This window comes from Pinus tabuliformis, chromosome 2_1 (assembly GCF_031772625.1).
Source record: "Pinus tabuliformis cultivar Carrire ecotype Pingquan chromosome 2_1, CPIR1, whole genome shotgun sequence".
Taxonomy (NCBI): domain Eukaryota; kingdom Viridiplantae; phylum Streptophyta; class Pinopsida; order Pinales; family Pinaceae; genus Pinus; species Pinus tabuliformis.
The window spans coordinates 792,678,090-792,822,268 of record NC_142299.1 but is presented as its reverse complement, the minus strand read 5'-3'; the positions used below and the strand labels follow the sequence as shown (position 1 = coordinate 792,822,268).

The following is a 144,179-nucleotide window of genomic DNA, read 5'->3' as shown; positions in this document are numbered from 1 at the left end:
ATTGAAGAGGTACAAGTAGTACCAATTCCTCAACCTAAATTCATAGCCAGTATGTCTGGAGAAAGAGAGACTAAAGGTCTTTCTTCAGAAGAGGAAAAATTCAAGAAAGTTTTCTTCACTTTAACTGAGATGGTTAAAGTCCTCTATGAAGAGAGGAAAAGTAGAATGGTTGGAGAGAGTTCTAAACCTCCACATGGAGAAGGAATCTCAAAGGATAAAAAATATGAGAAGAAGGATTCAAAAGGGAATGGTGGAAATCCACCTCCATATCCACCATCCTCATCATCTTCCTCATCATCTTCATCATCTCACACAGCATCATCTTCCAGTACCACCACTTAAACTGCCCATGCTCATTCAAAAACCCAAAAAGGAAACACTGCCTTACTCAAATTGGACATTAAATTTGAACTTCCCATGTACAATGGAGAGGTGAATGCAGAAAAGTTGGAAATTGGATTCGACAGTTGGAGGTATATTGCAGAATTCAAAACCTTCAAGAAGATGACGTAAAGATCCAGTTGGCTTCATTGAGTCTAGAAGGAGTTGCATTAGTTTGGTGGGAAGCAAAGACTCAAGAGAAAATGTGAATTCATGGCAAGATATCCATTACTTGGGTTGAATTTGTTTCTGCAATTAAAATACAGTTTTATCCTTTAGCCTATATGAAAAAAGCCATTATGAGTTGGCAGAATTTTAGACAACCTAAAGGGAAAACAGTCCAATATTGTACACAAGAGTTTAGGAAAGTGGATTTGTTTTTAGGAGTAAATTTGAATTCCCAAAATAGACTGCTGAAATATATTGGGGGTTTACATTCCTATTTGAAACATACTATCCTTATGTTCAATCCAAGCAATTTGGTTGAGGTATGTGTACAAGCCCCGCACCTTGAATCTAGAGGAAAGAATATTCAAGAAGAAGGTAGTAAGAGGAAGCCATTCAAGGGTGAGGAGAAAGAGGACGGTGGAAAATGGAAGGGAAAGAAGAATGAAAGTGTGAAGAAAGAAGGGAACAAAATCACATGCAAACGTTGTTCCAAAGAGGGGCATGATGAAGCCCACTGCTAGAAATTGCATCCCGAATTAAGGCCTAAGAAACAAAACAATAAGGGAAAACAAAAGATGACCGCTACCACACAACATGACCTTGGTTCAAATTATGGTGATGAGACCAAGATTTTAGCCATGGTTACAAAAGGGAAAGAAATTGTTGCAAGCACTAGTTCATCACATAATCAAAACAACACTCCAAATGAATAGTCAAGAATAGATTTGATTCATGTAATAGTGATTTCAAATCATACAAAGATTGATGCATTATTTGATAGTGGGTCACAATCAAACTTGATTTCAGAAGACTTGGCTAAAAAAATAAACCTTGAAACTATAACTCATCATAATCCATATCCATTGGGTTGGATAGTTAACAATTCAAACTTACAGGTTACAAGGAAGTGTTTTTTCAAATTCACCATTACTAAAAAGTTCATTGATGAAGTTGAGTTAGATGTTGTTCCACTTGACATCTCAGGAATCATTTTGGGTAGTCTTTATTTGTATGATAGAAAAGCAATATTTTGCCGCCATGACAACAAATCCATATTGCTCAGGAATGGGGTGGAGTACATAGTGAGAGCCCATCGCAAAAGGATAAACATTTCTTTGGTTAATGCAAGGCAGATGAAGAGGCTAGTAAATGGAAGTGAAAATTTTGTGCTTCTCATGATCAAGAAAAAGAATGATATTGATTATGAATCTTTTGAAGGTTGTGATGATAAATTGAAATCTGATTTGTTTGATGTGGTAAGCAAGCATGGCGAGATGTTTCAGGAACCAAAGGGGTTACCTCTCAAGAGGGGAATTCAACATGAGATTCAGTTGCAACAAGTTGTTCCACTTCCAAACATAGGCACGTATCACATGTCGATTATGGAGAGCATGGAAATCAAAAATAAAATTCAAGAATTATTGAACAAAGGTATTATACGCCCATCTACTTCGCCATGTGGTTCGTCCATTGTCTTGGTGCCAAAGAAGGATGGAAATTGGTGCATGCGTGTGGATTTCTGTGTACTAAACAAAATCACGGTAAAGAATTGTTATCCACTCCCAATAATTGATGATTTTCTTGATCAGTTGAGGTATGCAAAGTATTTCACTAAGTTAGACTTATGAAGGGGTTATCATCAAGTTAGGATAGCTAAAGAAGACATTTGGAAAACCACATTTAAAACTAAACAAGGATTGTTTGAGTGGCTTGTTATGCCTTTCAGTCTTACAAATGCTCCAGCTACTTTCATAAGGGTAATGAATGATGTATTGAGACCACTTCTAGATGAATTTGTCATTGTCTACTTTGATGATATTCTCATATTCAGCAAGTCAAGAGATGAACAGGTCATGCATGTAAACAAAGTACTTGATGTCTTGAGAAAATAACGGTTGTTTTTAAGGATGTCAAAATGTGAATTTGGCAAGACTTCTTTGGTGTATTTGGGACACATTGTTGGAGGAGGTGAGTTGAATATACACCCCTATAAGGTTGGAGTCATTCTAAATTGGCCCAAGAACAACACAATTACAAAGGTAAGAAGCTTTTTAGTGGTAGCACAATATTGGAGAAAGTTTATTGCTCATTTTTCTTCCATTGCAACTCCATTACATGCATTGACAAGCGTCAAGAAAGTCTTCCATTGGGGAGATGTACAATAGAAAGAATTTGATGCTTTGAAGGAAAAGATTTGTTCAACATCGGTATTGGCACTTTCGGATCTTAGACATCCATTTGAGATTCAAACAGATGCAAGAGATTATGCCACTGGAGCAGTCCTATTGCAGCATGATAAGCCCATTTCATTTGATTCTAAAATCTTTAGTGGAGCTGTAACTAACTATCCCACCTATGAAAAAGAAATTTATGCATTGATACAAAGTGTTAAGAAACGGAAGCACTATTTGATTGGGAAGGAGACCATCATCCATACCGACCATCAACCATTGCAGTACTTAGAGTCACAGTCAAAATTTCACCAATCATGACATTTCAGATGGATGGGTTTTCTACAAAAATTTCATTTGGTTATCAGGTATAAAAAGGTAACCTACAATAAGGTAGCTGATATGCTTTCAATACCTATTGTAAATTCATCTGTTATACTCAAGCATAATTTTGTTTTACATGAAAGCTACATAGAACAATATGCAAATGATAGTGACTCTCAAGAAGTATATGGAAGCTTGAGTCAAGAAAATCAAATTGAAGATTTGGATTATCATGTACATAATAGTTTGTTGTATCACTTCGGCAAGTTGTGTATTCTACAAGGAGAAAGAAACAGTGTCATAAGGGAAGCACACACTTCATTGATTTTTTGACACTTTGTTGTAGGCAAGACAGTAACGAGTCATTAAAGGTATTTTTATTGGCCACGCATGTTGGATAATGTTTTTTGTGGCACTTCCAAGCTTTGCTCACTCAACTTGATGGTGTAAGGCTGAAGGGGATTGAGTTAGTGAGCTTGGGGACCAAACAGAAGTATTTATATCCAAGCTTCCATCAAGCTTCTGTTGGTTGTATGTCAAGTGTTCCACAGATCATGGTAGAGAACTACAGAGGGAGTAATGGACCACTCCAGGAGCTCCCAACAAGAAATTAATTAATGGCAGTTGGTTTCCGTAATTTAAGGAAATAACTGGCAGATTGTTTCCAAACCATTGGTGGCCATTATGGGAGTCGTAAAGGGAGCTAACATTAGGTTTTTCTCTATTTGTTTTTTGTGGTGCATTGTTGGAGGGTAATGACATGCCTCTAGCTGTCCTTGCTCTTCCACGCCTCGAACTATCTGTGTAAGCTCCATTAGGTACACGAAATTTCTTCTCACTGACTGCATGGTCCATTTGTGGTTGCATTAGTCCAGCACTTCAGGTCCATTTGGCATACCTTCCCATGTACCCACACAAAGCGACGACTTAGCCATATGTAATTTCCCCTGGAATTGAGGTGGTGTAAAAGAATAGCATCAATGGCCGGAGGTATGATTTATTGGGCATTAAAGTTTTTTTTTTTATTCTTTTAAGTGTTTATTCTGCATTATAGAATTGTTATTATGCTATCATTTGGTATCAGAGCCATTTTTATCTCTGCCTTGGTGTTTATAGTCACGCTCAATTTGGATAAATGCCATATTTTGAGAATTTTCTTAACTAAGGCATTTATTTGGAAATACGTCTAATTCTTGCTCAATTTTTATGCTTATAATATTTATTTGGTTTAATTATATGCAATTTGGATAATTGTTGTGAAAATTTATTAATTATGCTTGTATTTAATTTGCATGAATTGATTATTTCTGCTCTAAATTAAAACATGCTATTTTGGATGAGTATATGAGACCCATCATTGAATGTTATGCATGCATATTATAGTTTTATTTATGCAATTTATAATTATTCTCATATCAAGTTAATTTTTATGCATAAAAGAAATAATATCTAGTGATCCATATAATTTTTAATTGATTAGAGAATAGCCACAACATCTCTAATTAAATAATATTATATATTATGATTGATTAGGATCACATAAAGAATATTTAGACATTAATTGTAATTAATTATACTAAATATAATAAATTTTATCCCACAAGAATTTTTATTATATTTATATAATAAATTAGGATAAAATATCAAATTATTCATAACCTACCCACATGAATTATGAATTAATAGTTTTATCATAAAGTTCAAATCTCAGATAGAATTTATATCAAATTATAATCATAATACACCCTTTAGAATTATGAATTAAGTGAATAATTTGATAATTTCTATCATAAAGAATAATTGAATCTACTTAAATTGAAAATTAATTCACAGACAATTTTTATGTCATTAGATTCAATTTTAAGCATGATTTACATTGGTAAAGCATGAAATTTTATTTAAGCCTTAATTTTTTAACATAAGCATGTGATCTTTAATTTTATGCAGTTGTACAACCTGCAAATTTCTCTGAAATTCGTTGTGATATCCCTAAACATAAGGGAGATAACTATAAGGTCTGGAAGGAGAGAGTTCTCCTTCATTTGGGGTGGATGGACATAGACTATGCTAGTAGGAAAGATGAACCACTGGCACTCACTAATACCAGCACTGCAACAGACATCACACTTTATGAACGATGGGAATGATCTAATCGCCTAAGCATGATGTTCATTAAGACTAAAATTTCAGCTTGTATTCATGGTTCCATTGATCAGCATGAAAAGGTCCGAGACTTGCTGAAAGCCATTGATGATCAATTCGTCACTTCAGACAAGGCACTATCAAGCACCCTAATCATGAATTTCTCATCCCTAAGGCTCACTGGTGTGAAAGGTGTACGCACACACATCATGCAAATGAGGGACACTGTGGCTTAATTGAAGAAACTCGAGGTTGAGATATCGGAGTCCTTTATGGTGCACTACATCCTGAACACCGTTCCACACCAATACGGACCCTTCAAAATCTCATACAACACATATAAGGATAAATGGTCAATTGATGAACTCATGACCATGTGTGTTCAAGAGGAAGGAAGACTGGTGATGGAATTGGGAGAAAGTGCAATGCTGGCAACACGTGGAAAGGGAAAATCTCAAGCCAATTAGAAAGGGAAAGGTAAAGTACCTCCCCAAGCCGATATCAAGAAGGATTCCAAGTGTTTCTTTTGTAAAAAGAAGGAACACATGAAGAATGAATGGGCCAAATTTCGTAAATGGCTTGCAGAAAAAGGTAATCCAATCTCGTTTGTTTTTTATGAATCTAATATGGTTAATGTCAATATTAACACCTGGTGGATTGATTCTGGATCAACAATTCACATTTCGAATTCCTTGCAGGGTTTGCAAAACCTAAGGAAGCCAGTGGGAAGTGAGCAAAGCATCTTATCAGGAAACAAGATGGGCTCGCATGTGGAAGCTATAGGAACATGATATTTAACTTTAAGTAGTGGCTTTGTTTTAGAATTAGAAAAGACCTTTTATGTACCATGTTTTTCTAGAAATTTGATTTCAGTTTCAAGGTTTGTACCTTTTGGATATTCCTTTAACTTTTCAGAAACATCCTTCAGTTTATTTTAGAAATCTGATTATGTTGGGAATGGTATTTTTTCTAATGGTCTTTACTGCATTAATTTACAAAACAATGTCACTTATGATTCAATGCATGTTCACACTGGTGCTAAAAGATGTGTTATTAATAAAGATTCCTCTAAATTATGGCACCGGAGATTAGGTTATATCTCCATAGAAAGAATTAAAAGATTGGTAAATGAAGGGGTACTTAATACTCTGGATTTTACTGATTTTGAGACTTGTGTGGACTGCATAAAAGGAAAGCAGACCAACAAGTCAAAGAAAGGTGCCAATAGGAGTTTGGACATATTAGAGATCATACATACTGATATATGTAGTCCAGACATGGACTCACATGGTCAGAGATACTTCATCTCTTTTATAGATGATTACTCACAATATATGTATTTCTACATGCTTCATAAAAAGAACGAAGCATTAGATGCCTTTAAGATCTTTAACGCTGAAGTAGAGAAACAATGCGAGAAGCAAATTAAGATCGTGAGATCAGATAGAGGTGGAGAATATTATGGTAGATACACAGAAGATGGACAAGCACTCAGGTCATTCGCAAAATTTATTCAAGAGCATGGGATTGTTGCCCAATACACCATGCCTGGTTCACCCGACCAGAATGGTGTAGCAGAAAGAAGAAACTAAACATTATTGGACATGGTACAGAGTATGCTTAACAACTCCAATCTTCCTAAATCCTTGTGGACTGAAGCACTTAAGAGGGCAGTGTAGAGTGGGAGCCCTTTCTAGAATGTCTAGAATGCCAGAGAGATGAGCCACCTTATAATCCATTCTCCATTGCAAAGTTCAACTCACGTGTACGTGGAATACCAACGACTTCTCACCACCTTCAATTCCAGGGGAAATTACATCTGCCTGAGTCGTCGGTTTGTGTGGCTACATTAGTCCAGCACTTCGGGTCTGTTTGGCACACTTTCCCATGTGCCCACATGGGTAGGTATGCCAAACGGGCTCGAAGTGCTGGACTAATGCAACCACACAAACCAATGACTCAGGTAGATGTAATCTCCCCTGTAATTGATGGTGGGGAGAAGTCATTGGTATACCACGTACGTGTGAGTTGAACTTTGCAATGGAGAATGGATTATAAGGTGGCTCATCTCTCTGGCATTCTAGACATTCTAGAAAGGGCTCCCGCTCATCTAATAGAACAAAGAGCAGTTGTTGAGGTGGTGTAAAAGAATAGCATCAATGGTCGGAGGGTAATGACATGCCTCTGGGAGTCCTTGCTCTTCCACGCCTCGAACTATCTACTTAAGCTCCATTAGGTACACGAAATTGCTTCTCACCAACTGTGCGGTCCATCTGTGGCTGCATTAGTCTAGCACTTCAGGTCTGTTTGGCATAGCTGCCCATGTGCCCACACAAACTGATGACTTAGGCATATGTAATTTCCCCTGGAATTCATGGTGGTTAGAAGTCGTTGGTATACCACGTACGCGTGAGTTGAACTTTGCAATGGAGAATGGATTATAAGGTGGCTCATCTCTCTGGCATTCTAGACGTTCTAGAAAGGGCTCCTGCTCATCTAATAGAATAGAGATCAATTTTTGAGGTTGTGTAAAAGAATAGCATCAATGGCTAGAGGTATGATTTATTGGGCATTAATATTAATGCCTAAATAAAATTTCATACTTTACCAATGTAAATCATGCTTAAAATTGAATCTAATGACATAAAAATTTTCTGTGGACTAAATTTTCAATCAAGTAGATTCAATTATTCTTCATGATAGAATTTATCAAATTATTCACTTAATTCATAATTCTAAAGGGTATATTATGATTATAATTTGATATAAATTCTATCTTAGATTTGAACTTTATGATAAAACTATTAATTCATAATTCCTATGGGCAGGTTATGAATAATTTGATATTTTATCCTAATTAATTATATAAATATAATAAAAATTCTTGTGGGATAAAATTTATTATATTTAGTATAATTAATTACAATTAATGTCTAAATATTATTTATGTGATCCTAATCAATCATAATATATAATATTATTTAATTAAAGATGTTGTGGCTATTCTCTAATCAATTAAAAATTATATGGATCACTAGACATTATTTCTTTTATGCATAAAAATTAACTTGATATGAGAATAATTATAAATTGCATAAATAAAACTATAATATTCATGCATAACATTCAACGATGGGTCTCGTATACTCATCCAAAATAGCATGTTTTAATTTAGAGCAGAAATAATCAATTCATGCAAATAAAATACGAGCATAATTAATAAATCTGCACAACAATTATCCAAATTGCATATAATTAAACCAAATAAATATTATAAGCATAAAAATTGAGCAAAAATTAGACGTATTTCCAAATAAATGCCTTAATTCAAAAAATTCTCAAAATATGGCATTTATCCAAACTGAGCATGACTATAAACACCACAGCAGAGATAAAAATGGCTCTGATACCAAATGATAGCATAATAAAGATTCTATAATGCGGAATAAACACTTAAAATAAATAAGTAAATAAAATAAAATAAAATAAAATTTAATGCCCAATAAATCATAGCTAGGGCCATTGATGCTATTCTTTTACACCACCTCTACAACTGCTCTCTGTTCTATTAGATGAGTCAAAACCCTTTCTAGAACATCTAGAATGCTAGAGAGATGAGCGACCTTATAATCTATTCTCCATTGCAAAGTTCAACTCACGCGTACGTGGTATACCAATGTTTTCTCACCACCATCAATTCCAGGGGAAATTACATCTGCTTAAGTCGACAGTTTGTGTGGGCACATGGGCAAGTATGCCAAATGGACCTGAAGTGTTGGACTAATGCAGCCACAGATGGACCACGTAGTCTGTGAGAAGAAATTTTCAGTACCTAATGGAGCTTACGCAGATAGTTCGAGGTGTGGAAGAGTAAGGACGCCCAAAGGCATGTCATTACCCTGCAACAATGCACCACAAAAAATGAATAGAGAAAACCCTCGTAAAGACCATTGGATAGCTCTCAATAGAAAGGAAATAGGACTGACTTCCAAATATGTAAACAAGCAAAGCCCAAAATCTCTCATCTGTGTGGCACTTCCAAGCTCTGCTCACTCAACTTGTTAGGTCCCTATAATACTAGTGATTAGCCCATTACTATTGTAGTTGTATCCCTTATTAATATTGTTGTGCCCCTATTGTCCCCATATTTTTATTATCGTGCCCCATAGAATCCCTCTATTGTTATTTTTGTGGCTTTATATTATTATTGTTAGGTCGGTTGGGTTATATTGTGACTCCTTAGACTCCTATATATAGAAAGGAGGTTTTGTCATTTGAATCATCCCAGAATTTTTCATTTATGTAATGTAAAGGAGGTTGCCCCCTCGAAGAGGATGAATTATAAGGCATTGATCTATCTTTTCTATCTTTTTGTGAGCTGGTTTCATAACATTTGGTATCAGAGCTTTGGATTCTAGGGTTTCACTGCCCCAAATATGTCATCATGGCATTTTCGCTATAACTTTTTTTCTGCGATGTTTTATAAGCTAAAAAAAACCCATTTGAGATGAACTTGCACTGAACCTTGGGTCTTAATTTCAGAGCTTTTCGCACTATATTTGTGGAGATATGATCTGAGGAAGTTGGTCTTTTTGCAGACTCCTGAATTACATTCCAAACAAGTGACCTGGGGAAAATCGTCATAACTTTCTCTCTGAGCATCAGATTGAAATTTCATTAGAATGTACAAAAATAGGATAGATTGTAGTTTCTTGTATATATTTTTTGAAGCCAAAGGTCGAAACAGTGACTCATGACACGTTGTACAAGTTCGCTCTACTGAACTAGTCTATAATCAGGTCACTGTGGGAGATTTGCATAACTCTTCCCTGGAGAATCCAATTTGGATCAGACTGGTGGCATTGGAAAGAGGATACAGAGGGCTACTTCAGGTCACAATTTCAGAAACTGGATGATCTGAAATTACAGAGATACATTAGATTCAAGATCAAGCTCCTACAAAGTAAAAAAAGGTGTGTAGTTTTTTTAAATTTTTGCATAAGCTTGGTTTGAAAAATTAGTTTGAAGGAATTCAAAAGGCATAGTAAAGCATTATTATCGGTAATTGATGCCCCGAGGAAGGAAAATGCAAACACCTAGTAAGCAACCTGAAAGCTCTAGCATGACTCATGAAGAAGAGGAAGAAATGCAACATGATATATCAAAATTACGAGACCAAGTGCAAGAAGTGTCACTTGCACAAAAAGTAATAGATTCTAAGATGGATGGTTTAAAGAAAGATGTAGAAGCTAAGATGGATAGTTTAAAGAAAGGCATAGAAGCTAAGATGGATTGTTTAAAGAAAGGCATAGAAGCTAAGATGGACGATTTGAAGATAGATTTGAAGACAGGCATGGAAGATTTGAAGATAGATTTGAAGACAGATTTGACAAAGCTTCTATAAGAAATGCTTACTAATGGTGAAAGGGTAGTAAAGGAAACCCATGATGAGAACAAAAGAAATGTTTATCATGATTTCATAGACTCTAATGTTGGACCGAAGACCCACCATATTCCAAAAATCGATATAAGGAAGTTTGATGGCAAGGATCCCGCAACATGGATATTACAGATGGAGCAATTTTTCGATCTCAATAATGTGTAAAACACACAAAAGGTACATATTTCAACTCTATATTTGGAACCAAATCAGTTTGTATGGTATCAATGGCTTTGCTCTCGTAAACAAATTATCACTTGGGAAATTTTTACAAAAGAATTGATAGCACATTATGAGGATACAAAAAGCAACACGTTTTTTAGCCAATTTATAAGTCTCAAACAAAAGGGTTCAATAATGGAGCACATTGAGGAGTTCCAAAAATTGAACATAAGGGTAAAAAATATTCCAGAGGAGCATAGGATTGATGTGTTCATAGGGACTTTGAAGGATAATATTCGCCTTTGGGAACCTGATTCATTAGAGAAGGAATTCAGGTTAGCAAGAAAAATGGAAAGCAAAATTATGGCATCTAGGAAGCATACCACTCACAACTATAAAGATAGAAGTGTTGTTGCCCGTAGTCTTCCACAACCTATAAGGTTGACACCACAACAATTGGGAGAGAAAAGAGCAAAAGGGATTTGTTACAGTTGTGATAGAAAATACACTAAAGGTCATAAGTGTGCTAAGAAGAAATTATTCTACATAGATTGTGAAGAGGAAGAAGAAAAGGAGTAAGAAAGGTCAAAAGAAGAGAATATACTCCAAGAACAAAGCTTAGATAAAGAAGAAATGAATCCAACCATATCTTGTAATGCATTGGCTAGAATTACCACTCCTCAAACCATCAAGATAGAAGGACAAATCAAGAAGAAAAAGGTAATAGTGTTGATTGATTCAGGAAGTACCCACAATTTTATTCATTGTAAGATAGCAAAAGAATTGAATTGCTTCCTATACCTAGCACCAGAGTGTCAAGTGATGGTTGCAAATGGAGGAATGATAAATTGCTCTGGAAAGTGCCATAATATCAAGCTATCCATGGGAGAATATGTATTGACTAGCCCAATGCTTTCCATTCCAATGGGAGGTGCTAATGTTGTACTAGGAGTCTAATGGCTACAATCCTTGGGTACAATAGCTTTTAATTTTCAAGAACTTTTTATGAAATTTTCTGCGGAAGGAAAGGAAGTTGAATTAAGGGGTATTGCAGGGAAACCGGGAAAGATAATCAGCTCTAACGGTATGACAAAGCTTCTAAAAAAGGAACAAAGAGGTGTAATTGTAGAATTATGTTCACTAGATGTTTCCACATCGGAATCATCTGTTTCTCTAGATCTCCAAAAAGTCTTGGACAATCACTCCAAGGTATTTGAGACTCCCAAAGGTCTCCCACTTATTTGTGATCATGATCATGCTATTCATCTGATTCCAGGAAGTGTTCCTCCAAACATCAGGCCGTACAGATATCCCTATGCCCAAAAGAGTGAAATTGAACGTATGGTTGCAGAAATGCTAGAGGCTAGTATAATTCAACCTAGTCAAAGTTCTTTCTCTGCTCCAGTAGTATTGGTGCACAAGAAGGATGGATCATGGTGCATGTTTCCAGATTATAGGGAGCTCAACAAGCTCACTATTAAGGATAAGTTTCCCATTCTGGTCATTGATGAATTACTCGATGAATTGCATGGATCAATTCACTTCACCAAGTTGGATCTTCATTCAGGATATCATCAAATCAGAATGAAGACTGAAGACATTCCAAAAACAACATTTAGAACTCATGAGGGTCATTATGAATTTTTGGTCATGCCTTTTGGCCTTACCAATGCACCTTCTACATTTCAAGCTTTGATGAATTCCATTTTCAAACTCTTCATTAGAAATTTTGTGATAGTATTTTTTGATGATATACTAATCTACAGCAAGTCTTGGAAGGATCATGTTGAACATGTTGATAAGGTGCTACAACTATTGGAGGAGAAACAATTATATGTAAAATTATCCAAATGTTTCTTTGGAGTACAAGAGGTGGAATATCTGGGTCATATTGTATCTCATGAAGGAGTTAAGATAGACCCTAGCAAAATTAAAACCATTAAGGAATGGAAAATCCCAACATCCATAAAGCATCTGCGAGGATTTCTCGGGTTGACAGGGTATTATCACAAGTTTGTTAAGAATTATGGGAGAATAGCAGCACCTCTAACAACATTATTGAAGAAAGATGCATTTTCATGGACTTGAGAAGCAACAAAGGCCTTCGAACATCTTAAAGAGGCAATGTGCCAAGCACCAGTCTTAGCTACACCAGACTTCACAAAAACCTTTATTGTGGAATGTGATGCTTCAGGAAATGGAATTGGTGATGTTTTAATGCAAGATGAAAAACCCATTGCTTTTGAAAGTCGTCCAATCAAGGGAAAGTTTTTACACAAAGTTATCTATGAGAAGGAAATGTTGGCAATACTACATGCACTTAAGAAATGGCGACCCTACCTAATGGGAAGACACTTCAAGGTAAAAACGGATCATAATAGCCTTAAATACTTTTTAGAACAAAGATTGTCCTCTGAAGAGAAACAAAAGTGGGTCACAAAGATGTTGGGTTATGACTTTGAAATCATCTACAAAAGAGGGAATCAAAATGTGATGGCAGATGCACTCTCAAGAAAGGATGAGGATGTGGAAGCATTGTTGTGCGCCATTTCTATTATCCAACCAGATTGGATAAATGAAGCAAGGGAGGAATGGAAGAATGATGAAGAATTGTGGGCACTTATTCGAAAGTTACAACAAGATTCCAGTACATCTGATACATTTAACTGGCAAAATGATTCGTTATGGTACAAAGATCGCTTATACCTCTGTAAGAATTCCCAACTCAAACAAAAGATTCTTATGGAATTGCACACTTCTCCCTTAGGAGGGCACTCAGGATTTTTAAAAACTTACCAGAGGGTTAAGAAGGAATTCTTTTCGGATGGCCTTAAATCATATATTCAAAAGTTTGTGGCGGAATGTTTGGTTTGCCAACAAAATAAAGTTGAAATAATTAAGACCCCAGGTCTATTACAACCTTTATATCCATTCCAAGCCAACGTAGGGAGGAGGTTTCAATGTATTTTATCATAGGTTTACCCAAGTCTGAGGGAAAGAGTGTCATCATGGTGGTAGTTGACAGACTTACCAAGTATGCACACTTTTGTGCATTATCACATCCATTTAAAACCAGTACAGTTTCTACTACATTTATGGAAACAATTCAAAAGCTACATGGAAACCAAAAGATTATTGTAAGTGACAGAGATCCCATTTTCACTGGAAATTTTTGGACAGAATTATTTTCTTGTCTTGGTAGTCAGTTAGCTCATAGCTCATCTTATCATCCTCAATCTGATGGGCAAACTAAGATAGTAAACAAATGTTTGGAAGGATATCTTTGTTGCTTTGTATCTGATAAACAGACACAATGGGTCAAATGGTTGCCTTTGGCTGAATGGTGGTATAACACTTCCTTCCATACAACAACAAAAATGATCCCATTGATGGCACTTTATGGATATCAGCAACCATCCATCACGTCATATTTAAGAGAAAATTATAAGGTTCAAGCAGTGGAACATCACATCGAACATCAACAACAAGTCCTCCAACTCTTAAAGGATAACCTCGTGTTGGCACAAAATAGAATGAAACAACAGGCAGATCAACATCGCAGCAAAAGAAGTTTTGATGTAGGTGATTGGGTATTCCTACAGCTACAACCATATAAACGAATGTCCCTCAACCGCTAAGAAGGATAATAAATTATCACCAAAGTTCGTACAAGGTGTTGCAAAAGATTGGTACTATGGCATACAAATTGGAGCTTCCTGTAGCTTCTCGAGTGCACCCAATTTTCCATGTTTCATGTTTAAAGAAGGTTATAGGCGACAAGCTCCCAGTTCAAACAATATTGCCAGAGCTTGACGAGGAAGGAAAAATTATATTGGAACCAGAAGCAATCACAGAAACAAGAACTTGACAGCTATGAAATCGATCAATTTTGGAATATCTCATCAAGTGGAAGAACTAATCCACTAAAGATTCCACATGGGAGGATGAGAATTTTATACAGAAGCATCCAGAACTACTCAAGTGTTGAGGACAACACTTTTTTGAAAGAGAGGGACATGTTAGGTCCCTATAATACTAGTGATTACCCCATTACTATTGTAGTTGTATCCCTTATTAATATTGTTGTGCCCCTATTGTCCCCATATTGTTATTACTCTACCCCATAGAATCCCTCTATTGTTATTTTTGTGGCTTTATATTATTATTGTTAGGTCGGTTGGGTTATATTGTGACTCCTTAGACTCCTATATATAGAAAGGAGGTTTTGTCATTTGAATCATCCAAGAATTGTTCATTTATGTAATGTAAAGGAGGTTGCCCCCTCGAAGAGGCTGAATTATAAGGCGTTGATCTATCTTTTCTATGTTTTTATGAGCTGGTTTCATAACACAACTTGATGGTGTAAGGCTGAAGGGGATTGACTTAGTGATGTTTGGGACCAAACAGAAGTATTTATAGCCAAGCTTCCATCAAGCTTCTATTGGCTATGTGTCAAGTGTTCCACAGATCATGGTAGAGAACTGAAGAGGGAGTAATGGACCACTCTAGGAGCTCCCAACAAGAAATTAATTAATTGCAGTTGGTTTCCGTAATTTAAGGAAATAACTGGGAGTTTGTTTCCAAACCATCGGCGGCTGTTATGGGAGCCGTAAAGGGAGATAACATTCTCCCACTTGGTCCATACTTCCAATCTTAATGTCTCATCTTAAAACCCATTGATAATTTGTATTAAGTAATAGATACATGAATCATGGCGATAAGTCCTCTAATGAGGAGTATTATCTTCCATGTATTACTATGTATTTATTTATATTAAAATTTATGTGGCAACAATTTCTTAATGAATAAACCTTATGTTTATTGTTGGTCCTACACAGATGAATTCTCTCAAATCAAATTAAGGTGCACATAAATATGATAAAAACATCACAATAATTAAGAATTTCATTAAAATAACATTGTCCATACAATGAGAAACTACATAATGGAATCAAGTCCCATATTCATTACATGATTCTTGAATTTAAATGGTGGCATGCCCTTAGTCAAAGGATCAGCGATCATCAACTCAGTGATGACATGCTCAATGACCACTTTCTTTTCTTTAACATGTTCTCTTATAGCTAAATACTTAATGGCGATGTGTTTATTTTGGCTCCCACTTTTTTTGTTTTTAGCGATAAAAACAATAGCTCAATTGTCGCAAAAAATTCTCAATGGCTTAGAGATAGAATCCATAATTATATGCCCAGAAATGAAACTCTTAAGCCATACACCATGTAAAGGAGCCTCAAAACAGGAGACGAACTCGGCTTCCATAGTGGAAGTGGCAATCAAGGTCTGCTTGGCACTCCTCCATGATACAGCTCCACCACCATCATAAAAATGTATCCTGATGTTGATTTGCGTGAATCAACACATCCAGTAAAGTCAGAATCTAAGTAGCCAATTAATTCCAAATTGTCCATCCATCTATACATAAGCATGTAGTTTTTGGTTCCTTGAAGGTACCTCATTACTTTCTTTGTAGCTCTCCAGTGGTCTAAACCTGGATCACTCTGATATCATCCCAACATTCCCACAACAAATGGAATGTCAGGTCTTGTGCAGACCTGAGCATACATTAGGCTTCCGACAACAGAAGCATATGGAATGTTCTTCATTTGTTCTCTTTCAAAGTCGTTCTTTGGGCATTGGTTCAAATTGAACCTATCACCCTTCACATTGGGAGCTACACTTGGTGAACAATCCTTCATCTGAAATCTCTCTAAAATGTTATTAATATAGGTTTCCTGAGACAGACCTAAGATGCCTCGAAATCTATCTCTATGAATCTTAATGCGAATGACATAAGATGCCTCACCCATATCTTTCATATCAAAATTTTTAGAGAGGAATTGTTTCACCTCATGCAGCAAACTCTTATCATTGGTTGCTAGCAAAATGTCATCCACATATAAAACAAGAAAACAAATTTTACTCCCACTGAGTTTCAGGTATATACATTGATCCATAATGTTTTCTACAAAACTGAATGAAGAATTACATTATGGAATTTCAAATACCATTGGCGGGATGCTTGTTTTAATCTGTATAAGGATTTCTTGATCTTGCAAACCAATTGCTCACCATCACTAGAGGGGAATCCTTCAGGTTGTTTCATGTAAACCTCCTCCTCTAGATCTCCATTGAGAAATTTCATTTTCACATCCATTTGTTGCAACTCCAAGTCAAAATGGGCTACTAATGCCATAACAACGTGCAAGGAATCTTTCTTAGATATAGGAGAGAAAGTCTCCATGTAGTTGATTCCTTCTTTCTGAGTGAATCCCTTGGCAACAAGTCTTGCCTTGTATCTCTCAATGTTGCCCAATGAGTCTTTCTTTGTCTTAAAGACCCATTTACATCCAATGGATTTTGCACCATTAGGCAACTCAACAAGATCCCAGACTTCATTACTCTTTATAGAATTCATCTCTTCCTTCATGGCATCATACCATAATTCTGATTCTTTGCAACTCATGGCTTGTGAAAAGGACTCGGGATCATTTTCGGCTCCAATGTTGTAGTCAGATTCTTGCAGATACACAACATAATCATTAGGAATTGCTGATCTCTTTGGTCTAGTAGATCTTCTTAATGTTGTACCATCATCTTCCTGAGAAGTATGTGGTTCAACTCGTTGTTCAAAAGTTCTTGGCAACTCTTGAACTACCTGATCTACTGGAATGTCATCAGCAGCTTGTGGAACTTCAACAATTGGTTGTTCAACACCTGTTTGTACTTGAGGTGTGCTATGAACAATAACCAATTTGTCACTTGAGGTGGAAGGTTGAGATTCTAAATGGTCCTTCTCAGAAACTATGTTCCTAGTTTGATCGCTCCCACTGATCAAGTCATTTTCAAGAAACTTTGCATTTCTTGATTCCACAATCCTAGTGTTGTGAGATGGAAAATAAAATATGTAACCTTTATACCTTTCAGCATATCCTATGAAATACCCACTAATGGTCCTTGGGTCCAGCTTCTTCTCTCATGGATTATATATTCTCACTTCAGACAGGCATCCCCAAATGCGCATATGTCGCAAACTCGGTTTCCAACCTTTCCATAATTCAAATGGAGTTTTAGGAATAACCTTGGTTGGAACTCGGTTTAATATATACACTGCTGTCTTAAGTGCTTCAATCCACAAGGATTTGGGAAGATTGGAGTTGCTAAGCATACTCTGTACCATGTCCAACAATGTTCAGTTTCTTCTTTCTGCTACACCATTCTGGTCAGGTGAACCAAGCATGGTGTATTGTGAAAAAATCCCATGCTCTTGAAGAAATTTTGCGAATGGCCCAGGTGCTTGTCCATCTTCTGTATATCTACCATAATATTCTCCACCTCTATCTGATCTCATGATCTTAATGTTCTTGCCGCATTGTTTCTCTACTTCAACCTTAAAGATCTTGAAGGCATTTAATGCTTTGTTCTTTTTATGAAGCATATAGAGATACATATATCATAAGTAATCATCTATAAAAGAGATGAAGTATCTCTGACCATTAAGAAGATGTTCTTTACGTGCTACAAGTAAGCCTAGCAATAGGAAACTTGGTTTATACACTCCACTTTCAGTACCTTCACGTCCATGGGAGAGTATCTCAATGGATTTTGTAGGAGGTTTTCCATTGTCAAGGAAAGGTCATGATTACTTGTATGTAGTTGTAGATAGGTTTAGCAAGAGGTGCATACTAACACCATGTAAAAATAAAATTACAGCTGAACAAACAACTCATTTTTTCTTCCAAAACATTTGGGTTCATTTTGGTCTTCCTATTTCTATTGTACGTGATCGAGATTCTCAATTTGTTGGGATTTTTTGGTCAAATTTGTGGGACATCTTGGACACAAAGTTGAAGAAGAGTACAACCTTTCATCCACAAACATCTGGACAAACTGAGGTGGTCAACATAACAGTTATTCATCTTCTTAGAGGATATTGCAACAAACATCCCAAGTTGTGGGATGAGTAGTTACATTACATACAACATGCATAGAATAGGGCAAAGCATTCTTCCACAAACACATCGTCATTTGAGGTATGTTATGGGTACTTTCCAAGATCGCCATTAGATTTCATATTTGAGAAAGATGTGGCCATCGATGGTCACAGTGACATCAATAAGGAAAGGAAGTTCATAGAGCAAATTCAATTAATAGATCATGCAGTGCATGAATAACTTGAGAAAAGTCAAAGCAGCTACAAGGCAAGTCATGACAAACACCGGGTTGATCACAAATGTCAAGTTGGCGATGAAGTTTGGTTATATATTACCAAAGAGAGACTTCAACGGGAAGGTAAAAATCTTAAACCAAGCCATTATGGTCTTTCTAAAATTCTGGAAAAGATTGGTAATAATGCTTTTAAGCTTGATTTGCCTCCTTATATGCAAATATACTCTGTTGTTAATGTTGATAATTTGAGATTATTTGAGCCTCCTCTGATTAATGATCAAGGAGTGCATGTTTAGCAGCCATCAATAGATGATTTCTCACCAAAATACCTAGATGAGCTTTAGCAAGATCTCATACTTGACAAAAGAATTAGAACTTCAAAGAGAGGGGATGTTGAATACCTTAGAGTCAGACTCAAGGGAAAAAAGATTTCTCAAGCCAAACGGCTATAGATTGAGAAGGTGAGGGAGTTGTACCCTCACCTGTTGAACAATTGATAGTATCTTTTGGGGTCCAAAATGCTGCTAGTGGGGAGGAATGATCAGGTGCTCAGTGTTTAGCTCAAAAACCAAATTTCTCAGAATGGCTCGAAACCTGAACGGCTGCATCCATCTCGGAAAAAGAATCCTAATGCAACTTGTTTTTACCAAAAATCAAGTTCCTAAGAGAAAGTTATTGTGTTCTGATCACTTTGCTAAACAGAAAAAAAATTGCAAAAAAAATGCCCAATCGCTACACAGTCAGAAGTCCATACTACTGACATGGCAAGTGACTAGGTAGGTTAAATGATGGTCAACATCGAATCACAGATGGACAAGTGGCATCGTTTCATTGGCTTTCAGAATGGTGTGTTGGAATAGTTTGATTAGTTTATTTTTGGACCAATGAAAGAATGCCACGTGGGAAGCCCGGAGGCCTCCACGTGGCACCTCCCAATGGCCTTGACAGTCTTGACAGTAGAGAAAAATTATTATGGAGGCATCAAGGCTTGACCCTACGACCTCCCCTCCGTAATCCAAGCCACATACCATCTCCACCACTGGGTGTTTCTTACCCCATAAGTTCACGAAATATATTTAAAGTTTAACATGGTTTGGATGGGTAGTTAGGAGGGCCAACTCATAGGCCATCCCTCCACATGTGAACACCCATAATGTGGTTATGGTTAGTGTTAACCCCGATGGCTCCAACACAGCAACTGTATATGCCATGTGAACGAAATTTTTATAACACCAAATAGTTTACCACTCTAGTGGGCTCCAACACTCCAACACCATGTGGTCCCCCCTGGTGAACGTGTATCGTGGCGATCGCGGTCAGCAGAAGCCGATGGTCAAGATAATGGTTACCCTAAACTATGTGCGTTAATACCATCACATGTGACATCTCCCACCAAAACCAGGGATGTTAAGGTTATGGTTAGCGTTAATTCAGGTTTATAGTTAATTAAGCGCATTTTAACAATTAGTTAACTCCAAGTTTACATTGGTGGAAATTTTGGAAGACCTCCAGTTTCAGAGGGAACTCCAAGAATGGTGGACTTAACTGGAATCATTCCAGATTTAGAGGATTTTTTTAAGGAAAAGACTGTCTGAGTCATAGAGAAGAAAATTTTCAACAAAATTGAGCTCAGGAAGAGGTGTTCTTTGCTAATTTGGATATTCTGAACACATTGGTGCAGGTATCAGGAGCAATAGAGCTTTGTAAAACAACATTTTTCCACATTGAGATAATATAGCGGCCTAAGCCATGGAAGCTGGACCAAGGAAATGTACCCTAGGAGGGGTGAACTCCTTCATCAAAACATTGTGTTAAAGTGTCTCTTTGATGGTTTGTTGTACTTTGAATGTCTTTTGTTCAGTGCTTGTTTTTGAAGCTATTTTTCTCATGAATGTCATTTTAAACTTAAGGAAATTTACCTGATTACATACACAAACAACTAATGAGACCTCAGTACAAGAAGAAATAAGAAATCACAAGTTTAGAAATATGTAATTGATATTAGCATAACATAAACTAACAATAAAAAATAGATCAATTAATCTAGGAGTTACCATTCTAACAAAGCTATATTGTATATGTGTTTTATTTTTACTCTCTAAGAGAAAAGGAATACTAAGGCCCTTACTATTATTTTTATGATTTGAAGAAAACATTTGTGTGACCTAGATTCTTCACACACACACACACACACACACACACACACACACACATATATATATATATCAAGAGAGAGAGAGCTTACTATTATAATTCTTACTATTTCTTTTACAAAGAGTTACTGTGTAATTGACCAGATTTGGTCGTATATATATATATATATATATATATATATGAATTTACTCCTTTGTATAATTATTTACCATATGAAGTTTCTATGAAAATCTATACTTTCTCTAACATATATTGATATATACATATGCATCCATATAATCTTCTTTTCTGTCTGATAAATTTATTTCTCAACTAACATCATAAATACAATTTCCGCTCTATATATATATATATATATATATATATATATGAATTTACTCCTTTGTATAATTATTTACCATATGAAGTTTCTATGAAAATCTATACTTTCTCTAACATATATTGATATATACATATGCATCCATATCCTTCTTAATCTTCTTTTCTGTCTGATAAATTTATTTCTCAACTAACATCATAAATACAATTTCCGCTCTTCAATTTAATACTTTGTACTACATACTATTTCTTCTCATTCCTTTTTTGTACTTTTATACAAGATTTTTTATAAACATATGAACAATGTTTTATGAATATATCAAATCACTTTTCCTACTTACTTTAATTGATACAAAATCACAGAAATAAAACATAGCTGCTAAATTATAGCATTTTTTGTTTTCCTTTTTCCACTGTATACAAAATATAAGTAAACATAACCACTTTCTTTTCTTTTGGAAAAAAATTAGATATTGTAGATAGAGATAATGACGTTAAAAAACATTTGTGGAATTAATAATCAAATACTTGGCTCGTCCCAACTTTGACAATGAAAATAGCTAATATCCCCCCAGCGCAATAGGTTTGCAAATTTCTTTTTGTCTATGTTTTCTCGCTTCTCTTCAATCTCTTCTCCTCTTTAGATGACACAAAAGAAAGTAGATAAAATAATTTTATCCAAAAAGACCATCTACCACTATTTTGGTGGTTAATAATTGCCTCCACCTCACCAAAAGGTGGAAGGTAGTTATCAACTCATTAATGAGGTTATGTTTCCGACTCCAAAAGTCAACTCCCTATCTTTTAGGAAACAATTAATTAGAAAATATCATAATTCCGTAATAAATCTAATCATCCAGATTAGATGCTTGAGACTTATTGATGGGTAAGAAATATTAGACAATAATTTGTAGCCTCATCCCTTTTAGCCATCTGTACTCAAAAGCTAATTCTATATATTTTCTTTATTTATAAAAATAAAACATCATAATTACAAATTTGCAATCATTTATTATCAGTCATAAATTACTAATAATTAATTTTTTCAAAATTTCTTTTAAACTAACACACTTAACTAAAAACATACATATGCACATTTAATTACATAAAATATAAAGCCAGGGGATATTACATCCTGCCTCACTTAAATTTGACATAGTCTCGATGTCTTATCAGTATCCTTATAGAATACATTCTAGTTTTATCAAAATAGAGGAGGATATGCTTCCTTGAAAGCATCCTCCAAATCCCGAGTTCCCTCTTCTGAACATAAATGTTTCTATTGAAATTTTAATTGTGTTATGTCTCTATTATGGAGCATGAATATCCTCCGGTCTAGAATACGCAATGGTTCTGCTAGGAAATATCCCTCTGGTTCCCCCTGGATAACATTCCAATAAATGACGTGAGATGTATCATGCATATATTTATTTAGTAAAGACATATGAAAAATATTACTAACTTTTACTTTTGTTGGAAGGACAAGTTAATAAGAAACAAGTCCAATTCTAGATAAGACGTCAAAAGGTCCACAATATCTAAGTGATAACCTAGCACAACTGCCAATTTCAAGCGTGATTTTCTTGGGTTTTACTTTCAAATGCACATGATCTACCACATTGAATTATTTTGGTAGTCTTTTCAAGTTTGCATAACTCTTTTGACGATCTTATTTTGTTTTCAAATTTTGTTTGACTTGTTTAACCACTTCTTCCATCTCTTTTAACATATCTAGCCCCAACACTAAGAGATCTTCAGGATGGGCCCAACTTAGAGGTACTTTTCATTTTCTTCCATATAGTACTTCAAAGGGACTCATATTTAAAGAAGTTTGGTAACCATTGTTATAAGCAAACTCAACAGGGTGAAGGTAATCTTCCTGTTAGAGTCAGTCTATTCAGCCCTCCATCAGAGATCAAAACCTCTTTTGTTGCATTTCATTTTTAGGTGTCTCATTTAGCTCAATCATCTGCATTCCATTAGGAGCATAGATTATCTAACGAAGGGTTTCTTCACTCATTTCCCTCATGTCATGTACCTGCTAGTTCATGTTTGATCATCAAAGTTCATCAAAGTCAATTTTACAGTCATTATGGATGGTCTTTTGGTCAGCCAAGAGTCATGTTAGTCATTAGGTCTAGGGTTTCACAAATTTTGTCTTCAGAGTGTCCAATAATGTCAACAGGAGCATGAGGATGTCCCCAATAAGTTTTCATTCCAAAATTTTTATTATCAATAGTGCTCGAGAATGATTCTTCTTCAAAACTCTGTTTTGAAGAAAAAGTTGTCAAATTTAGTTTTTGTGATAAATATGTAATTATTAAGATTTTCAAGTTCTACAATTCTTCAGGTGCAGCCCTGGTCATCCTTTGTCGAAATTACATGCCAATCATCCCTGCAAAAATAGACAGAATTTCATCGTTTAGCCAAAAACCAAAGTGGAAGCAAAAACAGAGTTATGTGAAAGTGCCAAAGTCTGCAACATTACAAAAGTGGGTTTGCCAAATGAAGAATCAAAGTCCATGCCATAGGAGATATTCTTGTGTTTCAATAGTTCATTTACATGCAAGAGAGCAAAGAGAAAACAAAGAAAAGTGGTTGTGGGAGTTTTGGTTGAAAATTGCTCCAAGTTGACCGGCGCGGTGCACTGGGCAGGAGGCGCGGCGCATTGGTGAGGCACGATGCATTGGGCCTCAGAACTCAGTGTATTTTTGCACAAGCATGGCGCATTGGTGAGGCGCGGTGCATTGGGCTTGCCGCGCGGCGCATATAGCCAGAGGCATGAAAAACGGTCAAAACTCGTTCAAATCGCTCAACAACACATGAATTTGCCTCGTTTCAAGTAGGTAGAGTCTCCAACATTGTTGTGCATTCGAATGTGATGATTGTGTGATGGTGTTTATTATATGATGAATGTGTAAAGGAGAACAAACCCTATCTCTTCAAAACTGTCAAACAAAATTGCTTCCTAGGGTTTGGATGATTGTTTTGCCACAAAGTTTACTCCCTTATCCCTTCGTTTCAAACCTTTGTTTCCATTTGATTCCCTTATTCCCTAAAGTTCCCCTACCCCATAAATTCACTAATCCGCTATCCCAATTTCCCTCTTTCAAAATCTCAATTGTAAATCCTCAAACCCTAATCCTATAATCCCAAACATCCTATATTTCCCTAAAGAAAATCTATCCCAACAGTCCCTTCCTACTTGGCACATATTTGGCATTGAAATGAAAGGTACCAAATTCTCCTTTTCAACAAGCTGCTAAACATACACCTTGCATGGACATTATGGAGACAGACACTGAAACATCATATGAACAAGACAGTGATTTCCACCACTGAACTGCATGCACCATGAAGGCATCGAGGAGGCGTGAAAAGGCATGATTTTGGTCGAAGCTTCTTTGGCTGAGCATAGTACTTGATGAGGCACTTTCAGCTCAAATTTCAAGGAATTTGGAAAAAAATTTGTCATTTTTGAATTTTTTGGTCACAAAACAGATTTTCCTGCCCGACGCGTAGCGCCACTTGGCGCGCGCTTACAATTGGCAGCTCTTCAGGGGGAAAACTTTACATTTCTAGATTTTTTATGAAAATTTATGCATGCTCAGGAATGGCCTAAGGATTTCATCAAGTTCTGGGTTGCCTAAAGGGTCAAAAACACCCTAAAAATGGCCTTTTTGCCACTTTTTGCACCCACAAGAAGTAGTGTTGGGAGATTGAAGTTTTGGAGGGGCAAATGACATCCAAATCTAGAAATTCCACCTGGGTTGGAAAGTAGACAGGCAGGGCTTTCCAACGAACTATCTTGGGCTCAGTTTGGACTTCAGGAAGTGCCTCAAAATCAGCTCCAAAGTTGTGCTACGCATAGAGATTTTGGGTGCGGCGCATAGAGAATTTTGGCCTATTTTTCACTCTCCAGCTCAGAATTTCAGCCAGTTTTGACTAGTTTCACTTTTTGATGTTACTCTTGATCTAACTTGATATAATTTCATGACCATGATGTAATTTTGGCACATTTTTACTTGTTTTAGTAGATTCATTCACCAAAAGGTGAAATGTGAGTGAATGAATCAGTTTCCTAGCATATAGAGGCAAGTTGTTTCTTTACCTATTTTTCAGTTCCTTATTTAGATATGGTTGAAACAACTCCTAGAATGATGAGCTCGACCACTAGAGGGATGGGAAGGAGTTAGGCTTTTCTATATCATGTAATTTGTCAGTCATTTTCAGGGTTGGAAACTTGGGATTTCTTGGCACTTCATTGTACATTTGATTTCTGCATTTTTGGCAAAGGAAAGACCAGTGTTTTGCAGCACTTGTTGGGATCCTTGTGGCTCTGTGTTTTGATGGTGTTTTTCTTCATGTAATTGTAAGTTCATTGATGTTTTATGTATGCCATTTCCCTTCTCTTTGCTTCTGAAACTAAACAAATTGAGTGAAAAAGGTAGAATTCATTAGCTTATGGTGCTCTACCTGGAACTTTGTTAAGTTTTACATATTTTCATCTGTTTGGAGAGGATTCTTGCAGCCTCTTTCCCTCTTCAGCTCCTCAGCAGTCTTTCTAAAGCATCAAAACTACTGCCTACCTTGCCCCAACCGAAACTCTGCAAAAATTTGGCCTCATCCCCGGACCCAAATTTGCCTTTCCCTTGATTCCAACAAAACTCCCAGAAAAATCAAATCAAACTTTGCACTTCATACCTAGCCTAAAATTAGTTTGTATTTCAGTCTTCTTAAGCCCCATCAATTATCTTTTGCTGAGATTGAATCGGAGAGAGCCCTATCCTGTCCTCGTAGGGCTAGCTACAAGGCTGAGTGTGGTTTGATGTGGACCTAGGATCTTACCTTTTCAGCCTGACGTAAATCTAGGCTCTAACACTTCCCACTTGGTTGGTTTTTCCATAGCATGCCTTCTCAACATGTCTTCTAAGATTTGGTTAGTCCTTTCTATTTGCCCATTATTTTGAGGGTGATAAGTTCTTTTGAAATTTATCTTTGTACCCATTCCCTCAAACAACCCCTTCCAAAATTTTGAAGTGAATTTGGCATCATGGTTTGAAATTATGGTTTTGGGAATACTGTGAAGCCTAAATATTTCCTTCATAAATATTTATGTTGTGTTGATAGCTTTGAAAGAAGACTTAAGGGGGATAAAATTTGCAACTTTACTGAGCTCATCTACCACTACCAATATTGAGTCATGTTGTTTCCTGGTTATAGGCAAATTGGTAATGAAACCCATGGATATGGTTTCCCATTTCCACTCTAGAATTGGCAAAGGTTGCAGTAAACCTGTCGGATGCTAATGGGAAGCCTTTACTTGTTGACATTCCAAACATCTAGCCACATATTATGCTGCCTCAGAATTCATATTTGGCCAATAGTCTTTCCTTAACGTAGTTATCAGCCTCTGATACCCAGGGTTTCTAGTTGTGGGGCTCTTATGTAATTCATCTAACACAAAAAACTTCAGTTATGAGTCATTTGGAAAGTAAATTTTAACTTTAAAAATCAACATACCTACATTATTTATTGAGAAAAAAGTCTCATTTCACATAATTCTTCATTTTTCAGCAGCTTCCTTTTGATCTTTAGATATTCTTCATCAAATTATGTTGTTAATTTTATCATTTTAATCAAATCTGATTGCCAATTTGTTGTTGAAAGTGTGTAGATTTGATGTAATCTTCTACTTAATGCATTGACAATTAATTTATAGTCCTTTAATGTGTAAAATTTCAAAATCGTACTCATTAATAAATGCTAACCAGCTAGCTTTTTTGGCATTTAGATTACATTGATCAATAATGTACTTAAGGCTATCATTGTTTGTTCTTACCTGAAAATGTCTCCCTGTAACACCATCATCCCACATCTACCAAAGTAACCGGCTAACCAGGGTAAATATGCGACGAGAGGCAACTATAATTAGATTCAACCTCCGAGGTGACCTTAAGGAAGTGGAATCGATGGAAACAGACCACATAGACCCTGCACATCAGCAACAAGACTCCGAGGACCCAACCCAACCACTAAGGTAACCAGCCCCTGAGACCAACTAAAGTTTTAGACCACTAAACCCCCAAACGCTCCCTTGATATGGGAAATCATGCGTCTAGGAGGCTCTAGACGCTCCCACGCCATGGGTCTGCATGCATCCAGGGACTTTTTAGCCCAGTGTTGTGCCTATGCCTCTGGGATTTGAGCCATTTTTTCAGGCCTAGAGCCCAGGTCACTACCCAGAACTCAAAGACACTTTCAGAAATGACTTTACACAACAAAAAAATGATGCATTTGCAATTATTTCAATAACAACTTGACTGGACCCCTACTAGCCATGATAGGAATTTTGTCAAACATGTCACAAATATGTAATCTATAGTTGTAAACAACATATATGAGCAGAGGAGTCTCATAATTATCTGAGAATCGCATTTTTCCCTTATATAATTAACTGCATTAGAATTTATTAGGTCATAGATATATTATTCATCCATGTACAAATCAAAAAATGAGGAAGTCCATACATCATCACTTTCATAAAAAATGCTTATAACCAACATAATAACAACAAAAATATCAAGGATACATCACCCATAGAATCTGCATATGCACTAGTACATTTACACATAAGCTTTCAAGGAAAGAACCTCTTATTAATGCATACAAAAGCCAACTGGAATGGGACTACCACGTTCCACTTGACCATAGAATTGCTAAGCTAATTCTCTCTTCAACCATTCACCCCCGTGCCATATTCTAAGAATGAATGTGGGACTCAAACCAAAAGAACCAACCAAGGCATCTCGAGGCTAAACCACATCACCCTCATCAATAGAAACCGGGTTTTACCACAATCCACACCAGATCACTAGGCCACCACACTGAACATGTAAGAATAGGCTTTACCATGATCTCGAGTAGATCGCTAGACCAAAACTAGGCCACTGGATTGCTCCAGCTATAGCATGAGGAATTTTCCTATCTCCTAGTCTCTCAGGATTTACAACAATCCACAGTTTGATCCAGGGATCATTATGCCCTAAAATGAGGCACTGCCCTCTAGGCTTTGTCATATATCTCGCCATTCACTAGTAAGGATTCCTAGGCATAATCAAGGGAAACCACCTCTAGGCTTTGCCGTGTATCCCACCATTCATCGGCTGAGGATTCCTAGGCCCACCGAGGAAACACAAAATTCATCTTTACTACAACCCATTGTCTAGTTCAGGGGTTACTAGGCCATGTTTTCTATTATACAGAGATCAACCTAACTCAATTTCAAATCCATTCATCGATCCAGCTCAACCAAAACATGAAAACCCCATCTCACCATGGTTATCTAGAAATTTAAAGGCTAGGCTAAAAACACTGTCACACCTGGAAAAACTCATGCAATAATAGCACAAAACTGCTTGCAATACCATGCATGCCAAATAAATTGATACCTATAAATAATCCTCATGTCATTGCTTGATTGTGCTCTTCCTCACTTTTTTCTTCCTTTATCTTGCATTTTTTTCCTTTCTTGATCCAATGCCAAAGTGTTCCCAGAAAAATCTATGTGTCCAAGAGTGAGAGAGAAAGAGAGAATAATGAGAGAGCTCCAAATATGAACTCACAAAAGGCACCGATCCTTAGAATCATTTTTATCAATTTGGCCTCAATTTTCCTCATTTTCCATTATTTTCCTTCATTTTCCTCCTCACATGCAACCTCTGACCCTTCACCTCCCTTTTCTCCTAATTACTATTATTTTCATAAATAAATGTGCCGAAAATTCCATTTTTCCTTTCCAAATCCTTTTCCATTTCCTTATCCATAATAAACCAATGAACACCCTCACTAGGATGTTTTTCCCAACATTCAGCTTGGAATAAGTGTCCCATCAACTGTGGTTATTACTTTTCCTTTATTAACTTTTATTACATGGAATTTTCACCATGGTTGTTATAGAACCCTCCCCCTTGGGGCACACTATCCTCAGTGTTCAACTACACCTATACCTCAGCAAAACCACTAAAAAGAAGATATACTTCCCATGCAGCTTTATGGTATAGCTCAATGTTGTATTTACAATGATGACCCCGCTGAAACGCAAACCAACATGATAACATAACGACATCACAACTACAATGACATGACACCTATACCGCTTATTAGAGCTTTATAAATTATCTCATGGTGGTATTTAAATCCACATCGATATGTACATATATCAAAACATCACCCAAACATATGTTAAAACATATACCAAACATCATATGAAAATTTCTTTGCCTCAATTGGCAAACAATGAAGAATACGTAACTGATGAGGCTCATCATTGGGTAACTGTATGGACCTTAATACACCTCCAAGCTTACTAAAATAAACTCTTCTCATAATTCCTTACATGTTTTAATTATATTTTGCTTAATGAGATGAGTAAGAGTAAGATGTTATGTCTAGTGGGCTAATGTGCATTGATTGCATGTTTTTGGGAGAAAATCATGGTAATTTTGGCTAATTAAGGTGCAGAAACTCAAATGGACAAGAAGGAGAGATTATAGGAGATGGAACTTCCTCATTAAAGGCTCACTTATTTGAATATCACTCAATCAAATCGCACTAGCTCAGAGTTGCAAGCAGCCGAATCATGGAGATCATTAGCAACCGAGCTAGTGATAGTTAAGAACCAGTTCATCTAGAGTTTGGGATCCAAGCCTCCCTATATTTAAGGAAGTTGTTGAAGACTTCAGTGTTATAAATAAGGAGGCTTAGAGCCTGATTAGGATTTGGATTTTTTATGTAAGAAAACTAAGCATTTTGAGTTGAAGGATTATGGCAAAAAACTGTTATGTAATTTTTTGAAATGATAATGAGAATGAGCATTTCCTTGATCCAACACTGAGTTGAGTCAAAGGGTTGGGGCTCTTAGTTTAGGGCCCAACCTTAGCAGTAGAGGTTACTCTTATTGTACTTGTAGGCTTAGGTTATTTCATAAATTAATTTTTGAATTGATTTTGACATTGTTTCATTGGAAGTATTGGTGAATTTGATTAGTTTGCTTCCATTTGTGCATAGCTTTAGTTGTAGATTCAAAGAGATAAAGGAATACAAAATAGGTTGATAGTAGTTGGTTCTTGCCTCACTCCTCCATTAGGTACCATGGTTTGAGGAAAAACTCCTATTCAACCCCAAAAAGATAGAATTATGATAATTAGGCCAACAACTTTTCACTTTTCAAGAATAAGTTTCAGTTGTTATTTCTGATATCTCTAGCTTTGTATTAGATCTCATGGTGTTTCACAATATTTTGCAATATTTCCATGCATGAACTAGGAAAATGAATGATGGAGTTCTATTTTCTTATGATGATTGGAAATCTTTCTTGTTTTGACATGATTCATGGGTAAATGCCAATGATATGTGTATTGTAGGAGTTTCAATAAGTGCAAGAAGATCTCATGTCAACAACCCCAACCTAACCTCATCCATCCATGATCACCAAGAGCCACTAAGTCCATAAACCAATTTATCATTCCATAAGAACAACTTTCCATGCTTGTTGAGCAAATCCAACCATCTTACAAACTTTGGTTTGAGTTCTGAGGAAGTCCTAGCCACTCCCTTGCCTTATTTATTCCATCATTCACCTTCCCTAAGCCCTATACCACCTTCCAAACCACTCCTTATGCTTTTGGTCAGATCCTGTAGGAAATACAGGGGATCCTATAGGAGCATTAGGACATCCTGTAAGTGCATTAAGACATCCTATAGGATGACCTGTAGTGGCCTGTTTTTAGGCTGATTTGTGGAAAATGCATCCTAAAAGATAGGAGAAGATCCTTGCTTGCCTCCCAAGTCATCTGACCCTTCACAACCATCTCTCTCCACACCTAACCCACCTGCCACACAAGCAACAAGAATTAGCATTCATGTTTTCGTAAAAAGGACAAAAAGGAAAAAAGGTTATTGTGTTTATTCATATGTAGTAGTAAAGTGTTTGATTATCTCAGATTACATACTTAGAATAGTTAGAATTGCACATATATTAGCTTAGAATTATTCTGAAGCAAGATATCTTAACAAATAGTTAGATGAGTGGTGTGTTTAAAGCATTTATTTTAGTGTTTCACTACTGCGGTAGACAATATTTCAATTCTCTCAATTAGGGTAAAATTCCCCTTTCTCCATTGGTAATCAAACTTCTTCTAAATCAATAGAAGTCTGGTTTGAGAAACCCTAGTGGTCTATTGCCAGCAATAGTTACAAAGAGTGGACTGATTTCATCTACTTGTGTATACAACACTGTCACCTCCAACTTTGTACGAACCCTAGGTTAATAAAGTAAAGTTGGTAGCCCCAAGAGTTACAACATTCTAGTTACAATACTGGTGCTCATCAATAGCCCACATATGGTCTTCCATCTCTCATGTAGCTTCATTGGGCCCAAAGTTCTTCCACTACACTTTAACCTACTCGATTGCTCAGTTCTAGAGCATGAGAACCTTTCCCTGCAATATACACTAAGGCTCTGGTTGTAATTCTCTATCTAGGTCCACCTCGAATACAAGCCAATCAATCACATTATCAACATCTTTAACATACTTCTTAAGAAATGACACATGCAAAACATCATGGACTTTTACTATCAGAGGTAGTACAAATTGATAACCTACTAGCCCAATCCTCTCAATAATCCTGAATGGTCCAAAAAACCAAGGTGCCAGCTTGGAACATGATCCAATACGCAAGGAGATCTTCTTCAATTTGATGCACAATTACACCTGTTCCCCAACCTGGAACTCCTTGAACAACCTATTCCAATCTACATAGTTCATCTACCCGTCATGTGCTTCTTTCAAATTCCTCTTGATTACCTGCATTTTGTGTTCCATTTCCACCAACAGGTCTGGTCCAATCAACACCTCATTAACCAAATCAATCCAAATGATGAGCATATTGCAACTTTTCCCATACAATGCCTCAAAGAGACTCGTATTCAAATATTCCTGACACCCATTGTTGTATGTGAACTCTAGTAGTGGAAGATACTCTTCCCACTTTCAATGTTGATGCATCACGTACATTCTCAACATTTCCTCCAATATCCTGTTGACCCTTTTAGTCTATCCATATGTCTGCAAATGATAAGATGTACTAAAGGCCAACTCTATGAACAAACCTGCAAACAAATCCTTCCAAAACTTTCAAATGAACTTTGCATCCTTGTCTGACACAATCTTCTTTGGAACACCATGCAATCTAACCACATCTCTAATGAATACCTTTGTTAAATTGCTAGTTGAGAATGTAGACTCCATTGGAATGAAGTGAGAAACCTTTGTCAACCTGTCCATAAAAACCACGATGGAATCATGTTGTCTCACCGCCCTTAGGAAACCTATGATAAAGTCCATGGAAATGACCTCCCATTTCTACTCTAGAATCACAATAGGCTGTAGCAGTCCACTTAGATGCTTACACTCTTCCTTTACCTGCTAACAATCCAAACATATAGCCACAAACTTTACTACATCCTTCTTCAGATTCGGCCAATAATATAATTTATTCACTACTGTCAGCATCTTTTGATAGCTTGGGTGACCTGAATATGGTTTCGCATGAAACTCCCTCAAGATCACTTTCTTGAGCTCACTGTTGTCTCTCTCATCTGTCCTATCTCTAAACTTGACCAATCCATCTGCTATAATACAATAGTCCACATCTTGTGCACTTGCACCTGTACTTGTACCTATACCGCTACCTATACTTGTACTTGTATTACTACCCATACTTGTACCTATACTCTGCTGCGACCTGCGCATAATCTCCATATACCTAACATCCTATTGACCTACATGCAAGAACTTATCCTATAGATTTGTCCCATAGGAACTCATATCTACTTTATGATTTACCTGTATCCGCCTGCTAAGAGTGTCTGCAACCTTGTTCTCCTTTCCTTTGATGTATTTGATCTCAAAATAAAACTCATTGATCTTGGTCAACCATCTAACTTGCCTAACATTTAGATTTGGCTTGTCAAAAAAGTATCTCAAACCACTATGATCACTCATCAATACAAACCTTCTGCTAAGAAGATAGTGCCTCCACATCTTCAATGCATGTATGATCGATGTTAGCTCAAGATCATGCGTCAAATATTTCTGCTCATGCTCATTCGGTTTTCATGACTCATAACACACTACCTGTCCTTCCTGCATAAAGAATCCACCAAGTCCTCTCTTGCAAGCATCTATACATACTACAAATTCTTTGTCCAGATCTGTAATCTTTGACACTGGTGCATGTGTCAACAATTGATTGAGCTGCTCAAAATGGGCCTCACACTCCTTTGTCCATTCAAACTTCTTACCTTTCCTCTACAGTGATGTAATAGGATAATAAATCTATGAGAAGTTCTTGATTAACCTCCTGTAATAACCTGTCAATCCCATGAAGGATCTCACCTCATCTACATTTATAGGAGCTGCACACTACATGATATATCTTACCTTTTTTGGATCCACTCATATGCCCTCCCTAAAGACAACATGTCCCAAGTAATGTACATCAATCTCAAAGAAACTACACTTGGTGAGCTTAGAATACAACTGATGCTCTCTAAACAACCTCAACACTATTGACAAATTCTCAGCATGCTCTTCCTCATTTTCAAAATATACCAATATGTCATCAATGAACGCAATAACAAACTTGTCTAAATAATATGCAACACACTATTCATCAAGCACATAAAGGTATCTGGATCATTAGTCAAACAGAATAGGACTACAATAAACACATAATTCCCATACCTCATCTAGAAAGCTATCTTGTAAATGTCCTCCTCTTTAATGCATACCTAATGATATATGGATCTTAAATCAGTCTTTGAGAACAATTCTACTCCCTTCAACTGATCAAACAAGTCATCAATCCTCGGAAATGGATACATGTTCTTGATGGTCACTTTGTTCAACTACTTGTAGTTAATGCATAATCTGAGAGTACCATCCTTCTTCTCCACAAACAATATTGATGCACCCCAAGGCTATACACTTGACCTAATGTATCCCTTGTCAAGCATCTTTTCCAGTTGCAAATTTAACTCTACCAACTCAAGTGTGCTCATCATGTAAGGTGATTTTGATGTTGGAGTTGCCCCTAGCACTAAATGAATAGAAAATTCTACTTCCCTGTAAGGTGCCAACTATGAAATATATGTGGGAAACACATCATGAAAGAGTTGTAGAACTGGGTACCTGATCAAAAAATCTACATCCTCAACTTTCTTACCTTTGTCACTAGAAATATGCACTACAAATAACACACACCCTTTCCTGTGTCCATGCTTTGCCTGCATAGTTGTCACCATCCTAACTAATGTGGCTTTCCTCTTCCCCTGTAATACTCTTGGTTCCCCATTTTTATCCAAGCACTCAATGGATTTGTCATAACAATCCACCTTGTTCCTGTGAATGTATAGCCAGTCTATACCCAGTAGCATACTTTCTGATCCCAACAGTAATACATTCAAATATAATGCGGTAGGCATACAATTCAAATCAAATGTGCAATCTTTTATCCAATGATGAACTTGCTTCTTTGTACCTATAGCCAACTACACTAATCAAGATTCTCCATGCACTTGTTTCTTCAAACCACACTTATCCACCAAGTTTGGACTAACATAACTATAATTAGATCTAGGGTCAATCAAAATAGAAACAACTTGATCACAAATCTTATCATCCATCTCAATGATAGATGCCTGATGTTTTGCCTGTTTTTTTTCCAGTGATGCATAGATGTGAGGAACGATTTGACCAATATCCCCAACAGTCTGTGCCTCCTATGCGCTATACATTTGAGGCCTACCACCTGATTCTGTGGACAATATCTCTTAAGGTGTTCCTTACCACATGTCCAACATTCCAATCATCCAGTACCATCACCTCTATGTTGCTGTTGTGATCCATGTCCCTATATAGCTGCATTGATTTTCTTTTGTGGTGCCACATTTTCTTTCTATTCTGCATTCTGAGGCCTTGTTATTTTCAACTTCCATTTACCCTTATTCTTATCCTTATCCTTCCCTTTCCATCCTTGCTGAGATTGATTCTTATGCTTGAACTACTCATAGAAATGCTTCCATTTCCCAATAACTTCCTCAAGTGATCGAGGCTCATCATACTCAATCTTATCTCTAAATTCTAATGGAAAAGCACTAAAAAATAGTTGAACTTTAGCCTTCTCATCTTTAAGATATAGTACATACATCAATAGCTCCAGGAACTTAGTCATGTACTCTTCCTCTGCCATTGATCCCATCTTTAACTCATAGAATTCTTTTTGCCTTACTATCGTAGTACCTTTCTGACAAGTACTTCTTCCTAAAATCCTATTGAACTCATGCCAAATCAAGTCCTCTGTCCTGATGTCTCTGAACTACTTTACATCTTCCCACTAGATATTTTCTTTACCTTTCAAGCTGAAGATAGAAATTATGGCCTTCATATTTTTTGTGTACTCATGCAACTCACAGAACTTGTACATCCCAAGTATCCAAGCCTCTACATCTTTTGGTTTTTCAAGTCTCCATCAAAAGTATGTGAGTTTGCTTTCTTAGACTCATCTAGCAAGTATCCCCTATCACTCCCCTTGTAAGGATGATAACGATGATGATCATCATGCCTGTCAGAACCAGAACTAGAATAATACATGTATCCATCACCTCTCTTATCTAGAGCATCCAACAATTTTCCATCTCTAACCATGTCATCTATATCTAACACGTGACCACCATGAGACATACTACCATATGCGCCATTAGTTTTGTCCTCCTATCCATGGTTGATTCGAAGTATCCCTTGTCACTGCAACTTTGACAAACTTTGAAGGAGTATTACATTAACCTCTGCTTTGTTTCTCTTGTGCCTACATGATTTGGTTATTGTCCGCTTTACAACTCCTTATTTCTTCCTTCAAGCTTCTCAATGTGTCTGCCAAATCAGAAGAATTCCCAACACCACACTGCTAATCTGATTCATACAGAGAGTCTTTGTAGTCTATCATCTTTCTAGCCATTTATAATCTCTTTCTTGTAAGGCATATTATATCAGCTAAACCAAATCACAATAAACCAATGTACCTTAGCAGAATTTAGGGAGGATATATCATCTACAAGATCAACTAATCAACATAGTACATGTATAACATAATCATGACAACATATATACATTTAATACATAAGCATATAAGAATATAACCATCATTCTATCTAGATTCCAGTCATTGATGCACGACCATACCAATGTATACTAACAATACACAAGCATAAACAACATGTAACCAATCATACACTCATGAAAACACACTTCATAACAAAAACATCTTCACACGGCAACACCACTACAACCATGATTGACACCATGCATCTACAATAAGCATATGGAACACAAGAATGATTAACACATGTGCAACTGACATGAATGCATGACCATCACACACCGCCCATCCAGTCCAAGGGGTGAAATTAGCATAATACCACTCTGTAACACCCTCGTCCCACATATACTCATGTAACTATTCATCCAGGGTAAATATGCGACGAGGGGTCATTATAATGAGATTCAACCTCCTAGGTGACCTTAAGGAAGTGGAATTGATGGAAACATACCACACAGATCGTTTGCATCAAAAGCATGATTCCCAGGAGCCAACCCAACCGCTCAATTAACCAGCCCTTGAGACCAACTGAAGTTTTAGACCACTAAACCCCTAGAATCTCCCTTGATATGGGAAACCATGTGTCCAGGAGGCTTCAGATGCTCCCATGACTTGGGTATGCATGCGTCCAGGGACGTTTTTTCCCAGTGTTGTGCCTACATCTCTGGGATTTGAGCCACTTTTTTTGGACCAAACCGAAGTCGCTACCCAAAACTCAATGACACTCATAAATGAATTTACACAACATAACAATGACGCATTTGCAATTATTTGAACAAGGACTTGACTAGACCCATACTAGCCATGACAGAACATTTGTCAAACATGTCACAAATATGTAATCTACAAGTGTAGACAACATATTTGAAGATATGGGTCTCATACTTATCTCAAAACCGCTAAGAAACATTGTTCCATTATATCATTAAGTGCATTATCATCTATTATGTCATACATACATTATCCATTCATTTACAAATCAAAACATCAGGAAATCCATACATAATCATTGTCATAAAAATGCTTATAACCAGCATAATAACAACATAAATATCAAGGATACATTAGCCATAAAATTCGCTAATACACCAGTACATTTACACATAAGATTTCAAGTAAAGAACCTTTGATTAATGAATGAAAAAACCGACCTGGTGTGGGACTACAACATTCCACCTAACCATAGAATGATTGAGCCAATTGTCTCTTCATCCATTCACCCATGTGCCATATTCCAAGCATGAATGTAGGACTTAAACCAAAAGAACCAATCAGGGCATCCTAAGGCTAAACCACCTCACCCTCATCAATAGAAACCAGGCTTTACTATAATCCACCCTTGATCACTAGGCCAACACACTGAACATGTAAGAACATGCTTTACCATGATATCGACCAGATCACTAGACCGAAATAAGCATGGATTCCACCGGATTTCTCCACCTACACCGTGAGGAATTTTCCTGTCTCCTAGTCTCTCAGGATTTACTGCAATCCACAGTCTGCTTCAAGGATCAATAGGCCCTAAACTAAGACTCCACCCTCTAGGATTTACCATATATCCCACCATTCACCGGTAAGTATTCCTAGGCCTAATCAAGTGCAACCACCTCTATGATTTAGTGTATATCCCTCCATTCACCGGTCAAGGATTCCTAGCCCCACCGAGGCAACACAAAATTCGGGTTTACCACAATCCACAGTCTACTTCAAGGATCAATAGGCCCTAAACTGAGACTCCACCCTCTAGGTTTTACCGTATATCCCACCATTCAATGGTAAGTATTCCTAGGCCTAATCAAGTGAAACCACCTCTATGATTTAGTGTATATCCCTCCATTCACCGGTCAAGGATTCCTAGCCCCACCGAGGCAACACAAAATTTGGCTTTACCGCAACCCACAGTCTAGTTCAGGGCTTACTAGGCCATGTGTTCTATCATTCAGGAAATCCACCTCACTTACTTCGAATCCATACAATAATCCATCTCAACCAAACATGAGAACCCCATCACAGCATGGCTATCCGAAAATGGCAAGGCTAGGCTGAAAACACTGTCACACTTAGAAAAACCCATGCCATAACAACAGAGAACCACATGAAATACCATGCATGCCAAATCTAGCAAGGAAACCACACATGAAAATTGACACCTGTAAAGAATCGTGTTTTAGCTACTTTATCCTAGTCTTCCTCTTGCCTTATTTGTCTTTCTTGATCCAATGCCAAAGTGTTCCCATAAAACTCTAAGTGTCCAAGAGTGAGAGAGAGAGAGAATAATGAGAGAGCTCTAATACTGAACTAACAAAAGGTACCAACTGATCCTCATAAGCCTTTTTATCAATTTGGCTTCTATTTTCTTCATTTTCCATTATTTTCCTTCATTTTCCTCCTCACATGCAACCTGTGATCTTTTGCCTCCCTTTTCTCCCAATTTCCATTATTTTCATAAAAAAATGTGCCAAAAATGCCATTTTGCCTTTCCAAAGCCTTTTCCATTGCCTTTGCCAATTTCCTTAGCCATAATAAACCAATGAACACCCTCACTAGGATGTTCTTCCCAACATTGAGCTTCGAATAGGTGTCCCATCAATCGTGGTTGTTATTTTGCCTTTATTAACTTTTATTACATAGAATTTTCACCAAAGTTGTTACACTCCTAGTGAAGTAATGCCTCCACATTTTCAAAGCATGTATTATGGCTTCCAACTCTAAATCATGCATAGCATAATTATTTTCATGATCCTTCGAATTATTGGACTCATAACTGATTATATGACCATCTTGCATCAAAACACCTCCCAGACATTTTTTACAAGCATCTGTGCACACAACAAACTCTTTGTTTTGATTAGCTAGTTTTAGGATAAGAGTTGATATATGAGGATCTTGACACATTTTCCATAGAGTACCATGTCAAATACAATTTCATTGAAGCCTAGGTTATGAGTATTTCAAATTTGAATATTACTCCAATTGGATTTATTCATATATTTTAATTTTGAAATTGTAAAATAGAAATTTATTTATGGGAGAATCTTCATTAAAATTAGTTTCTAATTTCAAGTTGGAATTGAGAGTCTCATGGGATTTCCTCTCATCTCTTGAGTTTTGTATAAGGCCCTTGATAGGTTGATTTGAGATATTTACTCCTCAAGAATCTCATGGATCCTTTTTTAGTGGATCTAGAGAGTTATTCTCTCTTTGGAATGGGGATCTAAGGAGGTATCCTCTCCTTTATTTGTGTATCTCTAAAGGATATGAGTTACTCTTATGTACTATTTCGGAAGAGATCTTATTTGAGAGAGTTTTTGGAGTTTTTTGAGAGCTTTTTATTGAGAAATATTTTATTTAGAGAGCTTGAGAGCTCAAGAGTCTTTATGAGGTATTGAAGGAAATGTAAGCAACGTGTCAATGTTGAAATCTCGATGGTAGTAGAAGGAAATTTTGGGATTCAATCCTTTTTTATAAAAAAATTGTACATACTTGCCCTCTTTCGTATAAAATATAGTAAATCGATTCGACCTTTGGAGGCTAATCCAAAGACGTAGCCCAATGGAGGGGGTGGACTTTGCTATCAACTTTGTCTTCATGCTTTATGTTTTTCTTTTTTATGATTTGAATAATTTATTATTGAGCATATTAAGTTACATGTTTATGTGACATTTTGTAGCTCAATTTCACAAGTTCTTATAGTTAATTAAGAATACTTTGTTGCAAGTTTTATGCTCTGAAATTTTTAGATCATCTGTTGTAGTTAATAATTTCTTCATCTTATCAAAACCACCCTAACACTTTTGATTCCATTCAAATTTTACCCCCTTCTTTTTCAAAGAAGTAATAAGATATACCAACTTAGAAAATCCTCTATAAAGCTTCTATAATAACTTTTAATCCCCATAAATGACCTCACATCAAATACATCGTTAGGCACTAGCCACTCAAAAATGGCTTTAATATTTTATGTATCCACAACAATCACTTCTTTTGACACTACATGCCCCATGTATTGAATTTTTTCTTGATAGAATGATCATTTGCTAAAATTAGAATACAACTTGTTCTCTGTAAGTGTTTGAAGAAAAAAATGCAGATTTTGACAATGTTCTACTTAATCCTGGAGTAAAGTAGAATATCGTCTATAAATACTATGACAAGATTTTCAAGAAAATGACTCAACACACTATTCATCAAGCACATGAAAATTTCTAGTGCATTAGTTAGTCCAAATGGCAACACTAAAAAATTCATAATATCCATATCTTGTTCTAAATGTCGTCTTTTGTATGTCTTCATACTTGATCCTTATTTGATGATATACTCACCTTCAATAAATTTTTGAAAAAAAAAGATGCTCCTTGAACTTGATCAAACAAATCATAAATCCAAGGTAGGGGATATTTGTTTTTAATTGTCATTTTATTCAGTTGTCTATAATCAATACAAAGCCTCATTGTTCCATCCTTCTTTTTGACAAACAACACCAGTGCATCCCAAGGAGACACACTATTCCTTATATATGTTTTATTCAACAACTCTTGTAAATGAATCATGATTTCCATTAACTCAGTAATACTTATCCTATCGAGAGATTTTAACACAGGAACAACTATAGGAATGAGATCAATAGTAAAATTTATATATCTTCTTAGGGTAATTCTGGGTATCTCCTCAGGAAAAACATCTTTGAATTATTGTAACACAAGGTAGTCTAAAGATGGTTTTTGCTTGTTTTTAGCTAATTCTTCAATTTGAAAATCAAACATTTGACAACCTTTGTGAGCACATTTATTTAGTTCTAAGGAAGAAATCTACCTTACTGAAACAACTCCTGGCATTCCTCTAATCATGAAATCTTCTCCCTCATCATTAACACACATAATGGATTTCTCTAAGAAATTTAGAATTACTTTATGGGACTCTAACTAGTCTGTACCGGTGAGTACATCATATGACCCTAGAAGTAAGACATTTAAGCTTAGTTGAGTGTTAATTCCATTTAAATTTATTGAACAATTTTCATTGATCTCAGTTAATTTTCTTTTTGTTCCTGTTGCTAGTTGTACTAACTATGGTTTGTTTAGTTTTTCCTTTCTAAGTTCACACTTTTCAACTGTAGTAGGGGAAATGTAACTTAAAGTAAATCCGAGATCTATCAATACTAAAATTTTATGTTTAGAAATTGTACCTTGGAGTTCCACCATTGTTGACTGGTGGTTTACTTTCATTCCATCCAATGTTGCAATAATCATTGGAATGTTTCAAGAAATTTCATTAACAGTTGAAGCTTCCTGCAAATTATTCACTATCCCCCCTTCGTTTGCTAATTTTTTTGGATAGTCTTTCAACAAGTGATTTTCATTGCATCCCCGACATTTAATTGGTGGTATGGTTACTTCAGTAACATTTTTATTCCCCATTCCATCTCCTGATCCAATTTTTTGTCCAAGATTCCTTGGATGATTCACACTTTTTCTATAGTTTCCTTCTTGATTACTCTTGGAAGTATTCAGAAAAGTTGGTTTCTTGAACCCTTTCTTCTTAGTGATAAATTTTTCATATTTTTTTGGTCATCAACCCTTTTGAATTTTCACCCTTCTTCTAATTTTGAAAAAAACACAATTTGTTTTTCTTATGGTTTTGTCCATAGTTTTTGGGTTATCAAACTTAATTCCTTCTTTGTATGACAAAGGTAAGAAATTGATAAATATTTGTATTTTAGCTTTCTCTTCCTTTAAATAAAACACATACCTCAGCAAGTTAGTAAATTTATCGACAAACTCCTCCATAGTCAACTGCCCCAATCTAAACTCATGAAGTTCCCTTTCCTTTTCATTGAAATAACTCTCAGTTAGATATTTCATTTTGAATTATTTTCTAAAAAGTTTGTAATTTAAATTATCACTTATGATTCTCTTGACCACTTTGTTCTCTTCCCAACATAAGGCTTCCTTACCAATCAACTGGTAAGTTTCTAGTCTTGCCTTAAAATTAATTGCATAATTGTACACCTCCAAATAGTTAGACATATTGAGGAGCCATGCCTCCTCTCCTTCTTCAAATTCACCATCAAAATTAGGAGGCCTAATTTTCTTAAATTCTCCTTGTAGCTGAGATGTGGCCCTCTCCTTCCTAAATGCGAAGGTGCTACTTTCATATTTTTGTTCTTATTTCTCTTAAAATCCATGAGATTCATCTAAACTAGAAGTTATAGAATTAATAATTTATGGTGTTTCACTCCTAGTTTTCTTCCTATAAGTCTCTTTCATTTTCCTATTGGATATGACTTATTCTAGTTTCCTCAACAAATAACCATTAATTTCTTCTTGTTCTTGTTTAGCTTTAGCTAGCATTTCTTGATTTTCCTTAATGTCATCTAAGTCTACCTTCAAGCTTCATATTACATGCAATAACTCAAATCCTTGATTTTCTCAATTAGTGGTTCAAGCACCCATCATTCCTAATTCAATATCAAGTTCTTCACCACTTGTCGATAGTGCTAAACCTGCCAACATTCATGGGCTCACCTTGGTATGAAGTCCCAACTAGACTTCACACCATTTGGTGTGGGAGTCCCATCTGGGATGATGGCCTGGTTGCCATTGTCTTAAGGATTTTCCTCAACTCTTTCTTGTCAACAAAGGAGAGTGGTCTGCTTTGTCTTCGAGAAGTGAAGTTTGCATGCCTGGTGATTGCTAGTTTACTTGTGTCAATGGTCCTTTCACTGTAGAGGGAGAGGGTGAGAGTGAGTTCCAAGTTGGTTGGGATGAAGCTTCAACTCTACTAGGAACACACAACACAATAGGACATGCACAGCTTTCGAAGGAGCAGTCCACACAGATGCGGCAGTGACAACACACAATGGAAGATAACATGTACAACAATCAGTATATGAGTCAACATGAGTGCAATGGTTCTTACGACAAGTTTTATGTGAGAGGTCTGCCTGATGTCCTAGGAGATAGCCACCACGGGTGAGACAACTTTAACAACATATACAACACATTTTCATTAATAGATTATGCATTACAACGAGTGAAATAAGTTCAAGTGTTCAACACAAGTTAAAGAAACATGCATTACAAGTGTTCAAGATTAGTGTTACAACAGTTACAATACATGTGTTAAAACGTGCTAGCCTGTTAGAAGGCTTCTGAATTAAGAAAAAGTTCCAAGACACATCGTTACACCATACATCACTAACCTCGTGTGCGGGGCATTGGAGCCACTACTTACTCTTCAAATAAAATATTACAGATTCTCTTGTCTATGTGGGAGGAGTTGAGGTGAAAATTCCTTTCATGTAGAAATGAGGGGGTATTTATAGCCAAGGGTGAAACTGACCCTTGTGGTTGTTTGACTACCCTCATGAATGTTTAACTTCCATGACTTTTTGACTTTACATGAATCTTTGTACAACAAGTGGGTCTCTTGGAATTCTATGTTACATTACATTGTTTGACAACATGGCCCATAGTAGAGATGTGGACGACATGACAGTACTATTAAATTCGTGCTATTGTTGGAGTGCATGTCGAGCTGTAGTGTTGTTGAGTGATGGACGTCTTCATGGTGTGTCACAGCTTCACCTCTGCATGAAAAAGTGTGCAGAGTCTTTGATGGTCATTGGTTCACTTGATGCTACTTTGGCACGTTGCTCCTTGTTTGTATGTTGGAAGGTTTGATAGGCTCATTTGTTCGTGAAAGGTTCATGTTCGTCCGTTCGTCTGTTTATGAGCACATATTGCATGTTTGCTCATCTGTCCTTTCAGGAACACATCTTTGCATGATCATTTGTTAGCGAGCACATCTATTCACATGCATCGCTCCTTCATCCGTTGGTGAACCTGTCATTTTGCATGTGCTCCCTTCGTTAATCCCATTCGTTGTCACACCATGTTTTTTGGTGTACTTGTATCTACAGTCACTCATGAAAAGATGAAATCATATCCAAAAACCTCCTAGTCTACCATCACACATGATTATTTCGGATGCAAGTGACCGGGAGAGGTAACAAGATTGTGAGGTAGGATGATGGATCTGGGCACTGCTGATGAAAATTGTGCAAGGGTCATTGGGTGATGAAGATGGGAAATCTGAGACGACAATGACTTTCTACGAGGTCTGGCTTGGCTGGAAGGCAAAACTATGTAGATTTTGGGAGGGACAGTCCAAGCTCCGAGAAGGCAAGGCAGACGAAATATGCCCATTTTCTAGAACAAGCAGGTAGCAAGGGCTTCACAAAAAAAATTGCGCAATTTCCTGGAGGAACAGGCCAGGCTACAGGGAGGATTGGTAGACAGGATTTGCGTAGTTTTTTGGAGGAACTAGCTGGGAGACTAGCAGCCAAAATTACGTAATTCCTCGCTGTTGGGTCAGTGGCAGTAGAAATTGTGCAATTCCTAGAGGGAACTGGTAGGCAGCTTTCGGGAGCTTGGCAACAAAAACTATGAAATTCCTGGAGGGAACTGGTAGTCTACCGCTAGCGAGAGAAATTGCACTGATGCTGGAAGGCCAGATTTCTAATCATCTCTGCACAATGTCTAAGCTGAGCATACTATTGGGCAGTAGAGGGCCTTGTTACACAACATTTTGTCACTGTCTCTGTACTCCCCATTCCTTGATCTTGGAGGACCTCTATAGTGAACTCTGCATGCTTTCCATTCATGAAGAAACTCCCATTGTATCCCTCTTCATGAGAAAATCAATTCCCTTTTGCACCATTTCCCTCGAAACTTATGTTTTGCCTAGTATACAAGACCAGCACTAATGGCCCTTGTCTTCCCTGCACCGATGTGTAGAGATTAGAACTGTACCTAGCGTTGATCGGAGTGACTGAGCTATGTTCCAGTCATGTCGGTCCTATTATGGAAAGTTTTTTAAATATAGAGACAAATATTCCATCTCTAGAAGTTTCGTAACAAAAGTCTGGTAAATGGTTTGGCCAAATGGGATCGAGGATGTCAGTTTGGGCTCCTTTCCCTATAATGATGGAACTACCTCAAAGGATAAGACCTTCTCCCATGAGAAGAGGGTCCATCTCCCATCCATTCATCTTATATAAAACTCCCTTCTTCCCAAGCACAAGCTAGTGTTAATGTTGGCATGCTAGCATTATTTTGGTTTGGAGTAAAGAGCAAGCTACTCATAGTTGTAGCTATCTAGTTGTGTGAGGAAGAAGTGTGATTTGGTTTGGAGTGAAGCCTAAAGGGAAGAGCCTTAAAACTATTGTTGATTAAGGCCATCATGGAATGCTAGCAGAAGTGTTTGGGAACCTGGTCTTGTAAGAGGAGAACAACAACGTCAAGACAATGGTTGTATTGTTGATTGAGGCCATCATGGAATGCTAGCATAAGTGTGTGGGAACCTGGTCTTATCAGAGGAGAACAACAACGTTAAGACAATGGTTGTAATCTCTTCTTGATTAAATATATATGCAACTATTGATTGATTTCCTACATGATTTGTCATCTTACATATTCAAGGCTGAATGTTTCTTGACTTGTTAAGAAGGTTGAATTACAATTTGTCTATTATCACGATTGTTTTTTGTTGTCGCTTACTTGTTTCGGGTGCTTGAAGAAGGAAGTGAGAGATAGCTAGAGTGAGTAAGCAAGGACATCATCAAATAGGATAAGTGTACTAAGAAGTAGGCCCTCTTAATTGGTTCTAATATAAGGAAATCTTCCATAGAATGTATCAGTTGTGCCTAGACCCATTATCGGGCTAGAGTAATTTGTTTGTGTCCACACTTATAACTTTACTTCAACACAAATTGGTGACTCCACTAGGGAGCCCATCCTACTCTTTGTCTTGTTTGAGATTTCATGATTTCATGTGAATTTTTCTAGTTCCAATTTTTCCCTTTGGTTCTATTTCTTTTCTTCTGCTTATTGGTCTAAGTTTGAAATTCATAGTAGCAGATCTGGTTCCTGCTTTATTTTTTTTTTTCTTGGCTCCCTCGCTTAGTGCATTTAATCCACTGACAGTCACACCAATCAATGCGATATGCTGAGAAATAGTCGTATCGGCCTTCTTCTGGCACTTATTGTCAGTTAGGTAGTTGTGCCGATGCCTATAAGTGAAGATTTGAGTTTGTCCCAAACCTTGGCCAGTGTTTTTTGCTCTCATGATTTTGACCCTGTAAGCTTTTTAGATTGTCTTCTCCCTGACTAGAAAGCTTCATTTAGCTTGCTTTGTGTGCTTGCTTGGTTTATCCCACCATCTGATGTGTTAAGCCTAGCCCTGTGTGAAGTTCTTTTTTATTTTTTCTTTGAATCCCTCGATCAGCACTATTTTTGGCCAAACAGTCCCACCGATTAGGCCTATCAGCACTGTTTTAGCTTGAAAGTCGTGCCGATCATGCCGATTGATGCTACTTTTGGCCCAAAAGTCGCTCCGATCTCTGAGTTAAGAAAAATCAGAATTTCTCTCATTCCAGTGCCAGTGTATATTGACCCTCAAACTCTCTTCTTCCACCCAGAAGTGACGAGGATGCTTTGTTTACTTCATTTTCAATTAGAGTCTCATTTGTTCTCTTATTTCGAGTGTCTCTTTTCTCATTCTGAACATAGATTACATTGCTTGGTTTGTCGATTGAAGCTTTTATGTGTTTGGTTTTGTTGATTCAAGGAAGAAGTTGCTTTTAGTTTCATTTATCATGCTTTGTATTTGATCGATGCTTGTTTGTTTGAAACTGTGAAATTTTCATTAAAGTGCTTTATGTGAAAGATTCATTTTGCATTTTATGAAAAGGAGAACATCATTCTAGTTTACTTAAGTGAAAATATTGTATTAGTAGCATCATTGAGAAGCTAGAATTGTATCATCATAAGCATTGGAAATGAAATGAAACTTCTTTTGTTGTTAAGGGAAGATTAAGTGAATTTAGGAGATTTATTAGAGAAAGATTTCATTCTTTGATTGTTTCATTTATTTTGTGTTCCCTATCTCACAATTAGTGTTAACTTTCATCGAAGAAAAAGATCTCTTTTCTCATATGGCTGCAAATAGGAGTTTTTAGATGATAGCGGTAGGGCCTTGTAATTGAAACCTAATTCAAGATCAACCATTAAAATTCATTGAATTAACCTAAGGTAGCATTGAAACTTAATGCTCACATTTAGTGGGCTAGCCTAGAGGCATGTTCCAATGTCTTTAAAGCTAGCAGTTGTCGTTCGCTTCGGCACTAGACATTGCTAGTACGGATTTGTCCTCCCCGTACCATCGAGTATATAATGGGAGACCCCTATAGGCTGCAATACTTTATCCATAGGAAGCTGATTTGGCCGCCTTGCAAACATGATACAACGAACAAAACATTCTAGGAGACTGCTTGCTCATACTTCTCGGTTCGCCGGGAGGTATTCTGCAGTTCATGGTTGCCTGGTAATCCTTTTTACCTAGATCATCCAGAGAAATCACTTTTTATCTTTACTGTCTCTTTAAATTTGAAAATATCATTGAGCACTTTTCCTTTCGAGCTCGTTAACTTCGAAAGCGACTAGAGTCACCCTTTTCCCTTTTCTCGACTCTTAAAACATTAAAAGGAAAAGTTTTGTTTCAGTGTTATAAAATTAACTTCCCACGAAATATTCCTAGTAAAACTTGTCTTCCTTAGTAACTCTTTAGGGTCAATTCCAATGGCAATGTTTCCATATTCCACCAGCCAAGGGTTCCCTTCGAATGGGAATCCTATTCCTTTTCCGTCTTTTGGAAATGTTGATGCTCCTTATATGGCAACTTTGTCCCTTCTAGGGTTAACCATTGGTATACCTGTCTGGTTGTTTTCAACCTCGGTGGTCCCGAATGTCCCGGCTCTTGTCCAAACATCTCCTTCATTTGAATCACATCACGATGATTCTAAGATTAACCCCTTGCCTTCTTCCCCTATTTCTTCACCCTCCTCTTTTACTTCGCCTAGTGGAAGTTTCAAGTCTAGTAACCTGGAGGCTAAGAAGAAGAAGAAGATGAAGATGAAGAAGAAGAAGTCAAATAAGTGAGAGGCCAACCATGTAGCTATTACTCCCAATGCACCCCCCATCAACAAGCCTTATGATCCTTCTCGGAAGGTTAGATTCCCTTGCAATCTGTCTAAGGGTGACCATATCCTTCAAGACTGTCCTGCCATTCCCAGAGTCTTAGAGGTATGGTCTCATGACCTGAACCAACCATCCCTGTCCACCTCTAGAGATCATGTCAATGCTACGCCTTCAACTCGTGATGGTAAGAAGAAAGGGAAGATTAGATTCCCTTGTAAGTTATGTGAAGGAGAGCATCTTCTTCACCTTTGTCCTCTTATGGATAAAGCTTCCAAAGTTTTGGAAAACCTTGCAGCTCCTCAACCCCAACGTCCTGTTGGTTATCAGAGGATTTCTTCTGAACCTCTCTCAATTGGTAAAGAAATTGACTTAGATTCATCTCTTGCCCGTCCTACTCTTCATGAGCAAGACTCTCTTGTGTCTGTTCCTGACCAACCATTGGTTGAAAAGAGTGTCGACTCAGTTCCACCACTAGTTGATCACTCTATTCCAGAAGAGAGTGGTGATCATACTAGTCATGTTCTTCTCGTCTCCTCAGATTCTCATGAATCGAAGAGTGGCCCTCCCATCCTATTTGTTCAGGAGAGTCCTTCTCCTATTCCTATAGAGCATGGGGGCAATCATATCATACCCCCACCAAGCAGTTATGTCATCTCTTTCGATTGGGGTACATTGACTACTTTCCGCCTCCCATCTTATGTGCCTTTCCAGATTACTGTACAAGCCTATAATATGGTAGTACATAGCACTATATTAGATGAAGGCGCATCTGTCAGCATCATTTCTTCTACTACTTAGCAAGATTTTGGCTCCCTATAGCTTGTGCCTATCACCCAGAATCTATTGGCTTTCAACGGGAGAACCTGTCAACCCTTAGGGATCCTTCCGAAGTTGCCTATTACTTTGGGAGGAAATACCATCTATATAGAGGTGATGGTAGTCCAAGGTCCCTTAGATTTCAATATTCTCCTTGGACGCGACTATGTTTATGTCATGGGAGCTCTTGTTTCTTCACTTTTATGAGTGGTTTGTTTTCCACATGAAGGGAGAAATGTGACTCTTGATCAATTGTTGTTCATTGGTCACCGGGCACCTCCTTTGCAACCATCATCTCCTATCAGATGTTGTTTGCAAGAAGTATCTTCCCTACCACAAGTCAATTATGTGGCTACCCATTTCATCTCCATATTTGTTGATGATCACACAGATGGCATTATACATTATGTACTCAGGGCATTGGATCCCGATTTGTCTTTAGTACCAAATGACATGTATTCCTCCCAGAGTGTGGTTCTTCCGTCTAGTGAAGACCTCTTGGGAGCCATGTTCTATTATGGGTCATGAACAGATGTTACAAGGATAGTTATTTTTCTTGTGACAACCTCGTTAAAAAATGAAACAAGGGTTATGAGGATAGTTCCTTGTCTTGTCTTAACCTCGTTAAAAAATCAAACAAGGAGTCCTGAGCATAATTCTTTGTCTTGTGTCAAGCTCGTTAAAAAATGAAACAAGGATATTGAGGATAGTTCTTTTACTACGTCAACCTCGTTAAAAAATGAAACAGCTCCCTTTTTGCAAATTGAGTCTTTGATTGAGATCTCGTAAAATCCCAGTCGAGTCTTTCCTCAATCTCGAAAGTGAACCTTCATTCCATCCACCTAGCTGAATGAAATGAAGCTTCAGGGGGAATGTACCTTGATTGAGTCATTATGCTGGGAGCATGCGAACTTATAGCAAGCATATTTTCTTGTTCCAAGTTTGTGTAAACATGAAACCGAATCCGAGCAGAGTTCTCCATGGTTCAAGCTTGTGTAAAAATGAACCCATGCCCGATTTACATCTCGCGATTTCTCTTTTTATTAGCTAATTTATGATGAACCTTGGTTGTTTCATTCCATCATTACCATCTCTTTGGCCAATCATATGCTTTCACTTGGTTGTTTTTCCTTTCCTTAGGAACACAACGATCAGTGGTTTTGTTAGCCATCCTCTTGACCATTACATTTTTTCAGTAGTTTTTCCATTGTTGGAACTAGTTGCTACCCTTTATACCACTCGTTCCTCCAGGACGAGTCACCTCTAAGATCTTTTATGACTCGTAAAAATTGAAAAGATTGCCGAGTATTTGTCCCCTTTTAACCCGTTAAAGAGAATAAAAATGGGGGGTCTGCTTTCAAGCTCTTTTCTGACCCTTTAAACATGAAAAGATAGCCGAGCCCTTGTTGTTTCGAACTCATTAACAAATGCGAAATGTTGTGCACCCAGTATAAGTTTACCCCGTTTTCGGGCTGGGAGGCACTATTTATCAAAAAGGTACTCCTTGACTGAAATGGTTAAGTAGTTCTCTCAAGTATCGTTTTCTACCTTCTAGGGATCGAGAGACACAAATGGATGAAAAGGGACCATGTGGAGTTTTCTTTTACGTGTCTTTTTCAAACTCTTTAAACATGAAAAATATACTGAGTCACACCTTTGTCAGACTCATTAAAATATTAAATGACTTCGGATTCGTCACCATGACGAACGTGAGTTTCTCCTTCCTAGGGCTCATTAAACTTACTAGGTCGGATTCATCTGAAGGATGAACTTACAGTGAAATCATATGCTATCCCCTTCAAGCTTGCGATTAAAAAATAATTGGGGTACTTGCCAGAAATGGTGGGGGAAAATTTGGAAAATCTAATCAGTTGTGTCGATAGCTCACTCTTGAACATGACACTTTCTTCTTCATGTCGGGTTGGGGTGTCCTCCTTTGTATCATTGACCTTCCTGGGTCGGGGTGTTCATTTTTGCCTTCCATTTGATCTCTGCCATGTCATCATGACCACCGATCCTATGGATCCAAAAGTTTCCAAACTTTCAGTCGTGTCACTGATGTGTTCAAGAGTTGTCCTTCTACAGTTACACTTACCTCTAATTCTCTGTATCATCCAAAATCATTTTGCATCGTTTTGTCTCACGTTGATGATGTGAGATACATTATGGACCTCCTCTAACACGGTCGCTTCCCGTCGACTTTAACTCATTATCTAGGAAGTTCACTAAGAGACTCCCTTCCAGTACCTTAGAGCTTGCATGCCCTAATGGCAAGTTCTCCAGACTCAACGAGAAGTTCACATCATTGGCTTTCGATCGAATGATTTCATGAATGTTCGACTTTAGTTCCTCTATTCACATTCCATGGATTGTGCTGATAGTACCTTGAGGACCATTGTCATTATTGGTGTTTTATCTCACGCTTGTTAACATTTTACATCATTGAATCGTAATCAAGTGACTTTCTAGCATGTTAAATGTCAATGTATCTATTCAAATGTTAGAATTTGTAGTTTGATCGGGTCGTGTTGGAGTGCAAGACCCTAGACTCATATCACAAAAGTCTAGGTTGTGAAGTGATGTGACATGGTTATGTTGATATGCATGTTTCCCTCAAATGGATAGTTGTGACCATACCATGAGTTATCATATGTGATCCTTCTCATTATTAGATGGCTGCAACCATACCTTGGTTTCATTATGATCCTCTTTGACGGATGGCTGTGACCATACCTGGATCCAGTTACACGATCATTGTCTAGATGGCTGCATCCATGCCATGATTCATGTATCATTTGACAGAATTCTCAGTTATGTATATGTATCTATACTTGCTTGCAGGCTTTCCGACGGTAGACTATGGTTCCCTGCACTGAGTTATAAAGTGTTTCATCCCTCACTCTAGTTTGGCCTTCACACTTTATGGGGCATATTTTACATAGAATTTTGTCACTATCCCTGTACTCCCCTCTCCTTGATCCTAGAGGACTTCTACAGTGAAATATACATGCTTTCCCTTCATGAAGAAACTCCCATTGTATCCCTCTTCATGAGCAGATCAATTCCCTTTTGCACCATTTCCCATGAAGCTTCTTTTTTGCCCAATTTACAAGACTAACGCTAATGGCCCTTGTCTTCCCTGCGTCGATGTGCAGAGATTAGCACTGTCCCTAGCACCGACCGGAGCAACTTAGTTGTGTTCCACTGGCATTGGTCCTGTTATGGAAATTTTTTAAATATAGAGCCAAATCTTCCAGCTCTAGAAGCTTCATAATGGAAGTCTGGTAAATGGTCTAGTCAAATTGGGTTGAGGATGTCAGTTTGCTCTCCTTCCCCCTATAATGATGGAACTACCTCAAAGGATAAGACCTTCTACCATGAGAAGAGGATCCATCTCCCATCCATTCATCTTATATAAACCTCCCTTCTTCCCAAGCACAAGCTAGTGTTAATGTTGGTGTGCTAGTGCTATTTTTGTTTGGAGTACACAGCAAGCTAGTCATAGTTGTAGCTCTCTAGTTGTGTGAGGGAGACGTGTGATTTGGTTTGGAGTGAAGCCTAAAGGGAAGAGCCTTAAAACTATTGTTGATTGAGGCAATAATGGAATGCTAGTAGAAGTGTGTGGTAACCTGGTCTTGTCCGAGGAGAACAGTGACGCTAAGGCAATGGTTGTAATCTCTTCTTGATTTAATATATATGCAACTATCGATTGATTTCCTACATGATTTTTCATCTTACATACTCATGGCTTATTGTTTCTTGACTTGTTAAGTAGGTTGAATTACAATTTGTCTATTATCATGGATGTTGTTTACTATCATTTACTTGTTTCAAGTTCTTGAAGAAGGAAGCGAGAGATAGCTAGAGTGATCAAGCAAGGACATCATCAAACGTGATAAGCTTACTAAGAGGTAGGCCCTCTTAATTGGTTCTAACCTAAGGAAATATTCCATAGAATGTATGAGTTGTGGCTAGACCCATTATCGGGCTAGAGGAATTTGTTTGTGTCTGCACTTATAATTTTACTTCACCACAGGCCTACTCATGAAAATCATACAATTCTCTGGATGAGGAGCCAGTTGACTTTCGAGAAGACTGGCTGGAAAAATTGGACAATTTTTGGAGGGAGACAGGGAAGGGCACTGAGTGTCTATTTGACTAGTCTGTGTAATTTCTTCAATCAGCAGAGCAGGCAAGATCAACAGCCTCTGCGCAAATTTTGAGGGGAGTTAGTCTTGGGGTGGCTACCAGGTCCAACTCTCTGGGTGTCCAACATGAAGGTTGATTGAATTGCTTGTGGGTAGTGCAACTTGAAATGACTTTCCTCAAGCTTCTGCGTTGTTCTGGGTGACAGTCGATTGAGTCGATGGCGAGGTGATGGTATAGCTATCAGAAGGGATTCGAGTTGTTAGAACTTCAGCAAAATGACTAAGTGTGTGAACAAGCGAAAGATGCATATGCAATCTTGCAGACACACACTTACATGACTCGATGATGACATGACTCAGAACATCCAGAAACACATTCTCAACATGACTGACCGATGGTGCAAGTGACAAGGATTGATCGTTGATTGACCATGACGATGCTTGCCTGATAGTGAATGTGACTCCGTGTGTGAGTGCAACAGATATTTTCATGGTGAACACAACATGTACACATGAAGCAAAGACCTTGAGCATGACTAGAACATGATCGAAAGCATGACATTAACACAAAATGCAATAGTTTGGGTGGAATGAACAAGGTGAATGTGAAGACTCACACAAGCGCATGGAGTGAACATGAGTGTGTGCAACCGTCAAGTGAAACTCTCAAGGGAGGCTCTAAATTTGGGTGCAGGCAAAAATTTTGGAGGGTGGTTATAGCTGCTACAACACTTGGTGACACACTGGTAGAACTCCAGCTTCTCTATTTTGGTTACTTCAGCTTCCCCATTTACCCCATGGACATACGTGGTTCACCTTTTGCCAACTCAGTGAAACACAATCAAAATTTCAGCTTGATCATGTTGTTTTGAATCCAGGAAGGGTAGTTTAGCTCGCGAATTGAAGATTTTCAGAGTATAAGTTTTCATCTCTAGTGTTGCTTCGCTCCTAGCAGGCTTGGACAATACCCCCGTGGAGTCACGCAGGAGCACACACATTGCTCCATTGCTAGTGAGCCTATTCAGTATCTAGGTGGAGTTACATGCTTAACCTCTTTGCGCACGAAGCCTTTCTCTTTTTTTTCCTTTGTATTTTTCAAGAGCACTGTGCATAGACACATATTTATTTTTGGGGCAGAAGAGGGATCCCAACTGATTGAGAGTAGAAGAGGTTGTTCCTTAATAAAAGCATTTAAGACCTCTGGCATAGGTTTTCTCATTTAGATTTTCCCCTTCTTTGTTTCTACTAGTTGGATGAGCTTGAACACACAGAGCTAAAGGCTTAGTATAGGCATGGCGCTTCCCAATGTGGACACAGGTTCATGGTTGGACCAAAACTTCCCCTGCATACAGTTCGTATTTTCCATCAAGACTACATCGATCGAAGGTTATAACCAAGCATAGAGAAGACAGACACAAGACTGACCAAATGCTACAATGTCACAAGTCTCTTGAAATTTCAGCCACATAATCTATTTAGAAGCCAAAACGTAGTAGTCGGAAACACTTATTTCCGAAAACAATAGTAATATACCAAAAAAACGAAACAAACGTAAACAGAAATAACAAGAAGAACAATGTGAAAAAAAAGATAAGAAGCAAAGAAAACAAGATGAAAACAACAAACAACAAGTAGACTATGTACATGGCATGGGGCACGGCCTGACCTACTTGAAGTAATGCTTGAGATTTTGGGTGTTGATAGGAAGGTTTCCAACCCTCCTGTCAAGTGATTGCAGATGGCATGTGTGTGTGCCAAGTTTCTCATGGACTAGTATAAGTCCACTGGGTTCCGCTACCAGAACTTGATGGTATTCTAAAAGACCTTTAAGTGAATATGACACCACTGCTTCAGATACTGCATGCAACATACGCTCAGATGATGGTATGGGATAGTTGTTTTTATTCTGGGAGCAGTTCAAGTTCCTGAAATCAATGCATAAGCGGATTTCCTCAGATTTCTTACATGCAAAATTTAAATTAGAAACCCAAGTATAGTGACAAAATTTCCAAGTAATCCAATCATCCAAAATGTTAGTCAGTTTTTTCTGTATAAGGAGTTCAAACAACATATTTGTTTTACCTAACCTTTGCTGCAACGACTTGTCTCCTCCTTTACCTGGAATCCTGTGTTGAATTGCTCATGTGTAGTGTGTACTCAGATCATCATCTGCTCATGTAGACACATCCCGATATTGTTTGATCAAGCGGTCCAAGACTTGTCATTGCTACAGTGTGTAGCTTGTACCAAGATTGGCTATCTTCAGATCATGATTGGTTTCCAGGTTCCTCTGTTTTTTCATAGTGGTGGTCTTGTCCACTGTTTCTTGGCCCTTGATAGAAATTCTACAAACCATATAGCTTATTGAGGGAAAACCCACCCTTGGGAATGATGTTTCCTTTCTTGCCCTCAGCTGCAGTTTTTAGGGGCTTCTCATGCTTACCTTCATCAATTGTTATGTCGTTGAAGGCATGAAAATTGTCCACGGGGTGCAGTATCACTTTGAGTGCGACCGTGTTGAGGCTGATGGTCCTTTGTAAGCTCAGCATGAGTGCTTCATACTCAACAACATTGTTTTTTCACTCGAGGTTCAAGCAACCTGAAATCATGCATTTTTTGTTGTTTTGGGTGACTGAGACACACCCAGTCCTTGAGATGTCATGTGTCTTTGATTCATCAAAATCCATGGCCCACAGCTTTTCCATACACGTACCATTTGGCATGCTAGTACTATTGTTGCCACTGTTGCTACTGCTACTACTACTATTGGTACAATGCACTATACATGTTTCATTACCATTAGTTGGGCAAGGAAGGAGTCCCAAGCGCATGTCTGGTGGGGTTGGAGTTGGCCATGAAGGATAACTCCCCAACGTTGTTTCTAGGAGGTAGTTGCCAAACATGAGTTCTGCGAATGCCAACGGTTCATTCTCACCGTTAATGGGGGTAACATTGTGCTTCATATACCTCTTGGACAGTACCCAGATTTGGTTGCATTTTCCTTTATACAGAAGCCACATATGGGACAAGTTTGTAGCAAAATATCCGTCCAACTTACTGGACCAGAGTTTGTTGAGTAGTAGATCGTACGCTTCCGGTATGTCCACAACAATTATGTTGATGCATTGGTGGACTCGACTATCATGAGATAGTCAGATGATCACATCTCGTAGTTCACCAATGGCTGGTACAGATGTTTGATCAAGTTGGATGATTTGCACGGATGTTTTTCTCCATTGTGAATTTATCTGTTTTGCAATGGAGAGTGGCATGACGTTGGCAACCACACTAGAATCAACTAAGAAATTATGAACATTGTTGTTAAAGATATCAAAGGATAGCAGGAATGGAGGGCAACTTGAGTTTTCTTCTTCCGCCCAGAGCATGTTGAGCATAGTAGGAAGAGATCTGGGAGGTGTGATTGCTTCCTCATTGGTAGAGGCTATGCTGTCTATTGCTCTCTATCCCAATGCATACAACAAGATGTCTCGCTAACTCTGGATATTAGCTAACTCAAAAAAACTGATGTTCACCCGATTTTTCTTCATGTCATCAAAAGTGTTGTAGTCCAAAGGTGGTAGTCTCATCGAGGTGTCCGGGGTAAAATGGATGTTCGTGTCATCTAATAGAGTGTTCTGCAGCTTGCTTCTCATGGATGTATTCTTATCCGCCGATGTCTTCCCAGACTTGTTTTGTGTTTTCTTCTTTGGGGTGGCTGGTGGATCAGGCTTCCTCATCAACATTCTCATTTTTTCTTGTGCTTCCCTAAGTGTAAGGAGAGCCCCTTCACTCCTAAGATTGTAGCGATTATTTTTCTTTTGGGGCTACTTCTCAGTGTTTGTCTTCATCATTACTTCCTAGCACTGATTTACATTCACCACATGCCCAGAACTTGATTCTTCATAAGGTGCAACCTCTTTGTCATCATCATTGTCTTCTGGCTGCTCCTGCATATTGCTCTCCACATCAAGTGTATGATTGAAGACAGAGCTTGCAACTTGCTTCCAGTTCGAACAAGAGTTCTCAGGGTGATGTTCTTCATGGAAAGAATAGAACTTAGGATCTACACATTGTTCGACCTAGAAAACAAGTTTATGCATTTTTTGGAGCGAAATGGTTGCTACCTGATGAGCTACTCACCTGTCTCTACCTGGGTAGATGCTTGCTTTCAGATGTGTCTGTTTTCCATTGTTTAATCTTGGACACTTCTGTTGTCAAGTTCTTGATGAGGCGAGTGAGAGTTTCAATGTCAGTTGCTTCCCTGTCTCTACCCTTGCTCGCCATCGCTTCGGACCTCTTGCTCGTGTCTTTGGAGTCCTTTGCTGGTTCATCATCCTTGATGACTCCAATCATGTGTAGGTATTTCTCAACAACAATGGCCTCTTCACAACCTTTTGAAAGTGTTTGTTTCGTAGCTTGCTTGATGGACTGCGTAATGCTAGTCAGTAGTGCGGACATATAGTAATCAATGGTGATGAAGTCATGAGGTTTAGTGTCCACTACAAACTTGTTCAATATGTGCATAAACCTCTGATTGAATTCTTTTACTTTCTCTTTTCCCTCCATGTTGAGGCTTCCCAATTCTTTCAGTAGCATGGCTGGGGTCTTGTCATCAGCAAACGTTTCAAGGAACATGCATTTGAATGCACCCTAGTTCTGTATAAAGTTTGGTGGAAGGCTGTGATACCATGCAACTGCATGACAGTCCAAGGTACATGGGAACAATCTACATTCTACGTCGTCATAACATACCTCAAGTGTTTGCAGCTATAGGTAGAAGTTGTCCAAGTGGTTTTCTGCCTTAACCGTGTTGTCAGGGTTGAAATTGATGTTCATTCTCTCCGCTTGCTTTGGCATCTTGTATAGAAAATCCAAGAGAGCCAATGGTTCCTGAGTCATCAATTCAATATTTAGGTCAACCATTTCTTATTCTTCTTTGTCCTCCTCTTCTATTTTAGAATTCGATGGTTTTGGCTCTGAGTCCATTGGTTCATCTTCACCTCCACATGCTTTGCTGCCTTCCCCTCTGCCTCTTGTACCAGAATTCAATCCCAAGATCACAAGAGTGTCTTCCTTGCCTTGCCATAAGACCGGAGGTTCCTCTCCGTCTTCGATAGCTTCTGCCAGACCTTCAAGCTTGGCAAGGAATGCTTCTTCCACCGATGATACAACAACTCCTATAGGAGTGGCTTTTGGATTTCTTGATGCGTATGGAAGATGTCATATGTCTAGGATCAGTTCAACTGTTTTCACAAATTGGTGATTGATGGGATGGACAGAGTGAAGGTGTTGATATGAACTCTCATATTCAATCCAGGGAGGTGAGGAGTAACCAACTGCAAAGTCGTGTGTAGGTGAGAGGGAGTGGGAGTTACTACCTTGACTAGATGGTTGATGAATGAGTGTGAGAGGATGTTCAACCATATACAACTAGCCACCCTCCTTCTAGGGCTAGAATTGTTGATGGTGTTGGACCCTTCAACATTCAGGGGATCACCTCGATATGAAGTCTCAACTAGACCTCACACCATTTGGTGTGGGAGTCCCATATGATATGATGTCTCGATTACCATTGTCTTAAGGATTTTCCTCAACTCTTTCTTGTCAGCACAAGAGAGTGGTCTTCTTTGCCTTTGAGAAGTGAGATTCATGTGCCTAGAGATTGCTAGTGTTACTTGAGTCAATGGTTCTTTCACTATAGAGGGAGAGAGTGAGAGTGAGTTCCAAGTTGGTTGGGAGGAAGTTCCAACTCTGCTAGGAACACACAACACAATAGGACATGCACAAATGTTGGAGGAGCAATCCACACAGATGCGATAGTCACAACACACAAGGGAAGATAACACGTACAACACTTAATGGATGAGTCTGCACGAGTGCAACGGTTGTTACATCAAGTTTTATGTGAGAGATCTGTCTGATGTCCATGACGATAGCCACAACGGGTGAGACAACGTCAACAACATATACAACACATTTTCATTAACATATTATGCATTACAACAATGAAATAAGTTCAAGTGTTCAACACAGGTTAAAGAAAAATGCATTACAAGTGTTCAATATTAGTCTTACAATGGTTACAATACATGTGTGAAAACATGTTGGCCTGTTAGCAGGCTTTCGAATTAAGTGAAAGTTCCAAGACACATCATTACACCATACATCACTAACCCTGTGCGCAGGGAATTGGAGCCACTACTTACTCCTCCAAGAAAATATTAGAGACTCTCTGGGCTATGTGGGAGGAGCTAAGGTGAAAAGTCCTTTCATATACAAATGAGGGGGTATTTATAGCCAAGGGTGAAACTAACCCTTGTGGCTATTCGACTACCCTCATGACTGTTTGACGTCCATGACTTTTCGACTTTACATGACTCTTTGTACAACAGGTGGGTCTCTTGGACTTCCACGCTACATTACATTGTTTGAAAACATGACCCATAGTAGAGATGTGGACGACATGACTCATGACATGACTCGACATGACAGTGCTAGTAAATGTGTGCTACTATTGGACTGCATGTCGAGCTATAGTGTTGTTGGGTGATAGATGTCTTCATGGTGTGTCACAGCTTCACCTCCACATGGCAAAGTGAACGGAGTCTTTGATCGATGTTGGTTTGCTTGATGTTGCCTTGGCACGTTGCTCCTTTCTTGTATGTTGGAAGGCTTGACAGGCTCATCTGTTTGCCAAAGGTGCATGTTTGTCCATTCGTCTCTCTGTGAGCACATATTTCATGTTTTCTCGTCTGTCCGTATGTGGGCACATCTTTGCATGATCATCCATTTGCGAGCACATATCTTCACATGCATCATTATTTCGTTTGTTGATGAACCTGTCCTTCTGCATGTGCTCCCTTCATTCGTTCCATTCATTGTCGCGCCATGTTTTTTGGTGTACCTTTATTTGAAGTCACTCATGACAATATGACATCAGATCCTAAGACCTCACATTCTACCATGACACATGATTATTTTGGATGCATGTGACTGGGAGAGGCAACAAGGTTGTGAGGTAGGATTATGGCTTCGGGAATTGCTGATGAAAACTATGCAAGGGTCACTAGGTGATGAAGATGGAAAATGCGAGACAACAATGACTGTCTACGACGTCTGCCTCAGCTAGAAGGAAAAAATGTGCAAATTTTGGGAGGGATAGTCCAGGCTGCAGGAAGGCAAGGTAGACAAAATCTATGCATTTTCTAGAATGATCTGGTAGCACGGGCTTGACAGAAAACTTGCACAATTTCTTGGAGGAACAGGTTGGGTTGTAGGGAGGATTGGCAGACACGATTTGCGTATTTGTTTGGAGGAACTGGTTAGGAGCTTGGCAGCCAAAACTACACAATTCCTGGGGGGAACTGGAAATTGGCTGCTAGGTCACTAGCAGCATAAACTGCACAATTCCTAGAGGGAACTTCCACTTAGCTGCTAGGATCTTGGCAGTAGAAACTGCGTAATTCCTTGAGGGAACTTGCAGTCTATTGCTGGGAGCTCCTGGTGAGAGAGATTACATTGATGCTAGGAGGTCAGTCAGTTGATCATCTCTACGGAATTTCTGATTTGAGTGGACTGCTGGGTAGTGGAGGGCTTGCTTATGAAAACTGCAGAATTTTATGGATGAGCAGCAAATCGACTATCGAGAGGAATCGTTGGAAAAACTATGCAAATTTTGAAGGGAGACAGGGATGAACACTAGGTATTTGTCTAGTCTATTTGTGCAATTTCTTCTGTTAGTAGAGTGGGGAAGGTTAGTGGCCTCTATGTAAAATTTGAGGGGATTCAGTCTTGGGGTGGCTGCGGGGTCCAACTCTCCGGGTGGCTAACATGAAGGTTGATTGAATTTCTTGTGGGAAACATAGCTTGAAATGACGTGCTTGAAGCTTTTGCACTGTTTTGGGTGACAGTCGGCCAAGTTGATGGCGAGGTGATGGTCCGGCTATCAGACGGGATTCTAGTTGTTAGCACTTCATCAAAATGACTAAGTGTGTGAACGAGTGAAAGATGCATCTACGATCCTGTAGACACACACTTACATGAATTGATGACGACACAACTCAAACCATCCAGACACACATGCTCAACATGACTGACCGACGGTGAAAGCGACAAGAGCGACACTTGTGATTGATCATTGATTGACTGTGATGATGCTTGCGTGATAGTGAATGTGACTCCGTGCGTGAGTGCAACATATGTCTTCATAGTGAACATAACATGTACACACAAAGCGAAGACCTTGAACATGACAAGAACTTGATCGCAAGCATGACATTAACACAACATGCAAAAGTTTGGGTGGAATGAACAAGCAAGGTGAATGCAAAGACTCACACGAGCTCAAGGAGTGAACCCTAGTGTGTGCAACTGTCAAGTGAAACTCTCAACGAAAGCTCTGAACTTGGGTGCAGGTCAAACTTTTGTAGGGTGGTTGTAGCCGCTACAACACCACTGCTTGGTAATCCTATAGAGTTCATCCATTAAATTCCTTAGTCATACTTCAAACTCCTAATAGTCGTTTGAACAATATGTTCATGACCTATATAACTGTTTTAGTTCAAGACCCATAAAAGTGTCAATGTTGTAACCTATAGCTCTAATACCACTTGTAAGTTACCTCATCCACAACACAATTTTTTTTTATAGAACTGATATAAATACCTTTAAATAAGAAACTAGAAACTTTCACTTTTTTCAAATCCCCTTTGAAAACATCTTTAAGAATTTAATTTCCAGTTTCTTTTCTACAATGACTATACTACTTCCCAAGGAAATATTAGTTTCTTCTATTGAGACGTTCCCTGTTTCCCTAACACATTATTTTTTATTCATTCTTATCTTTAAATTTTATGTATATATTTGTTGGAAATATTTCCACTTTCAACTACAAAATATAGCGTTTTTACCCTCCAAGGGTTTCAATGCACGGATACACTTACAATAATGGTGCGGCTGACCTGTGGATTATTATCACATTCGTAGCACTTGTATGAAAACCATATTGTCGATTCTCATATCATTCTTGAATTCGCTCTACATAATGAATGTTGTTTTATTAATATAGTGGAACATTATTTTTAGCATTGGTTTTTTGTTATGATATACATGTCATTGAGTTGACAATCCTTCTATAGTTTTCTATATGTATACGTGTTGTTTTACAGTGGTTCCATGACAAGGAAATTTAACCTACCACATCAACGGTGTATATTAGTTCTTTTAAATCAAGGGTTAATATTAGTATTAGGATTTATCAGAAGTATAAGGTCTATTTTGACATTGTTTTCAATTCATTTGATACCTTATGATATTCTAAGAGTCATTTTCTCTGCAAATTTTATTATCATTGTGTTTAATTTAGTTTTAAAAAGTCTTATGGTGATTATTTCTCACCAATGGTGGAGTTACTAAGTTCCATATACTACCAATAACTAATTGTGTTCAAATTTCATCAAACTGTTTCAGAGGTAATCATGTGTTATGAAAGCAACTCACAAATAGATAGATCCATGACTTAAAAATTATCCTCTTAGAGGGGGAAACCTCCTTTACATTACATAAATAAACAATTCTTGGATGATAAAAATGACAAGAACTCCTTTGTATATATAGTGGTTTAAGGGGGCACAATATAATCAAAGCCTACATAAAAATAATAATGTAAAGAACAATAATAACAATAGTGGGCTTATATGGGGTACACCAATAACAATATGGGGGCTACATGGGCACAACAATAACAATAAGGGGGATACACTAGTGTTATAGATACCTAACATGCCCCTCTCCTTCAAAAAATTGTTCTCTTACAGGTTTGAGTAGTTCTAGATGGTTCTGTATAAAATTCTCATGCTTCCATGTGGAATATTCAGTGGGTAAGTTCTTCCACTTAATGAGATACTCTGAAATTAATCGATTATGTAGCTGTCGGGTTCTTGTTTCCATGACTTCTTCCAGCTCAAATATGATTTTCCCTTCTTTGTCACGTTTTGGCAACACTGTTTGAACTAGAAGCTTGTCACCTATAACCTTCTTTAAGCATGAAACATGGAAAACTGGGTGTACTCGGGAAGATGCAAGCAGCTCCAATTTGTATTCCATAGTACCAATATCTTGCAACACCTTTTAAGGATCGTAGTACTTGGGTGATAATTTATTATCCTTCTTAGATTTATTGAGAGACATTTGTTTGTATGCTTGTAGCTGTAAAAATACCCAGTCACCTACATAAAAAATTATTTCACTGTGATGCTGATCTCCTTGTTGTTTGATTCTATTTTACGCCATAGTGAGGTTATCCCTTAAGAGTTGGAGAACTTGTTGTCGATGCTTGATGTGATCTTCCACTGCTTGAACCTTAGAATTTTCTCTTAAAGATGATGTGATGGATGCTGGATGATATCCCTAAAGTGCCATAAATGGGGTCATTTTTGTTGCAGTATGGAAAGAAGTGTTATACCACCATTCAGCTAGAGGTAACCACTTGACCCATTTTGTTTGTTTTTCATATACAATGCAACAAATGTATCCTTCCAAACATTTGTTCACTATCCCAGTTTTCCCATCAGATTGAGAATGATAAGATGAGGTATGAGCTAAATGAATACCAAGACAAGAAAATAATTCCGTCCAAAAATTTCCATTGAAAATGGGATCTCTGTCACTTACTATAATCTTTGGATTTCCATGACACTTTTGAATTGTTTCCATAAATATAGTTGCAACTGCGATGGCTTTAAAATGATGATATAATAACAAAAAGTGTGCATGCTTGGTAAGTCTATAAACTACCACCATGATGACACTCTTTCCTTCAGACTTGGGTAAACCTGTGATAAAATCCATTGATACCTCTTCCCAGCATGGACTTGGAATGGATAAAGGTTGTAGTAGACCTAGGGTCTTAACTGTCTCAACTTTATTTTGTTGGCAAACCAAACATTCTGCCACAAATTCCTGAATATCAGATTTAAGGCCATTCCAAAAAACTTCCTTCTCGACCCTAAGGTAAGTTTTTAAAAATTCTGGGTGCCCTCCTAAGGGAGAGGTGTGAAATTTGAAAATAATATTTTGTTTGAGTTGGGAATTCTTACACACATATAAGCGATCTTTGTACCATAATGAATCGTTTTTCCAGCTAAATGTATCCGATGCACTTGGATCTTGCAATAACTTTTAAATGAGTGACCACACCTCTTCATCATTCTTCCATTCATCCCTTGCTTCAATTATCCACTAGGGTTGGATAATAGAAATGGCACAAAGCAATGCTTCCACATCCTCATCCTTTATTGAGAGTGCATCTCCAACAACATTCTACTTCCTTTTTTTGTAGATGATTTCAAAGTCTTAACGCAACATCTATTTCACCCATTTTTTTTACTCTTCTGAAGATAATATTTGTTCCAAAAAGTATTTAAGAATATCATGAACTGTGTTTACCTTGAAGTGCCTTCCCATTAAGAAAGGTCATCATTGCTTTAGTGCATGTAGTATTGCCAACATTTTCTTCTCATAAATAGGTTTTTGTAAATAATTTCCTTTGATTGGACGACTTTCAAAAGCAATGGGTGTTCCTTCTTGCATTAAAATAGCACTAACTCCATTTCTTGAAGCATCACATTCCACAATAAAAGAATTTGTGAATTCTGGGATAGCTAAGACCTGTGCTTGGCACATTGCCTCTTTAAGATGTTCAAAGGCCTTAATTTCTTCTGGAGTCCAAGAAAATGCATCTTTCTTTAGTAATGATGTTAGAAGTGTCGTTATTCTCCCATAATTATTAACAAACTTGCGATAATACCTTGTGAACCCAAGAAATCCTCGAAGATGCTTTATGGTTGTGGGGATTTTCCATTCCTTAATAGCAGTAATTTTGTTAGGGTCTACCTTAACACCCTCATGAGATACAATATGACCCAAATATTCCACCTCTTGTATTTGAAAGAATAATTTGGAGGTTTTTGTATATAATTGTTTCGCCGCCAATAGTTTGAGCACCCTGTCAACATGCTAAACATGATCCTTCCAAGACTTGTTATAGATTAGTGTATCATCAAAAAATACTAACACAAATTTTCTAAGGAAGGGTTTGAAAATGGAACTCATCAAACCTTGAAATGTATAAGGTTCATTAATAAGGCCAAAAGGCATGAAAAAAAATTCATAAGAGCTCTCATGAGTTCTGAATGCTATTTTCGGAATGTCTTTAGTCTTCATTCTAATTTGATGATATCTTGAATGAAGATCCAAATTGGTGAAGTAAATTTCTCCATGTAATTCATCCAACAATTCATTAATGACAGGAATGAGAAATGTATCTTTAATAGTGAGCTTTTTGAGCTCCCTATAATCTGGACACATATGCCATGATCCATAGTTCTTGTGCACCAATACTACTAGAGAAAATAAATAACTTTGACTAGGTTGAATTATACAAGCCTCTAGCATTTCTGCGACCATATGTTCAATTTCACTCTTTTAGACATAAGGATACCTATAAGATCTGATGTGTAGAGGAACACTTCCTGGAATCAAGTGAATTACATGATCCCAATCACGAATAGGTGGGAGGCCTTTTGGAGTCTCAAAAACATTGGAATGATTTTCCAAGACTTTTTGGAGATCTGGACAAATAAATGATTTCAAATTTTGAACCCCTAGTGAGCATAATTGTGCAATTACGCCCTGTTGTTCTTTCTTCAGAATATTTTTCATGCTATTAGAGATTATTATATTTCCTGGTTTCCCTGCAATATCCCTTAATTCAAATTCCTTTCTTTCCCAAAAAAAATTCAAGAAAATTTCTTGAAAAATGAAAGTTATAATCCCCAAAGATTGTAACCATTGGACGCCTAGTACAACATCAGCACCGCCCATTGGAATGGAAATCATTGGACTATTTAAGACATATTCCTCCATGGTTAGGTTGATATTATGGCACTTTTTAAAGCAATATATAGTTCCTCCATTTGCAACCATCACTTCACACTCTAGTGCTAGATATAAAAAGAAATTCAATTCCTTGGCTATCTTATAATGAATAAAATTATGGATACTACCTGAATCAATGAGGACTATTACCTTTTTCTTCTTGATATATCCTTCTATACTCAGAGTTTGAGGAGTGGTAATTCCTTCAAATGCATTACAAGATATGATCAACTTAATTTCTTCTTTCTATAGGGTTGGTTCCTGGTGTATATCCTCCTATTTTGATGCTTTTTGTTCCTTTTCTTCCTCCTCTTCACAATCTATGTAGAATAATTTCCTCTCAGCACACTAATGACCTTTAGTGTATTTTCTATCACAACTATCATAAATCCCTTTTCCTGTTTTTTTCTCCAATTGTTGTGGTGTCAACATTGTAGTTTTTGTAAGACTAGGAGCAAAAACACTTCCATATTTATAGTTGTGAGTGGTAGACTTCCTTGTTGCCATAATTTTTCTGTCAATGTTTCTTGCCACCCTAAATTCATTCTCCAATGAATCAAGTTCCTAAAGGAAAAATTCATGTTGGATGTTAACTTTTAAAGTCCCTATGAAAACGTCAATCCTATGCTCCTCTGGAATATCGGTTACCCTAATATTCAAATTTTGAAAGTCTTCAATGTGCTCCGCCATTGAACCCTTTTGTTTATACATTTATCAATTGCCTAAAGAAGCTGGTTCTCTTTGTATTTTCATAATATGCTATCATTTCCTCTGTAAAATTTGACCAGGTGACAAGTGGTTTATGAGAACAAAGGCATCTATACCATACAAACTAATTGGGCTCTAAATATAAATATGCAATACGTACCTTTTGTGAGGGTTGGACATCATGTGGATCAAAATATTGCTCCATATGTAGTATCCAAGTTACTGGATCCTTTCCATCAAACTTCCTCATACCTATCTTTTGAATGTGGTGGTTATTAAACCCCACATTAGAGTCTCTAAAATCATAATTTATATTCCTTTTTTCTTCATCATGATTTTTATGGATTTCCTTGTCACCGTTGGGATGCCTTTCTTCTAGAAAATTTACCAAACCTTCCTTCAACCCCTCTATCTTGACATTCATCATTGCTACCATATCTAATTTTAAGCCATCATTCAAAACTCCCATGCCCCTTTTTATACCATCTATCTTAGCTTACATTCCATTCTTCAAACCATCCATCTTAGCTTCTGTTACTTTTTGTGAGAGCGAAATTTATTGCACTTGGTCTTGTAATTTTGATATATCATGTTGCATTTCTTCCTCTTCTTCATGAGTCATAGAATATATTTTGGGTTGCTTATTAGGTGTTTCCCTTTTCTTTTTTTGGGGAATCAATTTATGATATTTATTCTTCACTATTCCCTTTGAATCACTTCAAATAATTTTTTCAAACAAAACTTATGCAAATTTTCAAGAATACACACATGTTTCTTCCTTCGTAGGAGCTCAATATTGAATCTGCTATATCTATGTCCTTTCGAATATCCAATGTCATAAATTTTGTCAGCTGGTAGCCCTTTGATTCCTCTTTCTAACCCCACAAGTCTGATTAAGATTGGATTATTCAAAAAAGAGTTATTCCCAATATCCCACGAGGACCTTATTATAAACTCATTCAATAGAGTGGACTTCTACAAAATCCCATGTGTCACTGTTTTGACCTTTAGCCCTTAGTCTGTCCTATTTCTCTCACTTCTTACAAAATTTAAATCCAATTTTCAGAGAGAAAGTTATGACAACTTTCCCAAGGTCACCTGTTTGAGATGGAATTCGGGAGCTTGCAAAAACCCTAACTTTCTTGGATCATATCTTTGAAAATGTAGTGGGCCAAGATCTTATATTTCTACATTGGGTTCTCCAAGATTTCGACTCCACATGGTTTCAATTTTTGCTTCTGAAGCTTCGTAGAAAAAAAATTATATTGAAAATTCCACTATGTCTTGTTTGAAGCATCCAAACCCTAGAATCCAAAGCTCTAATACCTAATGTTATGCAACCAACTCACAAATAGATAGATCAAAGACTTGAAATGTATTCTCTTCGAGGGGCAAACCTCCTTTACATTACATAAATGAACAATTCTTGGATGATACAAATGACAAGAACTCCTTTGTATATATAAGTTTCTAAGGGGTCACAATATAACCAGAGCCTACATAACAATAATAATGTGAGGGCACAACAATAACAATAGCGGGCCTCTATGGGATACAACAATAACAATATGGGGGCTACAAGGGCACAAAAATAACAATAAGGGGGGTACACTAGTGTTATAAAGACCTAACATCATGCATTTTATTTTTTTAGAATATCTTTCATTCATTACTTATTCTTTTATAAATATTTGTTGGGGTTTTACACTTGCCTTCTAGTCTCATTTTAATGGATATGTAATTTGTTATTTTCAGGGTTTTTCCTACAACATTCCAAAATTTTTCTAGTGACATTTTATCCCATTATAGTTGTTCATTGGGTACAGAGTTTCTCCTAAGTTCTAACGACTGGTTAATGACGGTTGTCGACTCAATGGACTTCCTCATACGCCACCAACATTCAAGTAAAATCCCTTATCCTCTTGAACACATTTTCTAGTTTCATATTCAATGCTTAAATAGTAGTGAAAAGGAACCAATTTATTGTTTCCTCTTTTTGAGAGTATTATAGTTAGCCCTCCTTTTAAGAGTATTATAATTAGGAACATTGGAGAAAAAGGAAATTTCAAGGGTTTTCGAAATCCTTATTTCCTGTTTTTACATAATTATTCCATAAATTAACTGCCGCAATTTCTTATAACATTGTAATTATATTTACGAAGGCTTTAATAACCCTCTATGTCTACTATCTCAAATTATTTTTCAAGTTTCTATGTCACCCATAAATTTCTCCTTATTTAATGTGAGCGTTGTTCTTTCACGTAGTTTTTATTTTCATTTTGGGGTTTCTCAAACCTTGGTTACCAATTATTAGTTTCAATTCTTGGACATGGTTACAATCGTTTACAACTTTTATTTCTTTACCATTTCCTTTCTCCAAAAATTGTTAATGTGTTCTTCTTTTGTTAATAACCATGTACTAGTTTGACGCAGTTACATGTTTCTTAGTTTTATTGATACAATATTTTATTCTTTATACATTAAACATTGCTTATAAGTACTAATCCTCATTCTGCATATAATGGCTAACTTTTATTTTATGTGTAGGGAAGGAACTAGGACTTAGGTAACTTATTATTCGGTAATTTTGTTATAACCCTGCTCGTAGTTATTCCATTAAATGCTAGACTCTTCTTTGTGCATTTTGTGCAATTCTTATTGCTATTTACTAATTATCTTTCTGTTTTATTTTATAGGTACCGATTCATGCTTAGTCGTAGCATTTCCATTTGAATGTACTCAAGTTTGTGTGGCTCTATCCCAACTTACTCATCTTATTGAATACAACTTTTTTTCTTCTTAACGTCAAAAATACTTGTTTCTAAATTTTTTGGTAAACAACACCATTATATATATTCTATTCTCTTTTCTTTTCGATGTGTGTTTATGGCTACTCATTTTGTCGGCAATGTTGAAATAGGAGTTACAATGCTAACAAAGCTACTCTATATACATGTTTTAATTTTATTCTCTTAGAGAAAATAATTTACTAAGGCTTTACTGTCCTTTTTATTATTTGAACAAAAGATTCATGTAACAAACACACACACATATAAGATGAATTTACTCATTTGTATAATTTTTTACCATAGGAAGTTTCTTTGAAAATTTGTACCTTGTCTAACATATATCCATACATATATATGCATCCATATTTTCCTTAGTCTTATTTTCTAGCTCTAAATTTGTTTCTCAACTAACATCAAAAATAAAATAAAAACTCTTCAAATCAATACCGTGTTCTACATACTATTTCTTCTCGTTTATTTTCATATTTCTATACAAGATTTCATATAAACATATGAACAATGTTTTATCAGTGTATCAAATCACATTTTCTACTTACTTTAGTTGATACAAAATTATAGAAATGAAACGTAATCACCAAAATTATAACAATTTTTTTTTTCCTTTTTTCTACTATATACAAACTAGAAATAAACATAACCAATTCCTTTCCTTTTGACAAACTATTAGATACTCTAGAGAGAGATACCGACATGATTTTTTTTACGGAGAATTAATAATCAAGTACTTGGCTCTCCCAACCTTGAAACTGCAAATAACCAACATCCCCTTAAGCATAATAGGCCTGACAATTTCTTTTGATATTTATTTTCTTAGTTCTCTTCAGTTTCTTCTCCTCTTAGAATGAGACAAAATAAAGTAGAGAAAATATTTTTATAAAAAACCCCATCTACCACTCTTTTGGTGGTTAATAACTACCTCCACATCACCAATAGGTGGCAGGTAGTTATCACCTCATTAATGAGCTTCTATTTCCCACTCCAAAAGACAATTCCCTGTCTTTTAGGAAATAATTACTTGTCCATAACATAATTCCTTAATAAATCTAATCATCCAGATTAGATGCCTATGAATTATTGATGGGTAATAAATATACTGCAATAATTCACAACCTCATCTCTTTCATCCATTTGTACTCAAAACTAATTCTCCATATTTTCTTTATTTACAGAAATAAAACATCATAATTACAAATTTATAATGAGTTATTATCCATAAGTTTCAAATGTATTTTAAACTAACACCCTTAACCAAAAACACACAAATTCACATTGAATTACATAAAATATCAAGCCATGGGATATCACACAACAAGATCTTGTCAACAAAACGAAGAGAGAAGGCCCTAGTAGTCACTTGCAACACAATTTGAACAATGAAAATGGATTGAGGAATTAATCTTAGGTATGTAGAAATACTTATTATTGTTTAATAGATTTGTAAATTGATCATTGTGGGATCCTCTCATTTTTTCTTGTACATTCTATGCAAAGAATATTTTGTTTAAAGAAATGATTTCCTAATATTTCTTCTGGTTGGCCACCATATGAAGTTGTAAACGAGACAAAAAATTCCAAAAATCCTAGAGCTACAACTCCATCCAAACACCCACTTGTCCAATCTCAACGAATGAATTAGACTACTAGAAACAACCTTATACAACAACCTCCTCAACTTTAAAGCTCGGTAAGTGATCCCTTAATACCACCTGCAACTCTGTTTGCATACTCTAGTGGATAAAATCAAGGTTTGAGTACCTTTGCAAAAGAACCTCTCCTTAGATATCATTTTGTACAAAGGACAATTAATATGTTACTAAATGGATGTGTCCCTCCTAGCCTCCTATGGTTGGTGAACATGTTTTTGATAGTAAATTTATGGAAAACCTAGTAAGTGTTGTTCATTCTCGGACAATATATGATCAAGCCCATGGGATCTTCTCTTGGAAGCAACCTCTTGTGAATAATTTTCATGATCCATTGGGGAAAACTCTGCAATAACATACTTTCTTGAGGCCTCAACATGATCCAGTTGGAGGGGTTCAACCAATACAACCTTCTTCTAGTCCTCTTTTCCTATACTCTACTAGAGGTGTTCACAAAGTCTAGTGCCTTGATCTTGATGAAAATATTCTAAGTGGGAGCTAGATGAATTCCAACCTCATGAATTTCCCTTATAGGCCATTGCATTCTGATTTTATGAGAGATCCAACATAATATAATAACATTCATCCTTATCCTTAGCCTTACCATGTGCCCTATATCCCTTTTCTGTCTTCCTAACATTGTAAGTTTGGATAAGGTTAGGTGAATGGGTACTAGCTTAGGTTGGTTGTTATTCCACCTTTCAGACTTGACGTTTTTCTCCTTCGCTCATTCTGGAATTTGAATTACTGATATCTAGTAGCTTGTATTATTACAAGCGGGTTATACACCTCGTTGAATGGTGCTTGTTGTATTGGGTGAACTAACTTCCCAAGGGTTGGTTTGTTGCTTACTTTTGCTCCTTGCTGGAGACATAAGAACTCATGTAAGTAGAAAAAAAAAGTTATCTCATCTTAAATTAAAGTCTTAAAACCCCCTTTCTTGTAGTAGTATTATCAAAGTGACTCGTGTCATTGAATTTATAAAATTTGCGATACAAAGGAAAATAACCTTAATAATATAAAATATTTTTACTCAATTTCATAATTTAACTATTCTTCAAGTCTCCTCAATTAATGAAAACCATAATAATTTCCATACTTTCATTTTCACAATGTTCAAATATAGAAATACGTTTATAAAAAAGTATTCAGTGTATTCTATTTTTTTTAGTTGTATAGTATAATGTAACTTCATTTTCATTTCTAATAATAACTAATATCATACACAACATAGAAAATGTATCTTATAACTACATTTTGTTAGAGTAAATTTCAAATATATGTACACCTACTACTTAAATATTGGTGTACTACTTAACTATTGGTCATATCCAGGAAGAAAATTGACTAGGGCTGATATATTAGAAGAAAAGGGAAGTAATAGGGTAATTGGAAAATGTGAGTTTTATTTTTAAGTTCTATAATTAACTATGGTGTAGGTTGATTGCATCATTTACATGTGCGATGTTGTGATGATCCGACCTTTGAATTTAAGGTGAACCGATAAGTTTTTTGTCCTTAGCTAAATTATATAAATATCACACCCTTGATGGTATCAAGGGAGTGGTCTTTTGGAGGTACACTATAGTTGCTGCAACTCCGCTACCCAATTTCACTAGATAGGCAATATCCTTCAATACCATTTCAACACCATTGAGACATCCCAATGCAAATACAACATGATTACCATGGAGAGAAAAGAAAACCATGTGTTCATAGAATCAAATAAAGTTTCATTCAAAATAAAAGCCATGATTACAACATACATAAATAATAATGTGTTAATGTTGGGGACTACTTATATACCATACCTGAAATGACTTGCCAGTGATCTCGTTAGAAATGTTTGTAAGCTAAACAATTACTTAAAAGCTCTCCCTCCATAGAATGTGATCAAGATGGATATTGGTTGCCACTCACCTATTCCACTTGGAACCCTAACATTGCTTCTTTTAGTTTCCATAATTGTAGCACAATTTACTATTTTTGGCCATTTTTCGAGTTTTGAGCTTCTAGAGTCATTTTTAGGCCCTAAACAACATTCCTTTGGAAAGTGGGAAAACTTGTAGCTTGTGGTAGGGGCTTGCAATAGAAATTTTTAGTCCTTGGATGGATTTTCTAGCAAAGGTATCGTATGCATCAAATGAAGATTGTATGCCAAAGTTATGACCCCAAGAAGTTGATGTAACAATTTATCCCAACGGGGTCCACAAACTTTTGGTGCTTCATCTCCTAGGGCCAGTGTTTTGGATGTTTAGGGTTTTCCATTATTTCTCAATAATAAATAACCATCCAATCCTAATCATAATACAGTTTAGAAGGCATATAGCCACCACATCTCTCCTCATTGATAAGCTACGATCGCCCGAGCTAGTTTATTTCCATTCTACATGTAAACAATTTTCAATACTTTTTTTATTAATGAATTGAAGTTATGTTTTTGTTGTAGATCTATGTTTCTATTTCTATCTACATCTCATTTTTTTCATTTATAAATTTAGATTAGTGGTATCAGAGCGATATGATATTTCTCTATTTTTCTATACATGTCCCCAAGGAGATCAGGGTATAAGGATTTAGGGCTTGAACTGGTTGAACCTTTGCAAGGCTGGCCTTTCCGACCCTGACAACCTCCCATGGTGGAAGAAAAGAAAAATGAGGGAGTAGGATATCCTTTCAAAATATTGCTTAAAGAAGCCATCGAGCGACAAATGAATAAGATGATGGAAAATTTTTCCCAAATCCTTTAGTGGATGCCGAGAGGCGACACATCTTCATCCAACATCCACCTTGGATGCACCACTCCCTTTAAGGTATAGTTCGATTTTGAAATTCCCATATTTAAAGGCCAGATAGATGCATAATACAGATGTTGTAGTTAAATGGTTAAATCTATTGGGAGGATATTTTTCAGTTCATGATTTTTCGAATAGGGAAAATATTAATTTTTCACTCCTCAAAGTTGCCTCCCATGACAAGGACTAGTGGGAGACCTACTATGAGTAGAGGGATGAGAGGGAATCCTCACTATTTTCACCCACACCCACTTTGAATTCTTTCGAATGCGCCATAAAGGAATAATGTTACCCTATTGGTAGCTATGAAGATAAGTACATAAAATGGACCACACTGCAGTAGGTAAGAGACCAAGACATGCTAGATTTCACATATATTTTTCATATCCTTCGCACAAAGTTGAGTATTATGGATTTTGCGTATCGCCTAGTACTCAAGTACAACGACTGTCTACACAATATATCCAGGATGAGATGGAGTTACTAGACATGTCCTCACTTGGCACTGCCTACTGATACATTGTCAAGATCAAGCATAAATTTAAACACAAGAAGAATGGCTTTGGATCTTCGAATCCAAAGCAAGGAAAAGGAACCCCCAAACTATAGAACAAAGGACAAAGTTAACGCAGGTTGACCTAGGACAACCCCTTGAAGATGCCAGTAGATAATAGAACCACAAATTAAAATAAGGACACAGGGAAGTGGTGTGGACTCCACAAGAGCCCCACTCACAACACAAGTGAGTGTCACTAGCAGCCGAGCTGAAGGATTCAGAGTCAGATGCATGTTTTGAATTTGAGTCGGTCTCTGAAAAGGGGAATGATAAATAGAAGCATATTATTTATGCATATCTCAGAACCACCATTCCCACCACCGAGGTCTAGAAGATCAAACCCAAATATCCAGAGGAAGGAGTGTCTCTTCCACTCATGCATATGGGTGAAGGTGTATCCATTGTATTTCATTGTCGAGAGTGGGAGCCAAAATAACCTCATCTGATTAGAGGTTGTTAAGTAGTTGGGCCTACCGACCACACCACACTGGCAACCATACACTATTAGGTGGTTTCACTAAGGATGAGATCTCAATGTCATCCAACAGTGTCGTCTTCCCTACATCATCAAACCCTTCACGAATGAGGTACTGTGTGACATTGATCCTCTTGAATTTTGTGATGTGTTATTAGGAAAACCATACTTATGGAAGTGTGATGCTATGTATGAGTCCAAGCCTCACACTATTATTATTACATTGGGAAATAAGTTTTACAGAATACCAGAGGTAGCCCCACCTACTTCTTTCTCTTTGATCCCTACTAAGCAATTTTGTAAGATCATCTCCTAGATCGGGAAATTTGTTTTCTTTCTTATTCTCTCTCAAAGTAAGGGAAGATCATGGCCACATCCATGTCCCGAGGAAGGGTTCCTCTGCACAATAGAAGTAGGTGGATGAGGTTGTGGAAGAATATATGAACATCTTCTCTTCACCCACAAGGGTAAAATTTCACTGTAAGTTCAATCATTCGATTAATATGACTCTTGAAGTACCTATACCCAATGGGAAGATATACCATCGCTCCATTGTGGAAAATGAATATATCAATTGATAGATATAGGAGCTACTTCAAAAAGGGCACATTTGACCAACTTCCTCACCTTGTGGGAGCCCAATTATACTGGTACAAAAGAAGGATGGGACCTAGAGGCTCTACATTGATTGTTGGTCACTGAACAAAATAATTGTTAGGAATAGATATCTAATCTTGCAGATTGATGACCTTGTTGACTAGCTCTATGGGGCTAAGTATTTCAGCAAGATAGATTTCAAGTTTGGTTATCACTAGGTTCCAATAGATCCCATAGATGTATGAACGACTTCCTTCAAATTCAAGGAGGGAATTTGTGAATGGTGAGTCATGCCTTTCATATTAACAAATGCCCCTGCAAATTTTATGAGGTTGATGGATGACATCTTGTGGCCCTTCACCAAATCATTTATGGTTGTATATCTAGAATACATCAGGAAGAGAACTTGCAACATATTCCACAGTTCCTTCAAACCCCATCACAGCAAAAACTATGTGCCAACTTGGAGAAATGCACCTTTAGCATGATCCAGATCCAATATGTGGGTTACATGATAGATGATAAAGGTTTTCATGTGGATCCAGACAATATCCAAGTCAGTTGGGATTGGCTAGCCCCGACCATTCTAACATAGCTTCATATCTTTTAGGGTCTTGCCAATTTTTATTAGAGGTTAATGTTGGGATTTTCCCATATCACTTGGACTTTGAATTAGGTTACCAATGGTTGAGCAAAAGAAAAATTATCTTGGTTTGAGTCCCAAAAAAATGTGTTCTTTGAGTTGAATCACCACCTTTTCTCTGCACCTATACTCATATTTCCATACCTGCAACAACCATTTCAAATTGAGATAGATGCCTTTGACTATGCTATTGGCATAATCCTCACCCAACAAGGGCATCCAGTGGCCTATCATAGTGAGACACTTTACGATACAATTCAGAAGTACCTCACATATTGTTTGGTGTGTGTTATATTATTTCCACGTGTCATGGTGTTCGTGGAAGTGCCCATAATTTTTTTTTATTTTATGTGGACCTAATAATATTTGGGCATACCCAAAGATGGCAGGCATACCTACCCATGCATTTGCACATGGTTTTCGTGCATGGATTTTTTTGGCACGGTGGTTTTTTTCCCATCGCATTGGTAGATTCGTTCAAAGGAACTACGATTATGTTCTAATCGAGGACTAGTGTTTTGGATCTTATGAATGCCTCAACATGTATATATATGTATTGTAACATTGAAAGGAACATAATGAAAAATCAATCCAGCATTGTTGGTTTTGGGATCCATGGGAAAATATATGTGTATTTGTTTTATGTTCTCACCCTTGTATATATATATATTTTTAAGAATTCGTTTTCAGGTAATTTTTGTATAAGGTTAAAACCCTTATTTGGTATCAGATAAATTTGGCTTCAAGGGGATACCTTCACTATCAAGGGGTTTTTATCAGCCCTATGGTAGACCCTGCTATAGTGGGATATTTGTGGGATCAATTATTGCAGTGAAAGAAGATGGAGAACAATGGAAAGATAGAGATCGAGAAATTAAATTGACAGAGTTTTGAACTATGGAAGGAATATGGAGGATCTATTGGTAGATAGAGATTAATGTGTTGTTGTATATCTAGGTCTGACACCAATAGGAATGGCAGAAGAAGACTGGGCAAAGTTAGATAGGAAAGTGAACAACACAATACCATTGTGTCTTTGAGATTCAATATTGTTGAATGTATCAGGGGAGGCTACAGCAAAGGCTTTGTGAGATATGTTAGGGACTTTGAATCAATTTAAGTCTCTTGTGAACAAACTGTGCATGTGGAAAAATTTGTATAACCTGAGGATGAAGGATGGAGACTTGGTGACAGAGCATCTAAATGCCTCTAATATTGTTGTAATATAGTTTTTATCTATTATATTAAAATTTTATGTGAAGCTAAGTGCATTAATATATTGTGTTCCCTACCAGACTCGTGGGTTAGTCTAGTTATTACAATAGGTATCAATACACCTACCTTGAAGATTGATGAAATATTCTCATCCTTGTTATCAGAGGACATGAGATGGAAAAATATGAAGAGCCAGAACGGAGATGCGTTGTCTGTGAGAAGAAGGTCCCAGAACAGAAAAAAAAGGTCCTCAAATAGGAGATCTACATCTAGAGGGAGATCTAAATCTCCAGGAAAATATGTAAAGGTATGCTAGAAATTCAGAAAGGAGGGCCACTACAAAAAGAATCATAGATCTAAAACTCATGATAAAGGAAAGCGATCTGTTGCTTCTCCTTTCAAAGAGGTAAAAGCCACCTCAAATGAAGTGGGGATGTATACTTTTCTTCTTCTTCAAGTACACATGTATTTCATGAGGCATGGTTGATTGATTCAGGTGCATCATTTCACTTCATTCCCCATAGGGAGTGGTTCTACAAGTACGAGAAATATGATGGTAATTATGTCCTTGTACGGGATGATAGGAAGGATATAATAATAGGAACTAGAAAATTAAAGCTAAATTTGCAAGGTGGAAGGATTAGAACAGTTCCTGCTCTTCTTCATATTCCTACATTGTCCATAAAACTATTTTTTGTAAGAAAGATGGATGATGCAGGTGTAAAAATAATGTTCAAGAAATATACCTGCAAGATGGCTTGAGGAGAACTATTATTGATACGAGGAGTTTGAATTGAAACTTTTTATAAGTTCTTGGGAAGTATTTTTATTAATTAGTGTAATAGTTTTTTGGTTCCTAAAGGTGGAGCAGAAAATCTTCTAGTCTGTGGAGAAAATGCTATGTTATCGCATCAAAGTTTGGGACACAATGGAGAGAAGGACCTTCGAATACTACATGGTAAGGGTATGGTAGAACACATTTATAATTTATCTCTAGATTTTGATTTTTGTGAACATTGTGTATATGGGAAGCGAGATCCAATGAGTTTCGCTTTTGGTGCCAAGAGGGAGAAAGGGATATTAGAGCTTATGCATAGTGATGTCTCTAGACTTGTGTCGGTTCCATTGCTGGGGATTTTTTTGTACTATGTCTCACTTATAGATGACTTCTCAAGGAATACATGCATATATTTCCTTAAGAATAAATACGAATCCTTTGATGGGTTTAAAGAATTTAAGGCTTTGGTGGAAAATTAGACAGAGAAGGAGATTAGGGTGTTGAGGATAGATAATGGTGGAGAGTTCTGCAAGAAGGAATTTGAATACTACTGTAAGAAGTGTGGTATAGAATGACAAAAGACTACTCCATACAAACCTCAACAAAATGGTGTTGCAGAAAGTATGAACAAGATGTTGATGGAGAAGGAAAGAAGCATGTTAAGTGGTGTCGGGTTAGGATAGGAATTCTTGGTAGAGGTAATGGATACTAAATGTTACCTATTTATTAGATCAAATTTATGAGTTTCAAAGGATAGAACTCCACATGAGGTATAGACTAGTAAGAAAACCTCTCTTACACATCTGATGGTATTTGGCTATGATGCATATGTACATGTTCCAAAGGATAAAATAACCAAGTTGGATAGTAAATTTGAAAGGTGCATCTTTATTGGGTATAAGGATGGTTTAAAAGCTTATAAGCTTTGGAACCCATAAACAAGGAAGGTTGTGTACAATTGATATGTGATGTTTAGAGAGGTGAAAGATGTTATTAAACATGAAGTCCTACCAAAGGAACTTGAAAAAATATATTTTGAGCCGAAGGAGGAAGAATCAAACTCTATAGCAGAACAAGAATCAGAATAGGAAGAGCCACACACTCCAATTTTGAGAAGATCAGTTCAAGAGAGAAGGAAGCCTAATAAGTATAGTCCATTTTCTTTCTGTTCAAATTTTTATTTATCTATTACTGATGATGATCCTCGAACTATTAGGGAGGAAGTGGATTTAGGGGATGGAAAACTATGGAAGGATTGGGATCTAGTGTATTTTCTGACTGGAAGAAAACCCATTGGCAGCAAATGGGTGTTTAAGAAGAATATAATTGTAGAAGGCAAGGTGGAGAAACACAAAGCTCGGTTGGTAGCCAAAAGGTTATTCCTAGGTGTCGAGAATTGATTTTGGTGATATTTTTTCTCTTGTTGCTAGGTTAGCTTCTATTAGATTATTTTTATCTATTGTTGCTACTTTCGATTTCTAGTTAGAAGAGATGGATGTGAAGACAAAATTTCTTCACGGAGATCTAGAAGAAGAGATTTACATTAAGAAACCTGAAGGATTTATGGTGAAGGGTAAGAAAGAACTGATATGTAGGTTAAAAAGGTACATGTATGGGTTAAAACAGTCACCAAGGATGTGGTATCAAAAATTTGATACATATATATGGGGACTTGGCTTCACAAGAAGCAAAGTAGATCACTATGTGTATTTTAAATTAATTTTCGACTATGTTATTTATTTGGTATTATATGTGGATGATATACTGTTGATTGGAAATGAGAAAGAATTTATCTAGGATTTGAAGACCCAGTTATCTTCTAAATTCAACACGAAGGATTTTCGTGCTGCAAACTATATTTTGGGCATGGAAATTAAATGAGATAGGGAAAAGAGGATGCTCTTGATAAAATAGAAGAAGTATGTTGAGACAATATTGCATAGGTTTAATATGAAGGATAACAAACTAGTGAAGGTTCATATTCTTGTAGGTGTAAAATTATCAATGTTTGAAGACATGGGAAGAGGGAGAGGACAAATCCCATGTTCCATATGTTAGTGCAGCTGGTATCCTAATGTATGCAATGGTTTGTACCAAATAATACATTGTGCATGCAATGGGAGTATTGAATAGGTCTATGTCAAAACCAAGGAAGGAACATTGGACAATAGTGAATCAGGTTTTGAGGTATTTGTGTGGCACTAGTGATTATGGTCCCTGCTACAAAGGAAGACGAGGATTGGATATATTTTTGGACATACATGGCTATGTTGATGCAAAATCGGCAGAAGATTTGGATCAGAGAAGATCTACAAGTGGGTATGTGTTTAACTTCTTTGGAGGAGAAGTTATTTAGATGGGTAAAAGACAGTTTGTAGCGAAACTTTCAACTGCAAATGATGAATATATGGTAGGCACTCATGCAAGAAGGGAAGAATTTTGGTTGTAGATATTGTGTTCAGGTATGGGGTTTGTATAACAAGCTATACATATAGATTGTGATAGCAAAACTACAATTTTCTTAGCAAAGAACCCTTCTTATCATTCAAAGACAAAGCACATTGATGTTTAGTATCACTTTGTGAGGGATATTACTGAAGATAAAAAGGTGTTGATGGTAAAGGTGGACACCCTAAAGGATGTTGTAGATGTACTGATAAAGTATATGATCACTGAGAATTTTTCTTGGTGTAGAGAATTAAAAATAATGGGCATTGTAACCTTGGACCAATAACTAAGCTCTCCTATGACCCCTTGTGTGGAAATAAAACAACAAGTGGGAGAATGTTGGATATGTGTTATATTATTTCCATGTGTCATGGGGTCTGGCATAGTTCCCTAGATTTTTTATTTTTATTTTATGTGAACACAAGGATGGGGGGTACCCCCAAAGATGGTGGATGGACTTACCCATGGTTTTGCACATGGTTTTCACCCATGGTTTTTTTGGGCGGGGTGGTTTTTTCCCATGGTATTTGTAGATCCAATAAAGGGAAATATGATTATGTTCTAATCTAGGGTTAGTGGATAAGGATTTATGAATTCTTTGGCGTCTATATATATGCATTGTAACATTGAAAGGAACATAATGAAAAATCAATCTAATACTCCCGGTTTTAGGATCCATGGGAAAATATGTGTATTTGTTTTATGTTCTCGCCATTGTATATGTTTTTGTTTTAAGAATTCATTTACAAGTACTTTATGTACAAGGTTAAAACCTTCACCTATTACAAATATATGTATTCTATTGTGTAGCCTTGCTAGCAATGGAAAAATTCCATTATATGGAAGGAAATGGTCATCCACACAGATCACTGACCTCTTCAATTTATACAAACACAAGGGAAGTTGCAAAATGATCACCATCAGAAGTGGTCTACATATCTGCAACAATTCCAATTGAACATTAAATACGAAAAGTAAAGAAAAAATCATGTAATAGCTTTCCTTAGTCCACCACCAGTTGTAGTAGTAATTATTGTTCTCAACTCTTGTGGCCACAAGACCTCTGGATGGATGTAACTATACAAGAATGATATAGAATTCACCACCACATACTAGATGTTAGTGGATGGCAAGCAAGGTCTAGATTTCCATCTCCAAGACACATTATTATGCTACATGGGCCACCTTTGTGTTCCTTTAAGAAACAGTGCGAAAATGATTATGGAGGCACACTATAGTTGGGTTGCAGGACACATTGGTGTGGAGAAAATTGTGGTCATACTATAAAAGTATTTTTATTGGCCAAGACTCTAACAAAATGTTGGAAAATATATCAGATCATGCATTTCTTATTCCATTTCCAAGGAATCCATCAAGAAGCAAGGCCTATACACTCATCTTTCTACTCTCAGCCAACACTAGGAATCTGTCTCCATGGATTATTTTTTTGGCCTCCCTTCTACCAATCATGGGAATGACTGTGTATTTGTGGTTGTGGAAATATTTTTCAAGATTGCTATATTGGTGGCTTGCAAGAAGAGTATCGCAACATAATACATTTAGAAACTCTTCTTTGAATGAGTGTGGGCATATTTTGGGATCTCACAAACCATTATATCAAACTAGGATAGTAAGTTCCTGAGCACATTTCAGTCAATCCTCAGGACAATATTGGACACCAATCTCACCAAGTTCGCTTCATTCCATCCCCATAATGATGGCCAGACTAAGGTCATCAATAGGATGATAGTGCACATACTATGGATGTATATCTCCAAGCATCCACAAACCTGGGATGAGAGCCTTCCTTATTTGCAGCACAGTTATAATATATATCTCCATAGCTCGACTAGTAATAGTCCCTTTCAAGTGGGTCTAGTATTTCAACCATTGTGTCTGATTGATGTTTCCATGCCTCATGTGACTACACAGATAGAATCCGCACATGTACAATTCAAGGCTGATATAGAAACCACATTTATTGAATGCATCTAACATGTCTACAAATAGGTGCACGATATCTTGGATAGGTCCAATGCAAAGTAAAAGTAGCGACATGATCAACATCAGGTGCCACATAAGTTTCTGGTGGGAAACAAAGTTTGGTTCATTATTAGAAATAACGCATTGACAGAGCTCATTGAAAACTATGACGACTTTCATACAAGCCTTAAACCATCACCACAGTTGTGGGAGACAATGCTTTTGAGCTTAGCATTCCCCCTTTCCTTGGCTTGCACCCAATGTTCAATCTGGACCGCCTTCAGTCATACTTTCCACCATTGTTGGAGACATCATACATTGCAGAACAACTAACACCAACAGAGCTCAACCTAGACTGCATGGAAGATGCCACAACTAATTAGATCATGAACACATAGATAAAAAAACTCACTAATAGAATATCCAACTGTATCAAGTTGTCAAAGCTTACCAGCTCTTGCACCAAAGAAAGTGGCTCACTAGGGACCAAGTTCAGTAAAGGTTTCCACATTTCATGGAGGAACTCAAATCAATGGGGACCATTTCTTCCCAAGGGGGAAGGAATAATCCAAGTGCATATTGGTGGCCACCTTCCTATTCCAATTGGACCCCCAACATTTTGACTTTTAGTTTCCTTAATTGTAGCACAATTTACTATTTTTGGTAGTTTTTTGGGTTCTGAACTTCTGGAGCCATTTTGAAGCCCTAAATGGCATTTTTTTAGAACATGCGCAAGACAATTACACTTAGTAGGGGGTTTCAATTGAAATTTGTATTCCTCATATAGATATTTCTAATGAGGTATTTTATGCATCAAATAGATATCATATTCCAAAGTTACGACCCCAAGAATTTGATGTACCAATTTACCCTAACGGGGTCCATAGAGTTATGGCGCTTCATCTCCTAGGGTTAGGTATTTGGATGTTTAAGGTTTTCCATTGTTTCTTAATATAAATAATCCTCCAATCCTCATTGTAAAACAATTCAAAAGGCATGTAGCCACCACATCTCTTCTCAAAGATAAGCTATCATCATCTGAGCTAGTTTATTTCCATTATGCATGTAAATAGTTTTTGGTACTTTGTTATTAATGAATGGAAGTTATGTTTTCATTGTAACTTTTTTTTTTCTGTTTACTTCATTTTTTTCCTTCATAAATTCAGATCAGAATGAATGGTTTCATTGATAATAAGTTGCAACCATAATTACAAGAGAATATATGTAAGGCATTAGCACAATCTTGACTCTAGCCTGAAAGTTAGAGCATCAAAATCGTATGAAATTGTAATAAATAACAATGGAAGTTAAATCTTCTACCAAGTGCCATGAAAGTAGGATATTCATATGGATACTAATGTGGCATTAACTTTTATATTCATAGGAATCTTTTTCATCTTTATAGTGTTATGAGGGTGTAGCACTAATTCTAATTTTCTCATGAATTTCTAGTAGATGTCCTCTAAAGCCATCCATGCCCTAAATTCATGCTCAACAATAAGAAAAATATTTTTTTTATGTGTTTTGAAAAACGTTTGTAGCTAAAAGGGACTATATATGGAAGTTTCATTCTCATTATTTATATCCTTATACCCTTGGCTAATCAAATCACAACCTCCCTTAAACTTAAACTATGATTGTAGTAAAAAATTAAAACTCACATTATTCCATTTGATTGTGACACAATTTCTACAACAAATTACTTCCCAAACTTGAATTAGGGAATGTAATTGAGCTAGGGAAGGGGTTGGGTTTTCTATCACCTTGAGGAACTGACCTACATGCATGCAATTTTAACTTGATCATAAAAAGGTCCTAATAAAACTAGAAAATTGTAATAGTTGAGTTACATTTTCTCTTATTATCAACATTGTAACCTTAATCAAACTAAATTAGTTGAGTTGGGGACATAGATTCTAGAGTTGAGGTGGAAAACCTATTGGATGGGAAATAGTTTGGTGGTAGCCATAGAGGTTGATATGTGGTTTTATGGTGATTGACCTACAAGGCTTTTCGAGTTCACATAAAAAATACTATAGATGACAAGGCTAGCAAATGAAAAAAAATTAGAAAAAATAAGGTACAGTTGGAGCAGTTTTGATTGGCTCACATGATTTGGGTAAGGTTTGGAAACAACAATGGGAAATGGAATCAAATAACTATTGTAAGAAGGAGGGTAGGATGACTTCATTTTCTTTCCTGGCCTTGGAGGGGAGGCAACAAGAGGAGGGGGAATCTCCTTCATCTTCTAAGCATAATCTTGTATTACTACATTGGGGAGGAAGTCAAGTACAGGAGGAGATTTAGTTTGCATCTAAATAATTCTAGGTGGGGTTAATACTCTCTTAGAATGAGATGAGGAATCTTAGCATGATGAATTATTAAATACAATCATGGAACAGAGGATAGTTCAATATTGGAGGAGTAGTGGTTTGATTCTAAATAATGTGGCATAGTTCGATTCCCATGAATGTGGCTAAAGGTGGAGAGGATTGTCCTCTAGAGTCTCATCCCACAAGAAATTCACACTCACACTCTAGAATCTAGCTCGGGGGTGACAACTACAAGTGAATTTGGCTGGAGCTCATATGTGGTTGGGTGGAACTTTCGATTCCCCACCTCAATTTCTAGTTTTACTATTAAAATGTAAGTATTACTCCTACCTTATATGTCATTTCATTGTTGTGATTCCTATTAATAATATGAGTTTTTTCCTGGAGGTATTTAGTAATAATCCTACTCCTTTATGTTGAAGCTATAAGGTCTTCTTTTTTCTCTACACTCTGGCTTATGTGTCTAAAAGGACGCAATGAATCCTCCTTGTAGGACACATATATGTTCATGTTAAATGAATCTTTGTTTTCCATTGTCTACATTATTGTAGTAGGAATTTCTTTTATCATATTAATGTCAAAATAAACAGAAACGTGAAGACCTACCATCAAATTGGGACCATCATGAAGACTCCCATTCCTCTCTCCATGAAGATGATTTCATCTCTAAAGGAGAAGAGACAGTGCATGTAAAGAGCAAGGGGGTGGATTAATCCTACTATTTGTCTCAATATCAAGAACAGGAAGGGTTAAATGCACATTTACTAGGTCAGTTGTAGTTCCTGTTGGCATTATGATACAGGGGTTTTCCTTGATGGCAACTCAAATAGATGACATTTCAGAGTGCAATAGGTTAACAACAAAGGATTACATATCAGAATCGAGAGATTGAAGAAAGAGAATGGTTTAAGAAGTATACACTGGTTCACTTTGTCCAAGTAGCGTATACACATGGGTCCACAGAAAAAAGGCGCGTATAAGTATGCATGCACTTTCGCAAGAGGAAAAGCGCGTATGAGTTGGAAAACCAAGGAAATTCAAGAGTAAAGAATACCAAGGGTCAATACCATGGTATTAGCCCATAATATTGAGCAAAGTAAAGACTATTTGATCCCATCCAAGTATACCACAGGCTCTAAGTGTTGTTTTGGTCCGAGGTATTGAGAAAGGCCAAAACTATATAAGGAGGAGAAGATCAAAGGGCCAGGTGTGCAAGTGAAAGGGTTTCTCAGGAATACTTCTATCTGAAGTATATTTTATGCTACAAGGGCTATGATTATGATATGATCTGAAATATTTTGCGCACCTTGGATACAATGTTGGATCAGGATCATGAGACCTGAAATGACTTATGATTGTATGAGTTGATATTGGTTGGGATATATCTGATTGCTTATGCATGTTTTATTCTGGAAATGTTATGGTCTAGGTATGATTGTAGTCTGGAATAGTTTGGAAGTTTTAAGTTAGTATTTTCATATCTATACGCTGGTTCGCCTTGGTGAAGGTGCATATACACGTTGGTTTAGTACTTCAAAGTAGGTATACATTATGAAATATGATGTTTGAAGTTGCAGTTGGTTTTGGTTGTTGATGCAAAGTTTTGGGTTCTGCACTGTGTTCTGGTGACTGTGTTTTGGTGACAGTGTTCTAAAGGTTTAGATTGATTGATTGTGATTTTCTTTAGTGATGATGGATTTTCAGTGATTGGTTGTATTGCAGTGGTGATTGATTTTGAGCTTCAATGTTGTTGATGGGTCCATTATGAAAATTGGATAAAACGTGTCCTTCATAATGTGTTGTTGTGTACCAAAATTATCTAGTCTGAAAATTTATGAAATGTGGTCCTTGGAGGAAGAGAGAAGGTTGTATCCTTCTGTAGGTCAGTGCCTACGTAATGGTAAACATATCGGCCAGTACAAGAGCCAGGGGTTTGGATCTCCCTTCCAGTAGTAGCTGGAAAATGAGTGAAGGTTGGAGCCTTCTATAGGCCAGCACCTATGTACTAGTAAACATATCAGTTAGTACAAGAGCTATGGGGTTGTAGCTCCCTTCCAGTAGAATATGGAGAACTAGAGAAGGTTGTAGCCTTCTCCAAGTGGGTGCCTACATACTAGTATGAGTTTGCACCAGTACAAGATTGTAAACATGTTTTTCTTATATTAAAAGAAGACAGAGACGACAACAACAGGTGGTTTTTCTCCCGCATTGGATTTCCACCTTAAATCTTGGTGTTCATGTGTGTTGCTTATGTGTGATTGATTATTTTGTTAATACTGCACATGGTTACTGTTTAAATGGTTAATTAAGTGTTGATGCACTGACTAAACGTCAACATATGATGAATTAACTAAATCATAATTTCATTGGATATATGTTGGTTGCCTTAAGAACAGTTGCATGCACATGCGAGTTCCCTTCACTGAAGTAGCATATATAAATTTGATTATGAAAAGGAAAATTTATTAAGTTGATAATACTAATTCATGCCCCCCTCTCAATATTATTTCCAACAATTGGTATCGGAGCAGGTCCTTCATAAGAAGCTTGATCGCTTGAAGGGAGATATTTCAAGATGAACAATCATGAAGGCATGGGATCTATCAGACCACCAATATTCAATTGGAACAACTTGGTATATTGGAAAACACGAACTATAGCTTATCTTCAGTCACTTGGAGCTGATGTTTGGGCAATTATGGAAAGATGATACAAATATCTAGCAGCAGTCCCATAGATCCAACAAAAAATAAATCATATGAAATCAATGCCAAAGCCCTCAACTCTTTATTGGGAAGTCTATCATAATAAGAATTCATCAAAGTCATGCAGTTCAACATAGCCAAGGAAATATGGGACAAAATCATTTAGAGCTATGAAGGAGAGCCCCAGGTAAAACGTGCTAAACTCTAAACTCTCAAAATCCAGTATCAAACTCTAAAGATGCATAGTGATAAAATTATTTCTAGTTATTTCTTATGAGTAGATGGGATTGTAAATCATATGAGAAATATGGGTGAATAAATAAAGGAGGCTACTATAGTTGAGAAACTTTTGAGACCTTTGTCTTCTAAATTTGAGTCAAAAGTATTTTCCATTGAAGAAAAGCAAGATCTACAATTTTTTACTATTGTTCAACTTCATGGAATTTTAACTATCTTTGAAATGAGGAAAGGAGGTCCATCAGAAATCAGAGAAACCGCTTTCAAAGCTTATGCAAAAGGAAAAGTAGAGGGAGATCTGAAAGAATGAGGGTATATATCAGAAGAAGAAGAGGTAAACTTTGTGAAGAAACCTCACCGGGGTTTCGAAAGATTCAAAGGTAAGATTCCCTTGAAATGCTTTGCTTGTGGAAGAGTTGGTCATTATGCTGCTAAATTCCCTCATGACAAAGGAAAGATTTATATAGAAGGTAATAGAAGTTATTATACTCATGAAGATAGTGATGGCATGTCTAATAGTGATGAAGATGATCAAGATATTAAACTACTCATGGCATATGAAAATGATACCTTAGTGCTGACAGTGCTGGACCCACCAACATGTAAGGGTATCTCCCTCGTAAGAAGTCCCAATTAGACCTAATACTGTTTGGTGTAGGAGTCCTAGCAATGCATCACATGGTAATGCTGTGACCGTGATTTCACAGAGAGGCAAGTAAGATGACTCTGTTGGTAGCAAAGGTGTGACAGCTGCAGTGAGTCAAGGAAGGTGCATGAGAGGTTCTATCACATGGGGGTTGAGATGAGTGCACCCCTTGGAAACCTATAATAGTACTTGGCTTGGAAGGGAAACACAAGAAAAGATGCATCACCAACTGAAAAGCGAGTTAGCAAGAAATCCAAAGTGATGGTTAAACCAACAACACAGTTAAGAAAGATTCATACATACTCACACAGAATAATCCATACATGCATGCGTAAGAAAAAAAATACATATATCATTTAGAGTAAACCAAATAGCATAGAATACAATACAACTTATGCATGAAACATGATGGCTCTTATTATATAAAGAAGTGTAAGTTCCAGTTATACAATACATCCATGTCAAACCACTAGTCCCAATAGTGGAACATTACAGCCACATCTGCCTGCTCCTCCAAAGAGATGTATTAGCTCTGAATAGTGGAGAAACCAAGGCTCATTACAATACTGTCCAAGCTTTCTCTAAGATACTCCTATTGAAGCTTGGCTAACCAAAAGCCTTTACAATGAGTTATGAGGTTCTATTTATAGCAAAGGGTGGGGTGACCCTTGACATTCCCCTTTGTGACAGTTCATCTACCCTCATGACTCTTCATCTACTCTATTATTGTTACATCCAACTATTGACACTTGAACTTCCACTTGACACGATGTTACATTAGAATGCACATGTGCTCATGTGAGACAAAATGGCTTGAGCAAGACATGCAAGACATCATTGACACTAGGTCTGTTGAGGTGAGACCAACTATTTGACATGCTTGTGATGGTGAAGGTGGTGAGATGATGCGAAGCTTGGTTGTCCGTGATGGTGTGCATGCACCCCATGGTGACACCTTGCTGAAGTGAACTCTTTCCTCCGTTGCATCCAAGTGCATTGGTGTGGCTCCTTCACCCAACTCGTCTACTAGCATGTCATGGTCTTCTTGGTGTAACCGAACCGGCAACACACTAATGCATAGTGTCTGTGCTAATCTTTCAATAAGTGTTGGTGGTCATGCACATCAAATGTCGACTACACGCTCAGCTCCAGTTGGACTTGCTTCTTGTCTTCGTGTTGGTGAGTGTGTTGAATGTGTTGAATCGCATGCATGCACACAACAACATGCATGTTGATGAATCCCTTGCAGGTGATCAACAACAATTCTCACCACGTTTGCTCCGTGCCAACTGCTCGGATAGATCTATAACTTGTATGGGTGCATTTTCATTTGTGAGTGCATGTCGCGCCCCCTACTGTTCCTGTTCCTACTGCAACTCATTCTCTTGTTTGTGCAGCTCATGTTCTTCCTTGAGTTGTTGCTTCAGCACATGCAACTCCTTCTTTGTTCCACTCTTTGTCTTTGCACGATCTCCATGTCACATCATCACCTCATAGCCTAAGTCTCCAAAGTTGCTTTCATCATCAGTGGATTTGCTTGAGCTTGCAACTTTGTTCTGCCACTATGTTGTCAAAAACCTTCCTCTTCCATTCGTTGCATCCGGTATGCTGCCTTTAGCTATTGTTCATGATGCTACTCACTATGATGCTGTTGTCGTCATATCTTGATGTCCTTGTCTACAAACAAATTGATGTCTTCGTGAGTAGGCAAACTCATAGACACTTGATTGACTGCATCCCCAAGTGTGTTCTGAGTAGTGTCTTTGACTCTACTGTTGAGAGGCAGATGAACACCTATGATACCTAGAGACATGGAAACACCCATGAAATTCAATCTATCAGTCGAAACCCAAAATGAACTTGAGAACTAACTTGCAACATACATGTGTGACTGATCATGAAGGTCGTGCAATTTCTATCAGGAGGTCAGGAGACTAACTACCAAGGCTATGCAAGGCATAGTCTGGGCTGTTGGGAGGTTGAATGATTGCTGGAACTGCACCATGCACAATCCAGTATGGTTGCTGATTACCGGAATTGCGCAATGCGTAATCTCAGTTGACAATGGTTGCAAGCTCAGTGATTGCATTGCGCAATTTTTTAGGACAACAGTCATTGTCCCTCTAAAATGTGCAAAACAATCCTAGAGGATAGTGCCTGGGTATAAAAGCGCATTTTTGGAGAGGAATACAGAGAATTCCTTCCCTAGATTACGTAATGATGTCTTAGTGAAGGCAAAGTCTGGGCCAAGGTTGGCCAAACTCGCCGACGAGTAACTCAAAGCAAATATGACAGTGAATGCATGGCGACACTAAGTGAAAGTAGAAGTGATTGATAGTGCATGCAAAAATTGAATGAAATATTCAGTAAACATATGAACGTGTATGTGGGTGAAGCAAGTCATTGAATCGACGATCATTCATGAAAAATAGTTTCATGCATGTGACAGCAGTGAGATAACAATGAAAACTGAAATGGTGCTAGTACAATCTAGTATGTATCAAAACGAAAACAAGTGCTCATTGAAAACAAGAAGACAGTGTTCACATGAAGTGAAACACAAAAAGCGCCAGAAATGCAACACAAGACATGGAAAGTGGGCTTAGCCCAAAACAGCTGAGCTAAATGCGACGATAGCTCCTAGATGTGATGTGGGATGTTAGAGATGCAATATTGATGTGAGGAATGAGATCTGTAGTGTCTGGGTGATGAGTTTTTATAAAATTGACGTTGTCACACTCATGCCACAAATCTAGGGAAAGCGACACTTGGAGGGAGGTTTTTGAAATGATCCTTGCATGTAACCTCCAAGTGCCAAAAATAGATCCCTGAAATAAGGGATGCCTTTGCATTCTACCTTGGGAGAAGCAGGGCATGCATGCAAGTCTATTTTTCTTAGTCTCGGAGGGAACCATTCAACTCAGTTGCACATGCAAGAGACTGCTCAACTGCTGGGAGAAAATGCACATTTCTGGGTATGAGTTGGGCTGGCTGCTCAGAGGATTTGCAAAATTTTTGGGCAGAGCAGCTAATTACTGCCCGAATTTGCACAACTTCTTGGCTGAGTAGCCCAACAGGGAAGGATTGCACAATTTTCTGGGTGAATCTTGCTCAGCAGAATTGTGCAATTCTCAAGTCGAGCAAGCTGCCAGTTAGGATTGTGCAATTTCTAAAGGGAAGGCTAGTTTCCCTCCATATTTGTGCAAATTCTTGAAGAAGCTACTCAACCTACTGGTGGACCAAGTCCAGATGAACAACCTATGATGGAAATGCATCAAGGTTTGATCGACAAGCTATCTCTCTACAAGAAAATCACTGGAGCTTGTGTACTTGAGGAAGCAAGACATGCTGCTGTGAAGGTTGGTAGGGAGGCTCCAAAATGAAGCTAAGGAAAGATTTGGTATAGTGGTTGTAGCCGCTACAACACTTGGCAGCACACTGGTAGAACTACAACTCTCTGAATGGACCTTGTTCGTGAAAAGAAAGTCTAACACTTGCGGAAGTATTTTTCAGTTCTCAGCTTCTCTTGGTTTCACACTATCTCAATTGTAAGATCTAGCATCTGCCAAGTTCTTAGTTGATAGACACACATTCCAAGCCAAGGAAACACAGTTGTTTCGATTGGGGTTGAGGGGTATATTGGTGCACAAGCAGTATAGTCGTCAGCGTCTTAGTTTCATTTCTGGTGTTGCTTCGCTGCCAGCATGCCTCGACAATACCCTAACAAAGTCACATAGGAACACAAGCATGGCTCCACTGCCAATGAGCCTGGTTAGTACCCCAACAGAGTTACTTTCATCACCTCTCTACATAGGAAGCCTTTCTCTTCTTTCGCCTTATTCATTTTCATTTTGAATATTTTCACTTTTCATTTTTTCATTTTTTCATTTATTTCAAATATGCATAACACTTATTCATTTAAGAGGCAGAAGAGGGATCTCGACTTATTAAGAGCGCAAGAGATTGTTCCAGAAAAGAAGTAGTTTACTTTATCTCTGATGTGCTTGTTAAGGTTTTCCCCCTCACCTTACTCTACTTGACTGAGTTGACAAGGGTTAACCCAAAAACAACCGACTAGAGCAGGTGATACTTGTTAGAATGCAAGCGTTATGTTTTCCCCAAGGTTTACTTTGAACAGTATGTATTTTCCATTGATGTATCATGGACTGTAGACAACAAGTTCTTACATAAGAGAGCAGACAACAGATAACCAAATGTTGATAGTTTTACAAATCCTCTCATACTTTACCCAGCTTGTTTCAAGAGTCATACATGGTTTCATACGAAACTAACCTATGAGAAAAACAAGAAAAATAACAACAAAGAAAAGCAGAAGTAGAAGAAAAAGTGAAAGAAAAGCTAGTAAGAAAACAAGCAAGTAGATAAACAAACCAACAAAGAAAGTAAGAAAATAGGCATGCAAGGAAATAGACTGAAAGCAACCACTACTCCTACTCCTAAGCTAACAGTGCATGGGCCATCTCACATAAAGTGATACTTTCAATGTAGCCACCAGTGCATTGGTTGACCCATGTTGGTGAAGGCATGGTTCACGAACCAGATAGTTATACGAACCAGCAAACAAGAAAGATATAACAATGAAGACATAAACACTCTGAGATTACAAGCGACCATAGAACAGAGATGAGTGAAAGTGCATGACATGCACTCTATGGAGTTGCCATTGTGCTATGCTACGCTGCATTCAGATGTTGAGTGTGTGCATTATCTTAACAGTGACATGCAAGAAAATGTGAGAAAGGCATACCACTTATGTTGTGCATGTGTGCTTGTTGGGTAAGATTCCTCCAATGCATGAATGATGGGATCATGCAGTTCGAGTGGAGGAAGTGAAATCTAGGTGTTTGGTTGATCTTCAATGAAAAGAAGAGAGTGATGAGGAGCCTTAAGTGTTTAAGCAATTTCCTAACTTGAAATGAAACCAACCTCAGGACAGCGAGGGCCTGACATAACCATCAGCTCAGGCTGAAGTGCCTCGATAGTCTGTGGGGTTTAGACTTTGTTGACAGATAGATTATTGTAGACTAGTGTCTTAGACAGATTAACAATGGATGAATCATGATCAAATGATGAAGTGGATATATCACAATGACCAAGATCAGAGAATTCAAGATGTTTTTTGACATCCTCATGATTTGATGAATCGGGCAGAGGGGTAGATGGGAAGCAAAGATATTCACCCTATGTGTTTTCAGAAAAGATAGATGATAGATTGGACAGATTCTCTGAGGAATATGTGTCCTCTCCACAATGTAATGATAGACTGACATCCAATGTGTCCTGTGAATGATCGGAAGTAGAAACATCCAGAAATGAGTTTCACAGGGGAAATCAACAGTGATAGAATCATAAGGGATGTTAGGATAAAATGTATGAGCTCTTCTTTAGATTCATGCACACACTCATCATGAAGGATGGCATAGGTTGGCTGCATAACACCAACTCCATTGACAACTTGATCCTCGTTCACAACAGTTGAGGAGTCCGGAATGGAAGAACATAAGACAACACAATTTGGAGGATCAACAGAATGCGAGGACGGAGGTCGAGGGAATGAATCCACATGATAACCAACAGGCTTGCAAGCCAAATATGCATAGATATGAAGAGCAGGTGGGGTGGGAGGATGTGTCAGTTCAATAGAGGTATGTGCATGATCTCCCACATCACTCCGTGGTTGTGGAGCTATTTGATGAGGTGAAGGCGAACGACCACTTGTGATAGTGATTTTTCCTGCTCATGATTACGTAGTTCCATCACTGGAGTATGAGTGGGATTTGGTGATTTCAAGAATTGTGGATTTTAAAATATGTAAAGAAGATACTCAAATCTCCCATCGATAAATTCCCAATCAATTTCATCTTCGAGGAATGTGTATGTAAGATTACAAAAGCATGTGTGAAACTATTCAATGATTCAACGGGTACTTTTCGTAATTTCAGAATTTCTTTGTTGTGCTTTACGGTCAAAGTGATTGAAAGAACAGTCTATCTCTGCAACCATATGAGCAAGAGAATGAATAGATTTTCCAGGCAGCATGGCACACTAGTGCATTGGGTGCCCTCGAAGCATGTAGACGAATAGTGCGCAACTCATGTATTCTTCAAAGAATCCATGTCTTTCGCATGAGCCTACAATGCCAACTGCGTGCCTAACCAAGGCTACGTGGCCTCCACCATTAAATTTTTTATGGGACAAGTTATCCAAGAAATTTTCTGAGATAATGAAGTTGTTTCCATAATACATGCACTCAAGAAGAGAAAATCAGTAGTTAGTCATGATAGATATGTAGAGATTCAAAATAGAAGTGAGGACTCAGCTTGTCATCTAGCCCTCCTTCTAGAGCCAAAATGTTGATGGTGTCGAACCCACCAACATGTAAGGGGATCTCCTCAGTAAGAAGTCCCAATTAGACCTTAGACTATTTGGTGTAGGATTCCCAGCAGTGGGTCATATGGTGATGCCTTGACCGCAATTTTGCACAGAGGTAAGTAAGATGACTATGTTGGTAACAAGGGTGTGATGGCTGCAATGACATGAGGAAGGTGCATGACAGGTTCTAACACATTGGGGCTGAAATGAGTGCGCCCCTTGGAAACTTGTAATAGTACTCGACTTAGAAGGGACAAATGAGCAAAGATGCATCACCAGCTGGAAAGCGAGTTAGCGAGCAATCCAAAGTGATGGTTAAACCAACAACACATTTCAGAAAGATTCATACATACTCTTACAGAATAGTCCATGCATGCATGCGTAAGAAAACAAATAAATATATCATTTAGAGTAAACCAAATAGCATAGAATACAATACAACATATGCATGAAATGTGTTGGCTCTTATTATATAAATAATTGTAATTTCTAGTCATACAATACATCCATGTCCAACCACTAGTCCCAATAGTGGAACATTACAGCCACATCCACTTGCTCCTCCAAAGAGATGTATTAGCTCTATGCAGTGGAGAAGCCACAGCTCATTACAACATTGTCCAAGATTTCTCTAAGATACTCCTATCGAAGCTTGGCTAACCAAAAGCCTTTACAATGAGTTATGAGGTTCTATTTATAGCAAAGGGTGGGGTGACCCTTGAAATTCCCCTTTGTGACAATTCATCTACCCTCATGACTCTTCATCTACTCTATGACTGTTACATCCAACTATTGACACTTGAATTTCCACTTGACATGAAGTTACATTAGAATGAACATGTGCTCATGTGAAACAAAATGCCTTGAGAAAGCCATGCAAGACATCACTAATACTCAGTCCATTGAGGTGAGACCAACTCTTTGACATGCTTGTGATGATGAAGGTGGTGAGATGATGCCAAGCTTGGTCCTCTATGATGGTGTGCATGTACCCCATCGTGGCATCTTGTTGAAGCAAACTCTTTCCTTCATTGCATCCGGGTGCATTGGTGTGGCTCCTTCATCCAACTTATCTGCTAGCATGAGCATGGTCTTCTTTGTGAAACTGAACTGGCAACACACTAAATCATAGTGTCTATGCTGATCTTCCAGTGTGTGCTGGTGGTCATGCGCGTCAATTGTTAACTACACGTTCATCTCCAGATGGACTTTCTTCTTGTCTTCACCTTGGTGAGTGTGTTGAATGTGTTGGATTACATGCATGCACACAATGAAATGCATGGTGTAGAATCCCTTATAGGTGATCAACAACACTGCTCACCATGTCTGCTCTGTGCCAGCTACTAGGATGGATCTATAACTTATACGGGAGCATTTTCATCTGTGAGTGCATGTTGTGCCCCCTGCTATTCATGTTCCTGCTGCAACTTGTTCGCTTGTCTGTGCAGCTCATGTTCTTCCTTGAGTTGTTTCTTCAGCCAATGCAACTCCTTCTTTGATCCATTCTCTATCTTCGCACGATCTCCATGTCGCACCATCACCTCATATCCCGATTCTCCAAATTTTCTTTCATTGTCATTGGATTTGCTTGAGTTTGCAACTTTGTTCCGCCTCTATGTTGTCAACAACCTTCCTCTTGAATTCGTTGCATCCAGTATGCTACCTTCAGCTATTGTTCATGATGTTACTCGCTATGATGCTTCTACCGTAATATCTTGATGTCCTTGTCTATGAACAATTTGATGTCTTCGTGAGTAGGAAAACTCATAGACACTTGATCGACTGCATCCCCAAGTGTGCTCTGAACGGTGTCTTTGACTCTGCTCTCCCGGAAACCATTGTACCTATGCTACTGAGAGGTAGATGAACGCCTGCAATACCTGGAGACATCTCAACACTGATGGCAAGAAATCTGTCAGTCGAAAACCAAAATGAACTTGAAAACTGACTTGCAACATACCTGTGTGATTGATCATGAAGGTCGTGCAATTTCTGTCAGGAGGTCAGGAGACTGATTGCCAAGACTATGCGAGTGTTACAGGGAAAAGTGTCTATGCAGAACTGCTAATCCCACTAAGGTGTGGTAGCTACCTTAGAAACAAACAAAGTAAAACTACTTTCGTTTCCCTTTATGAAAGATAGATGAGAGAAGAATAAAGGATACCAACCTCTATCTTGCGCTTGGTTCCTTGCTCGATTCCTCTCTCTTCTGATAGTCCTTTGCTACTTTCTCTCTCGTATACCCCGCTTCATAGAGTACCTATAGAATCAAAGTAGCATAACACTATACAAGAACATGGATCTATTATCATAAACAATCTAGGATCAGATGTAAATTGACCATACAAATGCACAAAACATAGATTACACAAGAGTATGGAGGAAAACTTGAATAGCTTTATTGATAATCAAGAAAGAGCCAAGAGAGTTACAACCAATTGTTTTGACCCAACATCATCCTCTCATCAAGTAAGCCCTTCTTCACCTCATACAAAGCTTAGATCACCCAACACTATGATGTTGCCTCAAGAAACCAACAACAATTCCTTACAAGATGCAAAATTCCAGCCTCTGGATCTCTGAGATGAGGGATCCATATATAGATATCTGTAAGGGAGATGAGTTAGCTTGTAATTTGATTAGTGTCTTCCCTCTGATAGTTCTTGCTTCCACTTGGAGATTGATGATCTCTTACTCATCCCTGGTCGAATTCAGAGAGGCAAATGTCACAGGAGAAGTTTCTGGAAGATTCCATGCTTTTCTACCTCGCGGATTGACACTGCCATTTGTCTCTTCTCGCCCATCGCACCCCATAGAAGGGATTTTTGAAATGAAACGCACCCACTAAGTGTACTTAGGTGAGATGCAACGCACTTTTCCTATGGAGCAGGTGAAATGATCCTGTTTTGACCAGTTCTGAGTAGTTTTTCATGGAGAACTTCTGGGAGAAGCTGTAATCAGTTGACCTTGTTCCTTTAGGGGTTGGAACAACACTTTTAGGGACTTAGGAGCCCTTGGTTTATGGAAATTTTATGCTTGGGGTTGTAGTGCCCAAAAATGTCTATAACAGTTGCCCCCTAAAGCATGAGGTCGTTAATCTTTTTTTTTTTTTTATGTCGGGTGAAATGCTTTATTATGAGGATCCGAAGTTCTTTCAAGCTGGGAGGAGACCTGTAATAAGATACAATACAGTACATTATCTTCATAATATTTTGATGATCTAGCTGACGTGGGCATCCCCATGCTCAGCTTTATAAATTCATTTTCATGTACATAGGACAGACAATCGTCTGAGTGTAGACTGATGATTCTGGTAGAGCCATCATCCCTTTGATTAGATGATTATCTGTGCAGCAATGATGTACATTCGCTGTCTTTATTTTTCTGAATATATATCGCAGCCCAGATGGATGAAACTAGATCCGGGGTCTTCAATCTCATTCGATCTTCACTCAAAGTACAAGTCGATCCATGTGAGAGATGTTCTGGAGTCGAACATGGAAAGACATCACCTGATTACCAGCCAATGATGTAAGCTATTAACAGGCGCGAGAGGAATCACCGATAATGATGATGACCCTCAAGGTACTACAGTACAATTCACATGGTGTGAATAAGGGACTTGGTGTCGAACACCACGCAAAATCTTTCGGTCGAAGGCCAATGATGTAAACCTATCACCGGAAGTGAGAAACTTGCCATTGAGGCATGCAAGCATCAAAGTACTGAAAGGGTTGTCCCTAGATCGACTTCTTGGATAATGAGCTGATGTCGACAAGAAGTGATCTGTCATAGGAGGGCCTTAGTGAATCCCACATCAATGACACGGAATGGAGCAAATGATTTTAATGGAGGTGAAAACGATCTGGTGATATAAGGTTTAGGGTGGCGGTCATGAAAGAAGATGTATTATAGTGGGTGAGACACAGGTGAATTCTCTGAATGACTTCTCTTGAACATATCGGCGACACTGACATGATGGATTGGTAGCATTAACCCCAAATGTGGATGGTGTGATGTGACCATGGTGATGTGACCGGTGAATGAAACAACCCAACCCGACTTGGATGCGGAGCGAAAGTGTCATGTTCAAGAGCGACTTGCTACCAACAAAGTTTCTTCAAGTTTTCTTCCCAATTTTTCCCCAGTCATTACTGACCAGTACCTCTTTATTTTTGTCAAGCTTGAGGAGGATAACATATGCTTGTTCTATAATTCGCCCTTCGGGCAAACCCATCGCTATGTTTTAACGAGCCTAGCGATACTGAAACTCGTTCTTGTCTGCTATGGACAAGTTTGTCGCTATTAGGTTTTAACGAGTTTAACGACAAAGATAACTCGGTCCTTTTCAATTTTAGAGAGTCTGAAAAGGGACGTAAAGGAAACTCCAAAAATCCTTTTTCGTCATCTAATCCCTTAAGTCCGAAAAAGTATAAAACAATACAGAAGGGATGAATTTTTGATACTTTTAACGAGCCGAAAAAAACAAGCGCTCGATCTTTTTGTGTAATAATCCCTCAGGTCCAAAAAGATTAAAATCTAAAGGAGGGATAACACTTCCGGTCCCTTTAACGAGCTGGAGAGGCCAATGGCTCAGCAATCTTTTCATATTTTACGAGTCAGTTGAAAAGAGCTTAAAGGAGACTCGTCTTTGAGGAACGAGTGATAAAATTGGGTAGCAGCTGATTCCAGGTAAACTTTGGAATTATCCAATCACAGCAGTGTTACAAGGATGGCTAATAGGATCACTCTTTGCAGTTGTTCCTCAAAAGGGGTAAACAATCAAATGGAGGTGAATGATCGGCCAATACAGAGTGGAGGTGATGGTGAGAACATGACCAAGGCTTTAAAGGCTGAAGTACTACATTCACGATGGTTATTTACCGGAAATCGGTTCATTTTTTTTTTATTGAGCTTAAAAACTGGGGGAAACATCTGCTCATGACTTATGTTTATTTTTTAACGAGCTTGAACTATGTGCTAAAACTGCTCGATTAACGGTCATTTCTTGACTTTACCATTAATAGCTTTGTTCTTTTAAAGGTTGTACTGCATGCTCAATTGCTTCATCAAACTAGTTAGAAACGAACAATATATGTTTGAAAAAATGAGTTAAGACACTAATATTTTACTCGAATTACGTAAAAGTAATTTAAAAGTGCTTTTACCTCTCATTTTACCATTTCATTTGAACTTTGGCTTGTTGGAGCTTTGGAGGTGCTTTCCCCCTTGATTTTTCACCAGCTGATTCCGGGAGATTTTGTGGACGATTTTCGGCGCCGTCTAGACCAGGTAGGAGCTAAACCTGAGCTCTTTCATTTCATCCTTTCCATTTTGCATTTTGAGCTTGATTTCTGGTTTTTCTGAGCCTCTGGGGTTTGAAAAACTCACCCTGGCTCCATCGCACCTGTTATCACTTAGAACTAAAAATTTGATGCATATAATTTTCTATCCTAGCCTGATGACAAAGGTCTGTGTTAGTTTAATTTAGTTTTAATTTTCTTCCCTTAGGATTTGGAGTTTTAAAGAGTTTTTAACTCAAGTCATTCTCAACTCCCATTGGTTCCCCTCTACCCATCATTGTTTTGTAGCCACCTCTATGTCTTATGTGAGCCACCGTGTCTTTTAGCAGTTTCGCAGCGCATCATGATTAGGCAGTTTCGCAGCGCATCATTAAAATTTAAAACTAACAGCGCTGCGAAATCATGGATTTGTACTTCTGCAGCGAATCTTTCCCGAAATATCAAGTCCGTTAGGTGAGTCATCAGCCATGTCTTCTCATGTCAATTCATATATCTCTCCTATCATGTTTTAAAGCTCATTGCCACTATCACCACCACTAGATCTGTTGATACACATGTATTATCATTCCCAAGAAATTTCACCGTGCATAAGCCTTAATGATGGCCGTAAGTCTTGCATGAATGACAAATCTGCAAGATTATGTCTTGAAAGGTTTTAAGCGGAAAGATTCAAAATTCAAGCGAGGCTGATAATCAAGCGAGGCTGATAATCCAACGAGGCTGAATTCAAAAAGAAGCTGAATCACAATTCCAACCGGAGCTGGTAGTCTTTGTGTGCGAAGATTTGGAAGAATCCATGGAGAAAAAAGAGCACAGATCCGGTAAACCTCTAAGGACTGAACCCGAGGGCCTGGATATAACGCTGAGAGATGAAGGGGTGAAGAAAGCGTTTAAAAACGCCGGGTGCTGGAACTTTTGCAAAAAATTACAAGGAGGTCATGCACAGGTAACTAAGGAATTTGCACTTAACTTCACTGGTTTGAATTCAAAGGTAGCCATGTTAGAAGTGCAGGCTTCTCTAGAGGTGATATCTGCTGTGACAGAGATCCCAAGAGGACAAGAGGAATGGTTCAAGAATTTCAAATTTGACATGAATCCTTGCAAAGAGTTTTTGAAGGATGATCATGTAAATGAAGATTTAAGTAGAGGAGTGCCCAGGAATTATGTCAAAGAACATTATGCTCTCTTACTCACCTGCATACAGAAATATTTGACTTGTGAAGGAAGATATAACAAGGTTTATTCTTACCATTTCAAACTACTTTTGCATTTCACCGGGAAGGTCTCCATAGACTTACCGTTTTATCTTTTCCGTAGTTTGAGTAAGATGTGTGATAAAGTACAGCTGAGAAAAGAGGATTCTGAAACCTCTTTGTTTCATCATGGTTTGATCAAGCTGCTGGTTTTAGATGGCCTCCAAAAGATAGATAGAGACTGGAATTCTTTTATTTTTATGGCTGGATTCCAAAGCAAGACTGGCCTCACTCCACAACCGGCCAGAGATTTTACAATAGCTGAGCTCCAAAAAGAAGCAAGAGCTAAAAGGGTTCCAAAGTCACAACTAAGAAAACCAGTGAAGCCACTAATCATTCAAGATCAACCTCAGCAATCAACTAAGGAAAAGGCTCAGGGTAAAAAGACTGTACCTGAAACAAGCACATCTGAAGCAGTTTCAAGGGTAAAAACAAGAAGTCAAATAAATAAGGAAAAAGGTAAAGCTGTAGCAGTTGAAGAGAGCCGAGTGTCAAAGGCAAATTTTAATGATTTATTACAGGCCATTGAATTCGAGCAGTCTCTACCAGTCCAAATTGAATTGATGCAGTCAGAGCAAGAAGGTACCAAGAAATCCAAGGCTTCAAAAAGGCTTAAATTTGATGAGCCAGCTGAAGAATTCATTTTTAAACCTAGAAGACCTATGACAAGGAGATTCCAGCAAGTACAGGAAGCACTGCCGAGAACAGAGGAAACAGGGGAAGGAACACAAAAAGACACAGGCAGAACCTTCATTACAGTTAAAGAAAACAATATAGCAGCCTTGAAGAGCCAATTAGAGTCAGCCAAGTATGAGATTGCTAAATTGAAGAAGGCCGCTAGAAAACATGCAGCCATACATGCAAAATATTATAAAACCTTATGGGAAGGAAATGAAGCTGTAAAAGCTCAGTTGAATTCAGTGGTTGATGGCCATGCACAATTTCACACCTGGACAGTACCAGCAATCAAAGAAGCCAAGTATATCAGAAGGATTAATATGCAACTGAGAGCTGGGAATAGAGCTATGAGGAAACAAATTGAAGATTTGAAGACACAACTAAGCCAGCTACCTGCTAAATGAGTTTTCTTTTCAAGAAAGGTTTTGTTTCAAATTTTTGACAAATTTGCTTAATCTTATTTTTCTGAAGAAATATAATCCCTGTTCAACATGTGGAAAGTCGAAGGGAGTTTTTTGGCAATCAAATACTCGGTTGATAAAGATCTCGGGTCAAAGGCAAACTGTTTCAAATAACTCAGCAGTTTCGTAGCGCGCTACGAAACTGCTGAAGATGTTGTTTTTAACGCAAATCAAGTAGTTTGAATTATAAGCGGGAATTTTGAAAGGGAAACGTCTAAAGGGTGTGCAAGACATCAGCTGGAGCGAACAACAGTCAATCAGGTCAAGACAGATGGATGTTTAAAAGGGTTGAATATTCAAATCCAATTTTGAATTTTTGTCGTAAAGCCCCTTTATCACAGTTCAAAATATATCAAACAATTTGCCTGCAAGAAATTTTTGCTTGTACACATGTTCATGAAAAAAGCTTACAACGCATCAAAGACGTGGCATTCTTCTACAATTTGGGTGATTAAAGGGTAAAGAACATGCTTCTATGCATTCGAAGATTTTGGAAAAACTGAAGCCGAGAAGCAAGGGTAACCTCCTAATATTTCTGAGCAGTTAAAAAGTTTCAACATCCAAGGTCAACATGGGGCATTAAATACCCATCTCAGCCATCTCAGCCAAACTAAAAGAGGACCAAGTGTCAAAGAACGAGGAGAAGCCATCATGCATATAATATGGAGTTAGAGTCATAGTAGATTTAGAACTCTAAAAAAAACTCCAGTCAGCACTTTATTGTATTTATTAGTTAGTTAAATAGTTGATAGGTGTCATTAGAGGTAGTTATCGAATTCCCCTCATGCTGGAGGAGGAATCTCGATCAGTTAGAATAAGAATTCTATATATAGCTGAAACAACAATATAATGAGTGTTGGAAAACTTTATGACAGAGCATTATATTTGGCTTATGTAAAGACAGAGTTTCAGTAATATAATTTGGCTTTACTTCTCAGGATTCATGAAGGATTTCTATGTTCAGAATGTGTGATCTTGTCCTTTCCTAAATTTTTTACAGTTGTATAAATGTATAATCCCTCAGAATTCACTGATTGTGCTCTGATTTCCTGTATGCATTTATAAACTGTGGTTTCATATGAGTTATGTTCTGAATATTCAAATGCTGAATGCCCTGACTTCTATGTAAAGTCAAGATCCTTGTTTATTGAGGTGTTGTTGACTCCATAGGCCCAATGGAAACTTGTTTAATGTTTTTCCAGCATCTATATTTGTCACAGTTATTTCACAAAGAGTTAGCCATCTTATCTTAATCAAAATCATTAACCCATCTAGAGAGAGCCCTCTCAGGTTGAGGAGGCTAAGCCTCAACCTAAAGTAGGTTTGAAATAGTTACTTGAAGTCTTCCTGGTCTGCAGCCTTCCAGGGCCTGATTTTGAGATAACATTTTGGTGCGTCTGCCGGGAGCCTGAAGATTACTCATTCCTGAAATTATGAAGCTGAACTTCTGAAGGTAGCAGGAGCTCAGAAGGTTTTCGAGGCTGCATTCTACCTTGGTGACTCCATACAATCCTAAAGTTAAAAAAGGTGGCTTCGAGAGGAAGATATACAAGGAGTAATCTTGACCCAAATCCACCTACTCCTGTGGATAATCCCAACACCATCTCAAGGAGCAGGCAAAGATTTCCTGATATACCAGGTACTTCATCTGTATCAAAATCTTTGTTCCCTGAATTTTCTAGAAGTCCTGAAGATAAAATTGTAGATGATAAAATTCATGAGGTATTGTTGAGGTCTGAGAACGAAGAAGAGCTTATTGGAATTATTTTAGATTTGCAAAAAAGAGGCATTGATACTTCATCCTTAGTGTCACAAAAAGATAAGGAAGAGTTTTGGGAGGTTGTTACTTCAGAATTACTATTAGAAGAAGAAGATTTGAACCAACTCAAAGAGCTTGATCCTTTTGAAGTTTTGCTCAAATCCAAAACTGGTTTACCTCTCCCAAATTGGAGTTCCTTTGTCAGTGGTTTGCAAAGTCCAAATAGCCCTTTTCGTACTAGTACTTTATCTTCTGCCTCTGTTAGTCCAAATAGTCCTCAGACACTATCTCACACTAGTTCTGGTCCCACTGGTCATACAATACCTGTTGTCACTGCTCCTCCATTCATTATGGCTATACCTGCTAGGTATGCTCCTCTAGCTCTCCCTGCTGTTTTACATGATCTTCCTAGTAAATATGCTGCCAGAATTCCAACGTGGGGAGGAGATGAAGATATTACAGCAGAGGAACACGTGGATAGGTTCAATGATTTTGTTGACAGGGAAGAAGTGGATGATGAAGATGTAAAACTAAGATTGTTTGCTCAAACCTTCATTGGGGAAGTCAAAAAATGGTTTAAAGCTCTTAGAGCCGGAAGTATTCATAGCTGGGTAGAATTTGAAGACAGTTTTCTAAGGAAATGGGGAAACAGAACCAACCCTGTCCAAGCCCTTACTGAATACAACAATCTTAGGAGAGCTCCAGAGGAAACTGTCCAAAACTTCTCTAAGAGGTTTAATAAAATATACAATTCTATTCCAGCTCATTTGAAACCTCCTGGAGCTTTGGCATAGTTGAGATATGCTGAATCATTTGATTCAGATTTCTCTCTGTTACTCAGAGAAAGAGAGTCTGCCACTCTTGCTGACATGCAAAATGATGCAATTAAGGTAGAGGTGAATATGCTTGCTGCTAAGAAATCAAAGATGGAAAAGACTAAGCTGAAGGAAGAAGAGAAGCCTTCTACCTCAGCTCAAGAAGACAAGTTTGAAACAATGATGAAAACCATGGAGAAATTGATGGACCGACTAGCTCTTGGAAATGCTTCTGCTCCTCCAGCACAGCAAGAACCTCAATTCAGGAACCCTCAGTTCAGAAGACCTCAGAATCAGCAAAGGCCAAGAGACAACAGAAATCAGCAGGCAGATCCTCCAGTGAGACCTCCCTTCCAGCAAAATTTGGTAGATGAAGAAGATGAACCTGAAGTCCCTGAGGAATCAATCCATTGTTTTGATGAAGAAGTGTTAGGGATTTTCTTGACCAAGGAGGAACATGATGAGTCCAGCATGATAAAATCGGGAGAAGAGCCTTCAGATTTTTTAAAGGGCTATCAGCACGCTATCTTTGAGATGCAAAAGCAGTATAATCTTAGGAATAGAGATGTTCCTATTACAGCAAACAAAGCACAGCTCAAGAAGAATACATCAAGGACAGCTGATGATAAAAAGGAAAAATCAAAGGTAGTTGAAGGTAAAGATGATTCTCCTCTTGACAAAAAGGATATTCAAATTTCTTCTCCTCCCAAAGAAATTGACAAGACTACTTCTGTTTTTAATATTGAGAATGAGATTGCAAAAATTAAAATATCAGTCCCTTTTAATGAAATTCTCAAGGTAGACAAATACAGAAGCAAAATTGTTGAAATGCTTAATTCACAACCAGGAGTGGCTGATATCCTAAATGTACAAGAAGATAATCCTATTATCTGTTTGGGTCCAAGACTTGAGGATGAACAAAATGAAGAGTTTCCCCCTTTCTACATAAGCATTACCATTCATGATATGACTCTACATAATGCTATGTTAGATTCGGGGGCATCACATAATCTCATGCCTAAGGTAATCATGGAAAGACTGGGGTTAGAGGTAACTAGGCCATATAAGGATTTATTTTCCTTTGATTCAAAAAGAGTCCATTGCATTGGTTTGATAAAAGATGTTGTTGTGGGGCTCACACAAATTCCAGCAAAAACAACTGTTATGGACATTGTTGTTGCAGACATTCCACCAAAGTTTGGGATGCTTCTTTCAAGGTCATGGGCAGCAAAAATCAAGGGCACAATGCAGATGGATCTTACATATGCTACCATCCCAGTGTTTGGTGAACAAAGGAGGTTGTATCGCGAAACCAGGATGGCCTACATGGTAAGCAGCAAAGAAAAGCCTCAGAATTTTCCTATTTACTCATGTGATACTGGTCTTGGATCAGCTATCCTTTTCAATGAATCAGTTGGAAAAGAATCACATGATGAACCTGCAGAAAATCAGTGTCAAGAAGGGCAGCAAGGAGATGAAAGAGACAGCATGGGCTGCTGGTCATTATACTTTGATGGATCAGCAGGAAAAGAAGGGGCAGGAGCTGGGATTTGGATCACTAGTCCAACTGAAGAAAGTAAGTTTCTCTCATACAAATTAAACTTTGATTGTACCAACAATATGGCTGAGTACGAATCTCTGGTTTTAGGTTTGGAAACCTTGATAAAGTTGAAAGCTAAAAACATTGCTGTTTGTGGAGATTCTGAACTGGTAATTAAACAAGTAGAAGGTACATATCAAACTAAGGATGCAAGGATGAGAGCATACAGAAATTTAGTGTTGGAGATGTTGGAAAAATTTCAATCCTATTCCTTCAGCATCAAAACGAGAGATCAAAACTCTATTGCAGATTCTCTTGCTGTTTCAGCCAGTCTCTTTATTATTCCTAAGCATTCTTCTGAAAGCTATGAAGTGGAGGTTCGCCATAGACCAGTCATACCGGATAATATCACAAATTGGCAAGTGTTTGAAGATGATCAGCAGGTAAGGAAATTCATTGAATTAAAAGAAGAGTTTGAGCACAATCAGATAGATCAGCAGAATATGTTAATAGAGTCAAAGGAAAGTTCTGAAGTCTTACAGTTACAAAATAACTTGATTCCTAAAGGCCTCATTCCTCTTGAAAAATTATTTGATCAAAACGATGTGTTCAAAGCACCAAGACTACAAGCTAATGAAGAGGAAGTAGAAAACTGTAATTTAGGTGACTCGGTTGTGCCTAAAATAGTCAAGATTTCAAAATTCCTTTCAGCTGATATGAAGACTAAATATGTTGAGATGATGAAAAGATTCATTGATGTTTTTGCATGGAGCTATGCTGACTTGAAACAATATGATTCTTCAATCATACAGCATACCATTCCTATTAAGCAGAATGAAAAGCCTTTTAAGCAGAAGCTAAGAAGAATTAATCCTCTTCTAATGCCACTGATTGAAAAAGAAGTGAAAAAGCTTTTTGATGCTAAAATTATTGTCCCAATCAGATTCTCAAATTGGCTTGCTAACTTGGTACCAGTCAGAAAAAAGAATGGAGAGATCAGAATTTGTATAGACTTCAGGAACTTAAACAAAGCTTCATTGAAAGATAATTACCCTCTCCCTAAAATGGATTTCATTCTGCAAAACATTGTTGGTTCACAAAGGATGTCTATGCTTGATGGCTTCTCAGGGTACAATCAGATTCTTGTTCACCCAGATGATCAGGAGAAAACAGCTTTCACTACACCATGGGGAACATTCATGTATGCAAAAATGCCCTTTGGCCTCATGAATGCAGGAGCAACTTTCCAGAGAGCAATGGATATTGCTTTTGCTGAAGAAAAGGACAAATCAGTGGTGGTTTATCTTGATGATATCACAGTTTTTTCAAAAAGAGAAGAAGACCACTTAAAGCACCTTGAAAGGGTCCTACTGAAGTGTAGGAAGTTTGGTATTTCTCTAAACCCAACCAAAAGTATTTTTGCTTTAACTTCTGGCAAACTGCTTGGTCATATTATTTCTGAAGAAGGAATTAGGATTGATCCTAATAGAGTTAGTGCAATTCAAAGGTTAGATCTACCAAGGAGTAAGAAGGAGATTCAATCCTTTCTTGGGAAAGTAAACTTTGTTAGAAGATTCATTCCTAATTTTGCTGAAGTTGTCAAGAACATAACAAAAATGTTAAAGAAAGGAGCAGATTTTAAATGGACAGCTGAAGCAAAGAAATCATTTGAAGAGATCAAGAAGGCACTTACTCAAGCACCAGTACTCATCAGCCCGGATTTTACCAAGGAGTTCCTTATCTTCACATTCGCTTCTGAAGACACAATTGCTGGAGTTTTATTGCAAAAAGGAAGTCAAGGTACTGAACAACCCATTTCTTTCTTTAGCAAGACATTGGCCAATGCTGAATTGAAATATAATATCTTAGAGAAGCAAGCCTATGCATTGGTGAAAGCAATTAAGGATTTCAGAATTTATGTTTTGCACTCTCACATTGTTGCATACGTGCCAAATGCTGTTATAAAAGATATTCTTACACAAGCTGATCCAGATGGAAAAAGGGGAAAGTGGATAGCAAAACTGTTGGAGTATGACATTGAGATCAAACCCACCAAGTTGGTAAAGGGTCAAGGCCTAGCCAAATTGTTGACTCAATCAAATCTGGACTGTATTGATATTAATTTAAGCACAAAAATCTCAGAAATTTCTGAAAATGAAGAGGAATTGGTCCAGATAAATGAAAAATTCTTGATCTCAGAATGGTACAAGGATATAGCATTTGTTTTGCAGCATAATAGAGCTCCTGATAATCTTTCAAAATCCAAAGCTCGGTTTACCAAATTGAAATCTCTCAGATATTTTGTGTATGACCAAAATTTGTTTTGGAAGGATGCAGGAGGAATATTGTTAAATTGCCTCATTGAAGAAGAAGTTGATAAGGTAATTGATGAGTTTCATAAAGGGGATTGTGGAGGACATCACTATTGGAAAGCCACTGCAAACAAGGTCTTGAGAGCTGGCTATTTTTGGCCAACTATGTTTAGAGATATCTATAAAAAGATAGCCACATGCCATGAATGTCAAGTGTTTGAAGGAAAGAGAAAGCTTATGCCAATGCCCTTGGTTCCTATTTATGTTGAAGCACCTTTCCAGCAGTGGGGATTAGACTTTATAGGGGAAATACATCCTCCTTCATCAGGACAGCATCGCTGGATTCTCACAGCCACCGATTACTTTACAAAATGGATAGAGGCAATACCCACAAGGCAAGCAAATGATTCAGTGATTATTTCTTTCTTAGAAAACAATATATTATCAAGATTTGGTTGCCCAATCAAGATCATTACAGACAATGCTCAAGCTTTCAAGTCAAAAAGAATGATTAATTTTTGTCATCAGTATCACATCTCCCTTGGACATTCTACTGCTTATTATCCACAGGGAAATGGTTTGGCTGAGTCATCAAACAAAAGTCTTGTGAGAATCATTAAGAAGCTGCTGCAAGAAAATAAAAAAGCTTGGCATTTGAAACTGAAATATGCTTTGTGGGCTGACCGGATTTGCACAAAGAGGTCCATTGGAACATCACCATATGAGCTAGTATATGGGGCAGAGGCTATATTTCCCACATCCCTCGGAGTACCAGTAATGAAGCTGATTCAAGGACTAGAAGAGGAACCAAATGCTATACAACGAAGGATCAATCAGCTAATAGCTCCACAAGAGAAAAGAAACGAGGTGTTTGACAGTCATCAACAAAACCAAAACAGGATCAAGAGAGCATTTGACAAAAAGATCAAAGAAGTTACATTCCAGATTCATGATAAAGTCCTGAAATGGGAAGCTAGAATTGAAGAGAAAGGTAAACATGGTAAATTTGAAAATTTGTGGAAAGGGCCATATCAAATTTCTGCTTTCCATGGAAATAACACCTACATTCTACAAGAGATTGATGGAACACCATATGCTGGAGGACCTGTTAATGACACGTTCCTAAAGCATTACAATTGATTGAATCTCTGCCAAGTTTCTCACAAGCATTGTATATAACCGTTTTATTAGTGTTTCTTTGTTGCAAATAAATGACAAGCTGAACAGGAAGCTCAAGCCCGAGGTGAAGGCCCACAAAGCTAGAAAGGGATGCTTGTCAACTCTATTTAAGTTTTCATAAGTTGGACAAAGCACTGGACCTGCGAGTTCTTAGTGTACTACAGGAGCACACTATCCCAAGTGGAGCCACTGTTATCACTTAGAACTAAAAATTTGATGCATATAATTTTCTATCCTAGCCCGATGACAAAGGTCTGTGTTAGTTTAATTTAGTTTTAATTTTCTTCCCTTAGGATTTGGAGTTTTAAAGAGTTTTTAACTCAAGTCATTCTCAACTCCCATTGGTTCCCCTCTACCCATCATTGTTTTGTAGCCACCTCTGTGTCTTATGTGAGCCACCGTGTCTTTTAGTAGTTTCGCAGCGCATCATGATTAGGCAGTTTCGCAGCGCATCATTAAAATTTAAAACTAACAGCGCTGCGAAATCATGGATTCGTACTTCCGCAGTGAATCTTTCCCGAAATATCAAGTCCGTTAGGTGAGTCATCAGCCATGTCTTCTCATGTCAGTTCATATATCTCTCCTATCACGTTTTAACGCTCATTGCCACTATCACCACCACTAGATCTGTTGATACGCATGTATTATCATTCCCAAGAAATTTCACCGTGCATAAGCCTTAATGATGGCTGTAAGTCTTGCATGAATGACAAATCTGCAAGATTATGTCTTGAAAGGTTTTAAGTGGAAAGATTCAAAATTCAAGTGAGGCTGATAATCAAGCGAGCCTGATAATCAAGCGAGGCTGAATTCAAAAAGAAGCTGAATCACAATTCCAACCGGAGCTGGTAGTCTTTGTGTGCGAAGATTTGGAAGAATCCATGGAGAAAAAAGAGCACAGATCCGGTAAACCTCTAAGGACTGAACCCGAGGGCCTGGATATAACGCTGAGAGATGAAGGGGTGAAGAAAGCGTTTAAAAACGCCGGGTGCTGGAACTTTTGCAAAAAATTACAAGGAGGTCATGCACAGGTAACTAAGGAATTTGCACTTAACTTCACTGGTTTGAATTCAAAGGTAGCCATGTTAGAAGTGCAGGTTTCTCCATAGGTGATATCTGCTGTGACAGAGATCCCAAGAGGACAAGAGGAATGGTTCAAGAATTTCAAATTTGACATGAATCCTTGCAAAGAGTTTTTGAAGGATGATCATGTAAATGAAGATTTAAGTAGAGGAGTGCCCAAGAATTATGTCAAAGAACATTATGCTCTCTTACTCACCTGCATACAGAAATATTTGACTTGTGAAGGAAGATATAACAAGGTTTATTCTTACCATTTCAAACTACTTTTGCACTTCATCGGGAAGGTCTCCATAGATTTACCGTTTTATCTTTTCCGTAGTTTGAGTAAGATGTGTGATAAAGTACAGCTGAGAAAAGAGGATTCTGAAACCTCTTTGTTTCATCATGGTTTGATCAAGCTGCTGGTTTTAGATGGCCTCCAAAAGATAGACAGAGACTGGAATTCTTTTATTTTTATGGCTGGATTCCAAAGCAAGACTGGCCTCACTCCACAACCGGCCAGAGATTTTACAATAGCTGAGCTCCAAAAAGAAGCAAGAGCTAAAAGGGTTCCAAAGTCACAACTAAGAAAACCAGTGAAGCCACTAATCATTCAAGATCAACCTCAGCAATCAACTAAGGAAAAGGCTCAGGGTAAAAAGACTGTACCTGAAACAAGCACATCTGAAGCAGTTTCAAGGGTAAGAACAAGAAGTCAAATAAATAAGGAAAAAGGTAAAGCTGTAGCAGTTGAAGAGAGCACAGTGTCAAAGGAAAATTTGAATGATTTATTACAGGCCATTGAATTCGAGGAGTCTCTACCAGTCCAAATTGAATTGATGCAGTCAGAGCAAGAAGGTACCAAGAAATCCAAGGCTTCAAAAAGGCTTAAATTTGATGAGCCAGCTGAAGAATTCATTTTTAAACCTAGAAGACCTATGACAAGGAGATTCCAGCAAGTACAGGAAGCACTGCCGAGAACAGAGGAAACACGGGAAGGAACACAAAAAGACATAGGCAGAACCTTCATTACAGTTAAAGAAAACAATATAACAGCCTTGAAGAGCCAATTAGAGTCAGCCAAGTATGAGATTGCTAAATTGAAGAAGGCCGCTAGAAAACATGCAGCCATACATGCAAAATATTATAAAACCTTATGGGAAGGAAATGAAGCTGTAAAAGCTCAGTTGAATTCAGTGGTTGATGGCCATGCACAATTTCACACCTGGACAGTACCAGCAATCAAAGAAGCCAAGTATATCAGAAGGATTAATATGCAACTGAGAGCTGGGAAAGGAGCTATGAGGAAACAAATTGAAGATTTGAAGACACAACTAAGCCAACTACCTGCTAAATGAGTTTTCTTTTCAAGAAAGGTTTTGTTTCAAATTTTTGACAAATTTGCTTAATCTTATTTTTCTGAAGAAATATAATCCTTGTTCAACATGTGGAAAGTCGAAGGGTGTTTTTTGGCAATCAAATACTCGGTTGATAAAGATCTCGGGTCAAAGGCAAACTCTTTCAAATAACTCAGTAGTTTCGTAGTGCGCTACGAAACTGCTGAAGATGTTGTTTTTAACGCAAATCAAGTAGTTTGAATTATAAGCGGGAATTTTGAAAGGGAAACGTCTAAAGAGTGTGCAAGACATCAGCTGGAGCTAACAACAGTCAATCAGGTCAAGACAGATGGATGTTTAAAAGGGTTGAATATTCAAATCCAATTTTGAATTTTTGTCGTAAAGCCCCTTTATCACAGTTCAAAATATATCAAACGATTTGCCTGCAAGAAATTTTTGCTTGTACACATGTTCATGAAAAAAGCTTACAACGCATCAAAGATGTGGCAGTCTTCTACAATTTGGGTGATTAAAGGCTAAAGAACATGCTTCTATGCATTCAAAGATTTTGGAAAAACTGAAGCCGAGAAGCAAGGGTAACCTCCTAATATTTCTGAGCAGTTAAAAAGTTTCAACATCCAAGGTCAACATGGGGCATTAAATACCCATCTCAGCCATCTCAGCCAAACTGAAAGAGGACCAAGTGTCAAAGAACGAGGAGAAGCCATCATGCATATAATATGGAGTTAGAGTCATAGTAGATTTAGAACTCTAAAAAAACTCCAGTCAGCACTTTATTGTATTTATTAGTTAGTTAAATAGTTGATAGGTGTCATTAGAGGTAGTTATCGAATTCCCCTCATGCTGGAGGAGGAATCTCGATCAGTTAGAATAAGAATTCTATATATAGCTGAAAAAACAATGTAATGAGTGTTGGAAAACTTTATGACAGAGCATTGTATTTGGCTTATGTAAAGACAGAGTTTCAGTAATATAATTTGGCTTTACTTCTCAGGATTCATGAAGGATTTCTATGTTTAGAATGTGTGATCTTGTCCTTTCCTAAATTTTTTACAGTTGTATAAATGTATAATCACTCAGAATTCACTGATTGTGCTCTGATTTCCTGTATGCATTTATAAACTGTGGTTTCATATGAGTTATGTTCTGAATATTCAAATGCTGAATGCCCTGACTTCTATGTAAAGTCAAGATCCTTGTTTATTGAGGTGTTGTTGACTCCATAGGCCCAATGGAAACTTGTTTAATGTTTTTCCAACATCTATATTTGTCACAGTTATTTCACAAAGAGTTAGCCATCTTATCTTAATCAAAATCATTAACCCATCTAGAGAGAGCCCTCTCAGGTTGAGGAGGCTAAGCCTCAACCTAAAGTAGGTTTGAAATAGTTACTTAAAGTCTTCCTGGTCTGCAGCCTTCCAGGGCCTGATTTTGAGATAACAGCACCCTTTATGTATCGAAAGGTGCGTTGGATGTTAGCCTGTCCACTAGCCAATTGACATGCAACGCACCCAGAACACTACTGTAGGTGCGATGAGCGCAAGGGAGAAAATTTATGCACAGTTTTCAATGGAAATTTTTGCTTGTTTCTCACCAAATCAGGGTCTAGCTCTTCTCTTGTTTGTTTTCAGAGATTCATTAGAGCAAGATGACCATTACATGGCAAGAACGTGAGCATGAAGAAGATGACATGCTTGCCTTACATGATCCAGTTACACTAAATGCATTACGGAACTGTGGCCTGCTGAAGTTTTTCCGCATTTCTAGCATGAGACAAAAAATCAACTTGCTGCAGTATTTGCTCAATGCTTGGGATCCTACCAGCCAGATGTTCCAGATTAGGGGCAAATCCATCCCCTTGACTGTAGTGGACATCTATTTTTTGACCGGCTTATCGAGGCGGGGTGCCCCCATCTCTTTGTCAGGTTCGGCCCGTGGAGGTGAATCTGTGAGAGATTATGTTCGTAGGTATTGCAAAGAGGGATCTCAGCCGAGTAAAGACGGCAAGATCATCATCTGAGATGTCACTGACAGGTCTTTGAGGACCATTCTGTTCACTTTTAGTAGGATGGCTGGTGGTGCAGCTCTTCATGTGGCCAACCGATCTTATATGCAGTACGCCTTGGAATGTCTCGAACCGAAGGTGTTCAACTGGTGTGATGCAGTACTCCTTGTGATGAAAGAACAGTTGACCAAGGTGAAAAGTGGGAGGTTGAAGAACTTTGGATATGGTTCTATTTTGACCGCCTTCGCCTTGGAAAAGATACCACTGATGCAGCCACAGTATATTGCACTTGGTTTACCTCCACCGATTGAACCACGTATGCAGAGATGGGTCGACCATATGTCTAGGCATGCTAGTCAGTCTCAGATTTCCTTTTCTGATACCTTCTTCGAGTGGTTTGATCGTCAGGAGATGGTTTATTCTGAGTATCCATATGCTGGTATGGACTTCCGGGGTGACCCAGACTTGGTACTGCCGGCTGGCGAACAGTGGGGTGCCATTGGTAAATTCTTTGACCATAATCTTGTTTATTGTTTCTCTTTTATAATGTCCTTGTGATTTATTCTATCAAGACTAATCAGAACTCATGTGCTCATGAAGATGTTGGTCCCGTTCGGCCAGTAGTATGCCTGAGAGTGCCAACTGCCGCCCCAGCAGGAGAGGCTGTTGGAAGGGCTATCTTTCGCGACCTTGATGTGGCCGAGACTCTGTCAACATTACAGGATCAGGTCAAGGGCCTCACTCTCAGTATTCCAGATGTGAGGACTGACGAGCTGCCTTTGAGGTTGCAGCGACATACTACTAGCGTGCCAAGTCGATGGACTAGGCTTTTACGCATGATTGCACAGGCGGTGACTTGTTATCACGAGCATCATTAGACTAGGGTGCCCCCTAGCGTTTTGGGTTTTGGGTCATTTGACCAATTTTGTCTTGGTTACAGAACATTATGTGTAAACCATAAACAGTTATATATATATTTTCGATTTTCGGAGTTTTATTTTGGTTAAGTTACATGATCCTGCTGCAAATATTGATGAGATGCTTCTTTTTATAAATGTTGCAAATGTCTATCTAACACATAATTTGCCAATGAGTTGGTTAATGTGTTTAAGTTTCTGGAAATATGCTAATATTGAACAAAATCAAATTGCCTTTCCAAAATTTTGACCCTTAGGAACATGCAATAAATAGCTGGATTTCGGACAGAGTAGATACTAGTGAGTTGTAGTATGACGAGTTGCGAGTCTAGCCTGACAATCAGTCGATGTATGCCATGTGTGATGGCATCAGAGAGAAGTTCTATCAACATGCTATATTCAGCGATGTTATTCGTTGATCGACCAATACATACCCCTCTGAAACTTACTAACTCGCCGCTTGGATCAAAAATGGCCCAGGCCGCAGAAGATAGGTTCTGCGAACTACGACTTGCTCCGTCGGTATATCCAACACATGACTCCAATAGGTTTGACATCTGCAATAAATGTAAAAATTGGATTACTTGACCAAACCAAATACTTTAGCAAAAACAAAAACGTAACAAAAGCATATAGGTTACTATACTGAATCACGCATAGTAACGCTTAAGGTACAACCCGTTACGAGGTTGTGCCAGTGGAATCCCGTCATAATCCATTAACTCATAGACTCCTTTTGCTAACACTCGTTTAACAATATAGGGGCCCATCCATAAAAACTTGAATTTTCCTGCTCCCAATTTATCGGATTCTTGGTCATAAAGCAAGACCAAGTCACCTTCTGAGAAGACACGGGGTTTGACATTCTTGTCGAACTGCGCCTTGACTCATTTCTTATGGGCTTCGTTAGCCAAAGCGGCATCACGATGGGTTTCATCCGATTGGATTAGTTCCAAGAAATGAGCTTCTTCTTCTGAAGTTCTAGGGAGAAGGTCGATTGCGAGTTTGAGGGACGAGATTTCACACTGAACCGGTAAGATTACTTCTAGGCCATACACCAGTTGGAAGGGTGTAAACCCGGTTGCATTCCTTACCGATGTTCGGTATGCCCACAAAGCTGAGTACAGGATCAGGTGCCAACTCCTTTTGTGAACTCTAATCATCCTTTGCAGCATGCGCTTCCGGACCTTGTTGATTGCTTCAACTTGTCCGTTGGCTTGCGGGTAATATGGAGTAGAGCTGTCATGAAACAACCCTAATTTGGCAGCTAATTCGACCATCATGTGATTGCGAAAATGCGATCCATGATCTGTGACTATAGCCTATGGGACACCGAATCTGGCGACTACATGATTGAAAAAGAAGAGGGCAGCTATTTCACCAGTGTTATCTAATGTAGGCATCGCCTCGGCCCATTTGGTAAAATAGTCAACTGCGACTATGATATACCCATGCCCCCCAGTCGAGGTGGGGTTACATGTCATTAAATCGATGCCCCATTTTGCGAATGGCCCAACAACAACTATTGGCTGCAGAGGTGTGGGTGGTCTTCTGGTTTTTCTATCGAAAATTTGACAGGCATGGCAACTTCTGACTGCGGTTATGCAATATTTAAACATTGTTGGCCAGAAGTATCCTGCTCGTAGAATTTTTTGCACTGTAGCGTAACCTGATTGATGCCCCCCACATGCGCCTAAATGGCAATCATTCAGGACTTTTTCGGCCTCCTCATGAGTGAGGCACCTCCTCAAAACTGTATCGACACCACGACGGTAAAGCATATCACCGACGATCATGTAGTCTTTTGATTGGTATCGAATACGTTTTTGTTCAGAGTGGGAGGTATTAGGCCTATATTTTTGTGTTTGGAGATAGATGATTATATCTCCATACCATGGATTGCTTGAAGATATCAGAAACAAAGATTCATCCACGATAGTTTCTTCGGATGTTTGACGATGGGAGATCGCATAATAATTCTACGAAAACAAGGGCTTTCTTTGATTTGGATTTTACAAATTCCAGATCAAACTCTTGTAGAATTGCTATCCATTTTGAATATTTTCCCCCGAGCAACTGTCGCGACAATATATAAGTCATGGGGTTGCAATCTGACAGAATGGTAGTTTTTCGAAAGAGGACATAGTGTCGAAATCTCTGTATCGCTTGAACAGCTACGAGCGCTAGCTTTTCAACATAAGAATATTTGCTTTCTGTATCATTTAAGTTCTTACTCAACTAATATATAGGATGTTCAATTCCGTTGTCTTCTTGAACTAAAACCATTGCTATGGTTGTATCCACTGCAACTTGATACAGGTTAAAGTCTTTTTGATAATCGGGAGCGTACATTAATGATGCTTTCATTAGGGATTCTTTTAAAGCATCAAAGGAAGCTTGCGCAACCTGATCCCAGATGAAGGGCACTTCCTTTTTCAATAGACGTGTATAACCTTTAGCAAGTTCGGCGTAATTTGGAATGAACCTCCTCAGAAAGTTTGCTTTCCCTTGGAGTTTCTGAATCTGAAGCAAATTCGAAGGTGGAGGAAAATTTATGATTGCCTGAACCTTACATGGGTCGAGACGAATCCCATCCTTTGAGACTACAAAGCCAAGTAAACGACCAAAACTGACACAGAACACACATTTGTGTGGATTGAGTCGTATCTTGTAGTGTCGTCAACGTAGAAATATCGCTCTTAAATGTTGCGGATGATCAGTCCGGTTTCGCGAATGAGCCGAAAGATCATCAAGATATGGTTGAACGATGTTTTTGATGTCATGGAAGGCATAATTCATTGCCCTCTGAAATGTTGCCCATGCGTTCTTTAAACCAAAGGGTAATTTTCGATATGCGAATGTGCCCCACGGACAAATAAATGTAGTCTTCGACTGGTCCTGTGGGTGGATATTTGTTTGATTATACCCAGAGAATCCATCCATAAATGAAAAGATTTCACATCCAGCGCATTCATCAATTATCTGGTCAATAAAGGGTGTAGCGTAGTTGTCTTTTGGACAAGCTTGATTTACATCCCTATAATCGACGCACACTCTAATCGTTCCTTGTTTTTTCATAACAGGAACAATGTTCAATACCCAATCGGTTAGAGGAACCGAGTAAATGAAACCAGCATGGAGAAGCTTTTCAACCTTTGATGGCAGCGGCTTTCTTGGGGCGCACCTGCCGTAGCCATTGTCGTATTGGTTTGACATCTGGATACATCTTAATTTCGTGTTCAACGATACTCGAGTCAATGCCTAGCATTTCTTCATATGACCAAGAAAAGACATCTCTGAATTCGTGGAAAAGAGCGTTATATATTTCCAGTTCTGAAGGAGAAAAACATTTGCCAACATAAATATTCTCTACAACATCTGTTTTGGTCGAGATATTTATGGCGATAGTCTCTTCGATGTTGGACAAGTTTCTCTCGGAATCCACCGTGTTTACAGTCTTTGATAGGAAATAAAAAACTGAAGGATGATAAAGGTCATCAGGAGTATCTTCTTCACAATCCGGAAGAAGGGAATGATGGTGGTAATCTTCCCATGGTGCCCCCTCAATTACCATTGATTGAACAATTCCTTCGTCGGTGTAATGCACTCGCGACCAAGGATCTGAAGGGGTGCCATATTTCTTAGACCTATCTATCCAAACGCTTGATGAGCGTTGACTTGGGTTTGCCTCCCATGCTAGGAATATTGATTGCTACAATATTTCCGTTGGGCTTGGAGGCAATACCTGCTCATGATCCATGTTTATATCGTTTTCTTAGATCTTTTGAATCGAAGATATCATATTGCAGGTTCCTGCCGACGCTACTTCCGTCAGATTGATGGGAGGTGGAAGTGCAAAAGTTCCCATTAATATAGGGTCTTTTAGTAGGCCTACTACGATATTTTGAAGAGAATGGGGGCTTCCATGGATCATTGGAATGCTTCCCGTAACTTGAGAACCATTGGGGAGGAAGGTTTGTTGATCGATGATTGTAATTCCTCCTTGAAAGGGAAATGCAATTTTCCTAAAATAGGTCGACACAATAGCCGCCATAGCATATATCCATGGTCTTCCCAATAGGATGTTGTAATCGAGGTTTCCATCGATTACCTCAACATCTATTTCTACTGTTTTCCCTCCTAGTTCAACCTTCAAGTTACTTAGAATACCATATGGGGTATATGTTCGTCCGTCGAATTCTTTTAATGTCGTCGAAGATCACGACAAGGTTGGAGATCCTAAAGTTTTCCAGCAACTCATCGACATAATACATGTAGATGCCCCCTCATCAATAATTGTTCGATGAACAGTTTTTTGAGGGCTTTCACTTGAACGAGGAAAGCTAGTTGAGCCGGTAACTGAGCATCGTATCCTTTATGATTAAAGGATACAAGATTGGAATCCTTTGGGTCTATCCCACCGATAGCTGATAATAAAGCCTGCTTTTGGGATGGGAAATTTTGCAGTACCTCAAGTGTCGACATAGCGGATGGCGATTGGGCCAAATCTTCCACTATATTATAATGTTGTGCTGCTCTGGCACGAGGATTAAATGTCGACTTGTGTACCACTCCCTTTGGCGGTTTTATTGTCAGTTCAGGGATGATGGGTGGCGCAACTTCTATCGAAGTTGTTGTCGAACTACTAGGTTGATCTTTATCCTTGTTGTTCGACAGATGTGGATTCCCGTAATCTTTGTTCCCTGTCGATATCAAAGCATCATTTTGTTGTTTGGAAACCGACAACATTAGCACTTGAGACGGGGAAGCATTTCCACTGTCAACCAGATTTGTTCCTGGATTTGGAAACGGTTCAGTTAATACTGTCGAGGTTTTTGAATTCTTGAAGAATTTTTTAAGTTCAGCTCTGTGTGGACAATCTGCTGTCCAATGATCCTCATCGCATATAAAGCATGGACGATTTGGTTTCCTATTTCCAGAAGGGTTTGTAGAAGATTTTTCAGGTGATGATTCCCCCCTGTTTCTTCTTCTTCCCTTTGCTTTTCTTCTTGCCTCCTGGTTGCTTGGTTTCTTTGCCTTTATCTGTCGAGACGACATTTACTTCCAAGGCAAGAAGTTCTTCTTTTGCATTTTGACTGGAAATCTTACGGGCCTTTTTAGATGTAGGCTTTCTCGATTTCGTGTCTGTTGCGCCAATCACACCATCTTCGGCATGAGAGTCATTGTTTCATTTAGGAGGAGGAGGGACCGAGAATTATAGTCTGGGAGCGTCAGGTATTTTATCGTAGAGCGTGCCAGACTGAGTGTAAATCAAGTCTAAATATTGTGCACAAGCAATAACCTGCTCTTCGGGGATGACTCCCCCTTTTGCCACATCTTCTGTAATGGAAGGTAACAAAGACTTAATAAACCATTCAGCCAAAAGCTGATCAGGAACATACGTTTTTACCATTCTACGACGACTTCACCACTCATGAATATGATCAGATATGTGAGTGGCCGTTGTTTGTTTGAAATTGGTAAGAAGTTCTGTTCCCGTTTTGTACCTTATCGGTAACTGAAAATGGGTTAAAAAGGTTGTGGCTAGGGTAGTGAAGTTGTCAAACGAAGCTCTGGGCAATTCAATATACCATTTTGGTGCTGCACCAGTTAACGTCCTCTGAAAAAGGTGAAGCCTAATCGAATCATCGTTTAGGGTGTTTCATGAACACCATAGATGAAAGGTCATCACATGATTCGATGGCTCTTCACTCGGATTTCTATTAAATTTAGGAATATCTGACGGAAGTTTATGCGGAATCACTGGCCACTAAGGGGCATAAGCAATTGGATCATTTGTTAACCGATTTAGATCCGGTAACTCTAAAGTCGCCACGAAGGGTAACTGTTGATTCAAATTAGGCGAAGCATACCCAGGATAAGATGGAATCACCTGAGCAGTTGGTCTTTGCATACCAGCATAATGCATTTGATGCTGGTAACTTTGGTAAGGTTGGTGGGCATAACCATTGTGGAATGGTTGATTTTGACCATTTTGAATATACGGCTGCCCACTATTTGCAAAGATTTGTTGCTCAGATCCTTGGTATACTTGTTGGAATTGCGGTTGTTGGTATTGCACCAGCCATGGTTGTGAAGCCATGTGCTGTTGCCCGATACTAACTGTTTGACCAAGATGAGGGGTAATTGTACCTGTTTTGGCCTGTGTCATTCCACCAGTCGACGATTGTGGTTGAGTCGCAGGGTCAAGAGGCTGTTGCATTACAACCTGAGAAACCTGAGGTTGGCATACAACAGGCAGCGCTTGTACTTGCGATACCGTCACAATAGTTGGCGTAGTTGGTATACTTGACATAGGTAAACATTGTTGCATCGAATATACAACTCTTGGTTGTTGTGGTATTATCAGTACCCAACCGCTAGATGTAATTCCAACATAACCTGAATTTTGTTGTGAACTCCCGTATGGCTGTCCTCCTGGAGGAGACAATGAAAGGGTGTATTGCCCCCCATATGGTGGTAATCCGGTACTTAAAGGAATGGTTTGCTCTTGAGGACCAGACTGCCCAAATTGACATCCTGAAGGATCAATTTGTTGAGACTCAACATAAGAGTTTCTGGATACTATTCCAGATGAACAAACAGGAACGAACCATACTGTCAAAATAGACCCTGAGTGGGCTCCTTCCAGTGATTGGGAGCTAGTTGGGATAGATGGTATACCGGCGAACATTGTTGGAGTGGCGACAGGAAGTTCTGCTGTCGCTGTGTTGGACGACATAGTCCTAGATGTCGACGGTTGTTCAGACATCTCTAGCCTATCCAAAAGATTACCTAGCGATTCTACACGAGCTTCTGATGGCGGTAGACTAATTTCTGATGAAGAAGGATACAAAGTGATCCCAACTCCAAATTGCGATGGAGTACTAGATGGAGGATCCTCCACAATCTCTTCTATAGCAATCAGACCAGGTGGAAGAGGTAGATCGTCAGGTCCGTAAAATATTTCTGGTGCCAAAGAAGGTATGGAATCTGTAGCGACAGATGTTTGGGGAACAACACTCTCCGAACCGGTTGTAGATGAAACTGGTTCAGTAACACAAGTGTTTACCTTCAGACTAGGATCAGTACTACTGTCCTTCGGTGGTTGCTGAACTTCTTCTGTAGAGGCAGGGATACCAGAAATGTTTGGAGTAATCAGAGTCTCTGATGTCATTGGAACACTTGTTCTAACTTTACCAGGAGATTTGGAACTGGTTAAACGAGTTCTCTTTGTCCGTAACAGTTTCGATTCCGGAGACAAAGACGGTTGACTCGTAAGCCTCCGCAAACGACGGGGTTTCAATTGACTTTCTTCCACGATTGCGAATTACTCGATCAACTAAAAATCAAGGGGAAGTATGTTTCTGAATTAGATGAATTTTAGACGCTTTGACACAACTTGTTTTTTCAATTTTAAAGAGTCGAGAAAAAACAAAAGATGACTCTAGTCGCCTTCGACTTTTAATGAGCTTGAAGTGACAAGTGCTCATATGGACCTTTTCCATTAAGGAGTCTGAAAAGGAATGAAAGGGACTGCTATGGAAATCTAGGTAGAGGGATTACCAAACCAATCACAAAATTGCAAAATACTTTTTACGGTACGGCAGTTAATCTTCCCGAATGCTGTGTTCAGTGCATTGCGATCGATTGGGCGGTAGACACGGCTTCCTATGGATAAAGGATTAAGCCTATTGTGGTCTCCCAAACTATACTCGACGGTACGTGGGAGCACAAGTCCGTACTGGCACTTATCGTCTCAAAGTGGAGGAATCACCCAACCAACAGTGAGAACAACAGTTACCAGGCTTTACGACGCTGGAATACGTCTCTAGCCTAGACTTCTAGATGTTGTGCGTTAGGTTCCAAAGCGTTGTTAGATTCATTAAATTTATTTTATAGTTGATCTTGCTTAAGAAATTTGCCTTTCAGGTTCACCGCGTGATGTATATATACAATTCCTAAAATGCAATCTAAGATGATAAACAGTCTTTTATCTTCTTTGTGCAATGAAAATCCTAGCTACTGAGGAAAGAGAGACAATATTCTTTCAATAAGGAGCAAAGAGCACACACTATATGCACCGTCCTAAATCAAACCAATCAAACAGTCTAAATGCAAATGCACATGCATGTATTTGTTTTCAGCCTTCTTAATATGTGAATGATAAAAAGAAAGCTAATGCACAAATCTGAATTATTTTCAAAGCGACAATTACTAACGAGCTTCTTTTCAAAATCAAAATGAAGACAATGACAACACTTTACGATTTGGAAATGAAAACTTGCTTTCGACACTAGAAAATCTACTAATTCAGATCAAATACAACAGTAACAGGATAATCGACTATCAAGAGCAATTAGACTCTCTTCTATGACTGAAAACGACACTTGCGACACTTTCAAATCAAGAAACGACAGTACAATTACGTTACTTTTTTGCAAAGGAGAACTGAAAATGACTCAACAAATACACAAAAACACTTACAATTCTTTGCACAATGGAGGCGGAATAACAGCAAGGAAAGGGGTTTCAAACAGAGGTGTACTGACTACAGGCAGCAAAACTCATGAATAGAACTGAAAATAATGAACACAGAAACCAAAATTTAGGAACAATGCCTAGTCTGATCAGCGCACCTGTAACACAGTGAAACTGAAATGAAACGCACCTTCTACACTCGGGAAGTGCGCTAAATTTGAGATTCACAGAACAGATAGTGTGCTGGGCCAGGGACGAGACTTTGCTTGGGTTCCGGGTCACAGTTTGCAGTTCAGTTCAGGGATTTTGGCCGAGAAAATGGTAATCAGTAAATCAACAACCGGGGTAGATCTAAGGAGGTTACTAGAGCCACCGCAAGGGCAATTAGAGAGTTTGCAAATCAGTTGTTTAATTCATAAACAAAACCCGGAGATTGACTGAAGCAGCATTTATCTACTTTGCATTTGCATAGAAAATGCAATTCTAAAGCTACCTAGCTCAACTTCAGGCTCCGTCTGTAAGTTTATGAAGTAAACAAATGTAGATAAACAAACAACCTAGTCGGTCCCCAGCGGAGTCGCCATTTTGTTACAGGGAAAAGTGTCTATGCAGAACTGCTAATCCCACTAAGGTGTGGTAGCTACCTTAGAAACAAACAAAGTAAAACTACTTTCTTTTCCCTTTATGAAAGATAGATGAGAGAAGAATAAAGGAGACCAACCTCTGTCTTGCGCTTGGTTCCTTGCTCGATTCCTCTCTCTTCTAATAGTCCTTTGCTACTTGCTCTCTCATATACCCTGCTTCACAGAGTACCTGTAGAATCAAAGCAGCATAACACTATACAAGAACATGGATCTATTATCATAAACAATCTAGGATCAGATGTAAATTGACCATACAAATGCACAAAACATAGATTACACAAGAGTATGGAGGAAAACTTGAATAGATTTATTGATAATCAAGAAAGAGCCAAGAGAGTTACAACCAGTTGCTCTCACCCAGCATCATCCTCTCAGCAAGTAATCCCTTCTTCACCTCATACAAAGTTTAGATCACCCAACACTATGATGTTGCCTCAAGAAACCAACAGCAATTCCTTACAAGATGCAAAATTCCAGCCTCTAGATCTCTGAGATGAGGGATCCATATATAGATGTCTGTAAGGGAGATGAGTCAGCTTGTAATTTGATTAGTGTTTTCCCTCTAATAGTTCTTGCTTCCACTTGGAGATTGATGATCTCTTACTCATCCCTGGTCGGATTCAGAGAGGCAAATGTCACAGGAGAAGTTTCTGGAGGATTCCATGCTTTTCCACCTCACGGAGTGACATTGCCATTTGTCTCTTCTCTCCCATCGCACCCCATAGAAGGGCTTTTTTAAATGCAACACACCCACTGAGTGTACTTAGGTGAGATGCAACGCACTTTGCCTATGGAGTAGGTGAAATGATCCTGTTTTAACCAGTTCTGAGTAGTTTTTCATGGAGAACTTCTGGGAGAAGTTGTAATCAGTTGACCTTGTTCCTTTAGGGGTTGGAACAACACTTTTAGGGACTTAGGAGCCCTTGGTTTATGGAAATTTTATGCTTGGGGTTACAGTGCCCAAAAATGTCTATAACAGCGAGGCACAGTCTATGTTGCTGGGAAGATAACTGATTGCTGGAACTGCGTAATGCACAGTCCAGTCTGGCTATTGACTACTAGAATTGTGCAATGCGTAATCTCAGTTGGCAATGGCTGCAGGCTTAGTGATTGCATTACACAATTTTCTGGGCTAGCAGTCACTGTCCCTCAGAAGTGCGCAAAATAGTCCTCATGGATAGTTCCTGGGTAGAGATGCACATTTCTGGAGAGGAAGACAGAGCCTTCTTTCCCCATATTGCGTAATGTTGTCCTAGTGAAGGTAGAGTCTGGGCGAAGGTTGGCCAAACTCGTCGATGAGCAACTGAAGCAAATATGATAGTGAATGTGTGGTGACACTAAGTGAAAGCTGAAGTGATTGATAGTGCATGCAAACATTGAATGAAATATTCGGTAAACAGATGAACATGCATGTGGGTGAAGCGAGTCAACGAATCAATGACCGTTCGTGCAAAACAATTTCATGCATGTGACAATAGTGAGATAGCAACGAAAACTGAAATGGTGCTAGTACAATCTAGTATGTATCAAAACAATAGAAAGCACTCTCTAAAATCAAGCAGACAATGTTCACACAAAGCGAAACACAAAAAGCGCCAGAAATGCAACACAAGATATGGAAAGTGGGCTTACCCCAAAACAACTTAGCTGAATGTGTCGATAGCTCCTAGATGTGATATGGGATGTCAGTGCTGTAAGATTGATGTGCGGAATGAGCTCTGTAGTGTCTGGTTGATGATTTTTTATAAAATCAAGGTTGTGACGCACATGTCACAAATCTAGGGAAAGTGACACTTGGTGGGAGTTTTCTGAAATGATCCTTGCATGTAACCTCCAACTCCCAAAAATAGATCTCTGAACCAAGGGATTCCTTTGCATGTTGCCTTGGGAGAAGTAGCTCGTGCATGCAAGTTTTTTTTCCTCGATCTTGGAGGGAACCGGTCAACTCAGCTGCACATGCAAGAGACCGCTCAATTGCTAGGAAAAAATGGACATTTTTGGTTGGGATTTGGGCTGGTTGCTCAGAAGATTTGCACAATTTCTGGGCAGAGCAACTAACTGCTGCCCAAATTTGCGCAAATTTTGGGCTAAGCAGCCCAGCTGGGAAGGATTGCGCAATTTTCTGGGTGAAGCTTGCTCAACAGAATTGTGCAATTATGCGGCCCAACAGGCTGCAAGTCAGGATTGTACAATTTCTAGAGGGAAGGATGGTTTCCCTCCAGATTTGTGCAAATTCTTGAAGGATCTGCTGAGCCTGCTCCTGGACCAAGTCCAGATGAATAGCCTATGAGGGAAATGCATCAAGGTTTGATCGACAAGTTATCTCTTTGCAAGAAAATCACTGGAGCTTGTGTACTTGATGAAGCAAGACATGCTGCTATGAAGGTAGGTAGGGAGGCTCCAAAATGAAGCTAAGGAAAAAAGTTTTAGGGTGGTTGTAGCCACTACAACACTTAGAAAAGGAAGATTTTCTTAAAGAAATCACTCAACTCAAAATCTGTTTGGCAGAAAATGATATAGTCATAGACACAGTGACACATCAGCTCACTGAAAAGGAAAAGCACAATTAAGTGTTAGAATGTGAAGTAGTAAGTCTAAGAAAAGAACATGAGAAAACAAAAACTCTGAATCTTAGATTTGCTAAAGGATCGAAAACGTTAGATAAAATCATCAAATTTTAGCGTTCTCCTAATATAAAGACTAGTCTTAGTTTTCATGAAACTATTGAAGGTGAATCTAGCTCACAAGATAAGGCAAGGAACTTTAATGCAAAATATGAAATGCTCAACAAGGAGATAAGAGCTCAACCCCATAAACAACCAAGGAAAGAAATACTTCAAAGAAAATCATTTCCTCCCAACTATGTAAGGGATAATTGGTTATTTCCTCTAAAAAATAATGTTGAATGATTTATATGTCATAATTTTGGACATTTTGCAGCCAGATGCAGAAGTAGAATGGTTCAAGACCGTCACACAGAAAGATCATCAATTTCCAGGTACTTTAAGGGATATTATTTTTCTTGCAATATGTTTGGTCACAAACCTATTTATTGCGATAGAAGAAATATGAAACATGTAAGATGTTATGTGTGTAACAAGTTTGGACATATAGCAAAGGAACGCAGGAGCAAATTTTGGCCACCATACCAAAAGGAGCAAACATAATCACAATCCAAGGTATTGAAGAAGAAGGAATTGTTGTCAAAAAGATGTGGTGTTGTCAAAAAGATGTGGAATAGCTCAGTATACATAAATAACAGACCCAGGGGGAGATGAAAGTGTAAATCTTCATTATTCCAATTCTCATACAAAATTATTATGAAGACAAGTCGCGTATATACACAAGTTAGAAGCTACACAATCACGTACAAGGTTTTTTGAGGAAAAAGTTGTAGGACAGACTCGGGAAAAGGGGTTTGATATGGTTCAATCGATTATCAATTATCTGTTCTATTCTGATTGATCATGATTACAGTCTGCTGATGATATGTGATAGTGTTTTTGGGGACCATAAGCTATTAATAATTTGATGAATAACTGGTTGATGATGATGCCTTGATGATTCTTACTAACAAATGCAATGATCATTTCTGATAGTGAACGACTGGCACAGGCTCAGGGGGAACATATGCTTCTAATAATGCATTGTTGGCATTATATTAGAAGACCTTGGTAAATGATGATGCTTATATTGCTTGATCCACATAGTTGTTTTGATTTAGATGAATCTTTTGATGATGGAAATTTATAGGCTGTTGATCTTGATAATGCTGACGGATGCTTATGGTGTAGATCATATATGGTGTGTGATAGCTGTTGATGACTATCATGGTCTTGTTTAGATTTTTAGTCCTTGTTGTGTATATCATTTGATGTAAAGGTCATGTAATGACCTATAATGTAACCCCACTATGCATGGGAAGGATGATGTAATAGTTGCAATTTTTTAAATCATGTACGAACATTTGGTATATCCCCACTTGGTTGGGTTATTTATGTATGTATGATTTATTGATGATAGGAAGGTCAGACTCACTTAGTTGAGTGATAGAGTCATGTACTTCATTTCACATCCATGAGAGATTCCAGTAAAAGCTTAGGAGGAGCATGATCAGAGAATTCACCATGTGTAGAGAATCCCTACTAGGGAGAATATCTTGGTCCACCATTTTCCCTTGATGTTAAGGGGGAGAGTATCTTGGTGTTTTGGTTTCCATCAATTCAAAAGGGGGATATTGCTGGCATTATGATATAGGTGTTGTCCTTGATGGAAACTCACATAGAAGGTAGTTCACAGTGCAACTCGTTAACAGTAAAGGATTACAGATTAGACTCCATAGATTGAAGAAAGATAATGGATTAAGAAGTATACGTTGGTTCACTTGTCGAAGTAGCATATACATGTGGTCCATAGAACAAAAGGCGCGTATATGTATGCATGCACTTTCACAGGATGAAAAGCGCATATGTGTTGGAAAATCAAGGAAATTCAAGAGTAAAGAATACCAAGGGTCAATACCATGGTATTATCCCACAATATTGAGTGGAGTAACAACTATTTGATCCCATCCAAGAATACCACAGACTCTAAGGGTTGGTTTGGTCCGAGGTATTGATGAAGGCCAAAACTATATAAGGAGGAGAAGATTAAAGGGCCATGCGTGCAGGTGAAAGGGTTTCTCAGGAATACTTCTATCTGAAGTATATTTTATGTTGCAGGGGCTATGATTATGATATGATCTGAAATATTTTGTGCACCTTGGATATAATGTTGGATCAAGATCATGAGACCTTAAATGACTTATCATTGTATGATCTAAAATTGTTTGGGATAGATCTGATTTCTTATGCATGTTTTATTCTGTAAATGTTACGATCTGGGTCCCACTATAGTTTGGAACAACTGGGAAGTTTTAAGTTAGTATTTGTAGATCTATATGCTAGTTCGCCTTGGCGAAGGCATGTATACACGCTGGTTTGATACTTCGAAGTAGCGTATACATTATGAAATATGATGTTTGAAGTTGCAATTGGTTTTGGTTGTTGACATAGAGTTCTAGGTTCTGCTCTATATTCTGGTCACTGTGTTTTGGTGACAATTTTCTGAATGTTTAGATTGATTGATTATGATTTTCTTCAATGATGACGGGCTTTTAGTGATTGGTTGTATTGTAGTGGTGCTTTATTTTGAGCTTCAATGTTTCTGATGGGTCTAGTATGAAAATTGGATGAAATGTGGCCTTCATATTTTGTTGTTGTGTACCAGGAGTATCTAGTCTGAAAATTTATGAAACGTGGTCCCTGGAGGAAGAGAGAAGATTATAGCCTTCTGTAGGCCGATGCCTATGTACTGGTAAAAATATCAGCTAGTACAAGCTCCAGGGGGTTGGAGCTCCGTTCCAGTAGCAGCTGGAAAATGAGTGAAGGTTGGAGCCTTCTGTAGGCTGGCACCTACGTACTAGTAAGCATATCGGCTAGTACACGAGATAGGGGGTTGTAGCTCCCTTCCAGTAGAAGTTGGAGAGTGAGAGAAGGTTGTAGCCATTTGCAGGTGGGTGCCTATGTATTGGTATGAGTCTGCACCAGTACAAGATTGCAAATAGGTTTTTCTTATATTAAAAGAAGATAGAGACGACAACATCAGGTGGTTTTTCTCCCACATTGGGTTTCCACCTTAAATCTTGGTGTTCATGTGTGTTTATTATGTGTGATTGCTTATTATATTATTACTACACATGGTTACTGTTTAAATGGTTAATTAAGTACTAATGCACTGATTAAAGATCAACATATGATGAATTAACTAAATCATAAGTTCACTAGATATACAGTAGTTGCCTTAGGAATAGTTGTGTGCACATGCAAGTTCCCTTCACTGAAGTAGCGTATATAAATTTGATTATGAAAAGGAAAATTTAGTAAGTTGATAATACTGATTCAACCCCCCCCCCCCCCCCCCCCCCACTTCTCAGTATTATTTCCAAGAGTTCCTACACAAAACTCCAAACACCCTAAAGCTTTAAGGGTTTATTTTGTAATGGAACATGTTTTAGCCTTAGCTCAGTATTCATGGTTTTTTTGGGTTATATAATTTTTCTTTCATTGCTAGGTCTTCCCCTAGACTTGATCCAAGTGGTATTCTAGATCCTATTATGTCAAGAAAACCTCCAAAGATGATGTGTAGATGCTTCTAGACCTTACTTAATCTTCTCCATGTGATCATATGAAAAAAAATACCTTCTATGTCGCCCTCATAATACAATGTTCTAGAGGAATCCTGCTGGAGAAATCCATCATATACTACTAAAATAGAGTTTGAATAAACCCATAAATGATTTTTTCTAGATGCTTCTACCCAAAGTTCTCATCATTTGACCATGAAATTGTAAATGCATGTTGAATAATGTTTCATGGGGAGCACCATTTTCCCACGGTGCATGTACCAAAGATGAGTGGTGGTTGCAACCACTCAATTGTAAAAGTTTTCAACACTACATTGAGGGATAGGGTGTTTCATCTATAGGCACACTGATTTGGAAATTTATGTCTCGAAAATCACTTTTCAACTTGCTATTGGATGATGATAGGTAATCCATGCCGACTAGATTTGTAAGTTATTACGGTATTAATCCCAGTAAACTATTAGTTTGTTGAAAATATACTCGATCATGTCTCAATTTATTTTCCATAAACATATATATCTTTACTGTCTCCAATTATGTTTGCTGCAATGCTTATCATTTAGCTTGAACTCTTATTCTAGATGAACATATTAGTGGTATCAACTGAGGGATGTTACTTGGAGACCTTCTAATCAAATTTAATGATTTTTTTTCTTAGGCCAATAAAATAATCATAGTCTTAAGATTGATATTTCAAGAAATATGAAAAAGTAACATTAGCAACCAAAACCAAGATACTTCTTATGTAGCATATGGATCAACCTCCTTACTGTGTTGAAAATAAGGCATGATAGTGTCTATGTAAGCTCCAAATACCTGTCAAAAATTGCCTCTACTATATTGTTAATATCCTCATCTTGTAGCAGTCGCTAACCCAAAAATATTAAATATTGAACTGGAGTGTAAATGAGACATTTGATGTAATATTGGGTTACAAAAAATGGAAAACACATTGGTAGCATTATCCATATCCCCATTCCAAAAGTTGAGTGAAATCATCTTGATTGGTTTGTAAACCACAATGATTATGAATTTAATATGGAACTTGAACACTAGTGGGGTTGTAGATGATAAGGGTTTCTAAGTGGAATTTTCCAAACATAGTATACACCCGTTGGTGCATCACAATATCAATTTGTTTCACGATGCTTGTGTAGGTTCCAGAGAAATAAAATGATCAGTAATACACATATATACACATGTCTTATTGTACTTATTTTGAATGTTAAAAGATAATTCTCCCCTCATTTGTAGATGGGTAATTGAAGTGAGTAGAACACGATGTTTGATGTGGAGCTCTCTTGTATATAAAACCATTAAAGACTAAGGTATTTTTCTACTTGTTGTATGGTTACATTTACATCTTTTAATTGTTGTAAATTTTTATTAGAAACTTCTTGTTATCCTTATAATGTGAAGGTTTAGTAATGAAAACACCATCCATTTAGGAATAAAGCAGTGTGACAAACTTTTCCATCTTGATTCATTTTCTATTATATTTCTTCTCGTCATCCTTCATTTATCTAGAAATCAAAGTGAGAGAGCACTGAGTCACTTAATAATAGGCTTCCTTAGAATACAGTTAGGCACTCTATGTGAGAATGCTTCTAGCAAGAGTAATTCTATATCCAATATAAGTTGAGTAACTATAGGAGATAGTGCAATAGAAAACAAGAGTGGAATTCATGGACATGAAAAGAACATTCAGCAAGCCGTAACCATGAGCTTCTCAGATTTGATATTTTGTCTCATACTTCATGTGCATATTTTATAGAGGGAAGCAAATAATGACGAAAAATATTTTGCTTATTTATATTTGAGTGACCTTCTTATTTCCATGTTGCTTGAGGCTACAGTTGATGATTCCTATGGAAGAAATATGAGGAATTCATGGAAACTCATGTACAATAATTTATATTTAAGCCAAAATATAATAATTACCATTGAATCTATGCACTATTACAACATATTTATAGGGTTGCAAATTGATAAACATAGGCCTATTTATTTTTGGCATTGGTGTTTAGCTTTGTTCTTCGCTTCCAAGGAAAGGAGAAGACATTCTCTACACTGGCTGTTGCATTATATGATTAGTTTATCCTAAACTGTCATTTTTTTTACTATAGACTATTACCGATAAGATGATGAGTTGTGTTCCAAGATGAGGGCCTGAGACAACTCCTTGAATAGGTAGCCTATCTTAATTTTAATGCCTCCAACCATTATCTTCAACTAATAAAGCTTGTGTTCATACATCCTGTGCACACACAATTCTTTTTGGCATGATGACCCCATCGAGGGGCCTTGATATGTGTTTATGCATAGGTGGCCACTTGTAAATTATAAAAAAACTCGGTTAATGTTTTCCATTTCCTTAATAGGTGAAGTGAAAATATGTAGGAGAGAGTTCCCATCACAAAGACAAAAATGAGCATTTAAGCATCCCCTCATCCTCTCCAATGATTGGTTTACATTTTTGTTGATGCAATCAAAAATCTTCTAGCAATACATAACTTCTCTCTTTAGAGGAGAACCCCTTTAAACCTTCACCATGACAGTCTATATAATCACAATAATGATCTTCTATTTTGTTATACATCATTTTTGACTAATAATTTTAGGAATCCTAGAGGAAACCTTGGTCTAGAGAAATGTAATTACATTGTGTTGATTGCCAACATTCTTCTAAGATATTTGGTTTAAGGAGGTTGTAGAAACCCATTCTAGGGATTGGGGTGTTGAAAATCTTGATAAACAGGTTGAATTTGCAAGTAGTTTGTGTAGGGAAGTAAATAGCAAAAAGGGAAACAATTAAAAATCAAGGAAAGTTAAATAATGCAAAAACAAAGTGTTCTATCATAGGTCTATAACATATTTGTGATGTCTTAGGATGAACACGATTTCAAGTTTACTAGATAGCTAGTTCTTTTGTCAAAAAATACTATTCAATTGAACCAGAGAGATACTAGTATCAAAAAAGTTGATGACACATAAATAAAAGAAATATTAAGAAATAGGGGGTGTGTTACAAAATCACTTGTGACTTGAAATCTAGAGTTAATTTTTTCTCTATCACAATATATTCTAAAACATAATCCATTCTCTGATCGTGATTGTAGGTGTGGTGTTAACAACCTCAAATGGAAAAATTCTATTGGTTAAGGTCATTATTTTATAGGTGTTAGGAGTCCATAAATCATAGATTTACTACCAATTGTCCCTACAAAATAAAATAAAGACATTCTCACTGTCTCAGGATTCTGGTCCTAAAGGGAAAAGCAAGAAAGAAATGGTTACTCAATAATATTCTCATGGAAATATTTACTTGCAATAGATACCTATATGAAATTTCCTTTCTACGTGCATTATTTAATTATTCCATATTACTTAATGTCACCTATATTTATGTTAGGAATAATTTTATTTCATTCAGGCTTCCTATGTGTCCTATTCTGAACATCTTTCCTGCTACTCTATTGAACCCCAATCCCTAACTCAAATTGCATCTCTTCCACACTCCTTTCACAATATTTGTACTATTAATATAAGGGGGAACAACCACAATTGTAACAATGTCACTATACTATTCCTCCTTTTGAGTGTAGTTCTTCAACCACCATGCTTCCACCACAAGCTTGGCAATCCAATTTGAAGAAGCAACACTAGTAACTTCAATAACACCAGACCATAAATATATGTTATACTGTTATTGCTCTAATATATATACTGAAAAATGTTAGGTGAAAGGAAAAATTGCATAAATTTTAGATGAAATATTATAATTGATCTTCGCACTAAGGAAAATGGTGACAATTTAGGCCAACTTATAGATTTTATGAGCATTACCATTTCAAAAGTGAAAAATAAACATGCATTGGCCAAAGTAAAATTACCTTGTCGCCTTTCTTAAGTGAGTGTACCTTGCAATGATGATATGTAAGCCTTCCTCAAATAAGATAAGGTTGGAGTTTCTCGTAGTCCATATACGAGTTGAATTGATGGTGTGTAGGGCCAATACATCCCCAACTTATAGAACTTCAAATAGTCATTTTGTCAAAAAAATACCTTATCAACTTTGTAGTCTTTGCTACTTCTAAGTCCTTTGGGCTTGCACACACAATACCAACACATGTTAGCAACGACAAAACCTTTTGATAACTTGTTACCACTACATCTACTCCCCATTCATCCATATATAAGTCAATGGCACATATAGAAGACACATCATCCATAAGAAACAAAGAAATATGCATGAATCATCTGCAACCTCCCATTCTAAATATCATAGTTATAAGTGAACTTATTATTAAAAAAATAAACAAGGTCAATTTTTTTATGATAATAGGTATGAGAATAACATGATTGCAAATTCCAAAAATTTGATGGACATGAATGAATTCAAATAGTCAACTTCACTCTTACCCATCTATTTCTAGGATCTACAGTCGAGATAAGGATGGCCTATTTATAGCCACTTTCTCTTATCTGTAATATTTCTAGAATATTCTAGAATCTATAATTAAGATAAGGATGGCTTCATTATATCTAATTTTCTAACCCTCAACTAATTCTTCTTCTTCGTAAGAAATAGATTTATTAAGTGGCATTGTAAAATGCTAAATAAATACTTTGAAGAAATGTAATCAAATCAACACCAGTGGTCATACTCACCAAACACCTTCCTTATATTTGCCTAAATACTTTTAACCCCAGTTGCAGTATCATTGTGAACAAAAAAAATAAACTTTACTTTGTGTTCCTTATATGCTTCAAGCATTTCCCTTAGTATACCAATATCCACCAGTGTCCCACATTCACAATTTCAAACACCAACATCAAATTTGAGCCACTTCATTTGATCAATCCAGATAAGATTGAATTGGCCCTTCTCTTTTGAGATGATTCGATCTCATGGTGATAGTGTGTTTGTGAGAGCACTTTCCTAGGTACCAATACTTAGATAATTACACCAAATACGTTATAAGATAAATACACCATTGAACTAACACCAACATGCAATTCAAACTTATACGGTATAATATTACCACATCTAGTTAAATAGTACCTTGAATGAATTATTTCATAAATTAGTAGTTAGTTTGACTCACTGTAACCATATGAGGGAAGACAGTGAAAGTAAAATGGATGAAACTAAGATAATAATTTTTTTTAATTAAAAACAAAGCATAATTTGTGAGAGTGGATTTGAATTTCCAATTTAATGAGCTAAGAGAATCCAGTATAGAACTAAACCATGCAGAAAAATCTACGCACTGGAACTCCTGTATTGCTAGTAAACACAAGCATAAAAGGAAAACTCGAAGTATGGGTTCTATCCCAAGGTACTTTGTTTATCCTTGAGCTCTCATAAACGAAGAGTTCCAAAATTTTGGATTTAGAAAATATTTTTTTTCACTCACACGGATTTAGAAAATTCCATTTTTAATGGCATGCTAAGATTGAGAACCAGACAAACATAATGATAGAACCATATCTTTAACAAAACCCTGATCAGTGGAGAGATGAGGTATTAAAAATCTTGAGGTTGCCCAAACCTAAGTCGATTCCTTACTAGGGATCGTGTATCTTGAGGATTTGAATACCTCTAATTTCTAATTTGATCAGATCCTAATACCTATGTACATACAATAAAAAAGGAAAATTTTGATTTTCGAAAAGAGAGAAGCGGTATTTCTACTAAAAAATATGAGATATTTACCCTAAATTATTATGTCTAGTTGATGGCGTTTTGAAAAGGAAAGAAGTCTAGTACGAACAATATAATGATATTATACATAGAGAGAATTCAGCGGTGGGCAATCCAGTGCGGGAAATATGGGGTGATTCTGATTAACAATGGTGTTTCTTCCCAGGTAAACATTATAGCAGGTCCGCACGACCTGTCTACATCAATCCTTAAGCTCATAAATGTAACCCCTGACCCCTGAATGTAGGGTTTTGAGAATCAATAGCTCGATATTCTTGTCTCTGAAATCATCGTACTGCTGCTAAGTTTGTGGGTGTTTTGCGGATGCAACAAACATGCCAAAAATGATGGAAATTAACTTGGGGCTCAGGTCGGAAGTGTCGTGGTTGTGTGCGTTGTGAAGGCAAGAAGATATACAGATAAGCAGTGCCCAACTAATTATGCGATGTGTGGGTACCAGTGTCCAAAATTAACCAAAAATAGCATGTAACCGTATGAACCATGGATCCACTGTAAATTTATGATGAATCATGAGTAAGCTGACTCCCTTCGATATCACTGGGCTTCGATAGTTTGGAGGATAGAATGGGTTTTTCCCAGTCTACCTCCCTACCTTCGGTGTGGATTTCCTTCTCTTATTGGTGCTTTCCTTCTGTGAGTCATGCCCTTAGCTTCTTTAGCATAAGGTCCTTCGTATACCTACCATTGGTGAATGACTCTGGTTGACTACGACACTCATGATTGATTCGACTAACCCAAAAAGTGGACTAACTACTTTTTCTTGATGGGAGACCTAGGAAATGGTAGTGTAGTTGCATTAGAAATGATGGGCAACCCTAAAACAAAAACATAATATTGACTACGGGGATTAGTGATGAGATTGGTGTAGCTGGAACTTGTGAACTATAAAAATATAGTTTTCCTTTGGCTTTAGCAAGGTCTTGTTATGTTTTCCTGTGGACTTATGCATCAAGTTTGAGCCCTTCTTGGGTTTTACGGAGACTCGATAAGACTTGGGCCTTCGGTGCCTCCAGAAGATTCAATTTCATTGGGTTGGGGCTGCAATTTCACCTCTTTGAGGTAACCAGTGGCAACATCGAAGAAATTTGATCAGATGGGTCCTGCTGCAAGTTGACTTTTCTGAGGAGAACATTGTCTACAGGTACTCATTTTTTTACTATCCCACTCATTCAGGATTAGAGGAAATGGGAAAGTTGAAATGAAATGTCTCAAATTAATGCCTTAAAGCACTCCATCATTTATACAAAGGCAAAGTTGAGATGAAATGGACAAGTTGAGATGGATATGGTAAGTGAGTAATATAAATCACTATGGTAAAGACTAACAAATACTTGTATATGGTAGAAGCTAATTGTACGATTGGATTTTAGTTTTCTTTCTTCCACTTTTTAAATACCATGAGTGGATATCATAGTTTACTAAAATGATGGGCCTGGAAACCACCAGCAGTAAAAAAAATATATTAACCATGGTGATTTGATGGAAAAAGATGGATATCTAATAATTTTAAGTCTTATCAGTCAAAATATTAAATTAAGATATTTTTAATCTCTAATAATTAAAGGGCTAGATTTATGTGAACTCTTGTGTAAATTAAAAATTAGATATTTTGAAATATTATGTTGGTTAAATCTAATGAAACAAAACTCTTTAGAACAATGGTGAAGATTGGGTGAGTAATGTTTTGTTTTGTTTTGTTTTTTTCATTTCAACTTCTTTGAGTTTAATTTTGGTTAATAAAACAACATCATGTGTGAAATAAGAGGAGAAGATTGTAATATAATAATAAATATAGAAAAACTCTTTTTTTAATCATAATAATGAAATTTGCATATTAATGATTTTGAATAAAAAAATTAGTAAATTATAAAAAATAAATATCTAAAATTCTATAAATAAAATTAAAAGAATCATATAACTATCCCCAGAAAAAATTATAATAGGAATAAGCAAAGTCACACAACAATTCCTTCGTACCAAGATATAATAATCCATTTCTACAACATAAAATCACTCTAATGATAACAATCCTTAAAATCTACACCTGAATAATTCAAAATTCAAACAAATAACCTACACTAACATCCATAAATTTTATATAACCCATATATAAGATAGTATGAGAACTTTGTATGGTGGTTAGTTATTAAAATTTAATGTTTATTATAGATATGATTCCATATGCACCAATTTTATATGGATATTGATAATCAACACTTTAAGTACTCTATTAAGGATAATTCTAAACATTTTTTATTTTTTTTATTATCATCTTTAAAATCATCTTATGCTGGTCAAATTACACTTAAATTGCAATTTTGAATACATAAGTGGATTCAATTGATTGAGAAATCTCCACTATAATCAGATTGTGGAATCACAACAATTAATGTTTATAATTTAAACAATTCTTCTAAATTTTTGGCTTTATTTTGTGAAAAATTGCCACTTTTTTTTTAAAATAAAATATTTATACTAATTTAAAAAGAAATGAAGTGTATCCCATTGAAAAGAAAATGATGAAAAGTAAATCAATAACAAAATTAGTAGGAAACATTGTATTTGATAACAAACATCTCTTTTCTATTAATGATCCAAAATTAAAAACTGAAGGCTTCAAGAAATGATTTGTGAGCTAGCTTATGTCTTTTAGGCAATGGATCATGATTGCAAAAGCACACAAACTTAAGTAAGTTTTGCACAATTTTAAGACTTCAAAATGGAAAAGCGTGTAACATCAAATAGAACAAATTGATAAGAAATTTCACCCATCCTGGGCTACATCTCTACGTCTAGTTTCCAATGGTGGCCTTTTTTATTATATGCTCAAATGCTCAATACATCGTTGTATAAGCTTCAATCGACTAAAATAGCAATGCCATTGTGTACATAATGCCCAAAAACCCTCGTCTAGGATCGTATTGAGCTCAAAAAGATTAAAATTTGAGTAAGAAAGGCCTCTTTTTTCCAAACTTCTTGTAAACTGCTTTGTAATAAGGTTTGGCTTTGCTAAAATTTTCAATAAAATCTCTCAAGCCCAATTGGTAGGCACTGAGGTTGGCATCATGTAGGTCGCAGGTTTGATCTGCAAAAATTGAGGTCGCAAGTTTGATCTGCAAAAATTGGCAATGGTTACGTTGGTTTTTGGCATAAAAAAAATATTTTTTTAATATAAGGACGAAGCCCCTCCCATTTTCCACTATACTTGGTCATTTAGATCCCATAGGACCGAGGGTAGTGGGCCATAAGTCACGTCGTCTCCCTGGCTACTCTCACGGTTCTGTGGTTACCATATGTCTTGGGCCTTGGGCATGGGCAGGGTGCGAGGTGCCCTGCCCCCAATATTCCACTCTGCTGGTGGTCAGATTTTGTGTCAAAGACCATGGGCTGGGCTGGTTGGGCGTGCCCATCAGCCTGCCCACTACCCCAACTGCTCCACTATTGTATTTTAAATATAAGTCGTCGATGTAGTTTAAACGAGAGTCACGGTAGCCCTAATGGTATGGGAGATGATTTATTTGTTAGAGGTCATGTGTTCACGCCTGGAAGAGGCTCATTTAGCAAAATAAAATAAAAAAATTCTACTTCCCAGGGACACATGGCAACCTCTCATAGAGTGACATGGTGCCCTTTGATTGGTCCATGTGGTGGCCCGTGATTGGTCTACCACATCAAGCATATGACCAATAACCTTGCGCTAAGTGTCATCATGGGATTGACCCATATGTCATCCATACAGCCCAATCAACCTACTGACATCAACGTCATGTCATCGTATGGACTACATAGTCAACCCTACACTTTGACGTTTTCTACTATTTGCCAAAAACTTCATAATGCGATAACTTCTTCATACGATGTCAGATTGAGGAAATTGAAGTCGTTGGATTCAGAACGACGAGATTTACAATTTGGTGTTGGATTTTGGAGATTATAACTAGTTTCATTTTTTAGCATATTTTTTATCCCATGGATCACTCCTCACCACCGGAAGCTTATCAACCACAAAATGTCTATTTTTAATCATCAAGTAAGTAAGTGTACAGCTACTTCACTTTCTCGATATTGATCTACCATTCTTTGCATGGATTGGTTCTTTTGAGCCCCACACAAAGATACTTCACATTCCCTCTGTGTGAAGTTCTTATCCTCCTATCAAGAATAATGTCTTCCTGTAATTCATTCAAATATTTAGGAGAAAAATATTCTACAGATGGAATCATAACATTCTCTTATTGATAAAAAATCATAGGAGGCTTATACAATCTCAATTTTTCCACATTCACAACAGAATTAATTTGCATGTAAGGTGGAAAATCTAATCGAAAAGCATTGTTACCAATCTTCTCCAAGATTTTTAGAGGACCATATCTAATTAGCTTGAGATTTTTACCTTCACCTTGTAATATTTCCTTGCTTATGTACAACTAAAAATGATCTCCCACTTGGAAATCATGATCAACCTGATGTTTATCATGTCTTTCTTTGTAATTGACTTGGCTTTTCTCTAGCTGTTCTTGTACCCTTTGATGCACTAATTGGATTTTTTCAATGAAATTCTTGATTTTGTCCATGTCACTATGTCCATATACTACAATATCTTCACCAAAGATCAAATCCAAAGGAAACTTTGGAAAATAACCCAAACATGATTCAAATGAAGATACTTGTGTAGATGAATGTTTGACATGATTGTACACATGTTGGATGTAATGCAAATTCTCATCGCAAAGTTTAGGATGCTTACCACAATATCCTTGAAGGAGATGCACTACTATTTTGTTCACTACTTCTGTCTAACCATCGATTTGTGGATGAAATGTTGTTATCTTCTTCAAATTTGTGTCCATGAGTTCCCTTAAACTTGACAAAAACTTCTTGATAAATTGAGAATATCGATAAGAAATAATCGAAGCAGGTAACCCAAAATGAACCCACACATTTTGGAAGAACATTTTTGCAGTTTGTTCAATTGTAACACGTTTCTTACTAAACATCAACACACATGTTTTTTTGAAACAATCCACTACAACATATAAATAAGCATGACCTTTCCTAGACATTGGTAGTCCCCCAAAAAAAATCCATAGAAATACTTTTCCAAGGACGAGAAGGGATAGGAAGTGGAGTGTAAATGCCCAATTTCCTATTTCTTTGTTTGCTAGTAGAACACATTAAACATCCTTTACATATATTGATACAATTTCATTCATACGAGGTGAATAACAATGCATTTGTAACTGAGCCACTATTTTTCCTACACCGAAGTGACCAACAATAAGAGAAGTATGGGCTTCCCTTATGACATTAACGCTTTCACCCTGTGGAATAAATAACTTGTGAAGATGATATAACAACTTGTTATGAACATGATAATCCAATTCTTCAACATGATTTCCTTGACTCAAAGTTGCATAAACATCTTTAAAATATCCATCTCGAGAATACTGTTCAAAATAAATTTCATGCATGATTGATTTATGCTTAAGAATGACATATGAATTAACAATAGGCCTTGATAACATATTGGATACTTTGTTGTATATACCTTTCTTATACCTTATAACCAGATGAAATTTCTACAGAATCCCATCCATTTGAAATGCCTAGCTTTTTGTAGCTTGGTTTGTGATTGTAAATATTGCAAAGGTTCATGGCTAGTATGAATAATTGTTTCTTTACCCATCAAATAATGCTTCCATTTCTTCACAATTTGTACCAAATCATAAAATTCTTTATCATAAGTTGGATAGTTAATCACTGCATTGGAAAAGGTTTTAGAATGATAACATATTGGTTTACCATGTTGCATCAAAATTGATCTCATAGCATATTTGCTTGAATCAGTTTGAATTTCAAATGGCTTCTTAAGATTTTGAAGTGCTAGAATGGGTGTTGTATTGATTTTCTCATTCAAAGAATCTCAAAATATTTTTGCGGCTTGCCTCCCCACTAAAAGACCTACTTCACATTTGTCAAAGCATGTAATGGTGTTGCAATGAATGAGAAGTTAGTGACAAATTTTCTCCAATATTGGGTTTCTCCCAAAAGTCTCCTAACTTTTGTTACATTGTTGGGTTTAGGCCAATTTACAATAATGTCAACTTTGGAGGGATCAATCTTCAATTCACCACCTCCTATGATCCAAGTAAACTAAAGTGGTTTTCCCAAATTCACATTTAGACATCTTCAAATACAAATTTTCCTTTTCCAAGACACCTAGAAATTTCTTTACATGCTTGATATGCTCTTCATGAGTCTTACTGAAAATCAGAATAAAATCTAAGTGGACTATGACAAAATCATTAAGGAATGGTCACAATACATCATTCATAACTCTCATGAATTTGATAGGTGCATTGCAAAGCCCAAAAGACATAACTGACCATTGAAACAGACCTTGTTTTGTCTTCAAAGCATTTTTCCAAATATCCTCTTCAGCAATCCATATTTGATGATAACCACTTCTCAAGTCTAACTTAGTAAAATAAATAGCATCCTTTAACTGATCTAGAAAATCATCAGTTCGAGGAAGAGGATAGTGATTATTTACTGTGATCTTTTCAAATCTTGGAAATCCACACGCATGTGCCATGTACCATCTTTCTTTGGAACCAAAATAATAAGAGAACCAAAAGGAGATGTACTAGGTTTGATGACCCCTTTCTCAAGCAGCTCTTGAATTTACTTCTTAACCTCTGCATTATCCAAAACTAACATTCTATGCATGCCAATTATTATGCAACCAACTCACAAAATAGAAGAAAAGATAGATAAATCACTTAAAAATTATCCTCTTTGAGGGGGAAGCCTCCTTTACATTAAATAAATGAACAATTCTTGGATAATTAAAATGACAAGGCCTCCTTTCTATATATAGGAGTCTAAGGGGTAACAATATAATCAACGCCTACATAACAATAAT

The 144,179-nt window shown here is 37.6% G+C and overlaps 1 pseudogene; it reads right to left on the bottom strand.

Annotated features, from left to right (window-relative positions):
* Nucleotides 1-73,309: 73,309 nt before the first annotated feature.
* On the bottom strand, nt 73,310-142,909 carry LOC149202980 (serine--glyoxylate aminotransferase-like; annotated as a pseudogene).
* Nucleotides 142,910-144,179: the final 1,270 nt, after the last annotated feature.